Source organism: Aotus nancymaae, unplaced genomic scaffold (assembly GCF_030222135.1).
Source record: "Aotus nancymaae isolate 86718 unplaced genomic scaffold, 86718_ANA_hifiasm-v0.15.2.pri h1tg000033l, whole genome shotgun sequence".
NCBI lineage: Eukaryota > Metazoa > Chordata > Mammalia > Primates > Aotidae > Aotus > Aotus nancymaae.
In genome coordinates, this window is record NW_026988447.1 from 28,026,637 (window position 1) to 28,170,815 (window position 144,179).

A 144,179-nucleotide genomic window follows, 5' to 3' on the forward strand; every position below is an offset into this window, starting at 1 on the left:
CCAAATAACTCTCTTCTTATAATGACACCAGTTACATTGGATTAAAGTCCATCTTTTTTTTTTTTATTTTCTTAGGCGGAGTTTTGCTCTTGTTGTCCAGGTTGAAGTGCAATGGCGCGATTTCGGCTCACCGCAACCTCCGCCTCCCAAGTTCAAGCTATTCTCCTGCCTCAGCCTCCCAAGTAGCTGGGGTTACAGGCATGCAGCCACCATGCTCCACTAATTTTGTATTTTTAGTAGAGGTGGGATTTCTCCATGTTGGTCAGGCTAGTCTCGAACTCCTGACTTCAAATAATCCACCTGCCTCGGCCTCTCAAATTGTCTGGGATTACAGGCGTGAGTCACCGTGCCCAGCCTAAAGCCCATTTTAGTGGTCTCACGTTAACTTGATTATGTCTGCAAAGATCTAATTTCCAAATAAGATCACATTCACAGGGTGTCAACATATTTTTTGGGGTGTCAAACATATTTTTGGGGGACATTAGTCAAACCCTTAACATTTCCTGTTATCTGTAGGAAAATAATGGTTAATGATTGCACAGTGACTTTAGAGTTTACAGAGGGCTTTTATTATCTCTGCCCAGGGAGACAGGAATTGGTATTTTTTTTTGTAAAGGGGGGATTTACCATTTAAACTACTTGGTGTTTTTTTTTTTTTTTTTTTTTTAATAGGAACTGAAGATATCAATTTAGGTTTGGTGCAAAATTCTCTTGTTTTAGAAAAAATCACCAGAAGATACCAATACCATTTTTTTTCCATTTAAGATTTTACTGTAGTCACTTTTTCATGTTGCAACGTAATTTTCACAATTTTCGGTCAGTAGATGATCTAGTCAATGTGCCACTAGTTATTTCCTGGTTGTTGAATACTCAGAAATCCCTGATGAGGAATGTCTTGATTGAATCAAGAATTGAACTGATGTAAAACTGTACAATACCCAGCTGGTCTTCCCAAATTGACGTGGTGTTTTTGTGTACTGGAAACAAAGTAGGTTCTAGACGGGGAGTCAGGTCTCAGTACCAGGTCTTTCCAGTTGTGTCAATTTGGCATATTAGAAAAGAGTTGTAGAACAAGAATAAAATAAGCATATGTTTATATTCACATGAAACACTCTATTTGTATCTGCTCAGGAAAGGATCTGGAAGGATTTTTTTTTTTTTTTTTTTTTTTGAGACAGAGTTTCTCTCGTTACCCAGGCTGGAGTGCAATGGCACGATCTCGGCTCACCGCAACCTCTGCCTCCTGGGTTCAGGCAATTCTCCTGCCTCAGCCTCCTCAGTAGCTGGGATTACAGGCATGCGCCACCATGCCCAGCTAATTTTTTGTATTTTTAGTAGAGATGGGGTTTCACCATGTTGGCCAGGATGGACTCGATCTCTTGACCTCGTGATCCACCCGCCTCAGCCTCCCAAAGTGCTGGGATTACAGGCTTGAGCCACCGTGCCCGGCCCTGGAAGGATTCTTAACACAAAAACTGTTAAGTTGAATAAGAATTCATCTGGAAACTGATGCAGGGGAGAGAAGGACATTCATATTTTATTATAGGTACATTTGTGTTAAAATTTTCTTTCAACAAGTGTGTACTGTTTCTAGTTTTTATTATTTATTTATTTATTATTTTTTTAAGATGGGATTTTGCCATGTTGCCCAGGCTGGTCTCGAACTCCTGAGCTCAGCCAATCCACCCACCTTGGCCTCCCAAAGTGCTAGGATTACAGGCATGAGCCACTGCGCCCAGCCCTTTTTGTAGTTTTTAAAGAAATAATTCAGGCTGGGTGAGGTGGCTCATGCATGTAATCTCAGCACTTTGGGAGGCCGAGGCAGGTGGATCACTTTAGGTCAAGAGTTTGAGACCAATCTGGCCAACACGGTGAAACCCTGTCTCTACTAAAAATACAAACATTAGATGGGTGTGGTGGTACCTGCTTGTAGTCCCAGATACTCTGGAAGCTGAGGGAGGAGAATTGCTTAAACCCAGGAGGCGGAGGTTGCAGTTAGTCGAGATTGCACCACTGCACTCTGGCTTGGGCAACAGAGCGAGACTCTGTCTCCAAAAAAAAAAAAAAGAACCAATTCAAAAGAAATCAAAAGCTTCTGCAATTATATAGGCAGCAGGGGAAAGAAAGGTACCTATTTTATTTTATTTTACTTTGAGACAGAATCTCGCTCTATCACCCAGGCTGGAGTGCAGTGGCGAGATCTCGGCTCACTGCAACCTCTGCCTGCTGCGTTCAAGTGATTCTCTTGCCTCAGCCTCCCAAGTAGCTGGGATTACAGGTGCCTGCTGCTGTGCCTGGATAATTTTTGTACTTTCAGTAGAGATGGGGTTTCACCATGTTGGCCAGGCTGGTCTTGAACTCTCAACCTCAAATGATCCTCCCACCTCTGCCTCCCAATGTGTTGGGATTACAGGTGTGATCCTCCATGCCTGGCCAGCACCCATTTCAAAGGCAGGTACTTTGGAAAGTTGGGAATTAAAAAATTTTACCTATACCATTTTGTCTCTATCATTTGCTAATTGGAAAAGATAACTATAGAGAAAAGATTATTTGAAAAGAGAAGTAAAAATGAGAAATTTTTGTTCTTACTGTTTCTGGTTATAATTTTTTTGGAAACCCATTAATATCTTATTCAGATAGTTGAGACTCATTCTTTGTCTTTCTTTTTAGAGAAATAAAACACCAGAAAAAGCTTTGAAAAGATGCATACTTTAATTCAAATTGCAGAAAAAATATAATTTGATCAAGACAGTTGAAGGTGAGCTAAAAAAAAATTGCAGAAAAAATTTGAGATTTTTGCTGTTGTGGTCGATGTTTTTAACAGGCTTTACTTTTCAGCTGAAACCTGATTTTGCATTGCAAGCAAATGTTCTTATATTTTTTAGACAAAAGTTGCCTTTAGTAATGATTCCTCAATTATTTTCTTTTTTTATTCCTCAATGATGTTTTTCTACAGTTTGGTTTTGAACTTATTTCAAAATCTCTCAACAACTGCTTTCACGGGATCCAGAAAAAAAATTTAAAAAGTAAAATATCTCTGAACACATTCTTTTTTTTCAGAGAATGCATAGCTCAGCATCACACACCATGTCTTAACTTTAATGTCTGGTTTTGAAAAAAGAGTGTATGCTGGCTTTCAAAGATGCAGATTCTTCCATTTTACTCATCACCATTCTAACAAATACTTTAATTAAAGAACTAGCTTCCTACCAGTAAAAGTGTTAAAAAAATAAAATAAAATAAAAAACAAACAAACAAACAAAAAAAAAGAAAACTAGGAAGTTACCAATATACCTGGGAAGTAAAATAACTTAAAACAAATGTAATTCCCTGTTTCATTTACTCCACCACCATTTTATTTTATTAAAAAAAATCTCTTTAAAAACAACTTTATTTATGTTTAAATAATTTCAACTTTTATTTTAGATTCGGGGGGTACATGTGCAGATTTGTTACCTGGGTATATCGTGTGATGCTGAGGTTTAGGGTAGGAGTGATCTTGTCACCCAGGTACCGAACATAGTACCCAATAGTTATTCAATCCTCACCCCCACCTCCCTCCTCCCTCTAGTAGTCCCCAGTGACTATGGTTGCCATGTTTTTGTCCACTAGTACACATTGTTTAGCTCCTACTTAAAATAATATCATTTTAATATTATTATTCATTTAATTTCCAACTGGCTTATACAGGGACTGGGTGTAGTGACTCACACCTGTAATTCCAGCACTTGGGGAGGCTGAGGCAGGAGGATCACTTGAGGCTAGATGTTCAAGACCAATTGGCTTACAGAAAAGGTCTTTATGAGAGGCTATTCTTTTTGGATTTATATTCATTGAAAGGTTACACGCTGGGCGCAGTGGCTCATGCCTGTAATCCCAGCACTTTGGGAGGCCGAGGCGGGTGGATAATGAAGTCAGGAGTTCGAGACCAGCCTGACCAAGATAGTGAAACCCTGTCTCTACTAAAAATACAAAAATTAAAGCCGGGCCCAATGGCTCATGCCTATAATCCCAGCACTTTGGGAGGCTGAGGCAGGCAGATCATGAGGTTGAGAGTTGGAAACCAGCTTGGTTAACATGGTGAAACCCCATCTCTAAAAAAATAAAATAAAATAAAAAGTTTTAAAAAATATATATATATATATAAATTAGCCGGGCAGGGTGGCATGCACCTGTAATCCCAACTACTCTGGAGGCTGAGGCAGGAGAATCACTTGAACCTGGGAGGTGGAGGTTGCAGTGAGCCAAGATCGCACCATTGCACTCCAGCCTGGGCGACAGAGTAGGACTCCGTCTGAAAAAAAAAAAAAGAAAGGTTACAAAAAGTTTTCACGCCAGGCGAAGTGGCTCACACCTGTAATCCCAGTACTTTGGGAGACTGAGGCGGGAGGATCAAGAGGTTAGGAGTTCGAGACCAGCCTGACCAACACGGTGAAACCCTGTCTCTACTGAAAAAAAAAATTAGCCACGTGTGGTGTTGAGCGCCTGTAATCCCAGCTACTGAGGAGGCTGAGACAGGAGAATAGCTTGAACCTGGGAGGTGGAGGTTGCAGTAAGCTGAGATTGTGCCACTGCATTCCAGCTTGGGCAACAGAGTAAGACTTCATCTCAAAAAAAAAAAAAAGTTTTCACAAATAACTGGGCCTGAAAAAATGGTTTGTTTAATAAATTATGTGTTAATACAAATTATTAGGATACATTTTCAGCAAATATAGGAAGTTTCATTATCAGTTACTGACAGATTGAAACATATCAGGTAATGTTATTTGAATACTTGACAGAAAAAAAACCTGATGTGATTCTGATGAGTTAAAACAAGAAGTTCAGGTTGAAAGGTCATTGGGAATATTTCGAAACAATTCCTACGTCACTGGTGAGAATACAAAGATGGTTTAGATGACCTTTTGTACATATACAGTCATACATTAATTTGCGTAATGCTTCTTGTGGCTGCCAGTTCTCGTTATTCTTTAACATCATCTTCACCATCAGCATTATTTGAAAATAACTTATTAATCACACAACTCTACATGGTAGTACACACGGAAGATACAAAGATGACTCCATACTCATGAACACAAATTGTGACTGCTGCTAAAACATTTGAAAATTGTGCCTTCTGTGAATGAGGGAGCACAAACACGGCATCTTTCTGCTTATAGATAGAAGTAGGAGACCCTGATGATTCTCTGTTGCTTCAGTGGACTGAGGACTGATTGGCTGTAACAAATTTTGTGACTCTTGCTACAGCAAGCCCAGAACCTGGCATATTGAGAGCCACCTAAGAAAAGCTTGCTGCATTACAAGATAACCTACAACTCAATGCAAACTAAAGCATCAAGGAAACAAGAGTCTCAAAAAAGTAAATTTAATGCCAGGGCCATATGCTATAATATCAATTTAAGTACTTATTTTCTAGAAAGAAACAAAACAAAAACATATTCTTCTGTGTAACTTACATGGCTTTGGGTATTAAAAAAGCAGAATAATTAGATTTTCATTTTTAAATTTTCTTAAATAATGTGGAATAAAAATGTCATTTCTTTTGTTTTTGCTTTTTAGAAGATGGTTCGTACTGAAAAATATCATTTCTTTCATATCAGAAATTTGAGACACATTGAAAAATTGAGAAATATAACTCTTAGAGAAATAATGAAATTTGAACATTAGGAAATCCAATAATGCAATTCACGTTAATAAATTGAAAGATTCCTTCAGCGCCACCAAACGGAGAGAAATAGAAATAAAAAAGAAAAAAATTGAAAGAGCTCAAATGCTGATCTCATTAGATGTTGAAAAAGCACTAGATAGAATTCAACATGCATTCTTTATTTGAAAAGAAACGATTGACAAGCTTCGATAAGGGCAGAAGCCACTGCAGATATGACGATGAAACATTAAAAGATTTCTATTGAAGATGGGAATGGGCAGGAATTCTACCATTATCATATTAGAGATTTTATTTCATATTGTTTTCAGAAGCACATTTCAAATGAATTAAAAATTCAAATATAAAAATTTTCCATAAAGGCACTAGAAGGTAGTATAGGAGAAGCTCTTTTTTTTTTTTTTTTTATTGAGACAAGAGTTTCGCCTTCATTGCCCAGGTCTGGAGTACAATGGCACAATCTTGGCTTACCACAACCTCTACCTCCTCAGTTCAAGCGATTCTCCTGCCTCAGCCTCCCGAGTAGCTGAGCTGGGATTACAGGCATGCGCCACCACACCTGGCTAATTTTGTATTTTTAGTAGAGATGAGATTTCTCCATGTTGGTCAGGCTGGTCTTGAACTCCTGACCTGAGGTGATCTGCCTGCCTTGGCCTCCCAAAATGTTGAGATTACAGGCGTGAGCCACCTCGCCCGGCCTTTTTTTTTTTTTTTCTTTTTTCTTTTTTAAACAACCTTGGGGGTAAAGATGGTCTTTCAAATAACTCTCAAACCACAAGAACCCAAAGAAAAGATGGACAGATCTGTCCTCGTAAATATTTTAAAAACTTCCATTTATTGAGTGATGCATAATTAAAGCTATGTGTCAAATAGCAGAGAGAGGAAGTGTTTTCACAGAACCATAGGAGAACCATAATATATAAGGGGCTCCTTCAAATTACAAGAAAAAGTAAGTCAAAAGGAAGAGGCAAACTTAAGGCAATTTACAGAAAAAAGATGACTAAGAAACATTTGAAAATTATTTAATCTCACAACTAGGGAAAACGAATAAATACAATGATAATATGCTACCTTCATTCCCCAAGTTCCCCAAAATACTCAGCTGATGGAAGTGTTCATTGTTGTAACCCTTTGTGGAGAGCACTTTGGGAGTATCTCTCAAAACAGCGATGCTCAGGCTTGATGCGGTTGCTCACACCTGTAATCTCAGTGCTTTGGGAGGCCATGGTGGGAGGATTACTTGAGGCCAGGAGTTCAAGACCAGCCTGGGCAACATAGCAAGACCTCATCTCTACAAAAAATAGAAACGAATAGCCTGGCATGGTAGCATATGCCCATTCAGGTCCCAGTTATTTGGGTGGCTGAGGTGGGAGGATCACTTGAGCTTAGGAAGTCAAGGCTGCAGTGAGCTGTTTGTGCCTCTGCACTCCAGCCTGGATGGCAGAGTAAGATGCTGTCAAAATAAAATAAAATAAAATAAAAGTAAAAATAGGCCGGGCACGATGGCTCACGCCTGTAATCCCAGCACTTTGGGAGGCCGAGGCAGGTGGATCACGAGGTCAAGAGATCGAGACCATCCTGGTCAACATGGTGAAACCCCGTCTCTACTAAAAATACAAAAAATTAGCTGGGCATGGTGGCACGTGCCTGTAATCCCAGCTACTCAGGAGGCTGAGGCAGGAGAACTGCCTGAACCCAGGAGGCGGAGGTTGCGGTGAGCCGAGATCGCACCATTGCACTCCAGCCTGGGTAACAAGAGCGAAACTCCGTCTCCAAATAAAAAAAAAAAAAAAAAGTAAAAATAAAATACAACAGTAATGCTCACACACATTGATTCAGCAACATATGTATAATGTACATGGATATTTATTACAGCATGGTTTGCATTAAAGAAAATCTGAAAATAGCCAAACTGGGAAAACTAAAAACAACTACCAAACACTTATAGTGCAGTGAGAACTCTACATCTGCAAAGGAGAGTCAGGTAGTGCTGGATGTATTGACACAGACAATGTTTCTAACGTAGTATTAAGCAAATTTCAGAACAATATGTTTAATACAATCCAGTATATGTGATAAAACCATAAAAGATTCATAGTACCTATATGTGTAAATAGATATGCATATATAGAAAAAGTCTGGAAGGGTCTACTGTGAACAGCTAACCACTGCTTTCCATAAAAAGTATGATGTGCTTATGAACGTGACATGTTTTCAGGAAAAAAACCAGTATGCTGTAGTGAGTCTCAACCCTATGGGGCCTGAGGAGAGATGAATGGAGATTTTGACTTTTGTACCCTGTATACCTCTGTACTGTTAGAATTTTTAGATAATAAATGTACATTCGTAGTGTAAAAAATTAATTATAAAAAGAGAGAAATGTGCCGGGCACAGTGGCTCACCCCTGTAATCCTAACACTTTGAGAGGCCGATTATTCGTGAACTGAACCTTAGAAAGACCAAAAAAAAAAAAAAAAAAGAGAGGCCAAGGCGGGTGGATCACTTGAGGTCAGGAGTTCAAGACCAGCCTGACGAACGTGGAGAAAACCCGTCTCTACTAAGAATACAAAAAATTAGCCGGGCATGGTGCCGCATGCCTGTAATCCCAACTACTTGGGAGGCTGAGGCAGGAGAATCACTTGAACCCGGGAGGTGGAGGTTGTGGTGAGCCGAGATTGCACCATTGCACTCCAGCCAGGGCAACAAGAGTGAAACTCTGTCTAAAAAAAAACTGGGGGCCGGGTGAGGTTCTCACGCCTGTAATCCCAGCATTTGGGAGGCCAAGGCAGGCAGATAATGAGGTCAGGACATCGAGACCATCCTGGCTAACACCGTGAAACCCCACCTCTATAAAATAAATAAATAAATAAATAAAAGAAAAAAGAAAAAAAAATACTTTCATTAATGTCAGTTAACTTCATTTGCTATTCCTTTCCTTGGAAAAGTTGCCTGGTGGGCCATCAACCCTGGCTGCTGAGAAAGGAATCTGATTATAGGCAGAACTCAACTAAATGCAAGGTTCTCTTATTGGAAATTTAGTGTTTTTTTTTTTTTTTTTATAGAGACGGGGTTTCACCATGTTGGTCAGTGTCATCTTGAACTCCTGACCTTGTGATCTGCCTGCCTTGGCCTCTCAAAGTGCTGGGATTACAGGCTTGAACCACCGCACCCAGCAGAAATTTAGTGTTAAAAGAAAAACTTGTAGAGATATTGCCAGCTGGTTGAAGTCTGTTGTAGAGTATGATGGGTTATTATGAAATTTCAAACACCAGAGGTAGATTTCTCCCTCCCATCCCATCATTTCCTCCCTCCTGATGTGATTCTGATGAATAAAAACAAGAACTAAGTTCAGGTTGAAAAGTCATTAGGAATATTTCCAAAATTCCTACGTCACTAGTGAGGATGTCCCTTCCCTTCCCCTTCCCCTCCCTTCTCCTCCCTTCTCCTCCCTTCTCCTCCCTTCCCCTCCCTTCCCCTTCCCCTCTCCTCCCCTCCTCTTCCCTCTCCTCCCCTCCTTTCCCCCCCTCCTCCCCTCCTCCCCTCCCTTTCCTTCCCTTCCCTTAATTTTATGTGTCAACTTGACTGGGCTAGGGCATGCTCGTATAGCTGGTTAATGTTATTTCTGGGTATTTCTGTGATGGTCCTTCTGGAAGAGATTAGAATTTGAATCAGGAGACAGAGTTAAAAAAAAAAATCAACGTCATCAGTGTGGGTGGACATCATCCAATCTGTTGAGAACCCAAATAGAACAAAAAGGTGGAGGAAGGGCAAATTTGCAATCAGCCTGAGCCGGGACACCTGTCTTCATCTGCCCTCAGATATCAGTGCTCCTAGTTGTTGGGCCTTTAGGTCTGGACTGGAACTATACCACTGGCTTTCCTGGGTCTCCAGCTTGTAGATTGTAGATCGTGGGACTTCTCAGCCTCTGTAATCATGTAAGATTATCCCTCATAATGTCTTTCTATATATCTGTGTACAGTTGATCTTTGAACAACACAGGTTTGAAATGATGGATCCACTTTTTTTTTTTTGGGGATGGAGTTTTGCTCTTGTTGCCCTGGCTGGAGTGCAATGGCGTGATCTTGGCTCACTGCAACCTCCGCCTTCAGGTTCAAGTGATTCTCCTGCCTCAGCCTCCTGAGTAGCTGGGATTACAGGAGCCCACCACCACACCTGGCTAATTTTTGTATTTTTAGTAGAGATAGAGTTTCACTATGTTGGCCAGGCTGGTCTCGAATTCTTGATCTCATGATTGGCCCGCCTCAGCCTCCCAAAGTGTTGGGATTACAGGCATGAGCCACCTCGCCCAGCTTGATGGATCCACTTATAAGTGGATTTTCTTCTGCTTCTGCACCCCTTCAACAGCAAGACCAATCCTTCTTCCTCCTCCTCCTCAGCCTACTCAGCATGAAGATGAGGACGAAGACCTTTATGATGATTCGGTTCCACTTAATGAATAGGAAATATTTTTTATCTTCCTCATGATTTTCTAAATAACATTTTCTTTTCTCTAGCTATCTTTATTGTAAGAAGACAGTATAACATACACAATATGTGTTAACTGATTATGTTATCACTAAAGCTTTCGGTCAACAGTAGACTATTTGTAGTTAAATTTTTGGAGAGTCAAAAGTTATACGTGGCATTTCGACTGTGGAGGGATCGATGCCCCTAGCCCCTGCATTTTTCAAGGGTCAACTGTGTATCCTATTGGTCTGTTTCTTTGGAGAATCCTGACTAATACGCTTCCTTTCTCTCTTTTTCTATTTTTGGTCTTGGGCTCCTTGAAGAAAAAAAGGCAGGGAGATTAAAGTGACGCAACTGAGATCCCCGGGTGCAAGTTCAAAGGCCGGTCTCACAGTGTACTTGTATTTCCTTGAACTTCTGTCACCCTTAGGTGCACTGTAATAACCTCAACCTGTCTCCAGGCAGCCAGCCAGGTAAAGGGAATAAGCTGGGACGAGGGATTGGGAAAGCACCCAGCTAAAGGACGAGCCCAGCGGGGGTGTCCAGATGATCAAAGTATAAGATTCAGAGTCAGGAGGGACAGTGGAGCTGGCACATCGCCACGGAAGACTAAGCAAAATGATATCTGGCAACAGAGGAGTTGCAGAGCTATGATCCTAAGTGGCCCAGACAGCTTTGACAGCAGCCTCACTGAAAAGCTAACAGTTTAGGGGTGCTGTGGAGGAAGGGCCATCTGATGTTGGCAGATAGCAAAACCTCAACTGAATAGATTTGGTTTTAGAACAGAATAATGAGTCTCTATGGGGAAATGGAGGAAGGGCCTGATTTACAGGCTTATACCTTCCAGGCAGCGTAGGCACCGGGGGAAGTTGAAACAGATGCATGGCTGTCTAGAACTTTTGGTGCGCATACCAGAACTGGGCAGCAAAAATTAATCCCCACCCACCAGCTGTAGCCTGAGCTTATCCATGTGTAGCCTGCTTTTGTTTACTCTTGCGAGGGACCGGGGTCATGGTTGAGAAAGGTTGGGAGGGGCATACCTGTTGTCTGGGGTCTTCTCCAAAGCAGAGACCAAGCACATGTTGTTGCCAGACATCCCACGCCTATGTCCATTCCCCGGAAATATTCTTTTCTGAGAACATTTAAAAATAGCCATGTTGAATGATTTCTCCAGAAGATGTGTTGGTTCATCAGCATGAAAGAGTTCAGAAACAAGAGGAGGAGGGGGATCTGCCTTTTCTGATTGAACAGAACACTTTCCTGATGAATAGCAAGTCAGTTTATACCATGCTTTGTACCGTAAGAGTTAAATCCTTTCTTTTTTTTGAGATGAACTCTCGCTCTGTTGCCAGGCTGGAGTGCAGTGGCATGATCTGGGCTCACTGTAACATCTGCCTCCTGTGTTCAAGTGATTCTCCTGCCTCAGCCTCCTGAGTAGTTGAGATTACAGGCGCCAACCACCATACCTGGCTAATTTTTTGTATTTTTAGTACAGACAGGGTTTTACCATGTTAGCCAGGATGGTCTCCATCTCCTGACTTTGTGATCCATCTGCCTCAGTCTCCCAAAGTGCTGGGATTACAGGCATGAGCCACTGCACCAGGCCAAATCCTTACTTTCTTAAGGCAGGTAGTTCACTGTTTCTAATGTCAAGTTACTTGTTACCTCTTATGTTTCTTTGTAGGTTACAAGCTCCCAATAACAGGGAGACAGGCCATCATCCTGTGTTCCTCAGAATGTTTTGTTCTATAACACCAGAACATTAATCTCTTTCCTAACTCAAGCTTTATAACACCTCTCTCTCAGTATGTCTGTTCCCCTGGCACCCTATTTCCCACACATATAGGATTCTGGGAGTAAGGTTATTACTCTTAGCAGAATCCATTTATAATCACACAGAGCTGGCAGGGATGTTGAAATATTGTTAGAACAATATTGAGGTATAAATCTCGCTCTCTCCGTTGTCAAGTCTTCAGAACAGGTCAATCACTTGCTATTGCTTAACTACTCATCAATGACTTTCGGTATTGATCATAAATCAGTCAACTGATGTTGGCCAGCTCAGCATTTTTAGTACTGTACGTGACTTTGGTTGCTATCAGATTGGCCCCTAGGGGAGCAGATGTTCTGGAATCTGAAGATACAAGATGTTTATTTTTACCTTTGCTTTGGCTGTATTTAAAAAACTTGTTTGTTTTCTTTCAAATGACATCACCTTTACCCAGGGCTTGCAAAATGTGGCTTTTTTTCTTTCCTTCTGGTTGTCATTTATTTTTCGGGTGTTCTTGCATCAAACCCTAAGCAACAATAACAACAAACCCTTTTGATAGTTTTAATTTTACACACATTTCTAAAGCATTGAGCTTCTGCCTTTGCTCTGACAGCTACTGGTTCTGAGATCCTGGGATCCTTCCTTAAGAAATTCTTGTCTCAATCAACAGGGGAAAAGAGTTCTAGCAGAAGATCCTCGATTGGGCAAAAATTTTCTGTTTCCATATAGGATGTTTCTGATTTTCCGAGGTCTTTTTTTTTTTTTTTTTTTCAAAGTCTTGCTCTGTCACCTAGGCTGGAGTTCAGTGGTATGGTCACGGCTCATTGCAGCCTCAGCCTTCCAGGCTCAAGCAATTCTCCCACCTCAGCCCCTCAGAGTAGTTGAGAATAGAGATATGTGCCATCACACCCAGTGGTTGCAAAATGTGGCTTTTTTTCTTTCCTTCTGGTTGTCATGTTTTTATAGGGATGGGTTCTTACTACATTGCCCAGGCTGGTCTTAAACTCCTGGCCTCAAGTGATTCTCCTGTCTGGCCTCCCAAAGTACCGGGTTTACAGGTGTGAGCCACTGTGCCTGGCCCAACTTACCCAGACTCAAGAGAAAGAGACATGTTTGGTTTTCTTTACCATGGAAGTGTAGGAGGCACGGGGCAGCCTGAATGTGGGCTGCATCAACTTGCTCCATGGCCAAATCTGCTTTCTTGAGAAGAGCAGATGGCTCTGGCACACATCTACTTCCTATTCAGCTTTGAAAATCACGAGAAAGGCTGAGTTAAGTTAGGGCGGAGGCTGCACTGGCTGAATGAATGAAATTCAGAGTTACACTGGGTGAGAAATAAGCCAGCTTCAAAAATGAGTGAACACATAAACAGCAAGGTTCATCAAAAATCCTGAAAAAGAATAGGTCATTCAGATTAACTGAATCTAGTTAACATACATCTCACAACTCCACTCCTCGCTATATGCCCATGAGAAATGAAAACCTATATCCACACAAAACTATGGATGTCTATAGCAGCATTATTCATAATAGCTCAAAAGTGGAAATAGCTAGAATGACTAAATAAGTAAAATGTGGTATGTCCATACACTGGAATATTATTATTCAGCCATGAAAGGAATGAAGTACTGATACATAACACAGACAAACCTTGAAAACCTCATGCTAAGTGAAAGAAGCCAGACACAAAACACTGCAGACTGTACGATTCCATTTATATGAAATACCCAGGAAAAGCCATAGAGACAGAAAATAGATTAGTGGCTGCTTAGGACTGCAGGGTTAGAAGAGAATAGGGGAAGACTGCTAATGGGTATGAGGTTTCTTTTACGAAAGGTTCTAAAATTAAATTATGGTCACATTTGTACAGCTACATGAATGTACTAAAAAGCAATGAATTCTGTACTCTAAATGTGTAATTGTATGGTATGGGAATTACATCTCAATACATTTATTTTTATTTTTAAAGAAAGAAACAGCACGTTTGAAAGGGACCGGTGAAGACACAGCATTGGCGACGGACATTTAGCTCTCCCCACTCTCTTCCTGGTGTGGCAAGGAGGAAGCCGCACTTCAACCCCATTTCCTTTCTGGCAACGTTTCTGCCCACCACCCTCCAACGGATCTTCCTAAAGTCCTGTGTTTCTTGCATCAGAACTGTTACTCACAACTACTGATTTCCACTGCCTGAAGGATTCTTGTTCTCAAACCCACCTTTCCAGCCTGTTTTCCTCTCAGAATCCTCTGTTCCAAGTGGCTTGTCCCATTACCTTCTGCCAAGCACTCCATGCATTCCTATTAGCTCACACCATTCACCCAGCTTGGAATAGCGCCCTCCTATCCTTCACTTTTTATATCCTTCAAAAGTAAACTAGTACAAAGCCCACCCTTTTTTACTTTTCACTGTATGTACGTACTCCCCGTGTGAATGTAAGGGTCACACATTTTTTTGGTGTATATTTCTTTCCCCCTCCTGTTACTTGCATGCATTTAGTTTGGGGGTACAATGAGATCTGGGAATATCTATTGTTCTGGGACCCTATTCTGGGGTTTGATTAGGGGCAAGTGGGGTTCATCAACTCAGCACACAATCAAATGATAACTTCCAGAACATGAAAGAGCTAGGAATGTTTAGAAACTACACAGTTTTGGCTGGGCGCGGTGGCTCACGCCTGTAATCCCAGCACTTTGGGAGGTCAAGGCAGGCAGATCACCTGAGGTTGAGAGTTTGAGATCAACCTGACCAACATGGAGAAACTCCATCTCTACTATAAATACAAAAATTATCCAGGCATGGGGTGTGCCTGTAATTCCAGCTACTCAGGAAACTGAGGCAGGAGAATCACTTGAACTCAGGAGGTGGAGATTGCAGAGAGCCGAGATCATGCCATTGCACTCTAGCCTGGGAAACAAGAGTGAGACTCCGTCTCATCAACAACAACAACAACAACAACAACAACAAAAAGCCTCCCAAAAAACTACACAGTTTTAAAAAATATTATTTTCCTGTTGTTAAAAGAAATATATCTGAGTACAGAACATTGGGAAATAGAGGAGAGAATAAAGAAGAAAATTAAAGCTGTCCTTAAATTTCCCACCCAATTATAGCCAACATTACTATTTTCTTGTATAATGTTGTACACACACACAAACACACACACACATGTGGTGTGTGTAGCGGCATTAAAATGCAGAAGCACAGAAATATATTTTTCAAAATTGAATTCCACTTGCTCATCTGCTCTCATTTCAGCTGATGGAGGAAAAAACATTGTCTTTGGTCAAATATCCACTCAAATTTAGGGATCTCCTGGTCCTTTTCTCTTGCCTTTATTCTCTTTCTTTGTTTCTCCTTATGGTAACCTATTCTGATTGGTGGAATGATGGTCTTTATAAAGCACAGATTTCATCAGGATGCTCCCTTCTTCCGCCCAGCGCTCCCCTTTGCCCACTCTCCCTGCCAGGTTAAAGACCTTTGCTCACCAGAAAAAGTACTAATTCCTTGGAAAGCCATATGTACAGCCCAGCCTGGTGATCTGTCTTGCATCCCCTTCCTTGCTACTCTTACTAATGCATTCTGCCCTCTAGCCACCAGAATACTTGCTTTCTTCTGGAGGTAGCAAAGCTTTCAAGCATTTTGCTCATACTATTTCCTCTGCATAGAACCTGTGGCAAATTTCTTCACCAAGCAATTATCTTTTTCAATGCCCAGTTTGAATGTAACCGTCTCAGGTAGTCTTCTTAACTCATTTATACTGAAATAATCCTTCCCTTAATGTGCTCCCTCAGCACTTCTTGCATAAATACCTGTTACTGACCTGATTACACTGTATTAGGATTTGTGGGTGTGTCTCCTCCTCTGGAAGGTGAATTTATCCAGACTTACTCTTACTCCTCTTTTTTTCTTTTCACCCTCCAAAGTGGAGTACTACACTCAGAACACTGAAAGTGCTAAAAGATAGTTGAAAATAAAAGGATATAATATCTCTCAATACAGGCCGGCATGGTGGCTCACGTCTGTAATCCCATGCCTGTAGCTTAACTTTTCAAAGCAAGACACTGAAAATGTCTAGATGGGTACACACAATAAACAAAAAGGTTTGGCCCTGGCTTTTCTATTAACTTTCAGTGAGATGCTAGCATCCCCGGCCTAGTGAAAATGGCCTCTAGATTACCCAAATCAAGAGGAGCAGGTATCAAGCACACACAAATGCAGCTCAAAACACTTTGCTCAGCCGCTTTGGGAGGCCGAAGTGGGTGGATCACTTGAGGTCATGATTTCAAGACCAGCCTAGATGGCCAGGCGCGGTAACTCATGCCTGTAATCCCAGCACTTTGGGAGGCCAAGACGAGTGGATTGTTTGAGGTCAGGAGTCCAAGACCAGCCTGACCAACATGATGAAACCCAGTCTCTACTAAAAAAAATACACACAAAAAATACAAAAAAATTAGCCGGGCATGGTGGTGCATGCCTGTAATCCCAACTACTTGGGAGGCCGAGGCAGGAGAATTGCTTGAAGCCAAAAGGCTGAGGTTGCAGTGAACTGAGATTGTGGCATTGCACTCCAGCCTGGGCAACAAGAGCAAAACTCCATCTCAAAAAACAAAACAAAACAAAACAAAACAAAACAAAACAAAACAAACCAAACCAGCCTGGCCAACATGGCGAAGCCCTGTCTCTACTAAAAAATACAAACATTAGCTGGGCATGGTGGCATGTGCCTGTAATCCCAGCTACTCAGGAGGCTGAGGCAAGGAGAATTGCTTGAACCCAGTCCTATTGTTTTGTTTGCTCACAGGGGAGAGTCCAGGTTTTGTGCGGCCTGAAGCTTATGGAATTTGGAGTTCCTTTTTTTTTTGAGATGGAGTTTCACTCTTGTCGCCAGGTGCCATCTTGGCTCACTGCAACCTATGTCTTCCAGGTTCAAGTGATCTCCTGCCTCAGCCTCCCGAGCAGCTGGGATTACAGGCACCTGCCACCGGGCCCAGCTAATTTTTTAAAAAAGTATTGGTAGAGATGGAGTTTACCATGTTGGTCAGGTTGGTCGTGAATGGAGATCCTTTTATAGAAAAATTCAAATAGAAAATTAGGTAAGGAAGCACATATTTATTTGGAATGAGAATAGGAAGAAATTATAAAAGTAAGGGGTCCTGAGCACGAACTTCCTTAGCTTCGAGGATAATCTGCTTCTGCTGACCATGAAAGTTTTTATTTCATCCTGATGCTACTGTATACCTTCCAAATATGACAGCCGAGCTGCACTGGGGAAGGTTGTTACTGTGTGCCCTACAAAGAAGGTTGCAGGATCCACCACCAGTCCTGCACTCATCAATGGGTAGATATGGAGTAGATTCAAGTGAATGCAATAATTAGCTTTCTCTTTATTTCCCTGAGTCAAGTAATTGAGCCTTCTGTCCAGTCTAGACCCATTTTATCTGTTGCCTCACACTGTATGAGCCTTCAGTAAATATAACTGGGCTATTCTTTGTGTGTGAAGTTAATGCATTTATACATGTGCCTTTGGGTGTTTTTCTAGCAGGGTTGGTGTGTTTAAATTGGTTGTCAGTCTTTTGGCTCTAGGGTAGGAACAACAAGCACAAACATAAAAATCAAAAAGAATTGCCTTTCAGTTTTCAGTAAATGTCCTTTCTGGAGAAAAAACAGTGCAGGCTGGGTAGGGTAATTAACGAGCTCCCTCTGGAAGCCAGAGACTCAGACTGTTTGCCTTTGGGACTGATAATGTCTCAAGGTTTATCCATGTTTTAGCTTGTGTCAGAATACTCTTCCTTGACCAGCACTGGACACCATCCCCTTCCTGAGTTCCTGTCATCCGGTCAAAGGCCGGGTGGTGATGGGGATTGAAGAGCAGAACACCACCTTGGGAGGCAGCTATTTCCAGATCTGCTGAATTCACTTTCAGTTGCAAAAAATTCCCTGGCAAATGGACAAAGTCAAAAGTGCAAAGGGGAATTCTTCCTGGGGAGTTTCTGGAAAGAAAAGCATTCATTTTTCCTTACAAAGTCTTAATTGTAGAACTTCCCCCTTCCTCTGACTCATATATAATTGCAATAGCAGATCGGAACTTCAAACTGTTTGTGGGTTACATGTTTTCTCAGGCTCTCTTTAAACCACAAGTCATAATTTTGAAATATTAAGAACATTCATGATGTCATTTTTACATTTAACCCCAGCAATGTGGTTTGAAAAGAAAGAGACTGGTTGAGGGGTAAAGGAGTATTTCAAGCACCACATTTCTTAAATTATCTCTGGTCTCAGCTACTGTGGGTTGTAAATAAATAAATCCCTCAGCTAATGAATGATAAGACTAGAAGACTGGGCTCTTGAAAAGAAATTGCGGTTTCACCTAATTATAGAATCAACATGTATATATTGGAGGAACATTTTTATCTACAGGAAAGAATGAAAAAGAAAAAAAAGAAAAATATTCTGTGATTCTACTATCCAGACATAATCTCTGTAAACTTTTAGGTTAATGTTTAAGTGTATTTACCTTCAGTGTCTGACATAGATAATGATTTTTATATAAAAACATATAATTTGAGAATTTAGAGAATATGCTAAACAGTAGACCCTTTGCATTCAAAAAGTTAACATTCAGAGGTGTGAATATTTTTAGCAGTGTGGAAGGTCTGTGGCATGTAGAAGTGCAGTTTCGCTGACAGGCTGGTGGGCAGGAGTGAGTCACCTGGTTGGTGAGTCACATTGCGGCTGCCATCTCAATTTGGCTTTGCTGAGTTCTATAGGGGAAGAACTCTAACTGATGATTTGTGACCAAGTGTGCTTAGTGCCTTCATTCATTCTTCATTCTTCCCTTCTTCTTTGGTAAGATGTTGCCCAACTAAAAGAATACATTCCTAGATTCTTTGGTAGGTAAATATGTGACTTAATTTTGGCCAATGGGACCTGAACAGAAGTATCACAGCTCCTGGGGAAATGTTCTTTTTCCATTTCTTCTGGGTGGAATATAGTTGCAATAGCTGGAGCTCAGCACCCACTTTGGATCTTGAGGATGAGCATATAACATAGGGATGGCCGACTGTGGGCTGAAAGGATACTGGTCCCTGACAATTTTGTGGAGCCACCATACCAGTCCTAGGATGCCTGTTCTTAGATTTCCTTTACATGAAAGAGAAATATATTTCTATCTTATTTAAGACATTGTAAAAAAATTTTTTGGGTTCTTATATTTAGTTAAACGCAATCCTAACTAATATAGGCTTGCTTACTGCTACCATTTACCTAAGTGGGAAGTTATTGACTCACCTGTGGGAAAACTAGGGCAAAGTGATCTCACTGTGGAAGATGGAGCCAGGAGGCATTCTGGCCTTGGTTCAATATGTATTCATGTCTATTCTTGCCATGTGCTGTCTTCTGGGACTGAGGTTCTGTGAATACCTGTAAACACAGCTCTAAAGCTAGGCCTTGCTCTGTGTTGTTAGGGCAGGTTGAGATTGGGGTGAAGCCCTCCAGCCTCATGGGAGAAGGCCTGTATTGGCCAGGAGGAGTAGCAGTGAAGGACAACTAGAAGACAAAGGCATCCACACAGGTATTTCCTTGAAGGTAGCTGGGTGTTTTTGTTTTTTTTTTAAGATGGAGTCTTGCTCTGTCACCCAGGCTGGACTGCAGTGGCGCGATCTCGGCTCACTGCAACCTCCACCTCCTGGATTCAAGCGATTCTCCTGCCTCAACCTCCTGAGTAGCTGGGATTATAGGCACCCGCCACCACACTTGGCTATTTTTTTATATTTTTGGTAGAGATGGGGTTTCACCATATTGGCCAGGCTGGTCTTGAACTCCTGACCTCAAGTGATCTGCCTGTGTTGGCCTCCCAAAATGCTGGGATTACAGGTGTGAGCCATTGCACCCGGCTAAGGTAGTTTTTAAAGTATGTCTGGTAACACTTGGGATTCCCCAAGACTCTTTCATACAGACCATTAGGTCAAAATTACTTTTTTTCCCTTTTTTTTTTTTGAGACGGAGTCTCACTCTGTCTCCCAGGCTGGAGTGTACTGGTGTGACCTCAGCTAACTGCAACCTCCACCTTCCAGGTTCAAGTGATTCTCCTGCCTCAGCCTCGTGAGTAGCTGGAACTACAAGCATGTGCCACCACGCCCGGCTAATTTTTGTATTTTTAGTAGAGATGGGGTTTTGCCATGTTAGCCAGGCTGGTCATGAACTCCTGACCTCAAGTGATCTGCCTGCCTCAGCCTCCCAAAGTGCTGAAATTACAGGTGTGTGATCCACCACACCAGGCCAAGATTATTTTTGTAGTAATACTAACACATTACTTACCTTCCCCCAAAAGTTTGAGAACTGCTGTTTTAGGTTTACCTTAAAAAGAGCTCATTTCAAGGCCAGGCGCGGTGGCTCAAGCCTGTAATCCCAGCACTTTGGGAGGCCGAGGCGGGTGGATCACGAGGTCGAGAGATCGAGACCATCCTGGTCAACATTGTGAAACCCCGTCTCTATTAATACAAAAAAATTAGCTGGGCATGGTGGCGCGTGCCTGTAATCCCAGCTACTGAGGAGGCTGAGGCAGGAGAATTGCCTGAACCCAGGAGGCGGAGGTTGCGGTGAGCCGAGATCGCGCCATTGCACTCCAGCCTGGGTAACAACAGCGAGACTCCGTCTCAAAAAAAAAAAAAAAAAAAAAAAAAAGCTTATTTCAAACACACTGACACTCACCACCTGCTAAGATCAGCAGCTGAAGACAGTTGTTACATCAGCAGATTAGGAATGATCCTATCTAATGACTCTCTTCTGGGCTCTCTAATCCTGGGGAAGGAGGACCCAAGAAGTTGAAGGGAAGGGGAGAGAGTTCCAAGCCTGGGCAGGGAGATGTTATGGGCTGAATTTTGCCCTCACCAAATTCATAGATTGAATTCTTAACCTCTAGTAAGTTACAGTGTGACTTTATTTAGAGATAGGGCCTTTAAAAAGGTAATTAAGTTAAATGAGACTATTAGGGTGGGCCCCAGTTTAGTATGACCAGTGTCCTTGTAAGAGGAGATTAGGACACAGACATGTACAGAGAGAAGACGAAGTGAAGACACAGGGAGAGGGCGGCTGACTGGAAGCCAAGGAGAGAGGCTCCGAAGAAACCAGCCCTGCCCATGCGTCGACCTTGGACTTCTAGCATCCAGTCTGTGATATTTTGTTATGGCAACACTAGAAAATACGGTGTTTCATTCCCTAACACCCAGCAGAGACCTGGAGGGGAGAGGAAGAAGGTAGGTCTGCTCATTATAGAATTTTTCCACTTTCTGTGTTTTTCCACCCACTCTGGCTCCTTTACTTGAATGACTCTGATGGCTGGGACTCCTCATTTAAAGTATTTACGTTATCAGTTCCCCAGGGTTTGAAACAAGTTCTGGAAAGTTAAATGGAGAAAGTTTAAAGGAGTCATTTAATGTGAGAGTGAATTGGGCCCTAAGAGGGAATCCTCTCCAACTCCCTCATTTTACAGATCTCGTAAAGCGCCAGGTGTGGTTGCTCCAGGCTGCAGCCAGGGTAGCTGGCTAGAGCATTGCTTCCCAATGAGGAAGCAGGCACAGCCTCTGCTCTCGGGTGCTTCTGGATGTTTGTCAGGCCTCGTAAGCCAAAGGAAGCCTATGTCTGGAATAGGAGAGGAAGCAAGAACCCTGGGTGTACTTTTTTCTGTCTGTCCTCTCTTTTCTCCTCATATTCCCTCCAGGTTGGAAGAAGTGAGCAATTTTTTGTTTGTTTGATACGGAGTCTCGCTCTGTCACCCAGGCTGGACTGCAGTAGTGAAATCTCGGCTCACTGCAACCTCCACTTTCTAGTTTCAAGTGATTATCTTGCCTCAGGCTCCTGAGTAGCTGGGGCTACAGCTGTGCACTACTACGCCTGGCTAATTTTTGTATTTTTAGTAGAGGGGGTTTCACCATATTGGCCAGGCTGGTCTTGAACTCCCGACCTCGTGATCCACCTGCCTTGGCCTCCCGAAGTGCTGGGATTACAGTTGTGATCCACCGCGCCCGACCGAAGTGAGCTCTTTTCTGGCTTATCCTTTCCTACAAGTAGCATCACAGGTGAGGTAGGGTGATCCACTATCCCAGTTTGCCCAAGATGGAGCTCAGTGCTAAACCTGAATAGTCCTGGACAAACTGGGACAAAGTAGTCACCCTAGGCCTAGCTATTCTAAACCCAGTGGGTTTTATTCTTTATACATTGAGAGGAACTCTGTGAAATGAGTTTGGTCCTCTGGACTTGGTTTTATGTGATGCTATAGACATTTAGGAAATCTCTTTCACTCAGCAGATCTCAGATAGGGGAATTGCTATTTCTCTAAAGGGCATTTGGGGAAGATTGGGAGTGTCGTTTATTGCAACCATAACTGGAGTGTGCTACTGGCATTAAGTGAGGTGAAGCACTGCCTATGGCAGTCCCCACAAGGAATAATTGTCCCACTTAAAACACCAGCGGTGACCCATTGAGAAGCTATGCGGGACCACCTAACCCTGTTTTTCAAGCTCTGACTCTTGCTGAAGAAGTCAAATCTCTATTTCCTCCTTCTCTGGCCCCACTCCCCAGCCTCAGTGAGGAGGTGAGAAGCTTCTAGAGACTATTATTTAAGGGAGAAAATTACATGCAGAGGTTTAATGTTTGTGAAATGTCATCACTTACAAAACAAAGGCCTCAAACTCTCTGTGATCAGTGAAAAAGGACTTTGCAGCAAGAACTAGACTTCTTAGAGAGGAAGAGAGTGATGTAGAATAGAGCGTCCTGGAAAGTAAGATGGAGGATAAAGCAGAATGAGTCCCCTCACCATAGGGCCAATGCCTCTGTGAAAGGAAACTGGAGATCGAGTCCAGAAACTTCTGTATAAGCTTTACAGGTCAATGCATAACTATGCGTATGGTTCTCATAATGGAGCAGACCCATTTGTAATCTTCATACAATTCCAACTGAAAGAAAACATTCAGGCATTGTAATATAAATTTATCTTGGATGGAACAAATTTAGCATCAAGATTCTGAACTCAAGAGTGGGCAAAATGGCTAAGAATCACTCCTGATGAAATGCTGTCTTCATGAGACTTTTCTGGCCCCACTGCTGGAGGTAAGAGCCTTTGCAACAAAGTCAGCTCAAAACAATTTCTGATTTACACAGAGGCTCTTTCTTTGCTATATGTATTAGTCCATTTTCATACTACTAGGTAGAAATACCCTAGACTGGGTAATTTATAAAGAAAAAGAGGTTTAATGGACTTGTTTCCGGGTTCAGGGGTTCAGAGGTGCCCTCAGCCCCCCGAGAGGACGTTTCTCCAGGCTCTTGGTCTATCACTCCCCAAGAATGGGAGAGGAGACCACGATGCCGTACTCAAAAGTGTTTGTAGAAAAGTGATTTATTTAGAGAGGGAGAAACAGGAGAAGAAGAGAGAAAGCTTCCACGAGAGAGTGTGTGGAAGCGGGACCCCAGAGAAGAAATCCAGAAGGGAAAGAGAGCTCCCTCAACATGGGAGGGGATTCCAGAGAGCTGGAAATCCAGGGTGGGTGAAGGAGCAGGGGAATTTATCCTGGGAGAAATTCCCACCTCCACAAGTTCCTCTGGCCAATGAAAGGAGTTCCTTTAAACTTCCGCTGGGGTGATTGACTCTTAGTTTCTTTCCACACCTGAGAAATTCAAACATAAACAGTTAAATTTCCCGGATGAAGATGGATGGGAGAGGGAGACAATATGGGGCTAGGAAGTTCTTGCCCTAGAAACTACGCCCTCTTGTGGACCTGGAAAGAGAACACATTCTCTCAGATTCACAATTCCACGTGACTGGGGAGGCCTCACAATCATAGCGGAACTCGGAGAAGCAAAGACACCTCTTACTTGGTGGGCAAGAGATGTGTGCAGGGGAACTGCCCTTTATAAAACCATCAGATCTTGTGAGACTTATTCAGTATCATGTGGGGATTATGGGAGCTACAATTCAAGATGAAATTTGGGCGGCGACACAGCCAAACCATATTGCTATAATAAAATTGTTATGTATTTGATAATTTTTTTGGAATATATTCTTCCTTGAACTCTGATATTTATTTTTTAGAGACAGGGTCTGGTTGTGTGACACAGGCTGGAGTGCAGTGGTGTAATCATAGCTCACTGCAGCCTTGAACTCCTGGGCTCAAGTGATCCTTCTGCCTCAGCCTCCTAAGTAGCTAGGACTACAGGCGTGTGCCACCATGCCCAGCTACTTTTTGTATTTTTTATTTTTTTGTAGAGACAGGGTCTTGCTATGTTGCACAGGCTTGTCTTGAACTTTTGGCCTTAAGTGATCCTCCAACCTCAGCTTCCCAAAGTGCTAGATTACAGGAGTGGGCCACCATCCCTGTTCCAATATTTAACAAATGTGTAGCAGGTCATGTACATAGGCACACTTAACATCTAGTGTAACCCCCTTCTAACTTGTCTTCCTTTATAATAGAAGCAGAGAAGCTAAAAGTATTTCCCAGACTCTTTTGTAACCAGGATTCCAGTTTCCACCAAGCATAACCAAATACCTGGTTTCCCTTGCAAAGTCTGGTTTATGCTGCTGTTGTCCTAGCATAATTATTGAAAGTGTCTCTCCATGCTCACAGTAGCCAAAGGGACTTAGAGTGGTGCTGATGATTGGCTGTTTTGGCAAGTCCCTGGGCATTAGGTCTTCCAGGGCAGGCGGCAGAGTTTCTAATGTGTTACAGGTGTTAAGTGGCATGGCAATGGTGGCAATTTGTTTCTGCTGGACTAGTCACATGGAATAGTTGGGCATTTTCCTGGGATGCTTTGTTTCTGGCTATGAAGCATCTAAACCTATTCCCCTGGTCTTCCTGGAAAGTCTATAAGCTTCCTAGTATATTTACCTTATTTCATCAATTCTAAGATGTACATTTCCCCCACTTTTACATTCGTGAAATTGGGATGCTTCTTACAATCCTAACATATTATAATTTAATTAGCATAATGTATCTTTCTTAATGGTTATGGTGTGCCTTAACAAATGATGACATTTTTCTTTCTTTCTTTTTTTTTTTTTAGAGATGGGGTTTCACCATGTTGGCAAGCTGGTCTCCAACTCCTGGCCTCAAGTGATCCACCCACCTCGGCCTCCCAAAGTGCTGGGATTACAGGCGTGAGCCACCACGCCCGGCCACAAATGATGACATCTTAGCTTCAATGAAAAACAGTAATAAATGCCTTGATGCTTATCTTAATCTTTCTGGGCTACCATAACAAAATCCTGTAGACTTTTGTTTTGGTTGTTGTTAAAGAAACTTACAAAAGTTTCTTAGGTCACTTATCCTTTTGAAAATTTTACCTGGTTCTCAAAAAGATATTGTACAAAGGAAGACTTTCTGATAGAGAATATGAAATATTTCACAATGCCTAACAGTCCCATAAAAACCTGTATTACTTGGTCATTTTTCGGGTGGTCTTAGTTTTTCTCTGTCACTCACCTTTTACTCCCTTGCTATATCCTTATTCTTCTCCTCTTCTCCCTTTTTAAGTCATAAAAGAAACTTTTCCAAGATACAATTGTTATGCAGCACTGTATTGCTCTTTCTTTTTTTTAACACTGTTTACCACAAGGTGGTCGAGGACCGAGCAGTTTTATGTAAATCAAGTAGTTCTCCTGCAATATTTCTGAAACACAGTGAGTATCATCATCAATATCATCATCAAAATTACTGAGGTTGTGTATGTGATTACTATGATCAGTGTCTGTCAGCACACCTTACTGTTCTGACTTGTTTCTTACATTTGATTCTTTCCATTCCCCCAGTACTATCCTATCTGGGATTTCACTCTCTCTCATCTGGATAATTGCAACATTCTCTGAGGCTAGCCTTGCCCTCAACCTATTCTCCTTACAGAGACCACAGGTATCTCAGGCATCTTAGGAGCCATGGGGCTTGTGAGTTGTGGCTGAGCAGAAGCAGGACCATAGATGCTTCTGGTAAGAGGTATTAGACATTTTACCTACATGGGTATTCATTCATATTAATTGCTTTGCATAGGAGCTGGGAAAATTCCCACAAGAAAAAAAAACAACAACCAAAAAAAAAACATTGAACTCTATTCAGCTGTGGGATGCACAAGTGTGCTGGATGATGGATTTGTGAAGAAGTTCTGACATAAACCAGATTGTAGGAGGGACAATGGTTATTTCTCTCTCTCCCTCTCTCTCTCTGAATTAGAATTCATCATAGACACTCTGGCACAATGGACAAATCTGATATCCAGGTCTAAGTATTTGATAGGGGTGATTGTTCTACTTGCAAGCTTTACCTGGTTACGTGTATAAGACTTGTGGAGAAAGAGCTGAGTATATGGGGTAAAGCTAGGCCATTGTAATAAAGAGATGCATAATAATCAAGCAGTTTAAAGCAATAGAAGTTTCTTTGTTAATCACAGTCTAAGGTGAGCTTTGCTCTGTGAAGTCATTCAAGTGCTCAGGGGCCTAATTTTCTCTACGATCCCCTAAATCTTGGATTCTAATGATGTGTTTGAAACTGAGTCACGATCAATTGGTATTCTAGTTTGTGGGAAGAAGAAAGTACATGGAGAAATACATGTGTAGTATTCTAAGGTCCAGGGCTGGAAGTGGCATATATCACTATGCCCATGTTCCGTTGGTGAGAAGTCATATGGCTTCATCTATCTGCAGAAAGTGTTGGGAAGTGTAGTCCCTAGCTAGGTGCCTGAATGCCCGGCTATAGCTCTTTTATGAGAGCACTTAGACAGAATGGATTTTGGAGGGACAGTTAGCCCTCTCTGATATGTTGAGTATATGTGAATATTCTAGGATTATAATATGTTGGAACCCAGATGATTTTGACAGGTCCCTCTTCAGAGGGCATCTTCTGGTTCCAGCATGGAGGATTGGGGTGGTTGATCTCTCAATAGTGATGGAGTCTTCTCTTGAGGGCTGTGCATGGGGTTCTGGACCACCAGTCATGGTGACAGTAAACTACCGTCAGGATTGATTGAAAAACTCACTCCTGTTTTTCAATCACACCTCTGGGGGATTCCAGAAAATATATAGGAAAAAGAACCCAGGGAAAAGACTGGATTTCCTGTTATTCAAGCAGTGAGTACTCAGAGCATCAAGACTTGGGCTCGTTATTCAAGCGTGGAGCACTTAAACACTAGGCCTGGGCATTCCAAGTATTCATAGATTGGATTGCTTTGTTTTAATTAAAAAAACCTTTCTGTCTCTTCTTGCTGCCTAAATAAAGTGCAAGCTTTTTTTTTTTTTTTTTTTTTTTTAACGTTCAAGGTTCCTCAGGCTGAGTCCAGCCAACCCTTCAGATCTAAGCTTTCCTCACCACCTTTCATGTTCTGGCTACACGGTGTTAATTAGTCCTCCCCAGGTGTGACAGGTGTTTCATGCCCCTGTGCCTTTGCTCTTACTGTTTCTCCTGCCTGGCATGCCCTTCCTGTCCTGGGTTAATCTTACTCATGCTTCAAGGCATCATCATATGATGACAGCTGATATTTAAGCACTTGCCACATGTCTGGCGCTGTTCTAAGCACTTTACATGGCTTGTCTCTTTTAACTTCCACAATAGATATGAGATAGGTACTGTTTTTGTTTGTTTGTTTCTTTGAGAAGGAGTTCTGCTCTTCTTGCCCCGGCTGGAGTGCAATGGCACAATCTCGGCTCACTACAACCTCTGCTTCCCAGGTTTAAGTGATTCTCTGCCTCAGCCTCCCGAGTAGCTGGGATAATAGGCATGCGACATCATGCCCAGCTAATTTTGTATTTTCAGTAGAGACAGACTTTCTCCACGTTGGTCAGGCTGGTCTTGAACTGCCGACCTCAGGTGATCCGCTTGCCTCGGCCTCCCAAAGTACTGGGATTACAGGTGTAAGCCACTGCGCCCAGCTGTGATAGGTACTGTTACCCTCACTTCCTATTGAAGAAATAAGGATATGAGGGAGTCACTTAGGAAGTGAGTGTCAGAGCCAGAATTTGAACCCAGGATGTTGACTCCTGAGTTGAGGCCTTGACCAATGTTACATGAAGCTTCTCCAACCCTGACTTCATCCCTATGGCAAATTAATTTTTTCTGTGCTTCCATGAACTCAGACTGGGTGAAAGAATAGTTTTTCACCTTTGTTTTCTGCTTGTTAGCACACTCTTAACAGTAGATGTTAACATGTGATGGTTAGTTTTATGTGTCAGTGTGGCTGTGGCTAGTACTTGGTTGTTCAGTCCAACACTAATGTCAGTGTTGCTACGAAGGTATTTTGTAGATGTGATTAGCAGCTATAATCAGTGGTCTTTAAATTAAAGGATATTATCCCTGATCATCTGGACGGCAGTCTAATCAGTTGAAGAGCAAAACTGAAATTCCGCTGAGGACAGCAGAGTTTCCAGCCTGCTGGCCTGCCCTGTGGTTTTTGGACTTGCCTGGTTAGTACCCACGTTTTCATGAACAGAGTCCTTGCAATAAATCTCTCTCTCCCTCTTTACTGGTTTTATTTCTCTGGTAGAACCCTGGCTCATATAGTTGTACTCAATGACATAGGCTGTTGTATAAGGTGTTAATGTCCTTGTTTTTTTTGAGACAAAATCTCACTCTGTCACCCAGGCTGGAGTGCAGTGGTGAGATCTTGGCTTACTGCAACCTCCACCTCCCAGGTTCGAGTGATTCTTGTGCCTCAGCCTCCTGAGTAGGTAGGGTTACAGGTGTGTGCTACCATATCTGACTAATTTTTGTATTTTTAGTAAAAAGGGGGTTTCACCATGTTGGTCAGGCTGGTCTCAAACTCCTGACCTCAACTGATCCTCCTGCCTCAGTCACCCAAAGTGCTGGGATTACAGGCGTGAGACACTGTGCCTGGCTCCTTGTTCATTTATTAAATTCTAAGTCTACTCTTGACCTCCTCCAGTATACGTTTAAGGAAATTTCAGAATTCCCAAAGTGTTGAATATGATCACATTTGAACAAGCTTCAGGTTTTCTCTTGGATTACATACCTTACAAGAATCAGAGGGTTATCTTGCATCATTCTTAAAACCCCAAACAAACTGTCATTTCAACAGAATTGGATTTATTAGATTGATGCAGAATTGGGTTGAAAGCAATGGCAAAAACTGCAATTACTTTTGTATCCACCTAATTATATGAAACTAATGAAGCTTATGCTCAGGGCCCCTCTCTTACACGTTTACCAGTGTGTTCACATGGGCATTTGTTTTCATGAAGTTTGCAATAGTAAAATATTGTGAAGAAGTAAGAAGTGAATTTAGAAAGAATACTTTTGAGTAATAATTTATTGACTATTAATACTTTTGAAAAATTATTTAATTGATTTGGACATACATGAAGGGTACTTTCTTTAGTCACCTTTATAATTTTTATTTATTTATTTTTACTTTTTTTTTTTTTGAGACAGAATCTTGCTCTGTTGCCCAGCCTGGAGTATAGTGGTGTGATCTGGGCTCACTGCAACCTCTACCTCCCAGGTTCAAGCAATTCTCCTGCCTCAGCCTCTGGAGTAGCTGGGATTACAGGCTTGTGCTAAGATGCTTGGCTAATTTTTTTGTATTTTTAGTAGAGAATTCTTGTATTTTTAGTATTTTTAGTAGAGTTTCGCCATATTGGCCAGGCTGGTCTTGAGCTCCTGACCTTGTGATCTGCCCACCTTGGCCTCCCAAAGTGCTGGGATTATAGGGGTAAGCCACTGTGCCTGGCCATAATTTTTATTAAAGAAAGGAGAAAACTGGGCCGGGTGCGGTGGCTTACGCCTGTAATCCCAGTACTTTGGGAGGCCAAGGCGGGCGGATTACGAGGTCAAGAGATCAAGATCATCCTGGCCAACATGGTGAAACCCCGTCCCTACTAAAAAAAAATACAAAAATTAGCCGCATGGTGGTGCGCACCTGTAGTCCCAGCTATTCGGGAGGGAGTGTGGAGGCTGCGGTGAGGTGAGATTGTGCCACTGCACTCCAGCCTGGTGACAGAGCAAGACTTTGTCTCAAAAAAAAAAAAAAAAAAAAAAAGGAGAAAACTGGCCGGGCACAGTGACTCATGCCTGTAATCCCAGCTCTTTGGGATCCTGAGGCAGTGGATCACCTGAGGTCCAGAGTTTGAGACCAGCCTGGCCAACAAGGTAAAACCCCGTCTCTACTAAAAATACAAAAATTGGCTGGGCATGGTAGCACATGCCTATAATCCCAGCTACCCAGGAGGCTGAGGCAGAAGAATCACTCGAACCAGGGAGGTGGAGGTTGCAGTGAGCTGAGATGTGCCATTGCACTCCAGCCTGGGCAACAAGGGTGAAACTCCGTATAAAAAAAAAAAAAAGAAACAAAAGAAAGAAAATTATGAGAAAAAAATGAAAGAAATGTGAGACAAAAGTGATTAAGAGAAAAATCAATGGAAATTTTCTGATATTGAGAAGCTAATTGTAATAAAATATTTTAGATAATGCCCAAAGTGGTCATCCATGGAAGGAAGAGTAATTTTGAGTGGAAATAATGAATAAGGTCTACCATTCTTTGATAAAATGTCTGATGAAGAGGAGTGCGTTGCACAGGGAAAAGATTTACATTTCTTGCTTATTTGATTAAAAATTGGTATCGATGAGGATACTATAAAATTCATAATGTCATTACTGTGAAGATACTGATGACAAATTATTTAACAAAATACCAATTAGTATTTAAGATTAACCACTGCCCAAGAATACTTGAAAGATCCTGAAATTTTATATCTCATTTTTAAAAGAAACTTGAGGTTTTAAAATTTGACAACAATCCTAAATTTTACATGGTATCGATAATGTGTTGTGAAGCTAAAAGAAACCGTTCTAAACTATCAATAAAAACACATTTTGTTGAGTCATGATAGAGGAAGGACTGAATTCTCTGTTCTTTCTATAGAAAGTGATTTTTCAAAATCTTGTAAAGAGGCAGAGGATATCAACCCCCAAAATTCAGTAAAGAACATATCATAGAAGTGTGTCAGGCAGCTAATTAGTAAAAATGCAAGTTCTTTTTTTAAATTTTTGTGATGTTTATGTTATTCAACAGCTTTTTATTTATTTATTTTTTCTTATGTTATTCAACAGCTTTAAGACATTTATAATTTGTGGAGATTTCTTATTTGGTTCTAAATAGATATTAACCACTTTAAAATTCTTTTTCTTATAGAGGACCCAGTGTCATGTGAACACCAGGATCCTCAAAACCTACATTTCAACTTTCACGCATAATTTTCCTCTTATGATGACACGCAGAGAGCCAAGGTTTGACTCAAACCTCACAGCAGGCTTAACTTAAATTTGTCTCAGTAAACTGAGAAATTGTTACATATCCTGGATCATAGGAGCTGCCTGAGTGTAACTGATACCTCAAATATTAAATTAGCAAATTCCAGGAATTTAGCATGATGCTTTATCCTTAGGGAGAGTTACCTAATCTCTACTGGAAAAGTAGCTCAGTGCTAACTGTGAACATTAGGATCTTCTAAGTGCCCTAATGTTGTATGATTGGATGCTGGCTTTCAAATGTCCCATTCCACTGCGTCATAGAACAAAGGGCCTTCTGTCCTTTGGAACTGGGAAATACAAGTCAAATAGATTTGACGGGGCCCTGTCATTTTTCAGTTGGTCAATTCTTGGCTCCCCTGCTGTATCCAGAGATGGCTTACTGAGAACAGGGAACGATTTTTAATGATGTAATCCTGACTTAAGCAAGCAGACATGGCCTGCCAATTGATGTGTGTCTATTTAGAAAGATTTTTGCCTTATAGGTAGAGTAAGTAAGGTCAAAGATGGTAATCTCTCCTATGAGGAAAGGCCCAAGTTCCTTCTGCAGTCGAATACCTTTTTCTTTAAATCTGAACGAGGAAGTGGGAGTGGGGAGAACTTCTCTGCATAATGCTCCCTCAGTGATGAGTGTTAACAGGGGGTGCCAGGGCTCTGCCATGACCTCGATGGTATTATGGCTGGCTTTATTTTGGTTCTCATAGGTGCCTGTACACTAGCATTTCTGCTTGGCTTCATGCTCCCTTGGTGGGTTCTGTGATCAGAGAATGCAGGCATGCATTCTTTATAACAGCCATTGCACAGCACCAAGGACCCTGCAGAAATTCCTGTGTTGGCATTTGAGGGTCTGCATGAGATGCCACCAATCAACATCATATTTTACTTCTCTCCTATATTTATCCTGCATTTGAGTCAGAAGGTACTACTTCTGACTCAATAAAAGGAGAGTAGCACTCAGATGATCTTTTCCTAATTTGTGATTTACTCATGCTGTTTCCTTTGCCTGGGATGCCCTTTCTTCCTATTGCACATGTCAAAAATGTTATCCATATTCGATTCATCTACACCAAATAGTTCCTGATCCCTCTATATTTGCCTCCTCTTTGGGGAGGTCCTCTTTAGCACTTTGTTTCTATTTTGCCTTATTCCATCTGTTGTCACCACAGCACAGACATTGCTCACATTAGGCGCCTGCATCTGTTAAATCAGCAGTGACTATTTCCTCCTTAATCCAGTTTAAACTGTCTACCTGCAAAGCCTGAAAAAATTCCCATGATGACAAGTTACTGGAGTTCAGGGGCAGCTGATCATCCCTGATCCCTTCCACTTTAACTTTAAAGTGAAAATTACTTTTCTGACCTCAGGGAGAAGCCGTATTTCATCTCTCAGGTGTTATGACCCCACCTTGTCCTCACACAAATTACTTTTAGGGACTACAGGTTTCTTTAGACAAAGTGTACCTTAAAACACAGTTTTCTAAATATCTAAAGAGAAAACAATCTTTCTCATAATTTCAAATGCTCATGAAAATTCCATGATAGCAACCTTGCATTTCCATCTGGCAATTATTATATTAAGAGGGAAGCATTTAGGAGCCATAGTTATAAACTTAGATCTTCAGCCCTCACCCAACTTTATGTATTTCTTCTTTTTCTACACACTAGGTGTCGCTCTCTACCCATTGAATTTCAGAGCTAAGCACTGTTGTGAGTTAATTAGAGAAGAAAGCTATTTGGAAAAGGGATCGTAAGTAGCTGCAAAACATATTTTCAATTACTTCCGAATAGGACATTTCCCCCCACAGTTTGCAAGAGGCATTCATTATTTCTTTGGTAAAAAGAAACCCTTCAAAACTCGTTAAAGGAAAGAGGAGTAAAGTCAGTAGTAGTCATTTCTCTTTCCAGCCTTGTGGCATGGTGATTTAGACAGGTGTGGAGCTGTGCTGAAATACAGTTTGCCTCTGAAATTATTTCCTCAGCAAAGGACAGAGCCTCAGGAGGGGGCTGGCATTTAAAGCTGTTCCCAGAGATGCAGGGAATTCCCACGTGCAGCCCTCTCAACAACGCCTCAGAAAGGACCCTTTGAGTATAAAGGAAGCATCAATGACTTAAATTTCATTTTCCTGATTTAACTGGCATTTTAATCATGAAATGTACTCACGAACCTTCTAATTGGATTGCCAAGGTGAAAGAAAACTAAAGAAATATCAATGCAGAAAGGAAGTTCTTTATTTTCAGGTTGCTTAAGCTGAAACAATAAGCAGCGTTTCATGAACGACTGCCATGTCGCCATTTACTCCCAGGCAGACTCAAGAGTTCTCACAGAAGTGGAGGACGAGGCAAGTTTGGGTGGTATTACTTTAAGTTCTGTCCTGATTTTTATACCACAGATGCCCCCTAAGTGACAAAACTTCTTTACAATTTAAAAACTTTAAAGGGAAGTCGGGATCATTTTAGTGATTCGCTGTGATATTGATCTGTGCAGCTTTGGTAAACCCTGGGGCATATGAATTGGCCAGGAATTCCAGAACTGCCTTTCATTTTAAGTAATTTAAACTTTTCTTTGTTGAGACGAAGTTTCACTCTTGTTGTCCAGGCTGGAGTGCAGTGGTGTGATCTCAGCTCACCACAACCTCTGCCTCCTAGGTTCAAGCAATTCTTCTGCCTCAGCCTCTGGAGTAGCTGGGAGTACAGGCATGCGCCACCATGCCCAGCTAATATTGTATTTTAAATAGAGACGGGGTTTCTTCATGTTGGTCAGGCTGGTCTCGAACTCCTGACCTCAGGTGATCCGTCTGCCTCGGCCTCCCAACGTGCTGGGATTACAGGGAAGAGCCACTGCACCCGGTCAGTAATTTAAACTTTTAAGATACGAATTTAAGGCAAATCTTATCTCTAACCTTAATAAAACAATAATATCCTCAAAATGACAATAGATAAAAGTGACAGGTTAAAGTATGGGACTGAAATTTCAGGTGTGAAAGGAATTGTTATTTACTTCCTAAAAATCTGCGGGTGCTGTGGCTTGGATATTTGTTCCCTCCAAACCTCGTGTTGAAATGTGACCCTCACTGTTGGAGGTGGGGCCTAATGGGAGGTGTTTGGGTCACGGGGTGGATCTCTCATGAATAGATTAATGTCCCCCTGGGGAGTGAGTTCTTCCTCTATTTGTTCTTGAGGGAGCTGGTTGTTAAAAAGAGCCTGGCACACCACACCCCCATTTTCATCCTTTCTCTCTAGTGATCTCTGCACTTGCCAGCTCCCCTTTGCCCTCCACTATGAGCGCAAGCAGCCTAAGGCCCTCACCAGATGCAAATGCCCAATCTTGAGCTTTCTAGCCATCAGAAGCATGAACCAAATAAACTTCCTTTTCTTTATAACTTACCCAGCCTCAAAGATTCCCGTATAGCAACACAAAATGAACTAAGACATGGGTCAAATTCAAATAACCTTGGGGTCTGCTTTGCACCTATGTGTGTGTGTATATACACACACATAAAAATTGTGAGTTTTTACAAGGAATCATGCCATTGCATTTTAGATCATTGTATATGCCTTGAATTTAGGAGAATACTGAAATATGTGTCAGTCTTTGGTGAAACTGAATCACTTGTGGTTATCCCTTAATCATTATTTCTAAATCATAATTTGACCTTATTTAGCTGATATTAGAATGTGACATGTTTAATTTAATGTGTATGTGTGTGATGACATTTTGAAACAATTCTTGGTCTACTCGGACAGGTATCAGTGACACTAAGCTTGAATTACAACTAAAGCTTTTTCTTTTCAAGTGAAAACTTTACATATATGGAGAGTCCTCAAAGCAGGAGAGATACATAAAAAAAGAAATTGAATTCATTCATTCAACAAGCTTCTAGAGGGCACTTACTATCTCTTAATAAATAACTTTTTCCCATGATAAAAGTAGCACATATACATTGTAAGAATTTGGAAGATACAGATGGGCACACAGAAGAGTATATACCCTACCCATAATTCCATCCTTCAGAGATTTGAACATTTATATTTCGGAGACTTATTAATGTTTGATTGATATATTTCTAGTTCTGATCTCTATTTATCAGATCTAAGCTATAACTTGCAATCATGTTGTGCATATGCATACTATTTTATCAACTCCTTGTCTCCCATTTTTCTTTGTAATTAAATATTCTTCTACAACGTCATTTTTAATGGCTACAAGGTGTTTTGTTATTCGGAAAATTTGAAAAACTAACTTCCAATGGTTAAACAATCTTGTAGCTATCACTTCATGCACATTCAAGATTAGTTTTTAGGATAAAAATTGTAAGTGGAATTTTTAGGCTAAAGGATGAGAACATGGTTTCTCTAGTTGCAAATTACCTTCTTATCTTTTAAAAGTCAATATACCTTTATTTCCACCAGCAGTGCACAGACATTCCCGGATCTTTTCACTGTTGCCTTAGAAATCTTTTTATAGTGACTTCAGATGCTTTCCTAGTCTGCTTAGTAAAATGCAAACAGGCTTGTTTAACATCAGCCTTAAGATAAATGCCTTAGCACATTAGTAAAGGAGTTTTTATATTAGATTAAAGGAAGAGCAAATAAACAATAAAAAGTAATAGTATTGCATCTCTGCCTCTGCATTTATTACAACAAGAACAGCTTATTTTTAATTACTGGTGATAAATACTTCATAGTCTACTAATAAACGTCCCACAGTATATTTTGAAAAAGGCAATAAACTCTTTGTCAGGTGAGAATTCACTATAGTTCTTGGTCTCTAAATCTCTGTTGAAAAGAAGGATAAAACTGCCAGTTTTGCTGGTAAGAATTATTAGAAAGACTGATAAGGAAGTGAGACTTAGCAAGGTTCTGAAATAATTACTGCCATCAGGACAAAATTGGGAAAATAAACCTGCACATTCATGGAGTACTGATATTAGGTCAAGTCGGTGCTTTTTCTTTTTAAGCATCAAACACAGTGCTTAGGAGATAAATGGAAAAGTTAAGAATAAATTCATTTAGGAAGAAACCCCTGGTTAGGGATTGAATTTGCTGAATAGGGATGAACCTGTATTTTCTTTGTGGTGGGGGTGGGGGGGGTGGCGGGGATTTGAAATACTGTTTTTAGTATAGTTAGCAAAATACGGGCAAAAAGATTCAAATCAGAAAATATACAGTTCTAAGTTATGATCCTTATTTGTGCTGACTTTAGGGATACTACTGGGAATCAGGAAGAAATTACTTTTTATTCATTTTGTGCAACTTTCTTACTCTTCTTATTTTCCTAAGATATAGTAAAACTTTCAAGATAGAAATAGATTTTTTTTTCTGATTTAGAAAAAGGTTATATACTCGTTGTAAAAAATTACATAACACAGCAAAGTATAAAGAAAGCAAAAAATCACTAAAAGTACCACTACCCAGCAATAACTACCATCAATATTTGATGAACATTTTTCTAGACAGCTGACGCTCTTCTCTCAACAGATGCAGAATTTTATGCAAACGTGTTTGTCTTACACATATTGTTCAGCAACCTGCTTTTCTTTTTTCAGAAATATACGTCGTGACCATATTTTGAAGTCAGTATGTATAGATTACAGCATTAACCTTTTTTTCTTGAGATGGAGTCTCACTTTGTCACCCAGGCTGGAGTGCAGTGGTGCAAACATGGCTCACTGCAGCCTTGATCTCCTGGGCTCAAGCCATCCTCCCATTTCAGCCCCCAAGTAGCTGGGACCACAGGCATGTGCCACCACACCTGGCTGTTTTCTATTTTTTGTAGAGATAGAGTTTTACCATGTTGCCCAGGCTGGTCTTGAATTCCTGAGCTCAAGTGATCTGCCTCCCTCAGCCTCCCAAAGTCTTAAGATTACAAGCGTGTGGCTCATGCCTGGCCAGCATCATCATTTTTAATGGTCACTTATATTCACTGTACAGTAAATGATTTTATCTTAACATGGGATTTAAAAAAATTATCAGAAAGACATGCTCTGAAATGTTTTTTTTTCTAAACATTGCAGAAGGCATAAAGTAAAAAGTGATCTCATTTATTCATTCTCATCCCCAATTAATTCTACCTTCCAAAGGTAGCTTTAAATTATGATCTCCCTAGGATGAGACAGGACTAGTAAAAAATACATATATAGGCTGAGTGCAGTGGCTCACGCCTGTAATCCTAGCACTTTGGGAGGCCGAGGCGGGTGGATCACAAGGCTAGGAGTTCAAGACCAGCCTGGCCAACATAGTGAAACCCCGCCTCTACTAAAAATATAAAAATTAGCTGGGCGTGGTGGCATGTACCTGTAGTCCCAGCTTCTTGGGAGGCTGAGGCAGGAGAATCGCTTGAACCCAGGGGGTGGAGGTTGCAGTGAGCCGAGATTGGGTCACTGCACTCCAGCCTGGGCAACAGAGTGAGATTCTGTCTCAAAAAAAAAAAAAAGTATACACACACACACACACACACACACACACACACACACACACATTTTCCCAGATGGGATCATTTTATCTTAATTTGCTTTAAAAAATTTCACACTGTATTGTGTACATTTTCTAGGTCAGTACATATAAAGTGATCTAATTCTTTTTCAACAACTGCATACATATTATAGATGTACCATGATTGATTTAACCTACACCCTACTGTCTTAGTCTGTTTGGGCTGCTATAATAAAATATTATAAACTGGATAGTCTATAAACAATATAAATATATGTATTTATTTCCTACAGTTCTGGAGGCTGGGAAGTCCAAGGTCAAGACACCCACAGATTTGGTATCTGGTGAGGGCCCACTTTCTGGTTCATGGATGGCATCTTCTCATTGTGTCCTCACATGGTGGAAGAAGTGAGGGATCTCTCTCAGGCCTTTTTTACAAGGGCACTAAGCCCATTCATAAAGACTCTTAGACCTTCATGGTCTAATCACCTCCCAAAGGCTTTACCTCCTAATATCTTGGGGGTCAGAATTTCAACATGAATGCTGAGAGGAAACATTCAGACCACAGCACCTATGGGTCAACATTGAGGTTCTTTCTTTCTTTTTTTTTGAGATGGAGTCTGGCTCTGTTGCCCAGGCTGGAGTGCAATGGTGCAGTCTTGGCTCACTGCAAACTCCGCTTCCCGGGTTCAAGTGATTCTCCTGCCTCAGCCTCCTGCATGGCACACACCACCGTGCCTGACTAATATATTTTTAGCAGAGGCAGGGTTTCACCATGTTGGCCAGGCTGGTCTCGAACTTCTGACTTCATGATCTGCCCACCTTGACCTCCCAAAGTGCTGGGATTACAGGCGCCCGGCCTGAGGTTATTTCAATTTTTAGATATGCTAAACAATGCTATAGTGAACAATCTTGCATAGTCATCTTTATAAATGTCCCTATTATCTCTTTAGTAGATTCCTGGCAATATCATTGCTTAGTCATTTAATATTTTGATCAGTGTAGTCACGCTCTTTTCCAGTTGCTTTCCATTTCAGGTTTGTACTGGGTGCTGATATTTTCATTTTCATTTTTCTAACCTTCTGAGTAGAAAATTTTTGATCACTGTTGTTTTTATTTACATTTCTTTCATTATTAGCAAAGTTAAAAACATTTTACAATGTTTAATGTTGGTCATTTGAAGTTCTCTTGTAATGTACTATTAGTGCCCTAAACCCACTTTTTATTGGGATATTTCTCTTTTTCTATTGTTTTGTAAGAGTTTTTAAAATGACCAATCAACACTGTGCTTTATCCAGTCTGTGTAAAAATCTGACTTCATATGACACTTTCTACTGACACTTGCTGCCTTTGGCTTAACTGATGAGACAGGAAAATGAACTATGGGTTGCTCCATCTTTCTCTATCCTTTCATGTCCTTTTCAGTGTGGTTGGCTAATACAGGGATGTAACATGAGTGAGAAAGATGTGGTAGGGTTCCTTGGTTGTTCTTTTTGCTTAAACAGTATTGATTCTTGGCCAGGCGAGGTGGCTGACGCCTGTAATCTTAGCACTTTGGGAGGCTGAGGTGGGCAGATCATGAGGCCAGGAGTTCGAGACCAGCCTGGCCAACATGGTGAAATCCCGTCTCTACTAAAAATACAAAAAATTAGCTGGGCGTGGTGGTGGGTGCCTGTAATCCCAGCTACTCGGGAGGCTGAGGGAGGAGAATCGCTTGAACCTGGGAGGTGGAGGTTGCAGTGAGCCGACATAATGCCATTGCACTCCAGCCTGGGTGACAGAGCAAGACTCTGTCTTGAGAGGAAGAAAAACAAAACAAAACAAAAAGTATTGATTATTTCAAGCTAAACTGGTTCAAAGGGAAAGTAGGGCCTCTTGGCTGGGCTGTAGGTTGAGGCGGGGTCACCTACCATCGAGTTACACTGACCTTTCATGCGTCATGGGTCCACCAGAACTCTCTGCCTGGGGCATCACAGGTGGTAGATGTGAATGGGTGGCAAGGAAAGGCGTTACTGCACATGCACACATATTGTATCCCCTCTGCTCACGCTCATTCTCCATTGTCCCATGAGACTTCACTTATAAAACACAAGTTCAAAGATAAAATTATTAGGAATTTTAAGATGGCAACACTGGAGCGTGAAATCAAGTTCAGGGCCTTCTGAGTGGGGGCCTGCAGGATTGTGTAGGTTGCAGCCTGTGAAGCCGGCTCTGTGGAGACACCATACAAATTCTTGCTGGTAGCTGGGCCTGGGCCAGGGTTTAGGGATCAGACCACTGGGGAGAAAAGAAAGGGACTCTGACTCTGCCAGCTGGTGTGAAAAAGGACCTGAGATCTTTATAGTTAACCCATAATAGTCTTCTATCTCCCTAATATGGCCCCCTCTGCAACCCACCCCTTTCTCTACACATGAGCACATACTTCCAGCTGGCTGGGACATTTAATTTAACCGGCTTTTGCTCATTGAAGCTATGAGCAAAAGTGAGTTAAAGTGAGGGTGAAGGGTGTGGGCAGCTTGTCAGATGCCCTAGCTTGCTCCCGTAAGGACAGTCACGAACTCTTTACCCACTAGCCCATCTCTACTCTCACACATAAATGCCCTGATAAAGGGGAAAACTTGGAGCATTTCATAAGTACACTTACAAAATAACGTTTCTTCCCGAAAGCATGTTTGCTTTCTGGCGGAGCTGCTGCCTTTATTCTACCCTGGATACAACTGCATTCCAATGACTGGTGAGGGACCCTTTACACAAGTTTGTAAAACGCTTGAAGACGCGTCCAGAAAAAAAGACACCATTCAAGCACAAGGCTCTATGATCACTTCTTTGGAAGTCTGCATTTTCCAAACATTTACCAAACATTCTTCCACAGTGAGTTGTAGATCAGCATGGTTTATTATAAAAGCAAGGCCATACGTGGCTTCTCGTATTCTCCTCACTGGTCTGTCGAGGGTCCTAGTCTTACCGACTTTCCAATCAGAACAAACCATCCATAAACAAAGAAACAAAGCTAGGAAAGCCAAGAAACAAAGACTGAGGTGAGAGGGATTTCAGTGTTCTTTTCCCCTACCAACAACTGAAGAACTGAACACCCTAACCCATCCGATCTCCCAGGTGGAAGCCACAAATCTTTTTTTGTTTTCCTCAGCATACTGGCACAGTGACAAGTTCATTTTATACTTTCTGGCATCTCTCTTGTAACCTCACCAAGTCTCAATAAGTTCACAAAGAGGGCCGAGGCAAATAACCCTGGAATGCAGGTGTTTTTTTGTTTATGTATTTTCCTTGTTATGTACCTGTCTATACCCAAGGCCTCTGCAGAAGAGCTTAATAAATGTAATAGTAACTGACATTCATCACACACTGAGCTTCTCTTTTCATTTCCTGTGTCCTGAATAGATCCCTACAGAGAGTGGGGAAGAAAGCTTAGACTATCGTCAGACAATTGTGTTACTTCACTCTCTCCAAACTCATCACAAATTCTTTTGCTGCTGTGTGAGTGAAATGGATTTTTGAAGAGATGACATGGGTGTCGTTTGTAGATATCTTTACCAACATTTGGCCACCATTTTCCTTGACCTCACATCATTCTAACATATTCCCAACATTTGCCATTCTTCCAAGAGTGCCTTAGATGTCAGAGGAAGGAGGCACGGGACATAAGAACATCTTCCTGCGCTTAGCATCATTGCTCAGGAAATTTTAAAGCACTTACCAGTGTAAGTGCCCTCCATTTTTCTGATAAAAATAATGAAATGTGCTTGAGTTTATGATGATGGGCTCTCTGTAAATTCTGATCAGGGTAGACACGTACATTTATAGGGAGAAAGTTTCTCTGTATAAGGTAACATGACCTTAACATCTCTGTATAAGGTAAAATTTCTCTGTATAAGGTAACATTGTTTATTCTTCCAGTTTAACTGGGAAAATAACAAGTTTCCCATTTCCTTTCTGCTGGGAGACTTGTTTATTCTCCATCTTCTACTCCTCTTCCTCCCCCACTCCTCCTTTTTTCTTTTCTTTTCTTTTTTCTTGAGACAGAGTCTTATTCTGTCGCCCAGGCTGTAGTGGAGTGGAGTGGTGTGATCATGGCTCACTGCAACCTTGACCTCTCCAGGCTCAGGCGATCCTCCCACCTCAACCCAGCTGAGTAGCTGAGACTACCGGCACCTGCTACCACACCCTGCCAATTTTTGTATTTTTTGTAGAGACAAGGTTTTGCTGTGTTGTTCAGGCTGGTCTTGAACTTCTGGGCTCAAGTGAATTGTCTATCTTGGCCTCCAAAAGTGCTAGAATCTCCTTTTTTCTTTTTCTTTTTTTTTTTGAGACGGAGTTTCGCTCTTGTTACCCAGGCTGGAGTGCAATGGCGTGATCCCGGCTCACCGCAACCTCCGCCTCATGGTTTCAGGCAATTCTCCTGCCTCAGCCTCCTGAGTAGCTGGGATACAGGCACGCGCCACCATGCCCAGCTAATTTTTTGTATTTTTAGTAGAGATGGGGTTTCACCATGTTGACCAGGATGGTCTCGATCTCTTGACCTCGTGATCCACCCGCCTCGGCCTCCCAAAGTGCTGGGATTACAGGCGTGAGCCACCAAGCCCGGCCTTTTCTTTCCTTTTTTAAATTTTATTTTGAGGGAGAGTCTCATTCTGTTGCCCAGGCTGGAGTGCAGTGGCGTAATCTCAGCTTACTGCAACCTCTGCCTCCCTGATTCAAGCAATTCTTGTGCCCCAGCCTCTCAAGCAGCTGGGACTACAGGCTTGCCCCACTATGCCTGGCTAATTTTTATATTTTTAGTAGAGACAGGATTTTGCACGATAGCCCAGCTGGTTTCGAACTCCTGGCCTCAAGTGATCCTCCTGCTTCCCAAAGTGCTGAGATTACAGGCACGAACCACCATGCCCACCTTCCTTTTGTCTTATATTGCTTTGAAGAAATACAAATCTTTTGCAAATTGATTATTTTGATTATTCAGTTTGCTTCCATGTGACCTCTGATCATAGGTTGTATGACAGTAGAGTAGTCTTTGCAGTGTTTGGAAGGTCTCAACGACAACCCCCATTCCTTGGGTTTAGACATATTCAGCATTCAGATTTATTCACTCCTTTCAAAATGGTCAATCTGTATCCAGATACAAGTGAAAACGAGAGCTGATCTGGCTTGAGGTGAGAGGAACCTTTTAGGCTCAACTGGGTCTTCCAGGAAACCTCCTCTCCTCATTTCTTCCCTTCTCACCCCTTAAACTGGGTAAGAGACTCCTCTTAGCTGCGTCCATAATACCCTGCACGTATCTAAATCATTGCACTCACTTTTTTTTTTTTCCTTTTGGCTGTATTACCTGGTGTTACTAGGGCAATTGTGAATCATTGTTAACCAAAGTTTAATGGCTAGACTAAAATATTTCAATTGCAGTGATTTTCCAATATTATAATAATTGATTCAGAGTTGTAAGAGTTTCCAAATTAGTAATAAAGCTTCTTTATATACTATTAATATATTTTTTTCACTCTATTAGCAAAAACGTACAGAAATCAGTATCAGTGAGGGCCCCCCTGTGGGAAGCAATTAAATAAAAAAATCAGAGAGTGCAAACCTGAGTGTCTGCTTTGGTCACTTAGAGAGCGTATGCTTGCTCATTGCAGATATTGGAAAGTAAATGGGGGGCAATTTGAGGGAATCACTGGGTCCAGTGAATAATCTTGTCTGTCCCCTTTTATGTTAGGCTCGGCTATTTTTTAAATGTCTGGATTCTGCATGATGAGGTTAGAATTTTGGTGCCAATTTTATCACTGGGATGGCCTATCCTTTAGATTTTTCTATTTTAGGGTTTGATGATCGAGATGAATTTCAGAACTTAAACAAATATTAAATTCAGAATAATCAATTTGGGCTCCTATGGAGTCCTGTTTGTGTTCTCTCCCTGTGGCTCGGATGGCCTGTCTCTCCAGGCACATTCTGGCATTTGCCTGGCATCCTCCCCATGGGCATCTCCATGGGCATGTCCTTGCACTGTACATTTCAGTTTCTGGGAGGATACCCACCTCTGGGTGCTCTGATGTGCACCTGGTGTTCATGCCTTTCCCAAGTGCTCCCAAACCCCATGTGTCTCATGGTGGATATGGCCTGAAAGGGCCTGTCTGGCTCAACCCTTGTGTTGTTATCACTTTCTGTCCAAAAAGACTTATTGAGCATCTATTATTTGCCAGATTTTGGACCAGGACCTGGGGCCACAGCAGAGTAAAACATAGACTCAAGCTTCTGGACTCTTAAAATTCTCAGATTTTCATAGGTTTTGCTGAAGAGAAACTGAGATCTACTCAGCTTTTTTTTTTTTTTTTTTGAGATGGGATCTTGCTCTGTCACCCAGGCTAGAGTGCAGTGGTGTGATCTTGGCTCACTGCAGCCTCTGTCTTCTGGGTTCAAGTGATTTTTCTGCCTCAGCCTCCCTAGTAGCTGGGATTACAGGGCACACCACCACACCTGGCTAATTTTTGCATTTTTAGTAGAGACAGGGTTTCACCATGTTGGCCAGGCTTCTATTCAGCTTTAAGATGACTTCTTTTTTTTCTTTTTGTCTTTTGAGACAAAAGAAGTTTTTGCTTTTGTTACCCAGCCTGGAGTGTGATGGCACAATCTTGGCTCACCACAACCTCAGCCTCCCGGGTTCAAGCGATTCTCCTGCCTCAGCCTCCCAAGTAGCTGGGATTACGGGCATGTGCCATCACGCCTGGCTAATTTTGTATTTTTAGTAGAGACAGGGTTTCTCCATGTTGGTCAGTCTGGTCTTGAACTCCTGACCTCAGGTGATCTGCTTGCCTGGGCCTCCCAAAGTGCTGGGATTACAGGCATGAGCTACTGTACCTGGCCGACTTCTTTTTTTTCTAGCATGATTTCCTCTGTGAATCCACAGGGGAAAAATAGGAAATTAAAATGTACAACTGCAAAAAAAAAAAAAAAAAAAAGAACATTTTGAGCCTCTTTTACCACCTGTAAAATTATGGCAACATTCAAAATACCTAGACTTATCAATTTAAACTTTTAATGTACTGTTATTCTAAATGAAATGATTCATTAAATCACTTGGTATGGAAAGAAAATTAATTGTCATTCCTTCCTACTCCTGAACACACTCCACTAAAGTAAACTTCATGTGTGCTACACAGCCATATATGATACCAGCTATTTTAGTGCCAATAGCAAAGAAAGAATTTTATCATAGAGATTGTTATTGTTAATGTATTATATATATGTCCTCGAGGGTGAGGACTCTGTTTTTCATGTTTGAGTAGCTAGAACATAGAAGAATTCAATAAATATTTGTTGAGTAAAGGCAGATGGAATTTAGGAAGCATAGAAATGGGGTGACCCCTTTTTTTTTGAGCCAAGGTGTCTGTCACCCAGACTGGAGTGCAGTGGCATGATCTTGGCTTGCTGCAGCCTCAACTTCCCTGGGCTCAACCCATCCTCCCACCTCAGTCCCCCAAGCAGCTGGGAATATAGGTGTGAGCCACCACACCTGGCTAATTTTTGTATTTTTTTTTTTTTTTTATAGAGACAGAATTTCACCATATTGCCCAGGCTGGTCTTGAACTCCTGGGCTTAAGTGATCCACTCACCTGGGCCTCCCAAAGTGCTAGGATTACAAGCATGAACCACCACACCTGGCCTGACCCTGTTTTGAAGTATGGTGTTTAGGATGAAAAGAAGGGAATGAAAATAGAAAGCTAAGGATCCCATTTATGTATTGCATGTTTACTGTACCTCTAATTTGTGCTAAGTACTTTGTGTGCATGACACAGATGAACTCATATTTAATTTCATGAAGGAAGAAGCATCAGTTTAATTTTACAAACAAGGAAACTGGAGCTTAGTGAGGATGTGCCATGTTTGGTCACATGACTGGAAAAACCATAACTGTCACCCAGGTCAGAAAATCAGATTCACTTCAGATTTAGTGCCAGTCACCATCAAAAGGTACTGTGTCTTACAGACTCCCCTCCCATCCCCTCCCCTGCGCTCTTCGATGGAGTTTTGCTCTCATTGCCCAGGCTGGAGTGCAATGGCAGGATCTCAGCTCACAGCAACCTCCGTCTCCCGGGTTCAAGTGATTCTCCTGCCTCCTGAGTAGCTGCGATTTCAGGTGTGCACCACCATGCCCGGCTAACTTTGTATTTTTAGTAGAGATGGGGGTTTCTCCATGTTGTTCTGGTTGGTCTTGAACTCCTGACCTGAGATGATCCACCCGCCTCTGCCTCCCAAAGTGCTGGGATTACAGGCGTGAGCCTCTGTGCCCGGCAAATGTACATTCTTAATGCTTGGGTTTAGGCAAACCCTGCTGGCAGGGTCCTTCCCCAGCCCCTAGCCTGTGTCTAGCCAGTGCCTTCTGGATGCTAAGCCTCTGAATATTAATGGAGTGACAGAAAGCATCAAAGTGTGAGTTTTCCTTGAAAGTCATATTTAGTTTGAGGAAAGGAATAATTTGATGACATTTCTGATTTTATTTACTGTTGGGGTTTTTCTTTTTTGTTTTGGCAACATCTGGTAATAGGTCTCTGCATTCAAACACAAATCCCTAAAGAGTTACTTGGAAATGGAACGATTGCTTTATTTTAGGAGAGAGAATGGTGAAAGCTTTCTTGTGCTGGTGTCTAGTATCAGTATCAATCAAACATATATATTTTTAATTTCGGGTTTTAGAATAAAATCTCCTTTCAATTTTGGGAATATCTGTTTCTTCCTTGCCCTGAGCCTTATTGATTTCTTTTTGGGTTATTGCACATTTTCTTGCAATTCTGAGTGGTGGAAATGTTTGCCCTTTAAAAGCAGGGGGCACTCTGGGTACAGACGGATACTTCCCTTCAAATCTGGAGTGAGAGAATTTTCTTCCCGGCCAGGGTCCCCTCCCACCTGCTCTGCTGTGGACATTGAATCCCCTCAGGGTGAAGGGGGAGCGTTAGCATGAGTACTTAAAGCGGGTCTTGCTTAGTCCGAAAGGAGTGGGGGGACGTTTCTTTCCTTGCTTCTTTCAGATTGGAAGGACAGCCTAGGATGGATGTCATCTGTTTCTTGACGTAAAGAAGAGAGACTAATAAAAGGCATAAAACCATCTTTTTCCTGATTTCTCTTGACTCTTTGCATCTGTCACAGATCCTGCTGGACTGACAGGACATTACACAAATAACCCTCCTTAAGTAGCGATGAGGCGGCAGTAGGCATTTTTTCATTTGGAGTCTATCAACTGAGAATTGATAAAGTCATCTCAGAACAACTGTAGTTTGACCCTGACCTGACAAAAGAGATCGAAAATGTCTCGTGTGGAGAGAAGCCAGGGGGCTGGGAACATCGCCTCAGAAAGAAGCTGCAAGTCGGCTAAGGGCTGACACCCAAGCACTCCGCGAATGTGTTTAATAACTGGAAAGCAAATAGTGAAAGGGCAGTCAATAAACAATTGTGGTTTAATAAATTATTCATTTTAACAATACTTCTAGTGTTTGCCCAGAGGTGGGAGAACGGCCGTAGGTTTTTTCCCCCATCTGCTCTTCTGGTCTGAACCTGCCTGGATGCTGAGTTGTTCACCATTCTGGACGGCAGAGGGCACTCGTGTCACACCTGAAAAGGGGATGGGCTGAGCCTTTTTCAGCGCCTATCCGTGTTTATGAAGGAAAGATAGCAGAGATAGGAAGACGTCGAGAAGACGGAGAGAGGAAGATAGAAAACGAGTGGATAGCCCCGGAAATGAAAAATATATATTTCTCACAGGCAGATCAAATTCAACCCTGCACTGAAGCAAAGCATAAAGAAATAAATAGAAAACAGTCACTCTATATTTCTTGGTTAAAATAATTTATTTATGGAAAGATTGTAGAATGACAGATTTGGAACAGTCAGGGCAAGGGCAAGGAGATATTAAAAAAAAATTTAACAGATTTATTTTCATCTTGAAAACCAAACTCTGATTTTTAGGAAATACTCTTAGGCATCAAGTGGTTCTCTTGGGCTTCACTGCCAGGGAGAAATAAAAAATGCCTCACAGCTACTGAGGGCCCCTGGGCCGCTTGGAACAAAATCCCACCACACTTTAAAGCATGCCCTTCATGGAGATGAATCCCTAATATCAGTCAAGCTCTGTGTTCATTTCTGTTCTCATGGCTCTGTGCTACAGCCCGATTTTATTTATGAAACTGTGTCACATGAGGCGAAGCTCCTGTTGTGGGTTGAGAAGGGCCATTGTACTCCCTGGGATATTTACTGTATGCCTAGGGCACTGAGGTATAATCTGTCCTCTGCAGTAATGCAGATTCTAAAACGAATGGTATTTATTTCTAATAAGCCACAGGGAAGTGTCATCTTGTTTGTAATCAATCCCAGTGTGAGGCTGTTGTTGCCACACAATCAGGCTTTGCATTAAGTGACAAATTGGCTTTGTCTTCTTATTGTGACTGTCATTTTTCTTCAGCGGGGATACATCATCTCTGTTACAAGGCCTTGGAGCTGAGTACCACACACAGACACACACAAATGCATGCCCCGTGAAAGCACTCAGGAAAAAACCCATGGTCTCCCATAGGGCTATAAACAAACCCTAATTTTTCTACCAGTCCCAATGGTGAGTACAAGTATGTTGAAAGAAACAGGCATAGCAGAAGGGCTCGCTGTGCTTGTGGTCATATAAACGTTGTATCTGGTGAAGGTGGGTCATTGTTAATAGACTGAATTGCATCCCTTCAGAATTCATAGGTTGAAATCCTAATAACTAATGTGACTGTATTTGAAGATAGGGTCTTTTAGGAGGTTATGAAATTTACATGAAGTCATAAGAATGGGGCCCTATTTAAATATGACTAGTATTCTGATAAGAAGAATAGAGTTGTGCTCTGTGGCTCACCCCTGTAATTCCAGCACTTTGGGAGGCTGAGGCAGGCACATCATGAGGTTGGGAGTTTAAGACCATCCTGGCCAACATGGTGAAACCCTGTCTCTACTAAAAATACAAAAATTAGCCGGGTGTGGTGGCACCCGCCTGTAGTCCCAGGTACGTGGGAGGCCAAGGCAGGAGAATTGCTTGAACCTGGGAGGCGGAGGTTATGGTGAGCTGAGATCTCACGACTGCACTCCACCCTGGTGACAAAGTGAGACTCTGCTTCCAAAAACAAACAAACATACAAACAAGAAGAAGAAGAATAGATACCAGGGATATGGGTGCAGAGTTTTCCTTCTGAGCACACAGTAGGATAGTCACTGTCTGCAAGCCAAGAAGAGAGGCCAGGAGAAACCCAACCTCTGGCACTTTGATCTTGGACTTCCAGCCCCCACAACTGTGAGAAAATAGATTTCTGTTGTGAAAGCCACCCAGGCTGTGGCATTTTGTTATGATGGCCTGAGAAGACTAATGCAGAAAATGGTACCAGGATATGGGGATGCTGCTGTAGCAAATATGCAAAAATGTGGAATTGGCTCTGGAACTGGGTAATATGTAGATCAAGCTTGTCCAACCCACAGCCCATGGGCCACATGAGGCCCAGGATGGCTTTGAATGTGGGCCAACACAAATTTTTAACCTTTCTTAAAACATTATAAAATATTTTGCCTGTTTTTTTTTTTAGCTCATTAGCTATGGTTAGTGTTAATGTATTTTATGTGTGGCCCAAGACAATTCTTCTTCCAACATGGCCCAGGGAAGCCAAAAGATTGGACACCCCTGGTGAGGGCTATGCTAGAAAAAGCTGACTCTGCTGTAATTCTCAGCTGTTAAAGGTGATTCTGGTGAAAGCTTAGAAAGAAAAGAGGAAAGCTTTTAGAGAAAGCTTCCATCTTCTTAGAGAATACATGAATAATCATGAACAGGACTACTTCTGGCTAATATCCAGCAAAATACTAAAGTCCCCACAGTCCGACAACCACAAGGAGCTGCATTCTGCCGACAGAGTTGAGAGCAGATCCTTCCTCAGTTGAGTCTCAGATGAGACAAAGCCTTAGCCAACACCTTGATTGTATCTGTGTGAGACCCTAAACAGAAGACCAGCTAAGCCATGCCCAGACTCCTGACCCAGAGAAACTATGGGATAATAAGTGTTTTCTTTTTAAAGCTACTAAGTTGGTAGTACTATTGTTATATAGCGATAGATAACACTGAAAACGATTCCCTCTTTTCTTCCGTCTCTGTCCTATCATCCTGTCAAAAACCAGACTACTTCCAAAGTGAGCTGAATGAATTTTCCTACTTAATATCAGCTTAGGTCTTAAAGGCAAATTTGTCTATCTGGAACAGGATATGCTGTCTATTTAGGATAGACTCAGGCCGGGCGCGGTGGCTCACGCCTGTAATCCCAGCACTTTGGGTGGTTGAGATGGGCAGATCACAGATCAGGAGTTTGAGACCAACCTGACCAACATGGTGAAACCCCATCTCTACTAAAAATACAAAAATTAGCTGGGCCTGGTGGCATGTGCCTGTAATCTCACCTACTCAGGAGACTGAGTCAGGAGAATAGCTTGAACCTGGGAGGCAGAGGTTGCGGTGAGCCAAGATCGTGCCACTGCACTCCAGCCTGGGTGACAGAGTGAGACTCCATTTCAAAAAAACAAAAAACGAAAACAAACAAAAAAAGGATAAACTCAAAAGTTAGATAAAAAGAGAAAATAAACTGCAATGAAATTGAACTTACATAATTAATGGTAACAAGCTTTAGGACTGGGCCGGTTATAAATCAGACAATAATTGTTTGGTAAATAAAGGAAGAGGCTGCTGCAGGGCAGGCAGAAGGGAAATCCCACAAAATGCAAAAGCACTGTAGGGTGTTCCTGCCTTTGCTGAGATCACTCCTTTCCTGGAATATTCTCACCAGCTCACTGTACTGCAGGTCCAGTTCAAACACTGACAACCTCATGAAAATGTACACATCAACAGATCAGTTCTTTTTTGTTTTTATTTTTGAGACAGAGTCTTGCTCTGTCACCCAGGCTGGAGTGCAGGGACACGATCTTGGCTCACTGCAACCTCTACCTCCTGGCTCAATTGATTCTCCCACCTCAGCCTCCTGAGTAACTGGGACTACAGGAGTACACCACCACATCTGGCTAATTTGTTTTTTTTTTTTTTTTTTTTTTGGTAGAGATAGAGTTTCCCTCTGTTGCCCAGGCTGGTCTCGAACTTCTGAGTTCAAGTGATCCACCTGCCTTAGCCTCCCAAAGTGCTGGGATTGACCAGGCGTGGTGGATCGCTGTAATCTCAGCATTCTGGGAAGCTGAGGTGGGTGGATTGCCTGAGCTCAGGAATTTGATACCAGCCTGGGCAACATGGTGAAACCCCATCTCTACTAGAATTACCAAAAAAAAAAAAAAAAAAAAACCCCAACACAAAAACAAAACTAAAAAAATTCCCAAGTGCTGGTGGGATTATAGGTATGAACCATCGCACCTGGCCCATATCAAGTCACAGAAATTCTCTTGAGCAATAAAGGAATATTACTGGCTTATGTCACTGCATTGTTTATCGGTAAACTGGGCTTGTGAGGCTGATCCAAAGGTACACAAAATCATCAGGAAGCTAGCTAGGGGTTTCTTTAATTTAAAAAGTTTTATTTCCCTTTCACTCTCCTCATGGTAACAAAAATGATTTTATTTCGCAGTTTCCAAAGGAAGAGAAAATACTTTTATCCTAAAGTTCCAAGCAAAACCCTGAGAATCACACTAATGGGCCTGCTTAGGCTACAGTACTCACCTCTGAGCCCGGAGTTTTGATCAGGGGGTGGAAAGTGCTGATCGGTGTAGAAAATCTCTGGGGCTCTATCCCTGGGAGAGAATCAGCTCCCCTAGAGCCACATAAATCCCCAAGCAGAAATCAATGTCCACTCAACCTTTATTCACTCTAGCCCATCCTTGCCTTTCTACCTCTGAAATAAAACTTTAATGTTGATGGATGAAAAAATAATGAATGGTTTTGGCGAATTAATATTGTTCCTATTTTTAGCCAATGCCTTAGCAAAGTTAGGATGTTTGCCTCCAATTTTGATCCTTTCACAGTTATGTGTGGATTTCAGGCCTTTCCTGATTAGATGATGTGCCTTTTGAAAGCAAGGACTACACATAATTTCTCAAATACTCTCCCTAAAACATCAAAACCAAAAGCAAAACAAAACAAAAACAAAAACAAGCATACATATGTACAAAAACAAACACACGTGTTTGCAATTTCAATAGCTATTGCCAAAAGACTAAACCAACGCCTTGACCGTATCCTTGTGAGACCCTAAATGACCAACTAAGCCATGCCCAGACTCCTGACCCACAGAAACTGTGGGATAATAAATGTATTTTTTTATTTTCTTAATTTTTTTTTTTTTTTAAGAGATGAGGTTTCACCATTTTGGCCAGGCTGTTCTTGAACACCTGACCTCAGGTGATCTACCTGTCTTGGCCTCCCAAAGTGCTGGGATTACAGGCATGAGCCACCACACCTGGCCAATACATTTATTCTTTTTAGAGCTACTAAGTTTGTAGTAATATTGTTATACAGCATTAAAAAAAAGGATACATGTGTTTCTTTACCTATTTAAATTGCAAACACATGTTTATTTGTTTGTTTATTTATTTATTTGAGACAGGGTCTTGCTCTGCTGTCCAGGCTGGAGTGCAGTGGCAGGATCATGGCTCACTGAAGCTTCAACCTCCCAGGATCAAGCCATCCTTCTGCTTCAGGCTCCCAAATACCTGGGACTAAAGGTGCATGCCACCACTCCTGGCTAGTTTCTTGTTTTTTTTTGTAGAGCAGAGTCTCACCATGTTGCCCAGGCTGGTCTCAAATTCTTGGGCTCACACAATCTGCCTGCCTCGGCCCCTGAAAGTGCTGGGATTACAGGTGTAAACCACCCCACCTGGCCACAAATACATGTATCTTTTAATCTAGCAATCCACTTTTAGTATTTTACCATACACAGATATACTGGCACACATGTGAGATGGTATATGTTCAAAGTTATTCATTGTACCATTATTTTTTAATGAAAGAGCTCAGAAACAATCTAACTGTCCATTAATATAGAACTGCTTGAATAAATTACAGTGAAATGCTAAGCTACACTCTATTGCAATAAAAAAAGGCTAAACTATACTCTATTGCAATAAAAAAAGGTCTCTATGCATTGATATGGAAAGACTGACAAGTCTTTGGTTAAATGAAATGGCAAATGGAAAAAGAAAAGTGTTCAGCCTCTGAGCAGAACAGTATGTACAGTGCATTACCTTTCATGAAAAACAAGAAGGAAAAATATATATGTTCACAGGTGCTTGTATTTGCATAAGGGAAATCTGAAGATACCTTACAAATGCAATAAAGAGTATAGAGAGCTGATGGAGGACAGGATGGGAATAAGATGTTTCACTGAACCTCTGCAGACTGTTTGATTTTTTGAAACCTGTAAATGTTTTACCTATTCAAAAAAATTAAAAAAAAATTCTGAGCCTTTCAAATGCGTTTCCGTCTTGCCTGTCTGGGAAGTGGTGGATGAAACGCTGTAGGCTCCTTTATCATGTATGCAGCATGTGTGCTGTCTCTTGCCTTAGGCTGGAGGGGACAGCCTGCCGTAATGGTAAAGAACGTGCCTGGAATTTGGAGTCAGTCAAACCTGGATTCCAATTTGGCTTCATCACTTGTTAGCTGTGTGACCCAGAGCAAGCTACGACACCTCTCTGAGCTCTGTCCATTTACAGGAGTGAACAATAAATAAGATGTTAGTAATGTGCTTAGCACAGTGCATGACAGTTATTAAATGCTCTTTAAATGATGGTTAATATCAAACTATAATAACCTAGATGTCAGGGGCTTTTTGTTTGTTTCGATGTGGTTTTTTTCTCCCACCAGCTCAGTCTTGGGAGTGCTTTGTGTAAAGTCAAACAGAGGGCTACTATGATCATGAGATGACGTGGATGGTGACACATTTGTTTCCTGAGAGACTGCAGGGAGATAAGTTTTTAGAGTTCTTGCTTTTAACCCATAACTAGGAAGAATTATATTCTCACAATATAGTCCTGGAACACAAGGGCAGAAATTGTGCCTCATTTCTACCTCAAGGCCTGACCTACCTTGGTTTCCAACATCAGTCAGGTAGCAGCAGGACAGTGACCAGGAAACCAAATGCCCCTAGAGGCCGGGCTCCCCGCTAGCACTCAGGAGGAGCGGGCCAGAGGCCAAGCAGCATGAGTCACAGGTGCTTTCCACCACACCACATATACTTCTTTTCATTCTACTGCTGGAGCCCTGAGAGTATCATTAATTCAGCAGATAATTATGAGTACTTAGAATGTGCCCGGCAACTGGATATGATTCTAGACAAACAAAGACCAGTGAAATCTGGTTTTAAAATCAAAGCTAAGACCGGTTCTTGGTACACCTGTCCTTTGTTTACTGTGGAGATTTATCTATGTGAGTTTCCCTCAACTCCTTCCATTCTAGATCTATTCTCCTACTTTTTAAAATTTCGTCATTTAGGTCTAGCTGAGACCATAAGATTTTATGGCTTACCTAAATGAAAAACATTCAGACCCATTAACCCGAAAGTCCAAAGGCACTGATATTCTGCCAGAGAAGGCTTTAGGTTACACAGGGTATGTTTAGCTGAATCCATACAAGAGAAGTAATATCATAGCAGCCACAACCCAGAACAGGGAGGATGGAGGCCGCCAGTGTACTTGCATTAAACTCTCTGTGTTTACGGAGGGTTGGGAACAGGAAATATCATCTAGACTAGTGGATGAGTTTGTGGCTAGAACTTGGAGTTCGTGACCTGTCACCCTTAATTTGACATTTATGACCATTGGCAAACACATAAAGCTTAATGTGACCTCTCATTTTTCCCATGTGTCAGCTTGAGACAATGATGATAGTGAGAGGATGGCATAAAAATAATTAAGAATCTTTAGAGGATTTCTTTTTTTTTTTTTTGAGAAGGAGTTTCACTTTTGTTGCCCATTCTGGAGTGCAGTGGCATGATCTCAGCTCACCACAACCTCTGCCTCCTGGGTTCAAGCAATTCTCCTGCCTCAGCCTCCTGATTAGCTGGGATTACAGGCATGTGCCACCACACCTGGCTAATTTTGTATTTTTTAAAGAGATGGGGTTTCTCCGTGTTGGTCAGGCTGGTCTTGAACTCCCGACCTCAGGTGATGTGCCTGCCTCTGCTTCCCAAAGTGCTGGGATTACAGGCATGAGACACTGTGCCCGAGCTGATTTAGTTCTTTAACACTGAAAACACCGTTGAGGTGCTTTGGTTTTGTAATATCAAGAAATTGCTGGGCTTCCTTAGTGGCAGATAACTCACCTTCCTAATCTGAGAAAACTAGTTCAGTTTCTATCCAATAGATGAAAACTGAAATTGAAGCGAATTGGACCTATTACCATACTACGCGATTAGTACATAAGGCTGGGACCAGGTCTTCTTTCCTCTTACTTAGTAGCAAGTAGTAGCTGTATGCCCAGCAAAAAATGGATCTGAACAATGTATCGTCCGCAATTTAAACCCTCCCCAGCGGTCTCCAGTGCAAGGGGTGGAGGTGTCGGCCCCCCGCATCCATAAACACACAGGCATGGAGTGTGATGTTCCAGATCAGTGACCAGGACCTCAGAGACCCTGCTGTGGCTGTGCAGCACTGAAATGAAAGAGGAGCCAGGGCTTCCGTGAGTTCTGGGCAGTCCAGAATAGCAGCACCTCAGTCCCACCCCTCACTTCGTCTGCACAGGGGCTCTCTCCACATTTTAACGTTGTTCCAAATGCACTGCATGTGTTTCCAATGCTCTGGGAAATGGAGTAGAGGCCCAGAGCTCTAGCCTTGCAGGGATGGCTGATTTTGGCCAGGTGCTGTGCTTGAAGGCGCTGTGAGTTTCTAGGCATCTCCTGAAATGTGTCTGTCCTCACCTCCACCACTGACTCACAAAGGGCAGAGCCTGCCATGAGATCCCAGGCTCAGTACTTGGGTCGTTCGTGTCATTTCCTGCAATGTTTATCCATCCTCTCCGTGTACTTTGCCAGCTAGAACAAAACAGTGCTGCTATGGAAACTGCAAACACCGGGCAATCCTGGCCCCGGCACTTGGCAGCCCAGCCGGGAGAGAGATAATGGCTTTTGTTGTTATCTATCGGATGCTGATGCTTAGTCGGTTGTACCCTCAGGCCCTAACTAGGGACACGCTGACACTGCACCTTGAGCTCTCTCTTGTAAACTTCCTTTGCCTGTGATGCAGGCCTGAGATAACCAGTCCAACTAGGGTGCCGGCTCATTATCCTCATGACAACCTGGGGCTTTATGCTTCCCTGACAACTTCTGTGGGCTCTTCACTCCTAGGTGACCCGGAACACTCAAAAAAGCCTGCTGAACTCTCCAACTTGCAGAGCCCAAGTGATTGGCAAATCTTACAACCTGTTTTCCTTTCTTTTTTCCCCTCCAGTGCTAATAAATACATTATCCCAGAGGCAGCTGTGACTCATGCAATATAGAGATGGGAACGGAGTGGTGGTAACACTCACCCCAGCACATGACACCCAGAATAGTGGCCATTGTTTTTTGTTTTTTTTTTCCTGGGATGAATACAAATTACAGCCCTCTAAAAACACATTTAATACAAAACTCCAAAAGATTATTAAAACCTCTCTGTTGGTTGCAACATTTAGTAATAGGTCAATTTACTCCATCAAACATCAAAATAATGCTGGGAGAAGAGAAGCCTCAGAGACTGAATAATTGGATGCAGCCGCCTTTCACCCCTGGGTTGCCAGGTTAAATCAAACACAGCCTGGCAGGAGGAGGTGTGGACAAACACAGCTGTGTTTAGAATGCGCTGATATCTTGGTCTATTTTTCCAACATTTGTGCTTTGAAAAGAGCTTTCTGCTTGAAATGCAGCCTCTCTTGTGCTTGGAGCTCACATATGTGGTAGAAGAAAGTTATTCCATCTCAATTTCTGATATATCTCAGGGACTGACTTTCTTATTCTCTTAAGGTAGTTTTTTTTTTTTTCCTTAGTAACACCCATTTTCTCTGGTTTCAAACTGCTCTTTTCTGGAGGAGATAATCGCGGAAAAATCTTCTGACCCATTTGCTTGCAAATGGTAAGAAATGTTTGATATTCTTAAAGCTCTTGGCACATAAAGTAGGGTGATTTTCAAATTCTGTTTGATCCTTCTAAAAGCTAGCTAGCCTTGTTCTCAGAAAAATTGTAGTGCAGGCATGAAAATACAGTTCTAATTCCTGACCATTATTTCATACTTGTAGGCTGTTGCTCACAGGAGTATTTGGATGAGAGAGAGGTGAGGCCATCCACATGAATGCCCCTCTCTTGCCTCAGAGAGACAGCAGCAAGGGCAGTGCTGGTTAAGAATTTAATGGAGTCTTTGAATATGGTAATCTAAAAGCTGGAGGCTGCCTGGGAGTAGCCAAGGGAGCCACAGTCAAGATGTAAGATGTAGATGACTTATCAATGGGTTGGATTCTTATCTCCAGTGGCCATGCGGGTACAATTTGAATTTGCAGATGGGGAGGATAGGCGAGGAAGAAAAAGGATTACCCTGCATAATTAGGTATTCACTTCCCTGGGAGAGAGGAGCCTGGCAAAGTCCAGGGCAGGGGCTAAATAAATCATACGTGGTTGGGGAAGATGATGCAAAATGGCAGTCCCACATAACACGGGCACACCTGGCAGCTCAGTTGTGTTTGGCATGCAAAGCTTTTTTTTTTTTTTTTGGAGACAGAGTTGCTCTGTCACCAGGCTGGAGTGCAATGGGGTGATCCCGGCTCACTTCAACCTCTGCCTCCTGGTTTCAAGTGATTCTCCTGCCTCAGCCTCCTGAGTAGCTGGAATTACAGGTGCACATCACCATGCATGGCTAATTTTTGTATTTTTAGTAGAGACGGGGTTTCACCATGTTGGTCAGGCTGGTCTTGAACTCCTGACCTCATGATCCGCCTGCCTCAGCCTCCCAAAGTGCTGGGATTACAGATGTAAGCCACCGTACCTGGCCTATATTTTTTTATTTTTAAATTTGAATTACATAGTTGCCACGTTACAAAACTTCGGAGAGTTTCTATATACACTTAAATTTTTTTTTTTGTTTGTTTGTTTTTTTGAGACAGAGTCTCACTCTGTCGCCAGGTGCCAGGCTGGAGTGCAGTGTTACGATCTCGGCTCACTGCAACCTCTGCCTCCCAGGTTCAAGCAATTCTCCTGCCTCAGCCTCCCAAGTAGCTGGGACTACAGGCGCACGCCACCATGCCCAGCTAATTTTTGTATTTTTAGTAGAGACGGGGTTTCTCTATGTTGGCCAGCATGGTCTTGATCTCTTGACCTCGTGATTCGCCCGCCTCGGCCTCCTAAAGTGCTGGGATTACAGGCGTGAGCCACTGCGCCTGGCTGATTTTAATTTTTTTTTTTTAAGGGATTGGAAGATATGGCCACACTGATCCACAGCATGCATGGTAATGGCTGGGAAGACAGGGTAAGAGCTGTTTCCTTCTGCCAAGGCATGGCTCAGCCACTTTTGCATAGCTTTGTGCACAGTCAGCTTCATTACTGGCATTTTCTCTATGGCCACTTCATGCGTTCGCATTTGTGATTCCTGGTCTGAGACCACTAGCCATTTGTGTGTGTGTGTGTGTGTGTGTGTGTGAGAGAGAGAGAGATTTACCTGTGGGACTGTTGGGAGCATTATGTGTGAACATATCCATGCAAGTGAGAAAAAAATGGAGAGTCTGGATATAGAATGCCAATGTTTTTCTCTATCTTGCTAGAGCTTAAAGTGCGGAAGTCACCACTCATTATTCTGCTGAAGTCTCACTTTTCTCTTTGGGGCATTATTTAAGATGAATAATTCAGATTTAGTAAAATGTACAGCTAGAAAGAAGAATATAGATTTTGGAGTAAGGCTAACACCTGAGGGCAGGGTTTCTTGAAGGGTTCATGAAGAGTCTTACTCTGAGGTGATATTTGTCTGGGTAACTAAGGCTATGGTGTGGTCACAAATAGCCCTGGGACCTCAGGGGTGTAGCATTGTGAGGGTTTACTCCTTGCTCACAACACAAACTCTGATGTGGAGTGGGCAGCACCTCTCCATCTTGTAGCAGCGCCTCCTAAAACGTGTCACCTTCAAGGAACTGCGGCCAGAGAAGAGAGGGAGCGGACACTCTCCTGCAGGGGGTTTATGACCAGGTCTGAAAGTGGCAGGCATCACTTACAGTCATATCCCATTGCCTAGAACCCCATTGCCAGGCCCTTACAATACCTGCCTGGAAGGCTGAGAATGGAGTCTTCTTACGTGCTTGGGAAGAGGAAAATAAAACAAGACTTGATAGCATTGTCTGTGCTGCAGAAGTTCAAGAAAAGGTGTGTTTTTCTGTTTTTGTTTTATTTTGTTTTGTTTTTTGATAGCAGCTTGAACAGGAGGAAAGGCATGTTTGTTTGTCTGTTTTGAGACATATTCTCATGCTGTTGCCCAGCTTGGAGTGCAGTGGAGCAATCTGGGCTCACTGCAACTTCTGCCTCTGTGGTTCAAGCAATTTTCATGCCTTAGCCTCCCAAGTAGCTGGGGTTACAGGTGCCAGCCACCATGACTGGCTAATTTTTGTGTTTTTAGTAGAGATAGGGTTTGGCCATGTTGGTCAGGCTGGTCTCGAACTCCTGACCTCAAGTGATCTGCACGCCTTGGCCTCCCAAAGTGCTGGGATTACAGGCATGAGCCATCACACCTGGCCAAAAGGTGTGTTTTTGAGAGAAGGGCAGACCTCAGGACAGGAGAGCAGAGTTAGGAGGTGGGATGTGCCCCTTGTTGAAGTGAGTTGCCTGTCTGGGTCATTTTCCCCTAGGCTATGGGAAACACCATCCCAGTACATGGCTGTGGGTCTGTTCCAGTGTATTAACTCCCTTTAACTACTCCAAACTTCCAGGGAAATGTGACGCATGTCCCCCTGTAGCCTTATACCAAGTGAAGCAGAGAATGAAGAGGCGGCATGGCACAGGGAGGTGCTCCCTGCTTCCTTCCCTTTCTGCCTTTTTCCCTGGAGAAGCAGTGGCATCCTATTTGAAGAGTCTGTGTCCAGGAGCACCAGGCAGTGACCAGCTACAGAGTGAGTGGTGACCTGGCCCAGAGCAGGGAGCATTTCCCAATAGATAGCTCAGGAGGAAGGTAAGCGACACCTCCCCTTTAATCCCTACCAAAGAAAGCTGACCTTCTGCAAGGGGGTGATCAGTGCTCAGGCTGTGCTTCACTGTAAAATGGCTCAAAGACCAGATCTTATCCATAGCTTTCAGTATTGATCAGTGCTATTGATTGAGCTCCTGCATGGCCAGGTACCACGCTGAACACTTTGCAACCTCATCTCATTCATCTTCATGATGACCTGATGAAGTAGATGGACTTCTCCCCATTTTATGGCTTAGGAAATGGAGGCTGAGAGAGATTAATTTACCCAATGTCACACTGCTGGTGAGTGGCAGAGCCCAGTCTAACCTGAGTCTGTTTGATTCTAAAGCTAGTCCTACACTTTCCTTACTAGCAATGGGCAATGGGTCTACTCCACTCTATTCATTGAGAAAGGACACCAGTTTTCCCTCTCAGGAAAATCGGTAGTGAATGGGCTTCTGTCTATGACTTATTTGGATCTGCAGACTACATTCCGGGGTTTTAGGCAGGCTTGGGATTATTCTTGGGGTTGCGGTTGGAATCAAAAGACCTGCTTTGTGAAGTGTCTTAGAGCCTAGATGGCCTAGAATTCTAGGAGACCCTGGGCAGGAACAAATAGATTCTATGTCTGTTCAGGAGTTTGCATCACTTTGATAGCATAGGCAGTGTCCTGGAGGTGACAGCCTGAAATAGACTCTGAAAAAAACACAGAAATAAGTAAGAAATACACACAAATTACCTAAACTACATGATTTAGTTAATATTTAGACTCTATGCCTACATATCTGGTTGGCTGTATATATATCTATATCTATATATATATCTCTCTCTATATATATACTGGCTATGTATATCTACACACACACCGTACAGTATATATATATATATGCTGGCTGTATATATATGTACAGGCTATATACATATACATATATATACACATACTGTGTTTGTGTGTATATATATAAATATGTGTATATGTGTGTGTATATATCTACATACACATACATACACAACCCAGTTGCAGGGTTGTATATATACAGTCCTGCCACCGCAAGGGTAATCCCAAGCCTGCTTCAAACTCTGGAATGTAGTCTGTGGATCCAGGTAAGTCATAGACAGAAGCCCATTTACTGAGGATTTTCCTGAGAGGGGAATACATATACACACACACACACACACAGATTTGAGTCTATATATATATATATATATACAGACACACACACAAACAGTAAATATATATGTGTATATATACATACTCAATAATAATTTTTTTTTTACAAAAATGATATTCAACTCAAATATTATTTTTGCACCAGGCTTTTGAGAGCTTTTCCTTGAATATGTTAGTGCCAGTGGGGCTGTTGAACATCAGGACCCAGGTGTGAGTTGAGAACGAGGTCAACGATCAGGAAGAAACAGCCTAAGTTGAGAGGCAAGCCCAGAGATGAGGCCAGGGGCTCAGCTCAGAGTCCAGGAACAACTAGCAGCAGTTCCCAGGGACAGGTTTCATGGAAGATCATTTTTCTACAGATCATGGAAGGATGGTTTTGGGATAAAACTGTTCACCTCAGATCATCAGGCATTAGATTCTCATGAGGAGCCGCAGCCTAGAACACTCGAGGGCACAGTTCACAACAGGGTTTGCACTCCTATGAGAATCTGATGCCACCCTTGATAGGACAGGAGCTCAGGCAGTAATGCTCACTGGCCTGCCACTCATCTCCTGCTGCATGGCGCAGTTCCTAACCAGCCACAGACCAGTGCCAGTCTGCATCCCAGGGGTTGGGGATCCCTGAACTAGAGGGTATCACAGGGCCTGTTTGTATGTGGTATGGTAGCAGACCCAACCCTTAAATATGCCAGACTGAGCAGAGTGGTGAAACAATGAACTTTTCTCACTTGGATATATAGATGAAACAGTTCAATATGATGATGCCTTGGAATTACCTGGAATAATAATGGTGAATTTCCTTCCGTGAGAGCTGTTGTTCTATCAGGGTCTGTTTCATTTGAAAACAAAAAACCTTTGCCTGGGCAAGAGTCCTAAAGATGAGTTCAGAGCTGGCAGTATTCTTGTCAGGTACATAGAAGGATGATGACAGGTTACAGAGCTGATGTCCCACCTCCACCATCCCCTCCCCTCTCTCCCTACCTCTTCTTTAATTTTGGATCTTGTGTCTTTTCAGCAACCAAGCTTTTAAGTTCAGAAACTTGGTAGTAAAATTTGGCTTCTCTGATCTTGTTTCTGAGGAGTGCCTATCAGAATAAAACACAGGGCCTTAATGGTTTGTAAATGAATAAAAATCAATGAATGGATTAAACTGACACCAGAGGTTGAAGCTCAGTGAAAGAATCAAGTTTTTCATAGTTTCCTCCAAGTACAACATTGAAATGACCTCACTTCAGGGTGTTAGTTTAGTGCTTTTGCTTTCTAAATGAAGGCGTCAAGCCATTCCATTAGGTAAGTCAGGCCAAATTACCTACATGCTGCTTTCTGGCTGCTGGGGAAGGGAATGGAGGGCGTGTTGGAAGTCAGAGAACATCCTTGACAGTTAAAGTGGAATCAATACCCATTTCTTTTTGGGACCCAAGTGTATGGTTTAATTTCTAGGCATGGGGAGATCCCAAGAATTCCAATTAACAACTCATCTTTTTTTTTTTTTCATACCTAGTGTAATAAACCAAACACTGCAAACTTGAAAGAGATTGAAAGAAAAAAGGAAAACCGTGAGAGAACTAAAATGTAAAAAGGCAGAAATCCTGTTGCCCTAAGGCTAGTTAGATGCTTTTATTCAACACCAGGCGAATAAAATAACCATGATATCCAAAGACTTTTAGAGAGTCACTGGGAGTCCAAGGGGATGATGGGTCACAGGAAGGGAGGCTGGGAGCGGGGGTGGGGGGGGGGTTGGTGTCACACGTTTCAGAACCCCTGCCCAGGTGGGGTGGGATCCTTCATAGAGGAAGCTGAGAGAAGAGACTCACTGGCTCACTGGAACCTGTTATTTGAAGACCAGACCAGTCATTCTTGTTTTTTTTTTTTTTTTTTTTTTTTAGAGACAGGGTTTCATTATCTTGGCCAGGCTGGTCTTGAACTCCTGACCTTGTGATCCACCCGTCTTGGATGCCCAAAGTGCTGGGATTACAGGCATGAGCCACTGTGCCCGGCCTGTTTTTTTTTTTTTTAAATTTATTTTATTTCTTTTTGAGACAGATCCTGCTGTATCGCTTAGGCTGCAGTGCAGTGACATGATCTGGGCTCACTGCAACCTCTGCCTTCAAGCGATTCTCATGCCTCAGCCTCCTGAGTAGCTGGGATTACAGACACACATCACCATGCTCAGCTAATTTTTGTATTTTTAGTAAAGACAGGGTTTTACCATGTTAGCCAGGCTGGTCTCAAACTCCTGACCTCCAGTAATCCACCCTTCTTGGCCTCCCAAAATGCTGGGATTACAGGTGTGAGCCACTGTGCCTGGCCATTCTCATTTATTGATACTCGCTACATCCCAGTGACTTGACCTTTGCATTTTTGTAAGATGGGTATCATTTTCCTCATTTTGTAAGGGTGGAAATGGAGGTTAAGAGAGGTCTCTTGCCCACTTAATTGTTAACATTAATGGAGCCCTTACTCTGTACCAGGCTATTTTCTAAGCAATTAATGTGTTCGCTTATTTAACCCTCATGATGTCACTATGATGTAGGCTACTCTTATTCTCTCCATTTTACAGATTGGGGAGCCAAGGTACCAAGAGGTAGAGGGACTTCTCCAAAGTCGCACAGTTAGTAAACGGGAGTGTAACTGGGTTGCAGGACGGGACGGGGCTCAGCTCCCTCCACAATGGGATGTGCCCTGAGGTTCTTGACCTCCCTTGCCCCAGGAATGGGGAAGGGGGCCCTGGCGGCGTGGTGAGCTTACCGTTCAAGTAAATATCGGACCCAAAGAGTTTAGCAAAAAACAATTTATTAGGCAGAGAGAAAGAGAGAAAGCTCCCACGCTCCCGTGAGAGGGGAATCTGAAGGGGATATCCTCACAGGTAGAGAGGGAAAGATAGCTCCCAGGTTATTGTGGGAGGGGATCCCAGAGGGAAATCCGGGCAGCTAAGGGGCAGTGGAGTTTTGACTTTGAAGTTATTCCCGCCCCATTTATGTTCTTGTGCAATGAGAGGAGTTCTTTTAAACTTCCTCTGGAGTGACTCTGATGCTGGATTGGCTGTCCTGCCCAGAACAGAGGTCCTTCCTCCCAGAGCTGTTGGCGGGTTTCTTTAAACAAAGATGTGACATTTTACCTAGCTGCAAGGGGGAAAGTTAGACAAAAATTCTAGGTTCCAGGATGGAGAGGTGGATGGAGGCATGGCGCTGGGAAGTTCTTGCCTTTGAAACCACACCCCTTGTGGAGCCGGGAAGACAGGATTTTTCCTTTAACACAGTCCCTCAGGAAGACCAGGATTCAAACCAAGTCTGTCCGACTTTCCAGCTTCTTTTGTTTTTCCTACCTTACCAGGTGGTGGCTCAAAAAGCTGAGAAATATCACAGAAGTCGCAAAATTCAGTAAGCAACATAATATTTTTATTAATAAATTTTCTGGGATATATTTATATATTTTTTCTACTCTTCTTAGGGGCAGCCTATGCTTTGATTACCTCTTTACATGACAATGAATTTGTAATATCAATTTCTACGGTGAGAATAGAAAGATAATTTAGTCCTTCCTCTGGCATGACTGATCAAAGTTTTTATTAGAGCTTGGAGTGCATAAATCATGTGATGTCACACACAGACAAACTCATTTAGTACAACTATAGAAGTCTGGCCTATGATAAAGGAGTTAAGATAAATTCTATTTTGTGCAATTCTTATCAAAAAAGAAAAAAATGTCGAGTGCATTTATAATTATATGTCATGCATTATTGAGTATATTTCTGCCAAAAAAAGAACTTTTGTTTTGACTAGGCTTCAACGAGAAACCTCTAGTTACAATTTTATGTCTGAAGATTAAAATAATTTCCAGTTACAATTGTAATCCTCCAGTTACAATTTTAGATGTCTGAAGATGAAAATAATTTTTCACAGACTACCTTCTGATTTCCTACATTTCAAGCCTTATTTCTCCTCTGCTACCCACAAACTTTCAGTGCTGGGTGCCATAGATAGGGCGACTGCCAGGGTCTGAATGTTTGTGTCCCCTCCCAAGCTCGAATGTTGAAACCTTATGTTGGGGTGATGGTATTATGATGTGGTGCCTTTGGAAAGTGATTAGGTCATGAGGGTGGTGTCCTCACGAATGGGATTAGTGCTTTTTTTTTTTTTTTTTTTTTGAGATGGAGTCTGACTCTGTTGCCCAGCAGGAATGCAGTGGTGTGATATTGGCTCACTGCAAACTCTGCCTCCTGGGTTCAAGGGATTCTCCTGTCTCAGCCTCCTGAGTACCTGGGATTACAGGCACCCACCACTACATTTTAGTAGAGATGAGGTTTCACCATGTTGGCCAGGCTGGTCTCGAACTCCTGACCTCAAGTGATCTACCCGCCTGGGCCTCCCAAAGTATTGGCATTTACAGGCATGAGCCACCGTGCCCGGCCAGATTAGTGCTCTTTATTTTATTTTATTTTATTTTTATTTTTTATTTTTTTAGAGACAGTGTCTTGCTATGTTGCCCAGGCTGGAGTGCAGTGGCTATTCACAGGCGCAATCCCATTACTGATCAGCACGGGAGTTTTGACCTGTTTTGTTTCCGACCTGGGCCGGTTCACCCCTCCTTAGGCAACCTGGTGGTCCCCCACTCCCGGTAGTTCACCATATTGATGCCGAACTTAGTGCAGACACGCGATCGGCATAGCGCACTACAGTCCAGAACTCCTGGGCTCGAGCAGTCCTCCCACCTCAGCCTCGGGAGTAGCTGGGACTACAGGTGTGTGCCACTGCGCCCGGCAATTAGTGCTCTTTTAAAGGAGATCCCAGAGAGCTGCCTTCATTCTTTCATCATGTGAGGACCCAGTGAGAAAGTGCTGGTCTTTGAACATGGAAGCGGGCCCTCACCAGACACCAAATCTGCTGGGGCTTGATCTTGGACCTCCAACCTTCAGAACTGTGAGAAACAATTTCTGTTGTTTATAAGCCACCCAGTCTATGGTACTCTGTTATAGCAGCTGCAATGAACTAAAACAGTGGCAATACATCCAGGTTTATCTGGGCTAGTCCGAATTTTCAACGGTTGCCTTGGCATAATTTTTTGTTTGTTTGTTTGTTTGTTTTTGAGACAGCATCTTACTCTATCATCTGGGCTGCAGTGCAGTGGTGTGATCACAGCTCACCCTAGCCTTGACCTCCTGGGCTCAGGTGATTCTCCCACTTCAGCCTCCTGAGTAGCTGGAACTACGGGAGTATGCCACCACACCCAGCTAATGTTTTGGGTTTTTCTTAGAAGTGGGGTTTTGCCATGTTGCCCAGGCTGGTCTTGAACTCCTGAGCTCAAGTGATTTGCCCACATCGGCCTTCCAAAGTGCTGGGATTACAGGTGTGAGCCACCATGCCTGGCTGCATAATTGTTCATAGTATCTTTCTTTTCTGTCTCAGAAGTGTCTTGGTGGGGAGGACGGAGATAAGGCGGCTAGCCTGTGAGCCACATCTTTCCTGATTCCTGGGGGATGCTTCCAGAAAAGAAATCAGGTGACCTGGCTTAATCTCCTTGTAAACGTGCTGATGATAACTGGACCTCGTGGTAGGCTAATGATATTTGGGATAGGAGAGTCTTTAAAGAAGGGATGTTCTTAGTTGGAGATCCCTGGCTTAGGATTACTTATGGTCAACAAACCTAGACTCTATACATTTATGAGACATGATTCCCAAAGGGGATTATGTTAACTCTACAACTTTCAAAACCTAAACATTCCCCCAAGTGTGATGTGACACAAGAACCTCATTTAGAGGCACCGTGTATTATTCCTCTGGGCCAGAGTGTGTGTTTAATGTGGGGAGAAAGGGCTTGAACAGTTACACAGAGTATCCCACACTTACCTGCTTTGTTCTGCATCTTGATTGCTTGTATCCTTGAGGTTACTATGAAAGCTTGAGTTTGTGTGCTGACGCTTGAGGTTAACTCAAGTAGTTTGAACAATAGATTATAGCCTTAGGACACGTTCATACTGCAGTGTGACCTCTAGCCCTGCACCTTTGGATCACAATGCTGACAGAGTTTTTCTGACATCCTACCAACGACTCAACTAGACACAGAAATGAGTAACAACTACCTAGGTGGTACTGATTTGTTGCTCTGCATTTTATATTTTAAGAACCTTTAGTTTAAAACCATTGATTGGACTCTCTGGCTCCCAATCCCATTCTTGGGTCTTACTCTGACAACAGGCGTCAGTGAATCTTTGAAACCTGGCTTCCCAAAGGCTATATGTGATTGCTTTTTTTTTTCTTTTGAGACAGAGTCTCACTCTGTTGCCGGGCTAGAGTGCAGTGGCGCGATATTGGCTCACTGCAACCTCTGCCTCCTGGGTTCAAGCGATTCTCCTGCCTCAGCCTCCTGAGTAGCTGGGACTACAGGTGTGCACTACCATGCCCAGCTAATTTTTGTATTTTTAGTAGAGCGTGTTTCACTATGTTGGCCAGGATGATCTTGATCTCCTGACTTCATGATCCACCTGCCTCGGCCTCCCAAAGTGCTGGGATTACAGGCGTGAGCCACCGTGCCCGGCCTGGGCTGTGTCTTTTAAGACCCAGATATAAGTCTATTTGGTTTTGCAAAACCACTGCATTACTAGATTTTCTCATCCCAGCCCCCTGCCAATGCCATTTAGGCCAGTCATTTAACTTCCAGGGGACCCAGTCAGAACCATCACTTGAAGAACCTTCAGCAGATTTCTGCTGTTACACAACAGGGCTGTTGGGGACACAGAGGAGCCAAAAATTGCACCCCTTTCCCTTCTAGCCCTGTTGTCCAACATAACATATTGGATAATCTGCAAGGAGATGCCAAGATCTAATAATAAAATGCCAACAACATAGAAATATGCCAAAGTTTGGTGTAAAATCTCTCCCATTATCAAATTCCCAGGGAGAGATTAAAATTCAATAATTAAACCTTAAAATTTCAAGCCCAGAGATGTTGAAGTCCAAAAGATATAAAATTAGAGCTAAATATCTTTTGCTTTTGAGTTGAATATTCTTAAATTAAGGCCCTCAAATTACTTAATTACTGCCTCCAGTTTCATAGTCTGCTTAGTCATGGGAACTTCCAACTTACCCAAACACACACATTAAGTACAATTGCAGCAAACTGTGCCACTTCTGATGACACCTCCCTCATGTCCATGAACCATAGCTGAAGGCCAAGTGGTCTGTACCTTACTCTAGTGGTTTGTTTTCACTTTTGCTGAAACTGCGTGTCTTTGCGCAAGGCCAAAGTGGTGGGTGCATTTGCTTGAAACCACCATGCATGTAGCTTACCCTCCATGGAAGTAGCTTCTTGGCTGAGGACAAAGCCATCTTAATTTGCAGGGGATAAGCTTTCCCCATTAACACAAATCAGTGGGCTTTAATACTTAATGGTGTGGCCTCTGAGGTCCACAGATTCTAAGGTTCCATTTACAGAGATTCTGATTAAGAACGTTTGGCATGGGGCCTGGATATTGGTATTTTAACAAGTGCCTCAGGTGATTCTTATGAAAGTTTGGTTGACTACATTGGATTGCAAACTTCATAACAGCACAGCATTTATCTAGCACTTGTGAGAGGCTGAATATTTGTGTACTGGATAAATCACTGTGAATTTACAAGGTGAGAAGGGGTGGCAGAGAACCTGAGGCAGGATTTCACACTGTTCTTAACTGTACTGATAGTTCTTCTGTAGCTTTGTCAAGGATGAGAGATTCTTCCCCTCCTGAAAATGTATTTGTTCTTGTGTTTTAGATTTTAATTGAGGTGGAACTGGGAAAGAGGAAGGGAGGAGAACATTATAAAATCAATTCTTCCTAAAATTACTGGGACCCTAGGATCCAAAGTTTTGTTAAGCTACTTGTCAATGTCACTCTTAAGAGTGTCTGGTGGCAGATAGAATCTACATCGGATGCAGAACGTAAGGTATTTAATAATTTTCTGATAGTCATCGAGAGTTTTCTCTACAATGCTTTATAGCTCATAATTTTACATAGCTACTTTTTCTTCTTTATTTTAGAGACAGGGTCTCCCTCTGTTGCCCAGGCTGGAGTGCAGTGGTTCGATCATAGCTCACTATAACCCTGAACTGCTGAGCTCACGTGATCTTCCTGCCTCAGCCTCCTGAGTAGCTGGAACTACAGGAGTATGCCACAATGCCTGGCTAATTAAATTTATTTATTTATTTATTTTTTGTAGAGACATGGTTTTTCTATGTTGCCCAGGCTGGTCTTGAACTCCTAGCCTCAAATGATCTTCCCACCTTGGCCTACCAAAGTGTTTGGATTACAAGCATGAGCCACCGCACCTGGCCTATTCTCAACACTTTGAGAAGCACTGCCCTAAACCAATTTGATTGATTCTGCTTAACTTCTAGACTGTGATAAATTTAAAGTTAGCTACTTCTGATTTTAGCTCCACTTTGACTTCCAACTGTAGACCTGACCATACTCACTTACACCTTGATTTTTAAAAACGTAGGTGCAAAATTCTTGTCTGTCTGGAAGTTCCTTGCATCTTCTTATGCTTACTCTTTCTCACCGAATGTCTCCTACACGTCTCTAAAATAGCTAGCTAAATCTCTGCAGCCAATTTGATTCTCCAAGAAATCGCTAAAAATCCTTTGATTAAGGAGCTTAGCCAATAGCACTTTATATGGAATGAATTTTTAAACTTTTACCTGTCCCTACTGCATATTTTTTGGAAAGCCACAGATTTTGCTTAACTTGGCTTAGCAAGTAGTCAAGCATAGGCTAAGGCATGATTTCCCACTGTTAGGAAAGCTGTCACTAGACTTAATGAAGATAAGAAGTAGTTATGCAGCAAAAAAGTGGCTCTGGGGTGCCTTGGCCCTTTGGTGTTGTAGAGGTTAATTAAGTAATCCTATTGCACGTGTGCCACCAGCGGCCATCTCGGATCAGGTGAGGCTCCTGAGCCACCTAAGCACCGATTAACATGCTTGAATACCTGCAGGTGAGGCTGGCTGTCTCCACTGTAGTGTGAGCTACTGTGCAATCAACCCCTCTGTTCTTCCTTTTTATTTCTGAATTTCCCATTGTGAAGGGAAAACCCACAATTCTAAGACATTTATATACTGCATTCTTTTAAGTGTATTCTCAATCCTTTTCTTCTACTTGTGAAGCAAAAACCCAGCTCTAAAAATAACTCTGTGTGCTGACAGTGTCACATTATGACACATTGGGTATCTCCTTAGTTCCAGAGTAAACAGATGCGTATCTTGTACCTTGGCCAATCATAGAATTGGGTCTCAGCCACTACATTCATCTGCTATCTCGGCTGGTCTCCTGCAAATCTATGCAAACCATAACCCAGGGATAGTTCATTTTCATCAAAAAATTTCTTATCTCCCATCTGTGTTACCAGTTTATTTGTCCAGAAACAATTTCAGTCAATCCCTTCACCAGTGGTTCTCAAACATTAGCATGCATCTGACACCTGCAGGGTTTGTGAAAACGTAAGCTGGTCAGGCACTCCCTCCGTTTCCAATTTAGTAGGTAGGTTTGAGTCTGAGAATTTGCATTTCTCCCAAGTATCCTGATGCTGTTGCTGGTCCAGGGAACCACACTTTGAGAAGCACTGCCCTAAACCAATTTTATTGATTCTGATTAACTTCCAGACTGAGATAAATTTAAAATACCATTAGGTGAAATCAAATAACATCAGGTAGAGATGATGTTTAATTAAATTAGATTAAGTAAATTAAATAAATTAGATCAATTTAAAATGCTATCAGATAAATTTAAATACCATTGGGTAAATTTAAAATACTACCAGTCAGAGATGATAGTGTACCCACAGGTCTTGTGCAAAGGGACAAAAAAATCAGATGTGAATGAAACCTTTGAGAACCTCTTGCTCTCACGAATTCTTCAACACTATATAGAAAGAGTTTGAGGCAGTGAATTGTGCACATTTGTGAGTTGATACAAGTATACAGAACCTAGTAATGTTATGGGGCATTATTACATCAGCTTGGCTAAATTTTGGGTCAAAATATAGCCCTTAGAGCCTGATATGGGCTGGGTTTAGTATGCTGATAATGCAGAGGTTAATGTTCTCTCAATTCCAGAAATGTTTATTGAGCGTCTATTATGTACATGGAACTGAATTAAACATAGCTGGATAAATTGGATGGGAAGACACATGTCCCAAGCTTGCATTCTAGTGTGTTGATTAGTCAGAATTGTGATACAGAGCACAGTGTGTCATGAGAGAAGCATTATTTTGGGTGTTCAGAGGAAGAAAGGATTGTCTGAGGCTGGAGTTGCAGAAAGGAGAATGAGAAAATGTGTAACAGAAGTGTTGGGTTTTTTTTTTTTTTGGGGTGACAGAACTGCCTAAGACAGGGACTGTGAATTGTTTGTATACTTGAGGACACTAGTTATTATGGTTTGAATGTTTGTCCCCTCTTAAAACCGTGTGTTTGAAACTTAATCCCAAATGCAGCAGTGTTGAGAGGTAGGGTCTGATGGGATGTGTTGGCCATAAGGACACTGCCTTCTTGAATGGAGTAATGCTGAAATCAAAAGAGCTTTTGGGAATGGGCTCTTTGCTTCAACTTCTGCCCTGTGAGAACAGAGCATTTCTCCCTTCTGGAGGATGCAGTGTTCAAGGCACCCTCTTGGAAGCAGACACGAGACCCTCACCAGACACCAAACCTGATGGTCCCTTAATCTTGGATTTCCCAGCCTTCAGAACTGTGAGGAATAAACTCCTGTTTATTCTCAATTACCCAGTCTGTGGTATTCTGTTTTAGTAGCACAAAATGGGCCAAGGCAGTCTGGGCAGTTGGTGACTGAGTATAGGTGCATGTTTTGAAGGTTGAGTGTGAATTAGGGGGAAAAGTGTGAGGGTCTTCATCAAAAAAATAGGCATTTTGAGGGGAAAAGCAAGAAAATGGAAAGGTACAATAGGGTCAGATATGAAAGGCCTTAAATGTCAGCTTGAGGAATTTATTTTCAAGGGCCTTGGGGGACTCATTGATGTGTTTTGAATAGGAGAAACAATCAGGTAAACAGGGAAGATGAATTATGGCAGGGTGACTCTAATAGGTTATGGTCAGTGAGCATTTGCTAATGTGCTAGGCTCTGTGCTACATACTTCATACAGAATATCTCATTTAATCTTCACTACAACTCTGACAGACGAGGACACTATTCTTCCCATTTTACAGTTAGAAACAGGAGCATAGAAACCTAAAGGAAGTTACCAGTATCCCGTAACTAGTAAATGGTGGGGAAATAGTGAGAGCTGAGGTAAGGGTGTTGGTGAGTACACAGCCGGGACATGCCTGGGGGACATCACAGTATTGCTCAGACAGCATCCATGGGCTAGGCAGTGGCCGATTGTGAGGGAAAGCATGAGAGACAAGTTACAGTTGACTCAGAAGTTTTGAGGTTGGATGACTTGGGGAAAAGTGTCGCCATTAGCAGGTTTTCCAGTCTTGATAATATTAACAATATAAAGAAGCTTTCTTGTTTTTGAAAAGAAAAGGAGAATGCAACAAAAGGAGAGAGAGATGAGATTGAAAAGAATGTGGGGAGAATAAGAGTTATTAGGTCCCAGCACAGTGCTAAGTGTGGGTATAGCAGCACAAAGGTAGCATCCACGGTGATTTTGTTTTCAGAACAATTTGTGCTTCAGGATTTCCTCATATCGCTTCCTGTGCACCCTATGAAGCATAATTTCCAGTGTCTACAAGTTCTTTGCTTCTTCTTTCACCAGGAGATACAGCCTTCTTCCCCATTCTTTGGATTTGGGTTATCCTTGACCAATATATAATGTAGTGGAAGCAATGTTGTACAAGTTCTTTTTCGTTTTTTTCTTGAGATGGAGTTTTGCTCCTGTTGCCCAGGCTGGAGTGCATTGGTGTGATCTTGGCTCACCGCAACCTCTGCCTCCTGGGTTCGAGCGATTCTCCTGCCTCAGTCTTCTGAGTAGCTGGGATTACAGTCATGTGCCACCCCTCCCAGCTAATCTTTTTTTTTTTTTTGTATTTTTAGTAGAGATGGGGTTTCACCATATTGGTTAGGCTGGTCTTGAACTCCTGACCTTAGGTGATCCGCCCACGTCGGCCTCCCAAAGTGCTGGGATTACAAACATGAGCCACTGTGCCCAGCTGCAATGTTGTGAAGTTCTAAGCCTACTCCTTGAAAGGTGTGGTGTGTTCCCACTTGCTGCCTTGAAGCGTGGATGCCATGTAAGAAAGCTCAGGCTAGGTTGCCGAAGAAGACCCTGAGGAGCAGAGACACAAGCCAGGCTCAGCCGAGTCTCCTGACATGTGAGTGAGGCCATCTCAGACCACCAATCTTCATCTGAGCCAGGTCAAAACCAAAAACACCACCCAAATTACTCAGAATCTTGAACAAATAAATGATTAGTATTTCAGGTCACGACATTTTGGAGTGGTTTGCTATGTAACAAAAGCTAACTGATTCACTGTGTCACTTGATGGACCTCTGGTCAATGTAATCAACTGTGGCTTTCCCAGTCTTGTAACAGATCCAAAGAAGTTACTCTGCCATTCCACTGCAAACAGTTTACTTTCCAGTCCTGGAAGGCTTAAGTTCATTTCTTCTTATTTTAACAACAGAACAAAATAACAAGTCTGACTTAGTTTGTCAACTCAATGATAGATCCAGGAATTTTTTTTTTGCCTGAGTCTAATTTTCATATAACGATATCACTTTAACTTATCTTGATAAGAAAACTACCCATAAATGATGATTATTATTTCCTAACTCAGTGATTTCCAACTCTAATGAACATAAGTACACTCTGAGTAACTTGTAAAATGTATATTCTTGGGCCTCATTCTCAGTGATGTGATTTAGTAACTCAAGGGTGGGGTTCAGGAATCTGCATTGATAATAAGACCCAAGACAGTTATGATACTGGGACTTCACTGATCATACTTTGAAAACATCAGCTTAAATCTTAAAGATTGATTCTGAAATAATCTATTTATGTCTCTTCTCTGACCTTGCTCTTGGATTTGCCCTTTATTACAGGTAATCAGAAACATTTCCTGAAACAGGCCAACTGGTGAATAATTATTGATGTACTAATGCCAATCTCCCATACTTGGGCCATGTAAATGCTAGATTTACTCATGTAATTTCCTCTGTTTTCCTTGATGTTTGCTATGGATTGAATATGTCCCCCAAATTTCATGTGTTGGAAATTTAATCCTTAAATTCATATGTTGATTGGAGTGGGATCTTTGGGGGTAAAGGATGTAGATGAGGTAATCGGGGTAGGGGCCTCATGGTGAGACTGCTGGCTTTATAAGAGGAAGAGAGACCTGAGCTGACATGCATGCGCTTGTCCTCTTGCTATATAATGTCCTTCATGATGTTATGATATAGCAAGAAGGCATCAGATGAAGGTGCTATGTTCTCCCTTTCCTCAGTGTGATTTCTGAAAAGTGTGGTTTGGATGAGAAGGCTTCAAAATGTTTATATAAGACAGAGAGAGAGAAAGAGAGAGAAAAGTTGAGGTAGATAAGAAAAACATAGGACAGGATTTATAAAATTATTAAAGGGCAATATTTACAACTCATTTTTTTTCTTTCAAGTTTTTAAGTTTTTTAAAATCTCAAGTTTTTAAGTTTCAGGAAAATTTGTGCAGGGAGAGGCAGTTACCCGTTTCAGATTTGTTTATTACTTCTGGGGCTCCTCATGACTTTGAAAGTGAATTAGAACTTGAAGAAATGACTTTTCCTTTGTCCGTATTTGCATAGTGCCAGTTTCCATAGTTTATTTCTGACCAATTTCACCATGAACAACTCAGGACTGCCTGAAGGAAATAGGGGTGATGTGAAAAAAGAGAATGTTGGGGATCTTTAGAAGAGTGACTAATTTTTCCTATACCCCACCCAGGACTCCTTAAATTCACCTTTTCACTCATTTCACCACCTGGCCAACATACAGAACTTCCCTTTCATTGACAGTTCTTAAGGTTTTAATGGTTTCTGTTGGCAGTGTTAGGCAAGGTTTGAATGAAAGCAGCAGAAGTAAGAAATGCATTATATGGTGGAAATGCCATGATTTTTGTCTCATTCTGATAGAAGGATCGGAAAGTGTGGGTGAAAATGGGGAGGAATGAGAGAGAAACTGATCTGAGTCACAGTTTCTCCTGCCATGTCAAATCACATCCGAACTATTTCTAGACGATTTCAGAATAACTGGTGATCTAAGTTAATTCAAACATCCATTCAGTTTCATAAAATGAAAATCAGTCAGCCTAATTGTTTGACAGAGGTGGACTGTCAATTTGACTAAAGTCATGGTTTGAAGTGGTGGGTTTGGTGGACAGTAAGGAACTCGAAATCAGAAACTACCAGGACATTTTCTTTTATTTTTTCCTTCAAAATGCATATACCAGGGCCCCTTTCCTCAGTTCGATTATACCTTTGGGGCTCTGAAAAGGCATCCAGGTCATTCTGAGAGGCCCCTCAACCCTAGCTGAGAACCTTCTAGTTAAAATAGTCACATTCAGGCAATTTGAAAGACCTGAAATATCTCCCTGGCCTCAGCAGTTTTCATAAAAAAGGAGTGAACTGATGGCTGATTTTCTAAAGGAGAAGATATAAACAGTCCTATGCTTATTCTAAATGATTGGAAGGGTGATTTCTATCTGGGGGGCATGGGAGGTAGTGCTTCTGTTCATGTTTTAGGAACTCAATGCCGATGACACCACAAACATGAACGTCTGGTTCACTGGAATCGTCCGTTCTCTTCTGCTCTGAACTACACTGTCAGGCTGGCTCTGACAGTGAGGGGCTTTCTCTTTTGAATGTTTGTTTTAGGATCTAAGACCCAGCCTCACCGACAGAATAGCTATAGCTAAGTCCCCTGCATGACAAGGCTGTGTGCCATCCGGGGATTTACTAATGGCTAAGCCGAATTATGAACGGAGATTTATGATTACCTTCCCAGTCAATTAAAATTCCAGATATTACTAAAGCAGAATTCAATTAAGGTTAATTGGGGCTTCTGAAAACTGCTTTTCCAAAGGGAAACCATGATGGGATTGTGACTCCTGGTGGGTTTTATCAGTTTTAAATAACTTTCTGTGCCTTTTCTTTTCTTGGCACAAGACACTTCCTCTCCTGACTGCTGGCTTCTGCTATTATCATTTGATTCGGATGTTGATTTTTCTGTCATAAGTTATCATTGTGACTTATTTGGTTTTGCTTTGTCTTTTTCTTGAAAAAAAGAGAAAAAACAGAAAACAAAAAACAAAACAGAACTCCCAAGGCTCGTAGCAGACCAGAACCCTAACAAAACCACAACCTGTGCTGCCTGGAAATCACAGTGGTCTGACATGAAAGAAATATAGTCATTTGGAAGATTGTGACAACATTTCAGAAGCAATTATCCAAACTGGAAAAATAACCCATTCCTTTTCTTTTGTCATTAAGGTGGATGAAAAGGTTTGCAAACATTGTCAACCAGGGAGAAGAAACAGGTGCAGACAAGAATTACAATGCAAGTCAGGCTTTCCATTCTACCCTAAATTTTATTTTCTTGTCGTCAAGGGCTATTGTGACAGTTCTTAGCACAGTTGATTGAACTGGGAAAACACATGGGACGAGGCCTTAGTCACCGAATGCAGAACGTGCACTCTGCAGCTCACAGAGCAATCTGGAGCAAGGAGTGAATAATAATTTCAGCAGTTTATTTTCTCAGAATTTCCCACCTATTGTTCATCACTGGAGACTAATAATGAAAAGCTAAGGAGAAATTTTCTTTCTGAAAAGAAGAAATGATAAGTGTGTGTGAGGGGGAGAGAGACTGCAACTGCTCCCACGTTCTGCTGTTCTTTCAAGGAGCAGAGCTAGGCATTTGCTGCCGGCAGATGGGGCCCCCGTCAGAGGCTGCCTCTTCTTGAATTAGCACTCGTTCCCTGTTTCACACACCTGGGCCTATCACTGCACGAAGGTTTGCCACTGTGTGAGGCTATTGTCTATCTGGTAGCAGAGTCCATGACTGAACACCCATACTGGGCGCACTTTCCCACAGAGATTGGCTTTGGAAATGGCCTTGCTTCCATGAGAACAGAGGAGGGATTTCCATAAGGCCAATCATAAGGCTGCTGATTCACGTCCTATCTTTTCTATTTGCATTTTCAGCAGGTGGTCAAACAATGCTGAGGGAAGGTTATGATATGTGAAGTTATTTACACGGCTGGTATATGTGGCAATTAACAAGTCTCTGTAGTGTCTCATGGTTTTTTTTTTATTGAGATGGAGTCTTGCTCTGTCACCCAGACTGGAGTGCAGTGGTGTGATCTCAGCTCACTGCAACCTCCGCCTCCCTGGTTCAAGTGATTCTCTTGTCTCAGCCTCCCAAGTAGCTGGCTCTACAGGCACCCGCCACCGTGCCCGGCTAATTTTTGTATTTTTAGTAGAGGCGGGCTTTACCATATTGTCAGGTTGGTCTCGAATTCTTGACCTCAGGTAATCAGCTCAGCTCGGCCTCCCAAGGGTGTTGGGATTATAGGCATGAGCCACCATGCCCAGCTGCATCTCATGTTTTAAGTTAGCTTCCTTCCAGTGTGTCTTTTATTTGCATGTGAGGGTCGCATTCAGATGGCTTCTGCTTCTGTTCTGCACATACGAACTGTTTTCTGGGGATGCTTTTTATCTCATTGGCACAGTGCTCCCACCCTTTGCTTTCATCTATAGATACAGGGACTCCAGAGTGAAGGCAAACTGCATTGGTACCTACTCACATACTATCTTTGCTGATTTCCTGTTTCCTCTCTTTTTAAAGGCCTACTGGAAAAGGAGGGAATAGAAAAAGAGAGATTCTAAAATTATATGGCAGTTAAGGGGGAAAGTTTCTGTAATCAGAAATCTGGGGTGTAATTATATGATAGCCAGAAGAAAGAAACATGCAGGAGGAATAAGTCTCCGGAGTACGATTACTAATGAATTCTCTCTATTCCTTATGGGAAAGAGCCACATTTGTAAAATTAAAAGTCAATGCCTCTTTGATGAGAGGATTTGCAGGCTCTGCTGTCCTTTTTTCAAATACTGTGTGCTTGGAAAGAAGAGTGAGGAAGTTAAACCTCTAGTCAAGGGCATTTGAGCAGAGCAGGCAGCCTGCTCCTTCCCTCCCCTGTTTCAAGGCTATGTGAGCCTTTTTCTGAAAGAGCTTGATAGGTGTTACGTGCATGGCTGTTTTCAGGAATACGCCTTTGTCTGTACAACATTAACATACCCAGTCAATTCATAGAACAATATTTTAGTTATATCAGTCTTTTGGCATTGTGCAGCCAACACAAATGGTTGGCTGGATTTTTCAGTTATTGTGATATTTGAGAATCACGTTGAGTTTGTGGGTGTGCGCGCCAGCTTATGTGACAAGCAGGGGTAGCAACCACAAAATGGCACACTGCGTGAGGCCATTGCCTATCTGGTGGCAGAGTTCACTACTGAAAAACATGCAATTTGAGAGGAGCTCAAGAAACATCTGCTTCATCAATTTGCAAAGTTGCCTGAAATTCAACCATTGCAATGACTACTTTGGGTTTCATAAAAATGCCACCAAGTAGCAGCCACGTTAGCAAACCAGAAGCAGGGCCTGGGTGGGGAGTAGCTAGAATGGACAGTTGTTTGCCGTGGTCAGCCCCTACAGGCTGAAGAGAGCCCATTATTAAATTTTCAGGAAATTCAGGAGCTGGTTGTTAAACATAGCTATTGTTATTAAGAATTGAATTATATAAATTTACAATTAAATTATATTGGAACAAAGTTAGTAAATACTGAAAGCTCATCATTTCCTATTAAGGTTGCACATTTCACGACGGTCTGTGCCTTGAGGCTGCTCATGATGGTTGTACTGTGCAGTAGAAATGCCATTGTACCTTTTTTTCCCACTCTGCCTTCAGTGATGTCACACTGGTAGCTTGAAATCAGCCATGAGAGCATCTACATAATGCAAATGGCAAATCCTACAAATCAGGGCTGTTTTGTTTTTTGGAGAGTGGCTTGTAGAACATTTACCAGCAAAGCTCTGGGCTTGTGTGTGGAGTGTTGATGGTAGTGGTGGTGGTGGTATAAGGACCTGTGTACTGGATGAGCAAAGATGCTTACTTTTAAGTTGGGGGAGTCTCTTAGTTTGGCCTGCTATAACAAAATACCATAACTGGGGTGACCTAAACAACACACTTTTATCTCTTACGGTTCCGGAGACTGGAATCCGAAATCAGGATGCCAGTGTCATAGGGTTCTGGTGAGGGTCCTCTTCCTCACTTCCTCACACAGTGGGGAGAGACAGAGATGACACAAGCTCTCTCCAGTCTTTTCTTATATGGGCACTAATTGCATCTGGAGGGTTCTATCCTCATAAATTACCTCCAAAGCTTCTATCTCTAAATTCTATCACATTGGGGATTAGGATTTCAACATGTAAGTTTTGTGTGACACAGACATTCAGTCCATAGCCGAGAGGAAACACAACAGTAGTGGCCAGGTCATTGGGGCCTCTGGCTTTCTCCGTAGGAGAGGGAATGCTGTCCGAGGATGGGGGGATTTGGAATAAACTCCCTACACTTTGCAGTTCTGTCTAGGGCAGGCTGAGATCTCTCCTCTGCTTTCTTTCCTCTGATTGGCTCGCTTCACATCAGCGTTGGCCAATAGCCTTTCCTAGTCCTTAACCGTACTACTTACTAGGGGAAAACTTCGGAAAGACCATGGAATCTGTGCACAGATTATACATGCATGGACTGAACGTTTTTGCCTCTTGAAAATTCAAGAAATTCTAATCTCCAACATGATCGTATTTGGAGTTGGGGCTTATATTAGGCCATTCTTGCATTGCCATGAAGAAATACCTGAAGCTAGGTAATTTACAAGAAGAGAGGTTTAATTGGCTCATGGCTCTGCAGGCTGTACAGGAAGCCTTTGCTTATCCAGTACATGGGTCCTCATACCACCACCACTACCAGCACCCCACTACCACTACCAGCACCCCACCACCACCAGCACACGACCACCACCAGCACCCCACCACCACTACCAGCACCCCACCACCACCAGCACCCCACCACCACTACCAGCACCCCACCACCACCAGCACCCCACCACCACTACCAGCACCCCACCACCACCAGCACCCCACCACCACCACCACCACCAGCACCCCACTACCACTACCAGCACCCCACCACCACCAGCACCCCACCACCACTACCAGCACCCCACCACCACCAGCACCCCACCACCACTACCAGCACCCCACCACCACCAACACCCCACCACCACCACCAGCACCCCACCACCACCAGCACCCCACTGCCACTACCACTGGCATCTGCTTGGCTTCTGGGGAGGCCTCAGGAAACTTACAGTTATGGCAGAAGGCAAAGGGGGAGCAAAGCATCTCACATGGTAGGAGCAGGAGCAAGAGAGAGAAAGAGTGAGATGGGAGGTGCTACACATTTTTAAACAACCAGATCTTGCAAGAACTCGCCACTATCCTGAGAACAGCACCAAGAGGATGGTGCTAAACTATTCATGAGCAATCTGTCCCCATGATCGAGTCACCTCCCATCAGGCGCCACCTCCAATGTTGGAGATGACAGTTTGACATGAGATTTGACTGGGGACACTGATCCAAACCATATCAGGGCCTTTAGGAGGTGATTAGGTAATTAAGATAGAGCCTCCATGATGGGATTATCCCTTAGAAAAGGAAGCAACATGAAAGCCCCCTTTCTGTCTCTCCACTAGAACACATTGAGCAAGGAAAGGCTACGTGAACACACGTTGAGGAGTTGGGGCTGTCTGCAAGCCAGGAAAAGAGCCCTCCCCAGACATAGAGTCTGTTGGTACCTTGATCTTGGACTTCCCAGCCTTCAGAACTGTGAGAAATAGATGTCTATTTTTTTATTTTTTTTTTGAGACAGAGTTTCACTCTGTTGCCCACGTTGGAGTGCAGTAGCGTGATCTGGGCTCACTGCAGTCTCTGCCTCCCAGGTTCAAGTGATTCTCCTGCCTCAGCCTCCTGAGTAGCTGGGATTACAGGCACCTGCCACCATGCCTGGTTCATTTTTTGTATATTTAGTAACAACAAGGTTTCACCACGTTGGCTAGGTTGGTCTCGAACTCCTGACCTCAAGTGATCTGCTGGCCTTGGCCTCCCAAAGTGCTGGGATTACAGGCGTGAGCTACTGCACCCAGCCACACGTCTATTGTTTAAACCACCCAATCTATGGTATTTTGTCATAGCAGCCTGAGCTAAGACAGGTTATAATCATAATTTAGTACAAACGTGACTTCAAGGTATTTGCCTACACACAGTGAAAGACACATGTGAGAATTCGGGGGTGCATTGTGCTCCCCCATCACCCTTGTATAATATTTTAGAATGATAATGGGAAAGACACTTTTCTGGGAACCAGGAATCCCTTCCCCTAAAGTCAGATTCTGAATTTCCAGCTGAGAAATCCTGGGTAGGTAACAAAAGGAATCTCTGTGTACTCACATGTAAAATGACATGCTCATCATGATGTAAGAATCAAAAGGAAAGGTTGTTTGAAAATTATAAAACATTGTGCAAATGTAGTCCAGGTGGTACTTTTGTGTTATTGTTGTTGGTCGTTTATTTTTCATCATAACCCTCAGAAACTGTGAAAGCAGGGGGTAGTTTTTTTTATTTTTTAGAGATGAGATCTTATTCTCTTGCCCAGCCTAAATGCAGTGGCACAATCATAGCTCACTACATCCTTAAACTCCTGGACTCAGGCAATCCTCCCACCTCAGCCTCCTGAGTAGCTGGGACTGCAGGCACACACCATCACACCTGACTAATTTTTTAAAAATTAAAAAAATTTTGTAGCGATTATGGTCTCTTTATATTGCTCAGGCTGGTCTGGAACTACTAGGCTCAAGTGATCCTCCCATCTTGGCCTCCTAAAGTGCTGGGATTATAGGTGTAAGTCACTGTGCCAGCCTAGGAGGTAGTTTTAAATTCATAGGTCCAACACTTTGGGAGGCCAAGACAGGCAAATCACCTGAGGTCAGGAGTTTGAGACCAGCCTGGCTAACATGGTGAAACCCTGTCTCTACTAAAAATATAAAAAATTAGCCAGGTGTGGTGGTAAGCACCTGTAGTTCCAGTTACTTGGGAAGCTGAGGCAGGAGAATCGCTTGAAGCCAGGAGGTGGAAGTCGCAGTGAGCTGAGATTGCACTACTGCATTCCAGCCTCGGCAACAGAGCAAAGCTCTGTCTAAAAAAAAAACAAAAAACATAGGTCCATGAACAAAGATTTTCTAGATACTCGGAACCCACTTTACTTTCTTCTCCTCCTGGAAAAAGCCCTATCTGTAATGAATATATGTGAATCAGAACATTTCTAGTATTTGATTTTTCTCCTTAAACCTCTTATTTTATTTTGGCCTTCTTTCTCTCTCTCCCTTCTGTCTCTCTCCCTATATGTCTCTCTCAGGTCTTTTTCTTCTCCTCTCTCTTATTTCTATAACTACTCATATTATAGAATTATTTTAATGCAATAAAAAAAATGTACCCCAAAACCTAAAATGCAGTAAAAAAAAAGAATTATTTTGAGTTTTTCTCTTGTCTCAATATCACCTTTTACTGTTTTCTTACTAAAACTTCCCCTCCTTCTGAAATTAGGTGCACCTTTCTATCGTGGGACCCTTGATTTTTCCGACTCAGTGGTCCTAATGTTCCTTGCTCCGAGGATGAGATGTGGAAATTGCTATAGGAGCTCTCCTAGGGCCAGGCAAGTTGATGCTTGCAAAAGTGGCACAGTGGAGGCTTAGAATCCTAGCTTTCCTTGAAAGAAGGACGGCAATTAACCTTGGCAGTGGAGCAGAACTCACTTGAATTTGTACTTGTAAATCTGCACCTCTCCTTAAGCAAATATGATAGGACGAATCCAGGTTTTCATAAAAAATAAATTAAAAATGGAGTCTTCACCTTATGAAAGCCTCCGCGGGGAGATTTCTTTAGTGAGCAACTCTTCCTTAATGTACTTAAACCATGTTTTGATTCGCATAAATTCATTACTGATAGGCTTTTTCTAGTAGCATGCCGACTGAAAACGCGAGGCACACAGGGATGAGCTACGGGGAAAGCTCACATTTTCAGTACGTTTATTAGCCAGTATTACTCTGTATTTCACATGGCATTTTCCTGCTTTGTAAGTTTCTTTTTTAAAGGGGGAAGTCAAGCCCAGGTGGGCCTGTTGTTTTGCTTCTGCCCATTTGGGTTTAAAACACAACCTGTTTATTTGGGCCCTTGTCTCTGTTCGGTTTTCACTTTAAGCAGGGATTTTGGTTTCTGTGATGTGTGGAGGGAGAAAGTAGGTCACTAATGAAACGCTTCATGCCATGAATAAATGATCCGCCATCCGAACAGCACACAAAGGATGTTTACCACGGGGACCATCCAGATCTAGAGAACGAGTGGTGAAGCCAACTGGGGAGGCTTCCCAGGAATCAACCAGGATGTCATTCTGAGTACCAGCACCGGCCCAGGCGGGATCTCTGAACTGCAGGAACTCTGGTCTGGTGGCAAACTCAAACTTCATGTCCCAGAGGCACCACCTTCTGTGGGGCAGAGTTTGCCAGAGGTTACTGGGGGCACGGGAGCTGTCAGAGCTGTTTTTCCAGCTTTGTGTTCACAAGGCTTCATCTCTAGCATTTCCTGCTCGATTCTGGAATGTTGGACTCCGAGGAGAAGAGGCAGATTGAAGTGAGCCATGGGATGGCAGAAAGTCCTTTCTCTGGAGACCATAATCCCTCTTAAAGAAGATATTCTCCATTTATTGTGGTACTACCTGTATTCGTCTCCTGTAACCAACTGTCAGAACCTGGGCAGCTTAAAGTAACAGAAATGCATTCTCGTACCGTTCTGGAGGGCAGAGTTTGAAATCAGTTTCACTGGTCTGACACCAAGGTCTTGGCAGAGCCGTGCCTCTCTGGAGGCGCTGGGGAGAATCTGTTCCTTGCCCCTTCTAGCTCCTGGTGGGTGCTCAAAGCAGCCACATTGCCTCTTCTTGTGTCTGTGTCAAATCTCCCTTTGTCTCTTTCTTATAAGGATATATGTGATTGCATTTAGGGCCCACAGAGATAATCCAGGATAATCTCCCCATTTTAAGATCCTTAACTTAATCATATCTGTAAAATAAACTAACATTTGCTAGTTCCAGGAATGAGGATTTGATATCTTTGCGGCCATTCTTTAGCCTACTACACTCCCTCTCATAATTTTTTCAGCAATACTGTGTTTCAGTGTTCATGTAGCTCTAATTGTTTGTAATTATTGAGTGGCATTAGAAAGCTCTTCCATGGACTTCCTGCCAACTAAGGGCTCTCTGGCATTGCATCTTCCCTAGAGGGTGGGGGAATAAGATACAAGATCCTGGTAGGGAGGAGCATTTTAGCATGGACATTGCTTTCCATTGCCTGTGCATGATGGTAATAAAAAGCAGAACTGCTGAGTCTGTTTCACTATTGTTGAAAAATTTTCTGATGACAATGTGCTCCTCATTTCCTGCACCCAGGGCTTACCACTCTCCCACTTCCCACCTTAGTACTCCACCATTCTGGCCAGCAACCTGGTAAAGAAGCTGACTCCTGATTTACTCATCATGGTAGACCCAGAGAGGTGAGAAGGCTTGCCCTCGGTCACAGAGGTAGACACAGAGTTGAGGCCAGCGCTCACGACTTCTCACAGCCCAGGGCTGTGTTCTTACCATTTGTGTCCCTCCTCATACCTTTGACTGGCTCCTTTCTCACCAAGCTGTGAAGGCTCCTGAGGTTCAGCCCAACCCTCAGGCTCTTCTGAGCTGTTGTCTTCTGCTTCTTTCCGCGGTCTTTTTCTCCTTCCCAATCTAAGCCTGGTTGTTGGGTTTTATTTTATATTTCTGGCTTTCCCATTTCCTGCAGCACATGAAACATCAGGTTTAAGAGCTCCAGTGCTGCTCACCATGGGGAAACAGAACGAGGAAAAGAAACAGCCAGAGGGATGAAGCAAATATTCCAGACACCATACAACATTCTTATGGCAGCGAGTCATGACCCATAGTCCTGTCTTCCCTCTCCTATGTGTGGGAAATCCCTCGACACGTTCCTGGATTCCTTCTTGTTTTATCTGGCCAGTCTCGCTCTCCAGGTCTGATTAGGCTGGATGCTAGCCTGACCTGTGTGGAGTGATGGGGCTCATTGATCCTTCTCGCCTTCCTCTCTCATCTTTCTGGGTATGGGGTGCTTAAGGTTGGTCCTCAGATTTCCTAAGACTTCTCTTGGGAACTACTCTGCACAATTGCTTGTGCAGGCTGTGTGTTCCTCTGTCTTTACATTGGTTCCATGTGAAGTCCCTGAAAATGTATGCATAGAGCACAGAGCCAGGCAGAGGCTATTTGCACCATACCCTGAACCCCAATCTAGTTGTGGGCCAGCTCAAGTAGAATGCTTAATCACTCACTTTCCCAAGGCTGGGGACAACCCTCGGTGACCTTCAACACTAAAAGAAGGCCAAGTGACCTTCATCACCTTTTTTTTTTTTTTTTTTTTTTTTGAGACGGAGTTTTGCTCGTTACCCAGGCTGGAGTGCAATGGCGCGATCTCGTCTCACCGCAACCTCCGCCTCCTGGGTTCAGGCAATTTTCCTGCCTCAGCCTCCTGAGTAGCTGGGATTACAGGCACGTGCCACCATGCCCAGCGAATTTTTTGTATCAGTAGAGACGGGGTTTCACCATGTTGACCAGGATGGTCTCGATCTCTTGACCTCGTGATCCACCCGCCTCGGCCTCCCAACCTTCATCACCTTTTTACCCTTCATTCTGTGTATTCTCCTGTCCCCTTCCCCTTCTAGACTATTCTTTCTTTTTTTTTCTTTTCTTTTTTATTTTTTGAGACGGAGTTTCACTCTTGTTGCCTGGGCTGAAGTGCAGTGATGTGATCTCTGCTCACTGCAACCTCCTGGCTTCAGGCGATTCTCCTGTCTCAGCCTCTGGAGTAGCTGCGAGTACAGGCATGCACTACCGTGCCCAGCTAATTTTTGTATTTTTAATGGAGACAGGGTTTTGACATGTTGGCCAGGCTGGTCTCGAACTCCTGACCTCAGGTAATCCACCCGCCTAGGCCTCCCAAAGTGCTGGGATTACAGGCGTGAGCCACCGCACCCTACCCCCAGACCATCCTTAGGGCAGCAGCAGCTCCCAGGAGGAGACACCCCCCAGCCTGTCTTCCTTCTAAATTGTGAGTGAATCAAAAAAGAAACTAGCCATATTTATTGCCCAACTGAAACTTCCATGCTGTAGCCCCCAAGAACTACTTGGATTCATCCTCCTGAAAACGGTGGAGGGGAGCCCCACCCCACCCTCGCAGGCCATCTTTCTGTACTGTTTTCCCGAGTACCTTCCCCTCCTGTGGAGATCTGGGCTCAGTCCAGACAACGATCATTTTTCTTTCTACCCTGGAGAAGTTTGACATTTTCCACATTGGCACCCACAGCTCTTTTAAGATTTCCTCTTTTAGTCTGCCAGGAAGACTGTTGGCCCTGGAAGTCCTGCTCTCTGGAACTTGGTTGGTCTGCTCTATTTTGATCACCAGGGTGTCCTCACTGGCCAGTCCTAATGGTTAATGCTACATTAGTTAAATGTCAGTGTCTTTTCCTACCACTTTATACCATTGGGTCCACCCTCTCTAGGCAGCCTGGCCCACTGGGAGAAGCCATCTTCTTTATAGGATCCCGGATCTTTTATGTCTTCTTCCTCTTAGAGTGCCCAGGAATCTCTCCTCACTCCAAGCTCCTGTTCTGTCCAGACGTGGTTCTCTATCCCAGCTCCTCATGGAGCAGCGGTGGAAGGATTGAGCTCCACCTGGTTCAGGTTATTGCAGGCGGGATTCCCCATTTCTGTTATTTTTCCCGTTTTCTTTTCTTCCTCCTTCTCCCTCCTCCATGCCCTCAATGGAGCAGTCTTTTAAAATCTCATCTTTAAAAAAGAAAATACTTCAAAATACAAAGACGATAAAAGACATAATACCCACTGAGGGACCAGGAGGTAATTTCCTCACATGCATTTTCTGACAGTTTTGGCGAAGCTACTTCCCAAACATCTGCATTAAATATTCTCCACCACAGGTGTGCGCTTAATGCGCTCTTCGAGTAAATAACACTCAGAATTGTAATCACAAGGCGGTCTGGGACCAGCCGGGTCATCTATCTGCATTTCCACCTTGGGAATCTGAGGAGAAGGAGGCCTGAGATCGGGGCTGCACGGGAATAGATCTGCTTCTGCTCAGCAGCATGGAGAAGGCAGCCGGGATCAGGGCCTTCCAAAGAGGCACACCTGCTCTGGAACAGCACAGCCCCTGAATACCAACCTGTTGTTAATTCAGTCACCGTGCCGTCATCCTTGTGCTTCACAGATGAGAAAAGTGAGGCTCTTTGAGTAGTCAAAGATTAGATCCTAAGTACCTCAGTCCCCTCATCTTGCAGATGAAGAGGATGAACTAATGTTTCTCCTCATTCTAAAATGGTCTGATTTTATAAAATCACTCCTTCCAAATTTATACACTATTGCTGATGAGTGCGGCTGCCTCTCTAATTTCCGTGGGATGTGAAGGGTTTTCTAGCAATCTGCAGCCTGAGCTGAATGCCTCTTTGTGCTTTCCATTGCAGTCTAAAATAAAATCTTTGGAATAAGAGGGGGAAAAAAACCCTTCTGAAAAAGTCTCAGTAGAAGAAAAGTGCCTTTACTGTAGCCTCTGTTCCACAAAAGGAAAAAGATCTTGACATTTTCCCAGGAGTGAATGAGCAGGTGCAGCAATTGGAAGAGTTAATGGCAAGGTTTCCCAAGAGCTCTGGGATAAGGACAGGATCATGACCAAACTTCTCAATGAGCTTTTTAAGGGATGATGTACAAGCTGGAATCTAGGATCCCATTATGTTTCTCAGGTGAGGAACAAAAGGTTGATTTAGTGTGTTTCTTGCTCTCCCCTTCTCTGTAGCCTGCACATTTTTCTATGTATGTAAGTATGTCTGCATCTATGTATGCACCATTTTCTGTGTATCTGTATTAGGCATGCATCTCTGTGGGCATGATGACCTATATGTCTAACTATCCATGTATCTATGTATGTATCTCTATCTATCAATTACCTGTCTACTTACCTATCTCTGTTTCTATTGTCTATCTATCCATCCATCTACTTTTCTGTCTCCGTATCTTACTTGCCTACTCTCTCTGCCTCTTCTCATTTTTGTTTTGTCAGGCTGAAATTACTTGTCTTTCCAGTAAGGATGAATAATAGAGCAGTTTTTTCCTACTCGTGGTATGTCAATCTTTCTCCTGACTGGACTGTTCAGATAGTTTCATAGAATTAAAATTCCGAGTCTGCCCCAAAAGTTGAAGCATACATCTATAATGCTTCCTAAGGGTTTTCAGAGATTCCAAGACAGGCGATCACAGCTGCCGACAGTGAAGGCCTCTTCTCTGAAGGGTCCCGGAGGCCTTTTAGTGTGATCATCAAGGAGACATCCCCAGGCGCCTGTTGGCAGCAACAGAGTCCACATCTTCCCATTCAAATTCTCTATGTCTCCTGAGTTGTGGATGGAATTTGGTGGCTGTAGAGTCCCATGGAGGATCTCTTAATGCCACCTCCTCCTTAAGGAGTTATGGGTCTTGGAAAGGAGACCAGCATTTCTTGAAAGCAAACATAGTCATGCAACCTGTAAAAAGAATTTTTGAAGAGCAAATAAGCTATTTTAGTTTCTGTCTCTGCTCATTTGACTTGCTAGAATTATTTTAGTTCCTATAGCTGACATTTATTGAGTGAGCACTTAGGCACTGTTATACGTGTTTTACATGTATTAACACATTTAATTCTCATAGTAACCCAATGGGGTAGATACTATTAATAGCCCGATTTTACAGGAAGGGGGTTAATGAGGAAACATATCTTTTTGAGGGTAAGGCATACATTCTGCTTGGGGATTAAATAGACAAGGGAATCAAAAAAGTGAATTTCTGTCCTACCCACATTTTACTTTTAAATTCCCTACTGATATGTAAAAATAATTTAAAAAATAGGGCAATAAGAATAAATAGGGCAGGGGAAAAGTAGAGCAATGATGACTAGATTTGTGACCCGCTAGGCTTGAAGCGAGCCAAGGAGTTCTCCACGTGTCAACTTGTGACCCTCTTGGCCACTGGTCTGCTCTTGAGAACATCTTAAGGCAGATGTTCATGGCCATTGTCATAGTGTTGCTGAAGCTGTATCTCCAGCACTTCCTCCCTTCATGAAGACAGAATTGCGGGTTCAAAAGGAATCTGGATTTCCGTCTATGCCTAATTTCTGTTGACCTTTACTCTTAACAGAACAAAAAAGGGAACTTTAAGGCCCAGATCCCCCCTGCCTCTGATCACTTTGCTTCTGTGCCTGTTGGCGGGTGTAGGGTGGAAGAGGGAGAGGGGACTGACCCTGAGCCGCTGCTTCTGTGAGGCTGTGGGATCTTGATCTCACGCTGTCAATAGCCTAAGCTGCTGTTTGACTTCCCTCCGGACAGCGCCATTAACCTCCTGGGCTTTCAGATGGGCTAAACTTGGCTTCCGTTTTTAAGCCTTTAAACCAGAGCACGGAGAAAGAAGGCCCCTCTAGTGCAGGATATTGACAGCTTATCTAAATTTAGAGGCCATGTGGAATGTGATTTTGCATATGTCCCTTCCTGATGCCAGTTGGCATTGCAGAGCTCACACAAACCCTGCACATTTTCATACAACGCCCTCCACACACACGCACACCTACACGCGCATGCACACACATGTGCCTGCATGTGCACACACACACACGCACTTTGTGCATTTCAGAGTATGCTTCAAGCCATTGACTAAGAAGAGACAGCTTAGCACTTTGCAGATTTGTTTGAAAATGGCTCCTTTTTAAATGTCACAAGATCCGATTGCAGCTCTCTCGCTCTAATCTATGAAGAAATGTCCTGTGCCCAGCACAGGACTGAGCCATAACAGTTCTGTTGGCCAACCCTAGTCTTCTGCCAAGCCTGTGTAGAGTATGAACTCTTCAGCTTTCACCGACAGAACCTCTCATTTCATTCTCTTCAAATTCCAAGAGGAAAATGTTGGGAGATATGACAGGATATGGCCACTAGATGGGGCCAAAGGTCCGTGAAACATTTTTGTGGGCGCTGAAATCTGTATTTCCGCCCTTAGCTGAAGAATCCTTGCGGAAGAGAGAGACCTTGATCATAAATCCCACACACAATAACAGGTTCATAATGCATCCTAGTGACTACATGTTGTAATTTTTTCTCCCTGAGAAATAAAATTTCTCTTTCAATGGAGAAGGATGTTCCTTTACATTGAACATGTGCTAATGTTAAATCTCTTTCCTAAGAAGCCAGCAAACTAAGCCTCTAATGTGCACTGACCAAGACATCTGGGCAATGTCTGCAGTGAAATGCAGATTGATAGCTTGAGGATCTAAGAACACATAAGCCACAGTCTTGGCAGTCTGGATAGAGAGGGCTATTTTTCCCCTAAAAAATGAACATTTGACTTGTCAAAATGTTTTCTCATTGATCCACTGAAACAGAATCTGCAGATTAGAGAGATAAGTTTACGGAAAATCTCATTCGTTTTCGAAGAGAAGTTAAGGGGAAAACAGAGACTAATTTCTTTCATTTAAAATGTATCTCCCTTTTAAAGATGGAGCAAAATGTTGAGTGAATAAAATGTCAGTGGGACAGAAATCCATTTCTTTTTTCTTTCCTTTTTTTTTTTGAGTCCAGTGGAGCCATCTCAGCTCACTGCAACCTCTGCCTCTCGGGCTCAAGCAATTCTCCTGCCTCAGCTCCACAAGTAGCTGGGATTACAGACACTCACCACCATGCCTGGCTAATTTTTGTATTTTTAGTAGAGACAGATTTCACTATATTGATCAGGCTGGTCTTGAACTTCTAAACTTGTGATCCACCCGGCTTGGCCTCCCAAAGTGCTAGGATTACAGGCATAAGCCACCGTGCCTGGCCAGAAATCCATTTCTTTGTTGCCCCTGACTCTTCCCTTCCTGCAGCCTTCCATGTTACCTGGGAAGTGAAAACCAAAGAACATAAAACGTATTGCTAAATGATAGAATTAACAGCAGAATCTATATATGAAAACATTTAGCACCAACCCTACATCTACGTATCCATTTGTTCTTCAGAGTCAGGCTCTGTCACCCACGCTGCAGTGCAGTGGTGCAATCTCAGTTCACTGCAACCTCCCCCTCCCAGATTCCAGCTATTCTCCTGTCTTAGCTTCTCGAGTAGCTGGGATTACAGATGTGCACCACCATGCCCAGCTAATTTTTGTATTTTTAGTAGAGACGGAGTTTTGCCATGTTGGCTGTGGCTCGTCTCTAACTCCTGGCCTCATGTGATCCGCCTGCCTCAGCCTCCCAAAGTGCTGGGATTGCAGGTGTGAGCCACTGTGCCTGGTCAATTTATTATTATTATTTGAGATGAAGTCTCACTCTGTTGCTCAGGCTGGAGTGCAATGGCGAGATCTCAGCTTACTGCAACCTCCGACTCCTAAGTTCAAGTGATTCTCCTGCCTCAGCCTCCCGAGTAGCTAGGATTACAGGCATGTGCCACCATGCCCTGCTAATTTTTGTATTTTTAGTAGAGATGGGGTTTCACCATGTTGGCCAGGCTGGTCTTGAACTCCTGACCTCAGGTGATCCACCCACCTCAGCTTCCTAAAGTGCTGGGATTACAGGTGTGAGCCACTGCACCCAGCCCAATTTATTCTTAATAGTAATCCTTTTTTTTTTTTTTTTTTTTTTTTTTGGCAATGCCATGTAGCAAAAAGGGCTGACATTTCTTGACTGTGATGCACCTTTTGGTGCCTTACTGGTGAGCTCTTTTTTTTTTTTTTTTTTAAAGAAAGAAAGAAAAAGAATAAAGAAGAGGAGGAAAAAGGAAGAGAAAGAGAGAGAGAGAATGGGAGTATTGCTTTTTTGCCCAGGCTAGAATGCAGTTTAGTAATGGGTATTGAAAACCTCTTTTATACCAATAATTATACTTGATGTAAACAGGAAGGAATAAGGGAAGAAAATAACAAATGAGCAGCCAACCAATATTTCATTTAAACCTATGAAATGCTATGCGATTACTGAGGAGTGATTTACTTCCAATTATGTAGTCACTTATGGAATAGGTGTGAGGTGGTAATGTATGTTTTGTGTATTTGGAGTGGAGAGTTCTATAAATGTTTATTAAGTTTACTTGTTCCTGGTCTGAGTTCAAGTCCTGGATGTCCTTGTTAATTTTCTGTCTTGTTGATCTACAAAATCGTTAGCTCTTCTTGTTACATTGATCCTTTTGCCATTATGTAATGTCCTTCTTTGCCTCTTTTGCTCTTTGTTGCTTTAAAGTCTACTTTATCAGAGGCGAGAATTGCATCTCCTGCTTTTTATTTGTTTATTTTTACTCTCTGATTGTTTGATAAATCTTCCTCCTTCTCTTTGAGTCTTTATGTATCGTTGCATGTGAGATGGGTCTGGATGCAGCATGCCAGTGGGTTTTGGCTTTTTATCCAATTAGAATATATATAACTTTAATACTGGCATTTGATGCTAGCTGGCTGTTTTGCCCATTAGTTAGTGTAAATTTTTCGTTGTGTTAATGTTCTTTTCTTTTTGATATATTTTTGGAAAGGCTGATATTGGTTGTTCCTTTATATGTATAGTGCTTCTTTCAGAAGCTCTTGTAAAGCAGGCCTGGTGGTGGTGAAGTCTCTAAGTACTTGTTTGTTCGCAAAGGATTTAATTTTTCCTTCGATTATAAAGCTGAGTTTGGCTGGATAGGAAATTCTGGGTTGAAAGTTCTTTTCTTTAAGGATGTTAAATATTGGTCCCCACTCTTTTCTGGCTTGTAGGGTTTCTGCTGAGAGATCTGCTGTAAGTCTGATAGGTTTCCCTTTATGGGTAACCTGACCTTTCTCTCTGGCTGCCCTTAGTATTTTCTCCTTCATTTCAACCCTAATAAATCTGGCAATTATGTGCCTTGGGGTTGGTCTTCTTGAAGAATATCTTTGTGGTGTTCTCTGTATTACCTGGAGTTGAATATTACCCTGCCTTGCCAGGTTGGGAAAGTTTTCCAGAATGATATCCTGAAGAGTATTTTCCAACTTGGATTCATTCTCTTCATCACATTCAGGTACACCTATCAAACGTAAATTAGGTCTTTTCACATAGTCCCATATTTCCTGGAGACTTTGCTCATTCCTTTTCACCCTTTTTTCTCCAATCTTGTCTTCTCGTTTCATTTCACCGAGCTGGTTCTCGACTTCTGATATCCTTTCTTTTACTTGATCAATTTGACTGTTTAAACTTGTGCATGCTTCGCGAAGTTCTCGTGTTGTGTTTTTCAGCTCCATCAATTCACTTATATTCCTCTCTAAATTGTTCATTCTCATTAACATTTCATCAAACCTTTTTTCAAGGTTCTTAGTTTCTTTGCATTGGGTTAGAACAAGTTCTTTTAATTCACAGAAGTTTCTTATCACCCACGTTTTGAAACCTGCTTCTGTTATTGGAACACACTCGTAATCTATTAAGCCTTGTTCCGTTACTGATGAGGAATTGCGATCCCCTGTAGAGGGAGAGGCATTCTGATTTTGAGTATTCTCTGCCTTTTTACGCTGATTTCTTCCCTTCATTATATATTTATCCGTCTTCTGTCTTTATAATTACCGACTTTCTAACTAGGTCTCTGAGCAGACGTCCAACTTGTTGATTCCCAGCGCCGAAATCTGAGCAGTCCACTGCGCCGGCCAAAATAGCGGTGTTAAGATTGATGGTGCTTTTCTGCCTGGGAATCTCCGGACTCTGCACCAAAAACTGGTGCACTAAGGCACCAGCAAAACCGCCGCGCCAGCCACAAGAGTCGCCCTGGTGACCCGTGGGGCTCCTCTGCTGGGAATCTTCTGGTCCGTGAGCAACAAACATTCGTCTGAAAGTGTGGCGTCCTCTCGTTCTCTGTGCTTTCACTGGGAGCTAGGAGCCCGAGCTGCTAGTGATCAGCCATCTTGGATCTCTCTCTCTACTGGTGAGCTCTTTACATGATGATTGTTTATCATGTGCAAAATGTGAGATTATCGGAAAAAAAACAAAAACAAAAACAAAAGCAAAACAGCTAACACTGAATTTGAAGCTGAGTTACAATTCCTTTGAAATTTCAACTGTTAGGGGTTCACAGCAATTTCTCCGAACTGATTTCTTGGAACTGCACTAGGAGAGCAGGTGGCTTGTGTGTCTTTTTCACTCTTCTCTGCCCAGCACTTGGCATGGTGTCTGGTACATAATGGGTTCTCCAAGTACTCGCAGGATGAGTGAGCGGCATGCAGGTCTGGCTGGGGGCCTGGCATGGAGGTGACATGTTCATTTCTATATTTTGTAGGTGTCACAATCTGAAATCTGGTTATTTCAGATTGACCCTTCCAGAGGCAGAGATTTACTTAGTGTCCTTGAAAGCTTACAATTTGAGAGGAAAAAATAAAAAATAAAAAAGAATAAAAACGACCACATCCTCATTCCCCAAATGGGGATATATTCTGCTGCCTTTCAAAGAAATCAAACCGAGATTCTCAAAGTAGAATGTGGTGCAATAATTTTTAATAGCTTTTTTATTATTGTGTTTATCACAAGTAGGAGGCATTTACTTTGTCAGTATTCTCCTTTTCCAGAGTTTGGTGGTGTTTTTCTAGCTTCCATAATGTTAAATAGCCATCCCATATTTAGTCCAGGCTCATGTGGCCATTTGCAAAAGGGATGACAGTGTACGATGAGGCACATATTCATATTTAGACTCTAAGATAAACAGAGCAGTGACTCTTCGTGAGGTGAGAGAAGCATTTCTTCTTCATTCTCAGAAATAGAATAATACAGGAAGCAGATGGATTATTCTAGGTTATCAGTTTCTTTTTGATACTTCAAATAACTTCTCACCTGCAATGCCTCCCCCTCCCCTCCCCTCCCCTCTCATCCTCTCCACTCTTTCCTCCCCTCTTCCCTCTTCTCTCCTCTTCCCTCCTCTCCCCTTCCCTCTCCTCCTCTCCCCTCCCCTCTCCTCCTCTCCCCTCCCCTCTCCTCCTCTCCCCTCTCCTCCTCTCCCTTCCCCTCCCCTCCTCTTCCCTTCACTCCCCTCCTCTCCTCTCCCCTTACTTCCCATCCTCTTCCCTTCCCCATACTTCCCCTCCCCTCCTCTCTCCCTCTCCCTTCCCCTCTTCCTTCTTCTCTCCCCTCCTCCTCTCCTATTCCTTCCTCTTCCCTCCTCTCCCTTTTCCACTAGGCAAGGAGATAGAGGTCATTTTCTTTCCATCAGGATGAGATAAATCATGGTCTCTGGTCCTCACACAGAGATGGTTCTGTCTTCTTGGGCTGCATCCCCATTTAGTGATGTGAAAACCACATGTCAAGGCTGAGAGATGTACCATTTGCCTCTCAACAACTGGGAGGCAATTGAACCTCTGCCTTCTCAGCAGCTGCTGAGGCCACAGACCCAGTGAGCAGGGATCCAGAACTGGCCTCCAGCTCCTTTCCCAGCCAGACTCTTTGCGTCAGAACCCCTGCTGGCTGTCAGACTCATGTAGCAAACAGAACACAGTGTGGATCTTCTGGGTTTCCACATTTCAGCCACTCTTTCTCATGAGTGATTGCGCTAGTCAGCATGTACATAAGCAGCTACAAGAAACACTTTTCAGTGTGGTCCCCTGAAGTCCCCTTACTGGTCTGGGGACCCCACCTCTCTATACCCCAAGGGGGTTTTCTGGGTACTCACAAGACTCAGGCAGCATAGCTCTCTCCATTGATGAGTCTCACCAAAACTCCTCACCAAATTCTGTCTTCTCTCTGCTGTCTTTTCCTATCCTTATCTGAATGCAGCTACCAGGAGTTGTGGAAGGGACTGTGGGCTGAATTCTGCACATCTGTATAAGGGAGATCTGTCCCAGTCACTTTTCTATCATTAATTCTTTTGGACTCATCAGCAGAAATGGAGGTGAGAGAGTCTCATTCTAATGTGCCCTTTTTTGAGGACCGAATGACATTCTATGAGTGAATACCAAATGGGACAGGCTCTCTGTCAACTATCACATTTTGTGCAGTGTCACGTCTTAGCATCGTCATTCTCTGCTAATCTGATAATGGAGTCTTATTAATGACTGTCAAGAAGAATGAAAATACCCTTTCCAGCTTGAAAATGTACTTTCTGGAAACAATACTACAGATCCCGGGAGGATTAGTGAGGGGTCCTCTTTCATAGGAGAGCAGTAGATTTCAGATGCTGTGTCAGAGATCAGGGACGGTGGCAAATGCTGTGATTGTGCAGTGGAACTATGTTGAGGAGACGGTCCCAATGCATGCTGTGTGAGGGCAGATAATGACAGACCTGAGACTGCAAACCGAGGTGACTGTCCCCAAAGCCAATGGGAAATTCAGTCAGCATTCCCGGAACAGTGAAGGAATGAGAGGGTGGAGGGAGGTATTCCAGGCAGAGACCTTGGGAGTGCAAATGGAAAGGCGAAGGGGTTACATGAAGTGTGTGTGTGTGTGTGTGTGTGTATGGTGTGTGGTGTGTGCACAATGTGTGGAGTATATAGTGTGATGTGTGGTGTAGAGTGTGGTTTGTATGTGGTGTATAGAGTGTGGTTTGTGTGTGTGTGTGCATGGTGTATGGAGTATAGTGTGGTGTGTGTAAGTGTGTGTGGTATGTGTAATATAGTGTGGTGTGTGGTGTATGTGTACTGTGTGTGGTGTGTAGTGTATACTGTGGTATGTGTGTGGTGTGTGTGTGCATGGTGTGTCATGTATAGTGTGGTGTGTACTTGTGTGTGGTATGTGTAATATAGTGCGGTGTGTGGCATATGTGTACTGTGTGTGTGGTGTGTAGTGTATAGTGTGGTATGTGCATGGTGTATGTGTGTATGTGTGTGTGGTATGTGAGATATAGTGTGGTATATGTGTGCTGTGTGTGTGTGGTGTGTGTGCACTGTGTGGGAGTATAGTGTGTTGTGTGTGTGTTGTGTGGCTAGTGTGTGTGGTGTGTGTCGGGTGTGTGTGCACTGTGTGGTGTATAGTGTGGTGTGTGTGTTGTGTGGGTAGAGTGTGTGTATGGTGTGTGTGCACTATGTGGTGTACAGTGTGGTGTGTGGTGTGGGTAGAGTGTGTATGGTGTGTGTGCACTGTGTGGGAGTATAGTGTGGTGTGTGTGTGTTGTGTGGGTAGAGTGTGTCTGTGGTGTGTGTGTGTGGTGTGTGTGCACTGTGTGGGAGTATAGTGTGTTGTGTGGGTAGAGTGTGTGGTGTGTGTGCACTGTGGGAGTATAGTGTGGTGTGTGTGTTGTGTGGGTAGAGTGTGTGTGTGGTGTGTGTGCACTGTGTGGGAATATAGTGTGTTGTGTGGGTGGAGTGTGTGGTGTGTGTGTGCACTGTGTGGGAATATAGTGTGTTGTGTATGTTGTGTGGGTAGAGTGTGTGGTGTGTGTGTGTGGGGTATGTGTGCACTGTGTGGGAATATAGTGTGTTGTGTGGGTGGAGTGTGTGGTGTGTGTGTGCACTATGTGGGAATATAGTGTGTTGTGTATGTTGTGTGGGTAGAGTGTGTGTGGGGTGTGTGTGTGGTGTGTGTGCACTGTGTGGGAATATAGTGTGTTGTGTGGGTGGAGTGTGTGTGGTGTGTGTGTGAGGTGTATGTGCACTGTGTGGGAATATAGTGTGTTGTGTGGGTGGAGTGTGTGGTGTGTGTGTGCACTGTGTGGGAATATAGTGTGTTGTGTATGTTGTGTGGGTAGAGTGTGTGGTGTATGTGTGTGGGGTATGTGTGCACTGTGTGGGAATATAGTGTGTTGTGTGGGCGGAGTGTGTGGTGTGTGTGTGCACTGTGTGGGAATATAGTATGTTATGTATGTTGTGTGGGTAGAGTGTGTGTGGTGTGTGTGTGGGGTATGTGTGCACTGTGTGGGAATATAGTGTGTTGTGTATGTTGTGTGGGTAGAGTGTGTGTGGTGTGTGTGTGGGGTGTATGTGTACTGTGTGGGAATATAGTGTGTTGTATGGGTGGAGTGTGTGTGGTGTGTGTGTGAGGTGTATGTGCACTGTGTGGGAATATAGTGTGTTGTGTGGGTGGAGTGTGTGGGGTGTATGTGCGCTGTGTGGGAATATAGTGTGTTGTGTGGGTGGAGTGTGTGGTGTGTGTGTGCACTGTGTGGGAATATAGTGTGTTGTGTATGTTGTGTGGGTAGAGTGTGTGTGGGGTGTGTGTGTGGTGTGTGTGCACTGTGTGGGAATATAGTGTGTTGTGTGGGTGGACTGTGTGTGGTGTGTGTGCACTGTGTGGGAATATAGTGTGTTGTGTGGTTAGAATATAGTGGTGTGTGTGTGCCTATAGAAGATGGAAAGGTGTCCTTGGAGATTAATTAGACACTGACTTGGTCTGAGAGAAAGTTGAGGGAGGGAAAGTCTTAAGAGTCAATGTGGAGGTTGTACTTGATAAATAGTGAATGTTGAGTCAAATTGGGTTCCCTCAAATCAGGCTTTTGCTCACAGAGCAGCACATGCATGCAGCAACACATGACGCATTCTAAAATGTGCATACACCAAAGGCAGCGTGTCCACCACCACCCTGGCTCAGTGCTTCCAAACTTGTTCCCTCTGGTCCCATCCTGGCCCAGTGCAAGGCTCGATTTCACCCTGAAGTCTAGTGCTCGTGTCTCACCTGATTTGGGGCAAGGTGGCAGCTCATGGGTGTCTGGTGTTGCTGGACTAGAGCCAGGGAGTTTCCACTGGAGGGGGTTTGGAAGGCAGGCACAAGGCCGTGCTGGGTAGACTTGGGGAAGCTGATCAGTGCCACTGCATGGGGGACACCATCAGGTGACAACAACCCTTGGTGATGGGTGGTCCTCACCCTGGGGCAAAGCGGCGACACCTCAGCCCCTCTCAGCTTGCTGCAGCTCCCTGGAGTCTGCGGACTTTCTCTTCTGTGGGGGATCATAGCTACTCTTGTCACCCACTCTTGCCCCTGTAATATGCCTCCTCCATTTCTTCTCTGTAGACATGGGGGCTCTACCTAAACCTTTGCTCTGTCAGTGTGTGGAAGAATCTTCCTGCTCTAGATTTAGGGTAGAAAACAAAAGTCTTTTCTTTTTTTTTTGAGGTGGAGTTTCATTCTTATTGCCCAGGCTGGAGCAACAATGGTGCGATCTCGGCTCACCGCAACCTCCGCCCTCTGTGTTCAAGCAAGTCTCCTGCCTCAGCCTCTCGAGTAGCTGGGATTACAGGCGTGTGCCACCACGCCTTGTTAATTTTTGTATTTTTAGTAGAGACAGGATTTCTTCGTGTTGGTCATGCTGGTCTCGAACACCTGACCTCAGGAGATCCACCTGCCTTGGCTTCCCAAAGTGCTGGGATTACAGGTGTGAGTCCTATTATTTTTTCTTAAAAATTAAGTATTTGCAACATTTTTCTTGTTCTGTGGTCTGTGGTTCATGCCAGGGTAACTATAAAGGGGTCTGATGAGACTAGATGGGGGGAGAAACATAACAATTAACAATGTGAACTATTCCAATATATTAATTTAAGAGTGAAAGCCCATCATAATGTCATCTCTTAGAGAAAACCACTGCTTACGTCTGCTGTGTATTCTTTCATATTATTTTAGGAATATAATGACGTGTGCAAATAAGACATGTAATTATGACTGTATTATTAACAGAAATGGGATCTTCCTGAAAGCATTCTTCTGCATCTTGCATTTTTCACTCAACACATTCAGACATCCTTCCACACTGTGTGCTGTAAATCAACCTCGGAATCTTAGTGGGGAGGAGAAGGAGGATGGTATTTTGGGGAAGTTGCTCAGGCAATTCTGATAGCGAAGCCTCCCTCACTCCCCAGGTGCTGTGGTGTGACCCCTCTGTGATTATCCCCTGCTCGCACTGCTCCATGCCCACAGGTACTGTGGCTCAGTGCCACATCAGCACACTCTTGCTCACTTTCTTGACTTTAAAAGCATCCTCTAGCTGACCTGGATTTCTCCCTCCTCCTTTCCTTTCCCTTCCCTTTCTTTCCCCTCCCTCCCTCCTTTTCTCCTTCCCTCCCTCCCTCCCTCCTTCCCTTCCTTCCTTCCTTCATCCCTTCATTCCTTCCTTCCCCATTTAAAAAAAACCACTGAGTATAAAGGATACCATTAATGTGGAAAAAAAGAAACCACAGAAAGGCTTTTCTCTACCTTTTCTTTCCTGTAGATAGAACAGTAACTGAACTTTGAGAGCCCTGGGGAAGGAGACATACTCAGAATGCCCACCGAGTAACCCAAGGTCACGCAGTCTATAGAATGTGGCTTTCTGCCCCTTGGGAAAAAGCCCGGGAGGAGAGGGCTGTCCAGATGCAGTCTCCGCGTGGAGCCTCATGGCTGAAAGGAGTCCTTTAAAAATAACAATCCTCTCTGTCGCTGATACTAGGTTTTCTTACAAGGTGTATTTGTGCTTCTGCCTAAGAGCATAGAAGGAAAGAAGGCAAAGAGAACCAGAGCAGCCATTGAACTCCTGTGACGTTGTCACTAATCCCGTTGGTGTGGAGAGGAGCCGAGCTGCCGCCTGCCCCCCTGCTCCCACATTCCCCTCGCTGAGTGCTTGGGTTCCTGCCTCTAATCAATCACAAGGCTTACATTCCGAGGCTGGATGTGGTGCCTCGATCAGCACTACCTCTGTTTTTACACAACCTCTATTCTAATCTTCATGGTCAGGGTCAACAACAGAATTTCAGCTTTTCCCCGAGACAAGGGAGATATTTCAGCAAATCTCTCTCTAACTTCAATATTCGGTCTCTGTCAGATCAATAAGGAACATTTTTTGACAAGTCTGATGTTCAGTGTTTAGGAGAAAAATAACCTTCCTGAGTGGAGAGAGGAAAGATTTCTGTGCCATGACATGAAGACTGTTGACTTTCATCCTGAGCTTTGTGGAAAGTGGTGTTTTAGGGTAATAGGTGGTTGGTTGATTCCTTTTGCCTCTGTGACAACTTCTTTCTACGAGGACTTTTTTCTTAAGCTCAAATACCAAGGCTAGTAACAAACATTACAAACCATGGTGCCAGCAATCACCAAGAAGAATAAGGAAAAACAAACTAAAAAAAAGATAGTCAGCGAGTAAACTCCGGTCTTTGATTTTCTTAGGAATAAGGGACACCATTCTATTACAGCTCTCAGGAGGAGCTACTCTGACACAATGGGTGAGATTTCCATTTAGCAGAAGGTTAATCTCACTGCTTTACAATCCCTTCTCTAGTGTTTTATTTTGGTGACTCTCCTTTTCCATTTTACCAGTGAGAAATTTGAGGTTATTGATAGGGTTGGTAAATATCATGGAGCAAGTAGAATTTGACACCTTTGTTCTTCACTGATTAAGAGAGGGTCTTTTTTTTTTTTGGGTTGGAGACAGGGTCTCACTCTGTCACCCAGACTGGAGTGCAGTGGTGCAATCTTGGCTCACCACAGCCTCTGCCTCCTGGATTCGAGCAATTCTCTTGCCTTGGCCTCCTGAGTAGCTGAGATTACAGCGTGCGCCATCACACTCAGATAATTTTTGCATTTTTTAGTGGAGATGGGGGTTTCATTGCGTTGCCCAGGCTGGTCTTGAACTTCTGAGCTCAAGCAATCTGCCTTCCTTGGCCTCCCAAAGTGTGAGATTACAGGCGTGAGCCACTGCGCCTAGCCAGGATCTCCTCAATTTTCATATTCCTCCTGGGTTTGAGACCAGACGATATTGTAGATGCACATGAGAATTTCAGTACAGAGGCAGGAAATCCACTGTGGTCTGTGAGTGCCACCTCACACTCGGTTTGGTCTGGTCCTACCTCCACCTAGGAGCTCCCTGTGCAAAGAACGCTGGTTTGTGGCCACCCTAGGTGAACCATTCTGCTTCCTGCTGTCAAGGTGCTTGGGGTGTGAGACAACAAACCACTGGTCAGATAGAATCTTAACTGTGCACTTCCAGTGAAGTGGGATGTATTCAAGGTGCTTTTTCACCCCTAGGAGAAAGTGAGTTTGATAGGGATCTCCTGTGGCAGCTTCTGAGCTGCTCAGAAGTCTCTACATTCAACCTGTTTGGAGGAAGAGCCTTCACTCTGGGGCAGACCAATTGCAGTTGAAGCAGATATATTAAAATAATGGACTGGGAGTGTAGATACTTATTTGAGGTCTGAAAAAGAAAGCTGTGGCTTAACAACTAAGAAACTAACTGAACCTTGTTAGAAATCAATGCATCAAGTGTAATTGAGCTGGTAGATGAAGCCCCAGCCAATTGGCGCCTGGGATTTGGGCACCTGGGTTTCTCAGCTCTAAGTCTAGTTTGGTTCACTGATAATCTGATAGCAGTTCTGTATGCTGATCGGCTGGGGGAGTTTTTCTTCTCCTACAATGAGAAGGCAATCAATCACGTTACTGACTTTTGTCTTGGCGAAGGTATTTAGATTTCAGCCAGCTGGTTAGCTGCCTCAAGGCCACCTGCTTGACTGAAAAATAAAGAATCCGTTTCTTTCCCTTTGTAAGGAGAAGGGAGGAAGTATTGACTTGTGTGATAATTTTCAGGGGATGATTAAATTTGGCCTCTTAGGCTCCAGCTGAAAATTCAATTCAGATGACTGGTTTTTCTTTTCATACATCGTCTGGCAATCCTGTGTACTGCCGTGGCTAATGTTCCTGATGCTGATTGTCCCTTTACTTTAACAAAGCACAGAATCCCCAGCCCACTCTCCATTTCTTGTGCCTCGCAGCTACGAGGTCGTAATGAGGAAATGCACTCTTTCTGCTTAAGTTAAGAATACTACCAGTATACAGTCATGCTTAGAGGCTTTCTCAAGTTACACACTTGCTCTGAAGGAAAGAATCAGAATAGCGATGATTTCTCTGGTGATAGTTTGTAAAATATACCAGTTTGCTCTTGTGCATTTCAAATTTATAGTGCAGTTGGTTGTGCATTTGGTGCCATTTGGCTGAAACGTCACAATCTCAGATGCCAGAGTAGTGAACAGGTCCAATGTACTTCCAGCCAGCTAAAACCTGAGTCATTCTTGACGCTCTCACCCCCTGCATCAAATCCATCAGTGAATCCTGCCATCCAGTCTCCAAAACATGTCCCTACACTTTCCATTTCTCCCCACCTTTGCCAAGTATCACCTCTGTAAACGCCTCATCGTCTCTCGTCTGGACCATAGCAGTTACCTCCAAAGTGATCTCTCTGGTTTTTTTTTTTTGCTTTCCTACAATCCATTCCCAGCATTGCAGCCAGGGTACTGTTTTAAAAAACCTATCAGATTGCAAAGGTCTCTCGATGAAAATCTTCTTATAGCTCCCATGATAATTAGACCAAAATGGAGTGCTCTACTGAGTCTTCAGGACCTTATGAGAGCTGGCCTCTGCTTTTCTGACCTTATCTTATGTATCTCTTCCTCTCCTTCATCCTGTTCTACTGGTTTCCTGAGAACTTCAAGTTCCCTTTCATCTTAGGACCTTTGCACTAGATATTTCTATTCCTGAAATGTCCTTCCCCTACCCAAAATCTTCACAGGGTGCCATATTTTTTATTCGTGGTTCAACTTAAATGTTAACGCCTCAGAGAATCTTTCTTGACTACCGAAGCTAGTATAGTCCTTTTGTATTATATTATCCTGTTTTGTCTTCAAAACAGCACTATTCTCATACATTTTTCATATTTGTCGATAGCCTGTCTCCTTTATTAGAATAAGCTCTGTTACTGTATGGACTTTGTCTTTTGTGTCCAGAAGATCCCCAGTGCCTAGAATAGTGTTTTGCAAATACCAGGTGCCCAATAAATGGTTATCTAGCGAATTGGTGGGCAAAGAGGTTTTCCTGAATGATACAGGAAGAGGATGCTTTAGATGTGACCCTATCAGGAGTTAGGGAATGAAGCTGATTTGTTTTTGCAGGTTTATTCTTGATTTATATTCTGAGCTTCTAAGTTGTCAGAGATTTTCTGAGGCCTAATGTCTCTGGTGCAGATAAATGCACTCAAACAGTGACAACCTCTTATCTCGGGGAGGTAAGAGACTGACCCCATTCTCAGCTGATCTGATCAACTGAAAAGCAAAATGTGCCATTAATTTTAGGATCCATTATATGTTACATTTTTGTCTTGCTAAAGGTTAGGGGGCAATAGGAGAATTGGACAAAGCTTGCTAACCAATGTATCTTTATTCACATTTAGAAATTAGTTGGCACTGGGGAGTCTGTGTATTCACCCTGATTTGAGGTCTAGGTCTTATTTTTCCAGGAAGGGCTGGTGTCTGCGTGGTGTCCTCAGTGTCTAGAATATCTTATTCATGCATAAACAAAGGGCAGGCGTGATTCAGACAGGATGAATCCCTGAACCTCACAGAGCGGAGAAAAATGTAGAGTCGTGATACTTAAAACATTTCTCAGCCTTGGTTGTCAGCACTGGTACCCACTTCAGCACATTTCTGAAATGAACTCTGTTAAGGCTAGGTCAGCAACACCATAAAATTTTTTTTTGCAATTAAAAAGTCTTAAAGGGGTTACTGGCAAGATGGCCTTTTTTTCTTTTTCTTTCTTTCTTTCTTTTTTTTTTTTTTTAAAACAAGTCACTAAAAGAAGAAAACTCAATCGATGTATTTTCTTACATCAGTTTTGTCCATCAGTTAAAGTGAGGGGACCTAGGCTGAGAAGAGCCACCATTTGAGAAACTCTAAAGGCAGTTTGTAGAACTCAGTCTTTGCTTGGGAGGTGGTTTTTAACCTCCTGAAGGCATCTATCAGGAGAATTCAATGGTCCTTAAAGTTTGATAGTTTATAGAAAAAGATAATAGGATTAGGAAACGAGAGATAAAACAGCTCATCGGGAAAGCTCTATCTTTTTTTTTTTTAAATTATACTTTACGTTCTGGGGTACATGCGAGGAACATGCAGGTTTGTTACTTAGGTATACGCGTACCATGGTGGTTTAGTGCATCTATCAACCTGTCATCTACATTAGGCATTTTTCCTAATGCTATCCCTCCTCTTGCCCTTCCACCTCCCGACAGGCCCCAGTGTGTGATGTTCCCCTTCCTGTGTTCTCATTGTTCAACTCCCACTTATGAGTGAGAACATGTGGAGTTTGGATTTCTGTTCCTCTGTTAGTTTGCTAAGAATGATAGTTTCCAGCTTCATCTGTGTCCCAGCAAGGGATATGAACTCATCCTTTTTTATGGCTGCATAATATTCCATGGTATACATGTGCCATATTTTCTTTATCCAGTCTATCATTGATGGGCAAGCTCTATCTTTTAGGAACAGCAATAGGCCTTACTTTCTTAATTTACCAGATGGATGCTAGTGATTTAAAATTTCACAATAAAGAAAAACAACGACATCCACCAAATCACATAATTTTAAATGTACATTTTACTGCATTTAACCCATCTGGGCCTCAGGAAATTAGATCTTACTGGCTGTTTAATAGGTTAACTGAAATACATCAAATCAGAGATAACAAAATTAATGAAGAAGCAGTAAGAGTCACGTGTCTGGAATCCTCTTAGTGTTCTAAGAGGAAGCAGCTATTTTCATGAGCCATCCTGTAATGATAAGGTACTATTGGAGGAGATTTTAGCCTCTCTCTTGAATGAAAGGCAATTAGGATCCATAATGAGAGATTATCTCAGATGAGGAGTTTTATTTTATTTATTTATTGCACATACACGAATGTTTAATCACAACATAGTTTCTAATAGTAGAAAATGTATACATCTTAAATGTCTAAGAATATAGGAACACTTTAATAAGCTGTAGTATATAATTATTGTGGAACATCATGCAGCCATTCAAAGTGACGTGATAGAAGCTGGGTGTGGTGGTGTATGCTGGCAGTGCCAGCTACTCTGGAGGTTGAGAGGGGAGGATTGCTTGAGCCCAGGAGACCAGCCTGGGTAGCATAGCCAGACCCTATCTCTTAAAAAATATGTAATAGACATAAATTTACACAAATGGAGCCGGGTGTAGTGGCTCGCGCCTATATAATTCCAGCACTTTGAGAGTGAGGAGTTTTAAATAAAAAACTTCCCTGGATCATTCAGATAGTTGTTTGTAATTACCAGGAAAACACACACACACACACACACACACACACACACACACACACACACAGAGAGAGAGAGAGGATGAGAAAGGGAGCAAAAAAAGGGAGAGAAAGGGAGAGAGAGTGTGAGAGCACAAAAGTGACGACATAATTCTCAGAAGGACAGCATTGAAGGTTTAGAGCATATTGGAGGCTGGAAGACCTTACAGAGCAGCCAATCTGAACGACCTCCTTTGCCAACCAGGAAATTGACATCAGAAGGGGTTAAATGACCTGCCAGGAGCCACAAAGATCATTAATGATTAAGTGAGGGCTAGAACCTGGGCGTGTTAACTTATAGTCTTTCTAGATAGAATGGGAAGTTAGAAAAACATGACAATTTCTAATGTCTATTATGTTATTTCTGAAATACTATCTTTCTTCAGTGAGATGGCATATATAATGAAAGCACTGTGGAGTCTGAGTTTGAACACAGGATTTTCTACTGTCCGCTGTCTGATCTTGGGCAAATCACTTCACCAGTTTGGGTGCCTGTTGCCTGATCTTTTGGATATACAAGCATAGGTAGTGGTAAGCTTTAGAGACAGTATATGCAAAGGTTAGTGTATAGTAAGCACTTGGTAAATGGCATCTACTGTTTACCGGCATTTATATGTTTAATATGTTACAGGGAACTGGAGTCAGACTGATAGTCTTTGAATTCTGCCTTTGCCACTTCTTAGTTCTGAGACCTTATTACTTCTGTAAGCCTTGGGTCCTTCACTTTTAAAATGAGGAAAACAAAAGTACCTACTTTCTAGAGCAGTTGTGGAGATCTAATAATATAGTTCATGTATAGTGTTTAATGCACATTGCACATTAGAAAAGTTTGATAAACATTGACTTTTATTGTAATTATTTAAATTTCGCCATGGAGGATATAGGGCAAAAGTTAGTAGACTTTTTCTGCCAAGGGTCAAATAGTTAATATCTTAGACTTTGCAGTCTGTAAGATCTCTGTTATAACTACTCAACTCTACTACTGAAGTAAGAAAGCAGCCCTAGACAATATGTAAACTAGTAAGTATGGCTGTGTTCTGATAAAACTTTATTTATAAAAATAGATAGTGGGCCAGACTTGACCTGTGACTGTAATTTGCTAATCCCTGATATAGGGCAACTAAGAACTCCTGCTGTAATGGCTTCTGGAAAAAGACATATTGTTGATATAGGAGGATAGATGTCTTCTTTCATGGAAAGAATAACTTAAGTAAGTCACCTTTAGGCAATGTTTCCTATAATCAGACCCTGTTCATGGTAGCATTTACTTACAGTGGGGCAAGAGACTCTCTGTTTGCCCTCTGACCCCACCTTGTTTTCTCCCACAGGACATGGCCAGTCAGGCTCATAAGGAGGCAAAGAACCCAAGAATCAGCCCAGTCACATCCACCATTCACTTAGTTTCTAGGATATGCTTGAATTTCATTTTATGATGTTAGTGTACAATGTAAGGCTATTCCTTGCAAATGCTATATAGTTCTGATTTTAATACAATTTTCAAAGTTTCCCTTATTACAAATACTAGGGGTTCTCAATTTTTCTATTTTTTTCTTTTTTTTTTTTTTTTGAGATGGAGTTTCTCTCTTATTACCCAGGCTGGAGTGCAATGGCGTGATCTCGGCTCACCACAACCTCTGCCTCCTGGATTCAGGCAATTCTCCTGCCTTCCTGAGTAGCTGGGATTACAGGCATGCGCCACCATGCCCAGCTAATTTTTTGTATTTTTAGTAGAGACGGGGTTTCACCATGTTGACCAGGATGGTCTCGATCTCTTGGCCTCGTGATCCACCCGCCTCGGCCTCCTCAATTTTTCATCCCTCTGTTTGTGAAATATCAGGTGGCTATGCCCTTGCTTTGATTCATAAGACTCTTCATAAGAAGGTCTTCAGAGACATGGTATTTTTGGCTTTTGAATGTTGCCTGGTGATCTTTTCCTATTGTTCATAAACCTAATGAGTGGAGGGATCAGGTGGTACACTGCTGAAAATGATTAAAGGTGGCACTTTGCTCCAGAGTGGAGGTGTAATCTTATTAATCTAGTACCATAGTACATCTTGCAGGCAGAGAAAAGAGAAATTTAATTTTAATTTTGGCCACCCTCACATTACAGTATCTAGACAGTTTACTTGCTACTCACTGATCTGGGCTCCAGGACCATAGGAAGAAGCATCTTGGGCAGCCTCAGAAATTAGAGGCAGAACTCTGACAAATGAACACCCAGTTGCTTTATGCTCAACATGGTGATTGCCAACAGTAGTTTATTTTTTATTTACTTATTTATTTTTGAGATGGAGTCTTGCTCTGTCACCCAGGCTGGAATGCAATGGTGCAATCTCAGCTCACTGCAACCTCTGCCTCCTGGGTTCAGTTGATTCTCCTACCTCAGCCTCCCAAGTAGCTGGGATTACAAGTGCTCACCACCACGCCCAGCTAATTTTTATATTTCAGTAGAGACAGGGTTTCACCACATTGGCCAGGCTGGTCTGTAACTCCTGATGCTAAGAGTAGTTTAAATGGTAGTGAGCCCATCAAGAGGGTCAGGATCTAAGACTTTATTGACAGCAATGATATGGAGTTAGTGTTCCTCACAGAGCACATGTGCAGAGAAAGCTACTTAGGGGAAAAAAAATCAGGTCTTTGTGGGCTCACAGCAAAATTCTGTGACCAATATTTTTCTGCTTAGAGTACAGGGGCTGTTTTGCTTAAAACATTGAGCAGAATAGGAAACTTCTCTGTCATGTTTCTGACAGTAAATCATCATATTATTTCAGAAACTTCATAGACAGATATTGCTAATTAACTTTTCCAGAATCATCCTTCCCAGAGACCTTTGGCTTTCTAAGGGAGCATCAGATTTGTCATCTTTGGTGAGAGTTCTGGAGATTTAATAGGTTATGACCTTGCCATTTGTCAATTATAGGAATTTGTTATATTGTTTTAATTATGTAAACAGTATTTTTATAGGTATTAACTATATACTTACAGCATTTTCTTGAACATGGTTTCTCCCTTCCCTTCCCTCTCCTCCCCTCACTTCCCCTCCCCCTCCCCTCCCCTCCCCTTCCCACCCCTTCCCACCCCTTCCCACCCCTTCCCACTTTTCTTTTCTTTTTCTCTTTTAAAGAGACAGAGTCCTGCTCTGTTGCCCAGGCTGGAGTGCAGTGGCATGATCATAGCTCACTGCAACCTCCAACTCCTCAGCTCAGGCAATCCTGTCAGCCTCCCAAGTAGCTGGGACTACAGGTATGTGCCACCATGCCTGGCTAACTTTTAAATTTTCAGTAGAGACAGGGTCTTGCTCTATTGCCCAGGCTGGTCTCAAACCCCTGGGCTCAGGAAATACTCCCGCCTTACCCTCCCAAAGTGCTGGGATTATAAGCCTGAGCTACTATGCTCAGCCTTTTTTTCTATCTAGATAATAGAGTTGACATTCCTTCAAAGTGGAGTCCATTTCCTCAGTGTGCTGCCTTTTTATTTCTGAGGAAACATGAATTATCTATTAAATTAATTTTGTATGAATAGATGATGGATGAATGTACAGCTTCTGAAAGCTATTTACTTTTGAATAGAAGATTCTGTGAGACACAGTACTTTAACTCAAAGGGATGTATCTTCAATCAAATATTTGGTGTGATGGAGTGCTCTGTGCGTGGTAGGGGTGGGGAATGTGGGGTTGGAGAATGTATTTTATCATCTCTGAAGCCATCACATGTGTAGCTGGCTGCCCGACTGTGAATAAAATCATGTGCCCCATAGCAAACATGTGGGACCAGACAAAATAGAGACAGGGAGGAACAGGCAATGAGAGGATCAGCGTGGGAAGCTCAGAAAAACAGGGTTGCAAGAAGAGTTTCCTCAGCCACATCAGATACAGCTAAAAAGTCCAAGGGATTAAGAACTAGTATAGACTATGTGACTTGGCACAATGGTTCAATTTGATGATTCTAAAGAGCAATTATAATGGTGTGGTGAGCATGAAAGCCATATTTCTGATGTGTCCAGAGAGAATGAATGGTGAGGTGATTTCGCTAGTAAAGAAGAGATCAGAATAAAGCAGTATTTGAGGCAGTACTAGGGTGAGCGTGAGAGGAAATGATGCTAGCCGTCTTGCTGGTCTCATGGCCAGTCCGCAGAAAAGCAGGGCTGGGATCCATCTCTCCTAAGAGCAGCCTAGGGAGGATCTTCCACGGAGGAGGAACATCAACTTATTTGGTGACAGAAGGAAAGGACCATTGGAGGATAGGGTGAGAATGTTGGAGAGGCAGTTGGTTTTTGAGAAAAAGAGAGATCTCTTCTTTTAAGGCTGGGAGGGTAGATCAAAAGGCTGATAGAGTGAAGGGTGCTCTTTGCCCAAGGGAGGCAGATGGAGGAGCACTGTTGGGTTATTGTGCTCCCTGGAGAATCCATGTTGATGGTCAGTGAAATTTTGCTTTCTCTCTCTCTCACTCACCTCCCCCCACAAGCACACATACTGCTCCCCCACCCCCAAACTTGCTAACACACAATAGTGCAATAGTGAACAATGAACAGACATTTAATAAGTCTTACTTGGGCTGATTCTTCCTCTTTTCAAGGAGTTAATCTTAAAATAGTTACTATGATTAGCTATTGTGGATTTAATTGAGGAGATAAAATTATTCCCGTTTTCATGTTTACATCTCTTTAAGTTCAAGTGTTTTTAGGACTATTTTGATGCACTTCTTTGCCTGCAGAGTATAGATTAAGCAGAGATAGCTACACTTTGCAGAGCCCCGAGATCTCTATCTTCCCAGTCTTCTCTCCTCCTCCCACCCACTTGCCTGCCCTGCCTTTCTTCCTTTTCTCTCTCTTTCCTTCCTCCCTCCCTCTTTTCCTTCCTCTCCCTTCTTTTCTTCCTTCCCAAACTGATTTCTAAACATCGAGTACATCCTAAGACTAGGATCTATAAAATAGCCTTAACAATGTTATCAGAACTAACTCCTAACCATTACAGGGTATCTCTTTAAGTAGAATAATAATAATAAAAAAATAATAAAAATCTACCAATGCTATTTTGAATAGTGTTTGGGGGCTCAGTGGACGGCATGTGCATTCTGTAAATTTCCGTCCAATGTTATTTTGGTTTTGCCTGTTAGGAAGTGCTAGGGGAAAAATAATGGGTGCTTTACAACCACCATAAGAAAAGAGCCAGGATCCTTTCATTTCATGTTTATGTGATGACAAGTCTGCATCCCTGCTCCATCTGCTTATTCCCATCTGCAGTTTCAGGACAGGGAGCGAATAGCTAAAATGATAGTCTTCTTGGATTTGTATCACAGGATAAAGCATAGATCCCAGAAATGAATCAGTAAGCTTGTGTTTATCCAAAGTGCAAACATCCAGAGAGCTCACATTAGCAGAGTGTATTTCTAAAAGTGGTGGCCAGTGAGGAACCACCTTCACAGTTGGCACCCAAGGCTTGGCATCATCCTGAGGTGCTGTCTGGATTATCAAGAGAGATTCCTTTTTGTTTGTTTTAGTATTCAGTTGATTTCATTTGATTTTCTAATTTGCTGAAAATGGATAGAGCCTTTCCCAGAATATTTGATGAGCAGAGGCACTGAATTTCTAGCCATTTTCTGTGAATGAGGGTTCTCTGGACAAAGGGAAAGAAAATTCTTCTGTATTTCTTTTTTCCCCCTACAGATGCAATGAGACTGAAGAGACAGAAACTCCCTTCTTTAAAGCATGTTGTGAAAGGAGGAAGGAATTGCCTTTACCTACCTTGCCTATCCACCGGAGTTCAATCACAAAAGGCACTGGCACCCACCAAAGGGTTAATTTCTAAAACCTGACTGCTCCTAGTGAAGCCTACGGCAAGTAAAGCTGCTTCCCTGGTCTAATTACCCACTGAAAGCGGGGGTGGGAGTCGAGTCTCGGCAGGAGGCACATGCCCTACCTGCCTGAATAGTTAGGCTGCCACGTGCCTCGTTTTTAATCCTATACACAGCCCTCTCTTCTGTTCGTTGTTATTTTCCTTCCTCACCTCTGGACACTTCGGCACATTCGCTTGAAACATCGTCACAGGAGAACTCAGCTTTGACAGAAGCCTCTCTGAAAATTTTTTTGCCTGTTCCGGCTTGCACTTGAATAACTCTCCATCAACAGCACGTCTGATTGAGTTGGCATCACAAACCCTTTTGTATGCTACTTTTTTTTCTTTAAGAAATATTAAAGTCTGAATAAAACTGGAATAGCTGCCTAGTAATGATCTCATTATATATAAATACAGAAGTGCTCACAGGAGAGATAATGACTCCAAGACTCAGGTATGCAGCGAATACCTATTATCTTCGGAGGAGCCGGCCCACATTCGGCACTCCTCCACGGCGCCACAAAACCTCCTTTCAGTTTCGCAGAATACCAAGGGCTGATTGAAGCTGGGAATAGAGTTTTTTCCCTCCCCCTTCATGACATATGTTAGGAGATGAAAGGAACCTGGGCTGTGTGTTTACTCTTCATTTGGGAGTTTCACATGTTCTGATTGATCGGAAAGACAAAAAGGCAGAAGGAGAGACATTTGGTGCTGGCTGAAAACCATATCCATTCTCAATGTGAAGTTTCTTCGTTTGGTGAGGATAATTGTGATGAGGCAGTTCTGGGTATAGACGCTACTGAAAGACTTTTAAAAATAACAGGCCCACCACCCAGTTTGAGTTCTTATGTAGCAGAAGAACAAACACAGATGGTGGCAGTAGGAATGGGGGCCTGGGTGGGAAAGGCCCTCCTAATGGGGGGGCGGTTTACTAGTTATTAGCCCCCAGTCATCTTTTCTGGCTGCCAGGAACTAAGCAGATGAGTTTAGCACATCACAGAGGACCGCATGTAGGGTTTGATTCCTGATATGGGCTAAGTGATTCTGGAAAAATGTTTACTCCCTGTGATTAGCATCAAAAGAAGGAGTTGGGTAGAGGAGAGGGTAGATGATATTTTTCCACATGTTCTTGTTAGGTTCTGAAGGGATATTTATTTAAAGGGGTATTGCAACCTGGGCAACATAGCGAGATGCTGTCTTTACAAAAAATGAAAGACTTACCCGGGTGTGGTGACACAGGCATATAGTTTCAGCTACTCAGGAGACTGAGGGAGAGGGGACTTCATGGGCCTCAGAGTTTGAGGCTGCAGTGAGCTATGATTGTGCTACTGCACTCCAGCCTGGGCAAGAGAGTAAGACTCTGTCCCAAAACAAAAACAACAACAGAGAAAAGGGTCATTGCGAGGTACCACCTTAGACCAGGAAGAGAGGTGGAGTGGAGGATGAGTGCTTGGCTGTTTCTGTTTGACTGGGATCATAGGCTTATTATTCCCTTCTTATTTCCATATTGGGGTCTATTAAAATACAACATAGTTTTATAAGCATAATTCTTTGGCAAGAGGGTGGACTGGCTGGTGAAAACATTTTGCTCATAGCTAAAAGTTTCATGCAGTAAATGTGGTATGCTGTTGAGCAATGATGATATATTCCTATTAGTTGAGAAAGTTGCGGCCATAAAGTCTAAAGAAGGTTTAGTCAGAGTAGACAAGGGCTGATGTGGCCAGAGGAAAGCCCCTGGTGTCAGGTGGGACTATTTCCATGGTAGGGAGAATCAGGACAGATGTCCTTGGTCACTATTGGATTCATGCTGTACACACGCTATTTGACACAATGCTACGTTTTTCCTTACTTTATTAAGTATTGACGTTTGTAATGCCTTAGCTCCAGGGAAAGAATCTTTTTCTCTCCTTCTAGTACTACAGGTGCTGTTGGGATCTGGGAGAACTGTGTTTCTGTCACTTGTGCTCAAACTTCCTTGTGTGATAGCAATTGAATATGGATTCAATTGTTTGCAGAAATGAAGTGTTCGAGCCCACCTTTGTATATGTTCCCCCATTGCTTATGGAGGTGTCTGGGAGAAGTCTACAGTACAGTAATATGAGCAAAATACGTGTTCCCCGTAAGACCCAGTTATGTCTCAGGGTGCCTCCTTTTTTATGATAGTCATCACAGTAACCTACTACTCTTTGAGTGTTTGACATGTGCCAGGCTCTGTGCTACGTGCCTTCCACACTTTATCTCATCTGAGCCTCACCATTCTGTGAGGTGGATACTTTCATGCCATTTTATAGATGATGTCACAGATAGTGACTTGATGTCCCATGTAGAATCACTGGTTTGTGGCTACAAATATTTGGAGGCTGTGGAGGCAGGAGGGGAGATGGTTTACATAGACGTCTCTGAATAAATTCATTATCTCCTCAATACCTTTGCATTTATCTAACTAGTTTTAATGGACACTTCAGTATTCAGCCTCTATGGTTTGGGATATCACAGAAACACGAGGCACAATCTCTGCCTGCATGACACCTCTAATTTAGTAGACAGGAATAGAACATGAAAATACTATTGTGTGAAACAAACTTGGATTTGGTCTTTTGTGTATGATTAGCTCGTCTTTCTGGGCCTAAGCTTCTTTTTAAGAACTAGGTGATTGGACTAGATTAGAGGTTAGCAAACTTTTTCTGTAAAGGGCCAGAGAGTAAATATTTTAGGTTTTGCAGGCCATATGGTCTCTGTCACAACCATTCAACTTTGCTATTATAGCATGAAAGCAGACAAATATATGTAATAAACAGGCATGGCTGTGTTCAAATAAAACTTTATGTACAAAGCAATTGAAAATAAAAATCAGGTGGGCTGGATTTAGCCCATCGTAAATCAGGTGTTGATGTCTCTACGCCTTTTTGGCTGGAAAATGCTATAATTTATTTTCCACGTTCCACATTGATTCCAGCTTTGGAGTATGGGGACATTTCTTTGGCTTTTCTCTTCTTGAGGAGGAGTCTATAAGAAATGGCAATAGCAGTGATCCTGGAGAGGCACCAGGAGGGATTCCCAGTGATGTTCTGATTGAAATCACAATGGGAGAAAGCCATTAAAAAAGGTGGGGAGAAAGATCCCATTAATCAGAGATGGGCACTGCTGTTTTAGTTGGAGATCTGGCTATTAGCTCAGCAGGAAGACAAGGAAGACAAGATGGGGTAGGCTGGAAACAAGGATTTCCCAGAGGCAGAATGCTAAAGAAAATTCTTTTTAGAACAAAGTTGTTACATAAATTCTTACATAGGTCTTAGAATCCAAGACATAGTCAATAATGAAATTTTGCTTGTATTAGTAAACACAGTCACCATAACAATCTAACAGAATTATAATAATCGAACACAATGTAAACAAATTTGTTTTTTGTGGAGTCTATATTTTCTACTTGAAAACTCTCTCATGTATTATTTCCATATATTTAAATAACTGGATTTTCCAAGACATAAGAAAAATACACAATTGTAGGACTCTTTCTGTTGCAAGGGACATAAAAACCCTGCTCAAACTGACAAAAAAAAGTAATACATGGGCTTGGAATATAGAACAGTGCAAGGTAATACTGGCTTTGGCTGAGAGGGTCTGATCCAGTATATCAAATGAGATCATCAGGGCTTATTTCTTTGTCTCTTTCATTTCTGCCTTTTCTCCCCACTTCTGTTGGTTAAGCTTCATCTTCAGGCTGACTTCTCCCTGGGTGGCAGGATGCTATTGTAAGACTCAACTCTTTATATGACCAAATACAGTTAAGGACCAAGAGTTCTTTGTTTTCAAAGGCCCTTGCATAGTCTCCTCATATCTCCTTGGCTCTGACTGGGTCATGTGGCCATTCCTAAACCGATCTCTGCAGCCTCAGCCAAGTTGGGCCCACTGCGTGGTAAGAATGATGGAGGAGAGGTTCCCCAGAAGAGGGCTGAATTGAAATTGCTAAAAAGAGGAAGGTGATTGTTGAGTGACAAATAGCAGATGTCCAGTGCAATGCTACTTCATAATTTTCAAAACACTTTTAAGACTAACTCATTTGATTTTACAACAATTTTACAAGAATATCTCTGTTGGCTGCGATTATTTCCATTTTCAGATGAGAACACTAAGGCTCAAATGATATCTTCAAATTTGCAGACTTGGTGAAGGAGATTGTGTTACCTTTTCTCTCTTAGTGATATGATGTCTGACCACTGTACAACATAACCATGACCTCTCCTGTTTTGGACTAGATGTCTGTTATTGTCATCTAAAATTCTGTCAGCATTTTGTGTAGCTGTATCACATTGGCTTCTCCTGATTTTAAAGCACACAGTAAAAGCCCCTCTGGTTTTTCACATGATTTCTGGCAAAACATAATGTACCTAAATTGGCATTTTGAACTTAAGTGCAGGGTTGTGTTTATTTTTGTGATATCTCATATAAATTCTTCCTATTGCTCCAGCCTGGCAAGAACTTTGAGTCACTTGGAATCTAAAATATTAACTATTTCTCCCAGATTTATACCATCTTAACATTTAACAAGCATTATCTGTTTTGTCTTCCAAGTAATTGCTAAGAGGATTGAACTATAAAATATATGTAATATTGATTAATTACCAATTTTAAGTTGGAATGAAGCCTCTACTGAGATGTCACAGGACTCTAACTTTGGTTATTCCACAGCTTTATAACTGATATGGATGGAGGCTAAACTGACATATTGAAAATGCTAATCACTTCACAGATGGAGGATGTCTTCTCATTTGACCTCTTGTCTCACATTTCTGATATGAGCAACATTTTGAGATGAAATGCCAAATTATTGGCCCAGAGTCAATGGTAACTATGATTCTGTAAAACTCGTATATCATTTATCCTGGATAGAGTCAGGGAAATTGTAGCTCCTCAGTTAGTGTTAAATGCCTGCAATGACAATAATAATAATAAGATAATCACAGTGGTGACTGAGCCTCACAATCTGTGAACATTTGGTAGACAACACGTGCTCTCCCAGGGACTTAATTTTCTTTTCCAGATTAGAACAGTGAAATTTTATAACTCAAAGGTAAGTTATACAAAGATTTGTATAGTCCTAGAAATATTATCTAGGACTTTTGATTGCCAGTCCAAGGATGCTTAGGCAGAGAGAGTGGTGGATGGATATTAGAGTCACAGTCATCTGCTGGTCGGAACCGCAGTGAGGCTTTTAAACCCACTTGATTCCATCACAGAGCTTTAATTTGGGTTTGGTTCAAATAGCTTTAGAGGACGATGAGAGATTTTTATGCAAATTAGAATCAGTTATTATTATAATTGATTTAAGTAAGATTGAGAAACAATCATTGTAAAGTTTAATTTCTCTAAAAAGACTTCTTTTAAGATTGGTTTCAGCCACAGGGCAGACAGGCGAGCTGTTAGTGCCTCTGTGGGAAGGTGTAGGGAGGGGACCATGTTGCTCCCCACCCCCCTACCACTTCCAATAGACGAAGGTGATCAGTTCTTCTCCCCTCGATGACGCAAGCACAGCTATTCCTGGGCTCTGCTTACTTCTCCCATCTCTGCTCCCTCACCCCCACGCTTAGATCTTGTAGAAATGCTGCGACTACTTAGGTATTTCATAGAGAAATTTTGCTTTCAAACTGTAATGAATAGGTTTCAAAGAAAGTGAATGAAAGCTATTCTTTTCTTCCCTTTTCTATGAAGTGATTAGTTGTGCAGTCTGGAAAACGGTTTCTATTTAAAAGTAAAAATATTTAGAGAGCAAACATCCTTCCTCTCTTTCCAAATGCACTCAGAAAACAGTAAAAACAGCAGCTTGCTCCCCTCCTGCTCAGTGCTGTGCCCCCCAATGTCTCCCCGTGCCCCGCTTTCTCATGCCACCCCTTCCTAGCTACAAGAAAAGGTTATCAAGGTGATAATAAGCAAGAAAATGTTCCAGCCTTGTTTGAGCCTCAGCCACATTGCACTGTTTAAACGAGGTTAAATGCCTTTGTGAACCTGTGTTTTCTAGCCCCTTGGCCAAGCAGCCCTAAGCCAGCCTGATCCAGCCTCGCCTCGCCCACTCTCTGCAAGAGACTCGCGGGTACAGGATGATTGAGGTGGCCCCAGCCTCCCCAGCAGGTGCTGACTTGCGCTTGGAAATTCAATCCTCTCAAGGTAATTCCTCAGCTTATAAAAAACTTCTGGCAGTGAATTCTGAATGTGATGCCTCCCACTCCAGGCAGGATAATGGCAGGCTCGCTGACTTCCACAGACGCTGAGCCTGGGATGGGAGGGAGCATCATAGTGGATGAGGCACTTTTAAAGACAGGACTTTTGTGGCCTCATTAGGAGATTTCTAGCTATTTCTGGAACACCAGCTTCAATCTTCTCTCTTCTGAGGTCCTCTAGATCCCAAATGACTTAGGGCCTGTCTGGGCCGCCCCAGGCTGCAGTGGTCAAGCCTTGTACATCAGAGAGAGCAAAACAGTGCTTTAGTCTTCTCTTGGGTGGAACTGCCTGAGTTGCTTAGAGTGACATCTTGGTGCTAAGTTTGGAGACCAAACTAATGTGAAAAAATATATGGAGTTACCATGTGAGATCTGCCACCGCCTGCAAGCTGGTGGACATGGACATCATCACAAAAGCAGATGGGCTACCAGGCTTGGAGAAATCCCTCTCCGTGCACAAAAGTTGCCTAGAGATTCTGAAATAACCATCTGCCTTTAAGATTCTTTGGATCATTATTCTCAAGTTGTAAGAATTTTCCCTTCTTTCCCTTGACCACCCCAAAGACTGCCCAGTCCCCAAATGCAGAAAATCTCTGTGGTGATTGCAGATGCTGCATGACAGTCCTCCGCCTCCTCTTGGGGATGGCTTTGCTGTGGGAGTCTTTGAATGTCTTTGTTGTCACCTAGAGCTTCAGCTCGAAGTCTCAGGATGTGTTTGGGCAAGTGCAAAATCCAATAGTCATTGAACCCTTGATAATCTTTTATGCCCTGTAGAAGTATGTTTTTATTCATCCGTTTCTTCAGGAGGTAAGAAATAAAGCTGTTCCATTCTAGGCATAAATTAGCATTTATAACAATGCAGTGCAAAAAAATGTAATTTAAATAGAACTGATTAGAATTTTGATAGGGCACCAAGGAACTTCTAAACAAATGCTGATCAGGTAACGAGTGGAACAAGTCATTTATTTCAGTGGTTCAGTTATCTGTTCAGTGATTGGGTCACAGTTTTCCAAACATATACAGTGACTGTTCATTAATTATGCACTTCTCACTCAGTAATTGTCCAATTTAACTAAAAACTATGAGCTTATAGGCAAAGCCACAGAGGACAGCAGAGGGAAAACATAACAACCTAGATAAAAGTATATTTTCCTTTCGTAATAACATTTACTAATTCAAGGACTCGGCGAGAGGCGAGCTATTGTTAGACTTTGGCCTTGCTCTTGTCTTTATACAACAGACTAAATTGCTCCCCATTTGTTAAGCAGGGACATTTAAGCTCCAGAGTGCCGAGCTTTGCAAATGAGGCTACGCGAGCTGGCATTCAGCCTGTCTTCGTAGGTGTAGCCTCGCCTTTGGATCAATCTGCAACTTGACAAACGCTATTAATTGAATCACATGTTTTTCTTTAGGTGCATCATCCTGGAAAATGTTCTGAATCAGTCTGAAAGGTTAATTTGCAGGATTTTTCTCCTTTGATAGCTTGGAGGTTTTTCTTTTATTAAGAAGACTGGAATGTTATCCTTGCTATTTCATGGGGTAGTCCAGCTCACACCTGGGACATTCTTGATGTGGTTGCTCCTCTGCTGTATCATTAGAGTCAATGTTCTGTTTTACCTATTGATCATCTTTTTTTTTTTTTTGAGACAGAGTCTTGCTCTGTCACCAGGCTGGAGTGCAGTGGCACGATCTCAGCTCACTGCAACCTCCGCCTACCTGGTTCAAGCAATTCTCCTGCCTCAGTCTTGTGAGTAGCTGGGACTACAGGCGCGTACTACCATGCCCTGCTAGTTTTTTGTATTTTAGTAGAGACAGGGTTTCACCATGTTGGCCAGGATGGTCTTGATCTCCTGACCTTCTGATCTACCCGCCTTGGCCTCTCAAAGTGCTGGGATTACAGGTGTGAGCCACTGCGCCTAGACCTTATTGATCATCTTTATTGTAACTAAAAATCAGTTTATCAACCCTGTTGTCTTGATATAATCTGGATGTTTGAAGGATGTCACTTTCTGGAATGCAGATGAGAAATTAAGTCCAGGAAAGGTAATAATTTAAACAGGTAATAATTTGCTCAGCATGAAACACTATTAGTTTTTTTTTTTTTGAGATGGGGTTTCACCATGTTAGCCAGGATGGTCTCAGTCTCCTGACCTTGTGATCCACCCACCTCGGCCTCCCAAAGTGCTGGGATTATAGGCGTGAGCCACTGCACCAGGCCCAAAACATTGTTTTTAAAGGAAGAATCATCAGTGTGTTATAGTACTAATGTTGCCCACCTCACCCTGGGTGTTTTCTTGTATGAAGGACTTCCAGGCATGTAGCTCTACAATGTGAGTCCTGCTTTGAATGAGCACCTACTACATGAGGCTGGTGAGAAGAAAGGGCTAATGTTGTGCCATGGTCTAGTGGGCTAATGCTTGGCACAACGATCTGTGTGAGTGGCACTGGTCTTTATGCCGCTGCTTGAACAGAGTACACCTTCTGTCCTCTTGTCCTTTGAGCAACAGCTGAACACAAAGCAAGCATCTAAGGCAGCACCCAGTGGAGGCGTCTAATACATTGCTCGTCATTACTGAATTAATGAGGGGACTAGATGATGCCCAAATGTAGGCAGTAGAGTGACAAGCATGTGTATAGAATTTCTTTCCTGTTGGAAAACAACAGCAAATATCTCCGAGAGTCTTCGTTGCCCAAACTTACTGTACCAATGGGGAAGAAAAAAAATGAAAGTTTGTCACTGCTGGAAGAATTTGTAGTGTTCTAGCTTTGTGTTTGTACAATTTGAGCATTATTTGAATACATATGTCTTCTAACATGTGTCAGTCCATTTTACAGCTGAGTAAACTAAGGCAAAAGGAGGGGAAAAGATCGCCACACTCACAAAAGAATTCTGAGGCCTGGGAGAAATAAGGACCAAGTATCCACCTCAAAGAAAGTTTAAAGTCCTTTCCCCCATACGTATCCCTATGCCTCTCTTTTAAAGTAAAAAAAGGAGTGAGGTATTGCTGATATTGTTTTCTACAGGGATGATTTTGGTTTAATGAATTATGATATTTGGAAATATGCTAAGAGAATTCACTACCTTAAGACAAACAAATGGCGAATAGATAAAATATTTTGTTTGGGGTAATTTATTTTCTCTGGCTATGTTAACTCTTGAGCAATTAGCTAGATTATTTCCCTAATGTGAGCAATGACTATATTCATACTAAACAATTAATTGAACAGTTGTTCCAGGGTAAGCAGTGGAACTCTATTTTTTCCTTCTCCTCATGTCATCTCCTTTTCCACACATGCCCGGCTGTCTCTGGAAGAGCAATTTCCCCAGCATAATGTCTATGTGAAGATTGTAAGCTCTCAAAAAAATCATAGCAAGGAACTATGGCTGCACATTTATTCTCAGCAGATCTCCACATATCTTTGGATTTTTATGTCGTGCTTACTTTACAATCACTGAGTTCCATGTTATAATGTCTCCATTATTTTGGTGGGCATATTAGGGCTGATTGTTACTCTCAGCAGCCTTCAACCGCCCCCTGTGAGACCTCCACAGCTTACCTTACCATAATATTGGAAAGCAATTTCTCTTGACTGCTGTGAACCAACGCCGGAAATCCAAAATGCTGCTACAGTCATTAAGTGATTTTCAATTAGTTAATTGGTTTTACAGGCTGCTTCTTTCTAAACTGCACCTTAAATGAAAAGCAGAACCATCCATTTTTGAAAGAGGAAAAAATCCTGGGGCCTTTGGGTTTTAACATCCTAAAAGCACAGCATTCTTTGGAAGAAACTTCAGTAAAAACACCAGCTCTGCAGAATAGAAAATTTTATTATTATTACCACAGAAAAAGAATGGAATCACTCTTTTGGCTTTCCCAGATTGTCCAGGGTTTAGTTTGCCCACTTTAACATTAGATCAAAGGAAGACAGGCAGATTATCACAGAACAGCACAGAACATGGAGACTTTCTTGATCAACACTAGTTCTTGTCTAGGGAAGCTTCCTCGGCCTCTGTGTTGGGTGCCCTAGGGCTGTATATGCTTGGCTGCTCTGGGATGCTATATTAAACCTCACTGAGCAGTAGGGGAGAAGTGCTTGAGAATGGTAAGAAGCTGCTTTTTGGAAAGGAAAGGGGATCTGATTACGTCTATGGACTAGCAAAAGGAATGGATCGAAGGAAGCATGAGAGGGTTGGTCTAGAATATTTCTTGTCAACACATGTGTTGTTAATGGTAGAGGCATAAACACAAATTGTGAACAATATTTGATTTACACAGTGGGGTAAATGTTTTATCTGTTTTCCCTGATAGAGAAAAGTTGGCTTTAATAGTGGATAAGAGGCATACAAAAGTAAACGCAAAATTTTCTCTGTATTAGACAAAGATGCAACCCATTAAATCAGAAACTGCAGAGTGTAGTGGGGCTAGAAGCATGGACTCTGGAGCCGGACTATCTGGGTGGACATCCTGACAGTCCCTTTCCAGTTGTGAGATTTTGGGCAAGTTACTTGACCTCTCAGTGCTCCAGCCTCCTGCGAAGTGGAGGAGAAGGATGATACTGTAACCAGGGGACAGGAGCAGGGCTGCAGGGGTCCCAAAGAGGCTCACTGTTCCCCGACGGGATGTATTTTCCCAGGTCCTTGGGCCTCACTCACCCAAGAATGGGAGAGGGCCCTGGTGGTGCAGTGAGTTCATTCAAGTAAATATTGGACCCAGAGAGTTTTGCAGAAAAGCGATTTATTAGGCAGAGAGAGAGAGAGAGAAAGAGAGAGAGAGAGAGCGAGCGAGCATGTGTGAGAGAGCGTGAGTACTCCCACGCTGTCATGGGAGGGGATCCAGAGATGGAGTCTGCACAGGTAAAGAAAGAGAGAGAGAAGGCTCCCACGCTGTCATGGGAGGGGATCCCAGAGAGGGAAATCCGTGTAGGTAAGGGAATGGGGGAATTTAACCCTGGAATTACTCCTGCCCCATTCAAGTTTTTGTCCAGTGAGAGGAGCTTTTCCAAACTTCTTCTGGAGTGATTGATCTTTGACTCTGATGCTGGATTGGCTGTCTGGCTTCCAATAGAGCCCCTCCTTCCAAGGCTTTTGGTGTTTTTTTTAAACGAAGCTCACTGGGCTGTTTACCTTCCTGCACCTGGGAAAGTTAGACAGAGAACTCTAGTCTCCTAGAGCAGGGGTGGATAGAAGTATGGCCTGGGAAGTTCTTGCCTTTGAAACCACACCCCTTGTGGACCTGGGAAGAGAAGTTAACATAGTCCCCTCAATACCATCCTCACAGGGTTGTTATGAGGAGTAAACTTGTGGTTACGGAGCTGGAGGCCGTCATCCTAAGCAAATTAAAGCAGGAACAGAAAACCAAATACTGCCTGTTCCCACAGATAAGTGGGAACTAAACATGGAGACACATGTACATAAACATGGGAGCAACAGGCACTGTGGGCTAGTAGAGGGGAGGGAGGAATGGAAGGGGGGCGTAGGTTGAAAAACCACCTAGTGGGTACTATGCTCACTACCTGGGTGCAATATATCCAGGTAACAAACTCACACATGTACCCCTGTGTCTAAAATAAAAGCTGAAATAAAACAAATCCCTTAGAACCAGAGCTGATACATTTTTCAATAAACCAAATTTTATAATACGACATGTTTTGAAAGATTCACCTTTTGATCTCTCCTTTGAAGAAAACGTCTCATTTTATGGTTTATTATCCATGAGAACTGATACTCCAAGGAGGGCAATAGATAAGACACAGGGCCTCTCTGGAAGGAAAAGTTCATCTGTTAAGTGTGTGGGGTTTAATGTGTCTCCAGTCCCCCAAGACTGTTCCTGTCTTAGCATAAATAATATCCAGCCCAGTCAGTTGGTCAGTTCATCTGTCAGTCAGCTGTACTCCCTGCCATCAGCTCTTTAAGACAATTTCATTCCTCCAAACTCACCCAGTGCCTGCTCTTTTTGTTAAAGAGCAATGTTTATATATAGAAGTAGATGTAGGTTAAATCAGAAAGGTAGAGGAGGCAATGATTGGAATATTGGGTCAGCAAAAGACAGTGAACTTCCTTGTGTGTGCTTGTGTGTGTGTGAGAGAGAGAAGAGAAAGAGAACGAGAGGAAACAGACAGATACGCACAGACACAACACAGAGACACAACACAGAGACACACATATGCACACACAGCCCGGTAGGAACAGAAAATCTTCCATGTGAGCAGGGACCATGCATGAGAGAGTCAGTTCACTGGTGAGAAGGAGATCAGGGATGCAAGAGGGGTAAGGGAAGCAAAGAAGGGAGCTGAGGACGGAAAACCCCATCCCTGGCTCTGGTGTCTTCATGTCAGCTTTAGAAGCAGTTGGTTCATCATTTCAGCAGCCTGGAGTCCTTTAGTAATGACTTCATGGATTAAAATTTAAAACCAAATTAAATGTGTTTACAAAACAGCACCCACACTGAATTGATAACGAGCTGCCAAAGTTGGGCTTCTAATGATCTGGGTCCCGATCTCTGACCGGCTGCATGTGCTGGCGGTGGTCCCAGTGCTGTTCTCGGGGGTAAAACTGCAGCCACCCTTTCTCCTGTGTCATTCCCCCCTGCCTAAGTGCAGCACTTTTAGGTGATACGCTGGTGGGCAAGAGTAATGCATTTATTTATAGATACATACTTGCTGGTTTTGAGAGTAGTAACTCTGTTAGAAATTTGTTAGCTTTTTTTGGTTTGTTTTTAAAATTTTTCTTTTTAGGTTTTCTTATGCAGCACATCCATTCTGGCTGAAACTATGTTTTGAGAATACTAAGTATGAAATCTTGTACTTATGATTTTTGATGGTGTGTACTTTGAGAGTGAATCGTTTTCAGGGATGATGTGTCCCCCTGCCTCCTTCCCCTGCAGCTCCTTCGTTTCTAAACACCTTGTTATTTCAGAGAGGGGGAGTCTTTCATTCCGATTTTATGGAACAGAATGAAGTATTTTTCTAGTCATATTTTGTTTTTAGAACAAGAACTGCTCTTTCAAGTTGTTAATCAGTATAAAGGAAAGGAAGCATCAAAGGGAATGCTGCTGTGTCCTTTCTAAAGGGAGCAAAATGTTCTTCTTGTAATGAAGTATATTGATAGATTTATTTCTATGGTCCATGAAGATAATTAGGACTCAATAAATATGAAATCAATCAGCAAATAACCTCTTCCTACCCTTGAGGAACTTAGGATCTACTGAAACTAGATGAATGGCATGCATCTTTATCTTTTTAACAACCTTTTGCCCTCCATTTATGGGAAACAGACTCTTAAGAATTCCCATCCAGGCCGAGCGCGGTGGCTCACGCCTATAATCCCAGCACTTTGGGAGGCCGAGGCGGGTGGATCACGAGGTCAAGAGATCGAGACCATCCTGGTCAACTACGTGAAACCCCGTCTCTACTAAAAATACAAAAATTAGCTGGGCATGGTGGCGCGCGCCTGTAGTCTCAGCTACTCGGCAGGCTGAGGCAGGAGAATTGCTCGAACCTAAGAGGCAGAGGTTGCGGTGAGCCGAGATCGCGCCATTGCACTCCAGCCTGGGTGACAAGAGTGAAACTCCGTCTCCAAAAAAAAAAAAAAAAAAGAATAAAAAAGGAATTCCCATCCAGGGATCCTGAAGAGCTTTGGCCTGTTACCTACTTTAAATCATGTATAAGCCAATGAGAAGATGCTTTAGAGTTATTACCTGAGCAGCAATATTGCATGTGAAATAGCTCCCTTAAAAAAGAGTTAATTTCTAAAAATAGCATCAGAACTGAAGAGTGTGTGGCTGGTGGTGATGGCCAAGTGGTCGGCAGTGTGTCTGCAAGGTAAGGAGAGGGGAGGAAGTACCCTGGGATAAGACTTGTGTCTGCAAGGTAAGGAGAGGGGAGGAAGTACCCTGGGATAAGACTGTGTCATCTGTTAATCACAAGACGTAAAACCACAATTCAATTACATGGGATTCCATGCTAATATTCCTCTTGTCACTGGTTTTCTGTTTCAGAAGGCAGCAGAATTCCACTGTAGAGTCAATGTGTGCCTAAAGCCTAATTAACTGTATTGTGGTGCACATGGAATATTTAGTCTCTGGGTATTATTTATGTTGAGACAGGAGCAGTCTTGGGGGACTGGAGATGCATTAAACCCCACACACTTAACAGATGATCTTTTCCTTCCAGAGAGGCCCTTTGTTGCTGTCTGGGCTCCAGTGGCCCCGGGGAAGCTCTTGGCTTCTTCCTGACCTCCAGTAAACCTGCTCTTCCTGCTTACCATGCATTAGAAACAAAATGCACTTGTTTGAATCGATATTGGGCATTAAGCAGCTTCTGGGCTTTATATCAGGGTCTCTGGTAGAAGAGGTTATCCTCTGTTTGCACTGGGGTTTGCGTAGCAGGAAATTTAAGACGAAATGGGCTAGAAGTTTAATCCTTGGATGCATTTAGTCTTGTGACTGTTAGTTGGCTCTCAAGTTTTCATGAAGCGCCTTAGTAAACAGGAGGGAAGGTGATGTCCTCAGTTAACATTTCATCTTTTCCTACTGCTCTGCCTCTTTTTATCTTGCCCCTTCCACCTGGAATGTGCTTCCCTTCCCTCGAGATGCCCAATCTCAGCTCATTCTTCAAGAGACAGCAAAAATGCCACGTTGGTCTTCCTTGGTGCCTTCCTTCATTAATTCTGGAACAACCCACCTCCTCCCACACACACAAAAAATTGTACCCAGGAAGCATCATAGTATTAAAAGGTGGTAGACTTTTTTGGACTAGATCGGTCTGAGTTTACCTTCTAGACCTTACAGTTAGTAAGTGTGTTCACCTGCTAAGGTTACCCACCCACTTTTAGCTTTGCTTTGCCTTAACTGTAAAATGGGGATGATAACACTAGGGTTTTTAGGAGAGTTGAATGATGTATTAGTCTTTTTTCATGCTGTTGATAAGACATACCTGATACTGACTAATTTATCAGGAAAAAGAGGTTTAATAGACTCACAGTTCCACGTGGCTGGGAAAGCCTCACCATTATGGCAGACACGGCTGCATATCTTACATGGTGGCAGGCAAGAAAGAGAGAGAGCCAAGAGAAAGGGGAAACCCCTTATAAAACCATCAGCTCTCGTGAGACTTATTCACTGCCATGAGAATGGTGTGGGGGAAACTGCCCCCATGAGTCAATTATCTCCCACTGGGTCCCTCCCACAACATGTGGGAATCATGGGAGCTACAGTTCAAGATGAGATTGGGTAGGGACACAGCCAAACCATATCAAATGATGTCACCAAGTTCAGGGCCTGGAGGAGAATCTTCAATAGATGTTATTCCTTCCATTTTTCCTAGTTCATTCAGCTAACTGTAATTCTTAATCTTTTTGGGGCCATGGATCTGTTTGAGAATCTGATGAGAACTATGGTTTCTTCTCTCAGAAAAAAAATATGTAAATACATTTAAAAATTTTCGGACAATTCCAGGAACTTCCCTATAGTCCAAACAAGAATCCATTAGGGGTGGTTTTGATCCCTAAGGGGTTAACCACACTACTTCCCTCCAATAGCCATTTTATGCAAAGCATCTGAAAAGGGACCTTCCATTTAGTAGGGGCTGAACAAATACTAGTTAATCTACCAGTTTCTAAATGGCAATCAGAATCACCCCATGCCTTGAGAAAATCTCGCTCTAATTTTTCCTTATATTTAGTTTTGAGAAGCTGTCATGTGCAAGTGACAGAAATACCTCTGAGCAGAGAGTCCAGTCCTTGACTGACATGTCTTCCAGCTGGCCTGCCATACCTTGTTTGAACAAATTTGGCCTTTTCAAAAAAATTTTCCCTTTCTTGTCGGACTCTACCCTGCAGTCCTGTGTGTGCTGCTACCCAGCCAGAAGACGTGTTCTGCTGACATCTCTCTCTCCGCTCCCTGTATGGAATTTATAGAAATTATTCTTTGGTTGGTCCCAGTGTCTGTATTTTGGCAGGCCTCCTTGTCTTCTGTGTGATAACCGCTTTGCAGACAGTGCAGCCGAGGTTCTGCTGAAGACTAATGTCACCCTTTGTCAGATGCTGTCTGGGTCCAGGGGTCACCAGTACCTGCCCCTCCCCTCCTCATGTCCGCTGGTGCAGGTTCCCTCTGTGCTATATTTAAAAGCACACAATGCTGTGTGGCGCTGGCTGTGATCCAGTTCATTTGAACAAAGTTAGCAGTGAACCTGGATAATTCAGGCACCTCAGAATGTTTTTTATGGCCCACACTACCTGGATTGGTTTGTCTGACTGTGTACTGCAAGTAAATGAACTGGATAATCGCTGTATTTCTATTCCACTCCGTGCTGTGTAGCCTGCGCCTCTGGAAACAAAAGTTTTCTCTAAAACAAAGTCACTTCTCAAGAACAATTATGCCCCCTGGGGGTGAATATCTTTGTCAATGTGTGCCAAAGTATGACTAAACAAATTGGCTCAAAAAGTAGCTTTTCCCCATTTGACTTTCATTTGATAGTTTCATCGAAGATCAATGAGGACAACAAAAACCTCTGAAAACAAAAAGCAAACCAAAGTTTTCTCCCCACTTCCCGTAAGTCCTTCTTATTGATGTACTCCAAGCCAACCGTATGTTTCAGGCTTTATTTAGTTATTCTATGGCTGCATTTTATTTTACTTTAATAAAAAATGTAAAATTTGTATATACTTGGGTGTACACGTGTAGATTTCTGACATGCGTCTGTTGCGCAGTGGTGAAGTCTGGGCTTTTCGTGTACCTATCGCCTGAACAGTGAACATTGTGTTCGTTACTCAATAGGTAAACTTTCTACCCTCACTCCTTTCCCACCCTCCTACCTTTTGTAGCCTCCAGTGTCTAATATTCCACTCTGTGTACCCATTGCGTATTCATTCTTATAAGTGAGAACATACATTACTTTACTCTGTTTCTGAGTTATTACACTTAGAATAATGGCTTCCAGTTCCATCCATGCTGCTACAAAAGACATGATTTCCATCTTTTTTATGGCTGAGTAATATCCCATATTGTATGTTTTCTTTTCCAGTCCTCTGTTGATGGACAGTTACGGTGATTCCATCTTTGCTGTTGTGAATAGTGCTGCAATCAGCATACGAATGCAGGTATCCTTTTGATGTAATGCTTTCTTTCCCTATGGATATATCCCCAGTAGTAGAATTACTGGATCAATTGGTAGTTCTATTTTTAGTTCTTTGAGAACATCTTCTTTAGGTCTTTATGGCTGCACTTTAGGCATCTGCATTGGTGAGTTTAAAGATGCTGTGAAGCACTGCTTTTCAAACTTTAGTGTGCATTCAGATTAACTGGTGATCTTGTTAAAATGCAGATTCTGATCCTGTGGGTTTGGGGTGGGGCTTGAGAGTCTGCATTTCTAACCAGCTCCCAGGTGATGCCATTATTGCTGGTTCATGGGCAAATCTTAGAGAAGTGAGACTATAGCCTTCTTCTGCGAGATACCTGCACACAACCATCAAGCCTGTCCCAACAGATGCCAGCCTATGCGACCTCTTTAGGTTCTCTACTTGGCTTGCTGTTTGTTATACCAATTCTGTTTTCTTACAGCAAATCTTAGTGAAAAGGCTCTAGTCTTGAGAGAAGAGCAATCAAGTTTGAATGAAATCAAGGCAGGATATACCTAGACACAAAATATTATCCATAAAGACGCGTTGTTATCTGCCAGCCCTCATTGACTTCTCACTAGTTATTTAAACTTCTAAGTAGAAAATTGTTCATTACTCAAATTTAGAATAGTCTAGAAAAGTACAATGAATGTTAATTTCCAAAGTCTTGAGTACTTGAGGTGGCAATTTTTGGAGCTTTAGTTCAAGACAAGAACATCTCTGCACATATCTATTCATCCTTTTTGTTATTCCTATTAAATGTCATTCCTTTTTGTTTGTTTCCTTATGTTGCTTAGAAAACCACCTGAACTGTTTTCTGGAATGAGTTGGGTATATATTAACAAATTATTTATGTAAACATTTATTCCTTCAACACTGAGTGCGCGCTATGTGTAAAAAATTGTGGTAGTGACTTTGTTTCCAAGTTAATAAAGCAAGCCAAGTTAATAAAACTCTGTGGGTTGCCGGGCGCGGTGGCTCAAGCCTGTAATCCCAGCACTTTGGGATGCCGAGGTGGGTGGATCATGAGGTCAAGAGATCGAGACCATGCTGGTCAACATGGTGAAACCCTGTCTCTACTAAAAATACAAAAAATTAGCTGGGCATAGTGGCGTGTGCCTGTAATCCCAGCTACTCAGCAGGCTGAGGCAGGAGAATTGCCTGAACTCAGGAGGCAGAGGTTACAGTGAGCCGAGATCGCGCCATTGCACTCCAGCCTGAGTAACAAGAGCGAAACTCCGTCTCAAAAAAACAAAAAACAAAAAACAAAAACTGTGGGTTTTCACTTTACATCTGAATAATGAAGGGCTGGACTGGATGATCCTGAGCTCTCTGAGAGTGTGTCATTCTAAGAACTGGGAGAAACTGAAGCGGTAACGTTCTGCCTGTTTGTTGCTTTTTACTGTGCAACACAAAAGCTTTTCTTAGCTTTTTCTCTTTCACGGCGAAGCAGAGAAGGCACGCATCTTTCCATGTGTGTGTTTGATGGCCACGGGGCGATAAGTGAGGAAGGAATGCTTCCCTATGGTAACCTGGCTTTCTTTTCTTGAGTGGAAGAGTATTCCTATTAAAAAAAAAATCCTACACAGTATTCCTGTATTCCTATATGTAAAAGCTAGCCCATCCAGTGGGCCTTCCCTTTGCCCTCTGAGGTGGTTCCAAAGATACCCTAGATCTCTGTGGAAGTCAGATGGAAAGCCACTGCCCTTAAGTAAGTTCTCTAAGAGACAGACTCCAAGCCACTCCATGCTGTTTCTATGTAAATAGTGCTGGGGGTGGGAAATCTAATTTAGGAAGTCAATATTTCAGGGTGTGGAAATCTGAGTACGTCTAGGGACCTGAGGAATGAGGAGTACAGAGGGGCCATTTCCTTTTGAGGATAATAAGGGAAATAGGAACGGCCTGGCACCTGTGCACAGAGCTGAACAGAGCAGGCCTTTAACGCCTCACAGTTCTTCCTGTGCAAGGGATGGATTTATTTTCGTAATAAAGAGGCTGACTCCCGGGCTGGGCTTGAAACAAGAATGAGGGGTGGGGAGAGAGAGAGCGAGGGAGAGAAGGAGAAGGAGAGAGAGAGGGAGAGAAGGAGAAGGAGAGAGAGAGAGAGAGAAGACAGTGAGAAAAAGAGGGAGAAAAGGGTGGGGGGAGAGAAGGAGAGAGAGAGAGAGAGAGAGAATGGGAGAAACGTATCCAGTCTTTACTCTCTGGGTCTGGTGGGCAGGAAATGAGGCAGAGCTGCTGGGAGCCCATGATCGATGGTGTGGAGGGGCCTCTCCTGTCCTTGTACTGCATCGGTTCCGTTCACATTGGGTTGGCTTTGGAAGTTCCAATCTACAAACCACAGGGGCTGGATAAAGTCTCTAAATCAAGTATTTCTGTCTTTACTGTCTTTGGTGTCTGTGAAATGCTTAAGCACTGAGTGAAAAGAGGAGTCCTAGTTTTTACTTAAGACAGTGGAGCATAAGCCCTGTTACGGCCTTTAGGCAAATGGCTTTTTACTTTATATATATTTATATACACTCCCCCCCGCCCCCTTTCCTTACAGTATGACTAAAAGTGAAGTGTTCCTTTTCTGTTGTTGTGAAGGCTGCTGTCTAGTTGAGTTGCTTCTGTAGGAAGAACAGTCAGTGTCATTAATTTTTTCCCTGTACTGTGTGGGCTGGGAACATGAAACTGACTTGATTGATCACATTGCCACTTCAAAACGGGAGGCTTCAGAGGCAGGTGGGTGAGTAGGTTGGTGAAATACTTCAGAGAGTTAATGCATTTGTGTAGTTATCAGCAGTACCACCCTTTGGTAGATGGATGACAGTTTGGATCAGCTTGAGTGTGAGGGGCTGTGGTAAAAATCAAGATAGAAAGAGAGAAGTGAGGTTAAACTAAAGGGAGAAAATGACTCTGCCTCAGCCCCACTAAAGCTGTGATTATGACTTGGACTGTGGGTGTTTCCTTTAAAGGCAGATTGGTGCATGACTGAAGGGTTAGTCGGGGTGGGAATGGAGCTGGAAATCATGTCTTATAAGGAAGCTATCACAGAGCAAGCCTCTTTAATGGCAAAAGAGAACTTTCTACTTTTGTGTGTGTCCTGTTTATTGCATCAGTTCTTGAAAGGCTGTTGCAGTGAAGAGATTTGGGATTCTGTGTGGCTTCCAAGGAAGAATTGGAATACAATAGCCTGTTTTCTCTTTGAGAAATAAGAAAATTGGCTGGACATGGTGGCTCACGCCTGTAATGCCAGCACTTTGGGAGGCCGAGGTAAGCAGATCACCAGAGGCCTGGCCAACATGGTGAAACCCTATCTCTACTAAAAAGACAAAAATTAGCCAGGCGTGGTGACGTGTACTTGTACTCCCAGCTACCTGGGAGGCTGAGTCAGGAGACTCACTTGAACCCAGGAGGTGGAGGTTGCACCTGAGGAACTGAGATCGTGCTACTGCACTTCAGCCTGGGAAACACAGAAAGACCTGTCTCATACAAAACAAAACAAAACAAAACAAAACAAAACAAAACAAAACTGCACACACACACACACACACACACACAAACAAGAAATAAGAAAATTGAAAATCTTAGTTTTTGTGTAGTTGTAATATAGGAGAAAGAACAAAGAACCCAGAATATAGAGTGAGGCCCTAGCTCAAACATTTATTTGCTGTGCGATATTGGGCAAAGCCTCAGTTTTTAAATTAATAAAATGGGCCTAATGTTATTACCCTTACAAGGTTGTTATAATCATTAACTGAGATAATATGTGTATGTGCCTGAGACAGGGCCTGGTACAGAGTAGTCACTCAATAAATGGTGGTTATCCTCTTAATCTCCCAGACAATTAAAAAGAATACAGTCGGGTATCTCTTTCCCAGAGAATAATAGAAAACCGGATAGAACAAGAGAAGCCCAGGCATTACCCGGCCCAGCTCTGGCAATGCCCAGCTGGATACCTCACTGTCTACTGGGAAGTGGCAGCATTTGGCAGAAGTGGTTCTAGTCAGTGGAAATTACAGCTCTGCTCAGCAAGGGTGGCAGTACCAGTGGGACAGGCAGTTTGCCACAGAAACAACAGTGATGCCCGGCAGATGCTAGTGGATAGCAGCACAGACTTCCCTGGGAGAAATTTCAACATCCATCTAACAAATATTTGCTGGTTACCCACCATATGCCAGGTAATGGCAATGTAATGCCAGGGGGACACAAATGGTGGGCAAAACCCACTGTGGTCTGTACTTTGTGAAAGTGTTCAGATACTGGGGCTTGCATGAGCAGACAGAAGCAAAACGTGAATAGAATTAAGCCATTTTTCTTTTTTTTTTTTTTAATTTTTTTTTTATTGCATTTTGGGTTTTGGGGTACATGTGAAAAACATGCAAGGTTATTGCATAGGTGCATACGTGGCAGTGTGATTTGTTGCCTTCCTCCCCTTCACCCATATCTGACATTTCTCCCCATGCTATCCCTCCCCAACTCCCCACCCCCCCCGCTGTCCCCCCCCACTCCCCCACAACAGACCCCCGTGTATAGTGCTCCAAGCCATTTTTCTAAAAAAAAAAAAAAATAACCTCATCTCATTCCACAGTCTAATGAGATTTGGAAGTAGGATGCCATGTATTATAAGGTTTGCAGACATGCTCAAGCTTAGATTTTAGCCTCAAGGTTTGCAAAGGATTATTCCATATCTAAACACCTCTCTTACCTTTGTTTTAAAAATTAATTGACAAAATTATATGTTTGTCATGTATAACATATTGTTTTGAAATATGTATACAGTGTGGATGGGCTAAACCAAGCTAATTACCATATGCATTACCTCAAATACTTATATTTTGTAGTGAGAACACTTAAACTCTACTCTTAGCAATTTTCAGGAATACAATAAATTGTTGTTAACTATAGTCAACATCTAGTACCATAGATCTCTTGAACTTATTCTTCCTATCTAACTGAAATTTTGTACTATTTGACTACCATCTTCCCCAAACCCTGGTAATGACTATTCTACTCTGCTCCTAAGAGTTTAACTCTTTTAGATTCCGGGTATAAGTGAGATCATGTGGTATTTGTCTTTGTGTGCCTTATTTAGTTGACTTAACGTAATGTCCTCCAGGTTCATCCATATTGTCACAAATAATAGAATTTTCTTCTTTTTAAAGGCTGAATAGTATTGTGTATATATCCCATTATGTATATACTGTGTATATATCCCTGGTTTTCTTTATTCCTTCATCTCTTGATGGACACCTAGGATGATTCCATATCTTGGCTATTGTGAATAGTGCTGCAGTGAAGCTGGGAGTGCAGGTTATCTCTTTGACACACTGATTTCATTTCCTTTGGATACATACTCAGTAGTGGGATTGCTGCATTATATTGCAGTTCTATTTTTAATCTCACCTGAACACCTTTCTGCAGGCAAGCGCTCTACCACTGAGCTGTGTGTGCCCCCTCTCACCTGAACTCTATTCTAAGATAACAGGCCATAGGTTGCTTAGGCTTTTCACTTAGGGTGAATGTGGTCATGGATCCAAGACCCAGAGGAGGGATGGATGAATGGGTGGATTGGAGGGGTACTGGATGCCTGTCTGAGGGTGGTTCCGACTAGAATTTGGATCTTCTTTTGTGGCTCTGCTTGCCTCAGAGCAGTGTTAGTGTGTGTGTATGTTTTCCCTCTGCTTCTTTTAGGCTTAAGCTAGCTATTCCATCATTTCCTGGAGTTTAGTGTTTGTCCAACTCCAATAACGTATACACAATGTACTGGAAATCTTGCTAAAATGCAGACACTGGAGGGGCCTGGGAGTCTGCATTGCTAACAAGCTCCCAGGCGATACTGAAGCAGCTGGTCTGTGGACTACACTTGGAGTGGAGAGGTTTTAGTCCATGAGAACACTTCCTGCAGAAAGCCTCTGGAGCCATTTCTAGTTTGGTGATGACTTTGGAGCTCTGCCTGCCTGTGCATTTGCCAGGATTCAAGGAGAGTGTTTCCTTATCATTGTTTTTTCTAAAGCCTATTATTTATGAATACTACATGTCTTTTTTCTCCAAAGATGAGGTCTACCTGCACTCCATAAAGCCCATATTTGGGCTTCTTATATCAATACATAACTTTTCTCAGAGTGATGCTAACACTGCTGGTGGTGAAGCCCTAAGTACAAACCTGTTTTAGGAAAGAAATACATCTTGTTAGAGGGAGCCGAGCTACTTACAAGGCAGATAACGTTCTGCAGCTTGCTGAATTGATGGAGAGAGGCACCGGGATTCAGACTTAGCTATTTTTCATTCTTTGAATGAAGTCTATCTTCTGAATTACATGAGCCATGTGAAGCAGGGAAAGAGAGCAATGGTTCTGGAAACAAAAACAGAGTTCTTATCTTTTCATACAGAAGAGAATGCCTCAGGATATTATTATTTGTGATTTATGGGGTGCATAGCAATATGACCAGTGTCTCGCCACAGCAGACACAGGACTCTGACCCTCTGCCTTTGATGAACTCTTGTAGCTTCCCAGGGGCAATTTTCCACCGTAGAATAGCTGCTGCATCACAAAATTCTGGCTTAAAAAATCATACTGAATGAGTTACTAGGAAACCTGGTTTCTATTTCCAGTCCTACCACTGACTTATTCTATGACTTTGTCCAAATTCATTAGATCTTTTCACCTACTAGTAAGTTAGGTTAATCACACTTGCTATGAATATTTGCCTGTGAGATATCTTGAGATATGTTTATTAGCTAAATATCTGTGAAAACTAAACTTTCTTCCTGAAGATATATCAGATTTCACTGACAAGATCAAACTATGTAAATGAATACAATCAACGAAACCAACAAAACAATGAAGAAGATCATAGAGGCCTTTGTAAGTCAGGAGTAGACGATAAGGCAAATCTCCCTCCTTCTCCCTCCCTCCCTCCCTTCCCACCTTCCTCCTTTAATTTCTTCCTTCCTGTTTTTCTAAAACTTTATTTTGAAATAATTTTAGAATTATAGAAAAGTTTCAAAAATAGTACAAAGAATTCCTGTATAACATCCATCCAGATTGCCTAAGTGTTAACATTTTGCTGGCATTCAGGCATTTGCTTTCTCTTTCTTTCTCTTTGTGTATGTATCCTTACCTATCTCTCTGTATTTATATGCTTTTTTTCTGACCTAATTGAGAATAAGTAAAAGACAAGATGGACACCCCTATATGCCTAAATATTCACTGTTCTCTTATATGACCCTAGTAAAGTCATCAAAATCAGTAAACTACATTGACAATAGTATTATCTCTATGTATTTATTCAAATTTTATTAACTATCTTAATAATATTTTTATAGCAAGAGAGGCTGGGCATGGTAGCTCACGCCTGTAATCCCAAACTCTGGGTGGCCAAGGCGGGCAGATCACTTGAGGTAAGGAGTTCGAGACCAACCTGGGCAACTTGGTGAAACCTTGTCTCTATAAAAAATACAAAAAAACTGGTGAAACCCTGTCTCTATAAAAAAATACAAAAATTAGCTGAGGGTGGTGGTGCATGCCTATAATCTTAGCTACTAGAGAGGCTGAGGTTAGAGTATGCTTGAGCCTGGGAGGTGGAGGTTGCAGTGAGCTGAGATCGGTGACAGAGTGAGACCCTGTCTCAAAAAAAATTTTTTATAGCAAGAGAAAAACATAATTTTCTTCAGTTTGGGATTCAGCCCAGGCTCATGTGTTATATACAATTGTCCCATTTCTGTGTCTGTTCACCTGGAGCACTAACCTAGTTTTTCTCTTTTTCATGGAGAAGGTAAAATCTTGAGCTTAAGTGAGTCCATGAAAGGTTGAATGGATAAATGCTACTTTATTTTAACAAACAACCATAAAAGGCAGCTAGGAAGTTCCAAAGTTCAATTATGAGAATATTAAAGTTGTTTTTTAAAGTTATAAAAATAGGGCAATTATAATAAAAATGTAAAAAATACAGAAATGAACCATGTAAAAATAAAAGTCCTCCCTCTAATCCCACTTTTACTAAACACTGTTAAAAAGTTTTATTTTTTTCAGATCCTTTTCTATGCTCATAAAACACATAATTTATAACTTCAGCTCTTTTGAAGCCAAAATATGATCAGACTGTACATATTGTTCTATAAATTTCTTTTTTAAAAAAGTTACTTTGGCATTAGCATCTTTCCCTGTCAGTTTATGTATGAGGGTCGACTTTTGTCATCTCTGGTAAGAAGCCCTAACCTGAGCCCAGAGTCTTCCATTTTGCTCTTGGTAGTAGCTTTGACTTACTGATAAGTTTGGAAGTGGCCTTGATCACTGGGGGAGAACATTCCTTTTTCACACCTAGTTGTCCAAGTACACAAGGAAAGTTTGGGGAGCAAACTCCCTTTTTGAATTATTGACCCTTTTTGACGTTTTCTTTCTTGGTACCCAGATCCCTCCCTTAATTTATGGCCCCTTTACGAGGACCTCATTAGGGTGACTGTAGCCTGGGAAGGCTTGATCACAATTTGGATAATATAGTGTTGAGGTTGAACTATTTCAAAGGTAAAAAAAAGTATGAAAAAATGTTTAAAATAATACTCTGAACTCATTAAAATCCGTCTCTTTTGCACTGCAACTAGAGTAGAAGATGACATGACTGGTGATTATATATATATATATATATAATACCCACATACACACAAGCACACACACATGCATTTTGTAAAGTTTCTGTGATCACATATCTGGGAACCATCCCCGTGGGTGTTAATTTCTAACTGGATACTCTTTTATCTGTATCCTAGATTAGAAGTGCAGCTGTTCTTCTCCAGTCTTAGATACACTTGCCTGATCTTGGAATGACTTTAGGGGGTTTCTTGCAACTGTTTTGCTGAGATCTTTAAGAAAACCAGTCTTAAAGATTGGTTTAGACTAGTTTTCCTTTGATTCTTAACTGGATATTTGCTGGACCTTTCTGACCTTTCACTTTATTTATCCTTGCTTACACTGACCTTATGGTGCCTTTAAACCCAAGAGTGCAACGAGGCAGTGATGATCCAAAGTTATTTATGAGTTTGGTGGCTGTATTAGTGGTTTTCCCATTTTGCTTCTCTCCTGCAGCCTTTAGCCCTGAAAGCCTTTTGGAACAGGGTCTGTTTTCCTATAACTGCCTTTTTGCACTTGTTGGGCAAAATCAGAGCAGTGATTGAGTCTTCAACACCCTTATGGCACTGCAGAGTAATAACATTTATCACAGTTCTTGTTTAAGCCCTTTAGAGAATGACATTTCACAGTGTAATTTTGCTTCACAGATTTTTCCCTTGTGAGTTTTAACTTTCAGGGCAGAATTCTCTCTTATGGCTTCACCTTTTTCCTATTTTGTGTATCTGTGAGAAGTTGCACAAATAAGGCTCCTCTCAGCATAGCAAATGGAATCAGGTCACGCTCCCAAGTGACCTTCACCTCCAGATTCCTGACTGGTTCTTCCTTATTTGTCGTGAGCAGGCCCAAATTGCCTCACCTCTAGCTGCCCTTTCCACTTTATGAAACAAGCAACTAACAGCGACGCAGCTCTAAAAATTCCCGGGTGACCTGAATTTTGCTCTTTTTATTATCCCTTAAGAAATGTCTCAGTAATTGAAATCTAGAGTTGCACAGTTTTGTGATCTTGTCATTTAGCATTTTACTTATATTTGGTTTATGTATATTGTGCCTTTAAACCCAAGAGTGGTCAAAGTCTGCCTGAGGGACCTGGAGGAGCGAAACCAAGAATATCGTCATTTATTCAAAGACAAGAAGTTAAACAAGGGTTTTAGCACCCACACTTATTTGGAAGTTAGGAGGAAAAGGAGGAGGAGAGTGCTGGAGAATTTTAGTAGGTAGCAGCAGGGAGAGGCGAGACATCTATGCAGAGATTTATATTGCATGCTACGTTTTATTTATTTATGGGGACATGGGTATCTGTTTTTTTCCCTCTACACTAATTTATCAGTGAGTTCATCCTGATTTAGTAGTGCACAGAGGACACCCACTGCTAATTCCCCTTTATTTCATATATTTCTTTTACCTTAACTCATAAAGTTTCAGCATTGCTACTTCCTTTATCATCCATCTGTATTTCATTGCCAGTCCAACTCTTTTTGATCTATAGCACACGCCCTCGTTTCCCCACCTCTTTGTCCTCTCTTCACAGATTGCATTCCTCAGTATTGACATTTCAGTCACTTGATTTATCCTAACAGGTTCCCCGGTGCCAACCAGATCATAATTCCCTTTCTGGTAGCATCACTTCAAGACCTTCCTGGTTATTTCCCTTGGCTCCTAGTATTTGTGGATCAGCACCTAGGAGACTTACTGATGATTTGTCTCCTCTTTTAGCTTTTTGTTTGCTTAGATCCAAATCACAGGTGGTAACTTGGGAGGCCCGAGGATATCTGGAATTGTGTGAAATGTGAGCTTTGTTCTGCTTGGTAGGGAGTGCTGGGATGTTCTATCTCAAGCATTTTCACAGAAGGGCCATCTCTGGAATTGCTTCAAACAGAAGGATCTGCCCATGAGCATTCTGCTAGCCTTTGTAAATCAAATGCCATCTACCAAATTTCCCTGAGAGCATCTAGATGGAAGAGAGCTGGATTATCAGTTTTCAAAGTGTAATATCTTTTAAAAAGAGGAAAACACCTGTAAGAAACTCTCATTAATTTTGGTCAAAAAAAGTAAAATACTCCTTTTTTGTGCTATTTATTTATTTTTTTTACCAGTACTATATTTGTGGTGTCTGACCACACACACACATACGTAGACAGACATATACATATATAATAGACCATAGGAAAGAGAAAGAGAAAAAAGTTTCTCTGTTATGAATTTTCATGATGTTGACCTTAAAATACAGATGCTACATTATGATGAGACCTTCAGTTGTCCTGATTTGTATCTGTGACTATTTCACTATCTATTTCACATCTATTTCTCATGTCAGACAAGAAAAAGCTGCATAGATTTTTCTTCTCCAGTTTCTTTACCTTTCTTTAATCAGTTCCTGTGACTGTACACCGAGAGAGGTTTTATAACTTATGTATGATATACTGGAGATTGGCTATATTAGGTAAAGTAGCACTCTGGCATTGTTTTTAAATTGAGTGCAATCTAAGATCTTGCCCAGTGTTTAAAATTATCTTATATTACCATGAAGGATGCTCAGAACTCTCCATTCTGCTTTATAAGGATGTGGGGCTGGGGGTCTTTTAGGGATGTACTATGCTTACTATTTGGGCTGTGAAATTGATCCTGGCTCACCTCATGATGGAGGAGAAAAGATTTTCTGACTGTGGATAAGAAATGCCTACCAAGAAGCTGTTTCTTGACTTCGTTCATTGCCAAGGAAACAACAAAGATTAGAACACTGTAGTGTCTTGTCTTTACCACCTTTCCTTCATCTACAAAATAAGAGTGTGATGAGCCTCCTAGTCCTAAAACAAAATTTGAAATGAGTTTCTATTGCAGCTGGAGGGATTTGGTTAGCTATGAGGAAGAATTTCCTGACTTTGAGGATGTCAAAGTGCATGAATGTTTGTATAGCCATGTTCTCAACAGACCCTTAAAAGTTTTTTCAAATCTCTTCCGGATACCTGAAGGCAGAGGGAGAACCTTTGACGTCTGAGGGCTATATATCAGTTCCCTCGCAGAGAAGTGCACAACAGGAAATACCAGTTTGTAATTTCTGATAATGACACATAGATTTCTGCCTAATATTAATGATCTAGTAATTAAAAATTTTCCTAAAATTTTATGAAATGAATCCAAACTTATAGATAGGATGACTACGTAAATAATAGCAAAGCAGTGACCAGAAATGCTGAGAGAAAAAAAGCATGGGGAACAAAACCTAACAAATAATATTTATTTATTATTAGAGATAAATAATACAAAATCAAATTAGTTTGCTTGTTTTCGAAATTCATTTTTGAAAAAGAGCAATAATTATACGTACAAAAAAGAAGCAGTAGAATTAAAACCTCATTTTTGAATGAGAGTCACCATGGTGTCTCTCTTTGAGGGCTCAAAAGGAAAAAAACAATATTAATATTATTTTGCAAGATATTAGTGGATGAAGTCACCAGGAAAATATAACTTGTATGCCCCAAACCCCTGTATTGCTTTTCAAGGTTGAAAATAATACGTTTGCTTATTGGAATTGCCAAAAAGGAGGGTACAACAGAGGAATTGACATTTATCACTGATCTCCAACATTTAGAATGATTTTAATAGATTTAACCAATCCTTACCAATTGGAAATTGGAATATTGTGAAGAATTTAGTTATCCTATTATAATAGTATGTACTCTTTGAAATTGGGAATATGCTGTAGGCATTGACTAAAAATGCATGGGAAGCATGGAAGACAACACTTAAAACAGATTCCTTACTACACAGCCAGAAAAAAGAATGAAATCATGTCCTTTTCAGCAACAAGGACGCAGCTGGAGGCCATTATCCTAAACGAATCAACACAGGAACAGAAAACCAAATAGCGCATGTTCTCGCTCAGAAGTGGGAGCTCAACACTGGGTGCTCACGGACGTAAAGATGGCAACAATAGACACTGGGAACTAATGGAGGAGGCAGAGAGGGGGCAAGGGCTGAAAAACTAACTGTTGGGTACTATGCTTACTACCTGGGCGACTGGATCACTGTATCCCAAACCTCAGCCTCACATGCTATACCCAGGTAACAAACCTCCACATGTACTCCTGGAATCTAAAATAAAGGTTGAAATTACATAAAAAAACCCCAAAACCAAAACAGATCTCTAAATATGAAGCTATGGCTTCTCCTCAGAACAGCTTCTCATAGACTTTTTTTGTAAGCTGCGAGAGAAGTACTGATTTACTATTTATATAAGGGGCGTAATTTATCTGCAACTGATTAAAATGATCAAGTATGCAGTGACAGGTCTTTATATTTCAGGTAAATGCTTCCTTTGTGTTTCTCAGGCAAGAATTTCTGACATGACATGGGAAAAGCTGAAGAAGTCAGTCTGTGGGGTGTGTTTTCATCCAGGAGGTGGCTTGAGATGGATTAATGGCAAATCACACTAAATTATTTATCAGATAATAAGTGTGATAATTGTTCTTATTTATCATCAGTATAACTTGCCTTGTTCTCCTGTCATGCTTTCAATCAAAGCTTCCCCAAAGATTTGCTGGTTAAAATATACAGCCAAAAGGTCATTCCGACAATTTTTACTCATAATGGCACACTGATTATCTCCTAATTGAAAAATGTAAACTAGGGGCTCTGTGAGTAATGTGAGTGACCCTTGCATTTCTAGAACAATGAAGAGAGTCACTCTGTACCTCATTCATCCTGCCATGGGAAACAGTACAGTTCTCAGTAATTTTAATGTTTTCCTGAATGAATTAGAAATAACTTTTTTGTTTTCCATGGACAAGGAAAAAAACCCACATGCCCAAATTTGCTGAAAAAGCAGAGATGTAAAATACCATTCACTATCTACTGTCCCGCTGGCAGCTAATCCATTGAAGCTTAATTGTAATTATCCACCAGGTCTGGGCTTGGAGAGGAATACGGATTACCATTACATGTGTTTCGATGGGCAAGACTGTGTATTGAGCCTGTTGCAAAGTTTCAAGCAAATTCATTTCTACCAGCAGCTGTAATGGATCACTGGTCATGGACTATTTCTGGACTTGGTGCAATGGGAGGAAATAATTCCAACTTATTTGTGCAGAATTCCTTAAAAGACTGCCAATGTTGCTAAAGTAGATGGGTACATACCCAAACACCCCCTGCTTTTGCGTTGGGGTACCTGTGGTCCAGATGTCCTGGGTTATTTTCTAACTGTTTACCTCTCCACCCAGAAATCCATACTCAGCTAGACAGCCATGTGTTTTCCAAACTTTTAAAATGGGAACAGTGGTTACCATAAAAAACAAAGTTTTTATTTTTTGAGACAGAATCACTCAGGTTGAATGCAGTGGTGCAATCTCAGCTCACTGCAACCTTCACCTCCCAGGCTCAAGCGATCCTCCCACCTCAGCGTCTGGAGTAGCTAGGTATGTACCACTACATCCAGTTAATTTGTTGTTTTTTTTGTAGTTTTAGTATAGTCAAGGCCTTACCATGTTGCCCAGCTTGGCCTTGAACTCCTGAGCTCAAATGTTTGGCCCGCCTTGGCCTCCCAAAATCTGGGATTACAGGTATGAGCCACTGTGTTTGCCGTCTATATACTTCTCCCTCCCACTGGGCATCCTTCCCTTCCACCCTTCTTCCTTTCCCCACTCCTCTGTTTTTGCCCCTCTCACCTATTTTTGATGTCCCCCAAGGTCATAGTTGAGATTGGACCCTCTTCTAATGCTTCGTTTCCCACTGATGGGCATCCTGTCATCTGGGTCACAGCCTCTTTTGAGCACGTTGCTTCCATGTGGTCTATGAACCACTACTTGGCATTTATCTTGCCTAATCTGCCCTTTCCTTTCCAGGTAAGACTGCTTATCCTGTGTGATATGGGAACTTTTCACCCTCTTTCCAAAGTTTCTCAGCACCCTTCACAGCTCTGTTCCACAGGGCTCCTACTGCTGCCCTAGGGTTTGCCCTTCTAAGCTAGCTTCCTCTGCATGGGTTACCTTGATTCCAGGCCCCCTTGCCTTGTAGCATGTTTTCATGTCTCTGCACAGGTCTTTTCAGACTCTTTGTATTGTTCCCCTTCCCCCAACCTTGCCTTCATCCTTGGACTCTATTCAATTTCTTCCCTTTTAATGTTGCACAGGGGAGAGCTGGATTCGGTTCTACTACCTCAATTCAGTGTAGGAGCCTTGATCCTTTTGCTTTACCTCACAGTGGAGTTTAGACAATGTCAGTGTCAACCTTTATAGAGGAAGCCACTTTCTGACTCTCAATA

At 42.4% G+C, this 144,179-nt stretch overlaps 1 long non-coding RNA gene across 1 annotated transcript; it reads left to right on the forward strand.

Annotated features, from left to right (window-relative positions):
* The first annotated feature begins 9,584 nt into the window (after positions 1-9,584).
* LOC135277738 (uncharacterized) lies at positions 9,585-118,075 on the forward strand. The gene is made up of 3 exons (XR_010345328.1): positions 9,585-9,603; positions 116,671-116,826; positions 117,998-118,075. It is a non-coding gene; the product is annotated as an uncharacterized LOC135277738 (long non-coding RNA).
* The last annotated feature ends 26,104 nt before the right edge of the window (positions 118,076-144,179 follow it).